This window comes from Crinia signifera, chromosome 2 (assembly GCF_055691185.1).
Source record: "Crinia signifera chromosome 2, ASM5569118v1, whole genome shotgun sequence".
NCBI classification, from domain to species: domain Eukaryota; kingdom Metazoa; phylum Chordata; class Amphibia; order Anura; family Myobatrachidae; genus Crinia; species Crinia signifera.
In genome coordinates this window covers 317,520,776-317,639,415 of record NC_139218.1, presented here as the reverse complement: position 1 = coordinate 317,639,415, position 118,640 = coordinate 317,520,776, and the positions used below count along the sequence as shown (strand labels likewise).

Genomic DNA, 118,640 nt, shown 5'->3' with positions numbered 1-118,640 from the left:
AGCCCATTGATAGCCCCCAGTTCCAGTATATCACTGAAGCAAATGGCATTCGTCTCATCCCACCCCCTACCCTTCCCAAGTAGAACCACACAGCTGGATGTCCTCTAAGTATGAGAAATGATCTCCTTTAGTAGCTAAAGAGTCATCGCTGTAGTGTACAGTATGTTATACATACCACCAATGCAAAAAACTAATCATAATAATATATGTATATGTCTCGGCAAAAAGACCAAAATATATTAATACTACTCACATCTGGTAGGTACACCTGTAACCAAAAGAAGTGTCAGAATACATGAAGGAGGTTATTTGTGGGGTAGTAATAACTGTAAAATGATAGGGCTAAATGCATATTTATTTCCTTTTCCCTGAGTGTTCCAAATAAAACAGTGGTTTCTGTCTGTTATGAAAGACAATATATTGAGTTCACCGGGGCACTGAAAGTGGTTAGTTATTCTTGGTTATATAAATTGTGCTCATATGTCTGGAACTCAAAATATTTTGATAGATTCATAAAAACTGTGGGCAAACAAAATGAGTGCAGCCGCAAATGCTCAACACATCCTTCACAACTGCAATCATTGTGAGGTTCCCAAGTCCAGCGCCCTCTGTTCTCACCCATCCATCTGCCTGAAGCAGTCTGTTCTCCAGAGTTTTACATCCTAGATAACTTTAAATACAGCCAATAAAATACAAAGCTGACCTATAAATCACATATAAACATACACACACAGGGCTGCTAGTGTGTTCTGCGCCATCCTACAAACTATAAATTTGCACCCTCCCATTCTTTGCAAAGTCACAGCACGTGTGACAGAAGAAAGAGGTGTGGTCTCAGAAGGTAGGAGCATGGCCACATTATTTTCCCCCATTTAAAATTATGCCACACAGTAACACAATCTTATTCACATTACACGGCATATAGGGGGTTATTCTGATTCACTCGAAAAGGCACAATCACTCTCTAATGGACAAAACCATGTGCACTGCAGGTGGGGTTGATGTAACATGTGCAGAGAGGGTTAGATTTGGGTGGGGAGTGTACTTCAAACTGATATCTATATTGCAGTGTAACAATAAAGCAGACAGTATTTACCCTGCACAGAAACAATAAAACACCCAAATCTAACGCTCTCTGCACATGTTACATCAGCCCCACCTGCAGTGCATATGGGTTTGTCCATTAGAGAGTGATTGTACCTTTCTGAGTGAATCAGAATAACCCCCATAGTGTCCTTCAAATTACGTGATACAGTAGAGCCCTTACACATAATACCCACAGTAGTGGTAACCCTTATACATAATGCCCAATGTAGAAGTGCCAGTTATGCACATAATGCCCACAGTAGTAGTAATGCCACGTACACAAATAAGGCTCTCTGTAGCAGCTTTGTTTACACACATAATGGAGGTCATTCTGGTTGACAGGCAAAGCTGTGAAATTCAAAGCTTTGCGTGTAATTTTAAAGCCGACTGCACAAAGAGCCCCCCTGAATAAGGACCGATGCCCACAGCGGTAATGCTGCTTACACACATAGGGGGTAATTCAGATTTCTTTGCAAAGCACATTTTGCATGCTAATGGACAAAACTATGTGCACTGCAGGTGAGGCAAATGTAACATGTGCAGAGAGAGTTATAATTGGCTGAGTTATTATGTTTCTGTGCAGGGTAAATACTGGCTGATTTATTTTTAAACCTGCAATATTGATATCAGTTTGAAGTACACACCCCACCCAAATGTAACTCTCTCTGTACATGTTACATCAGCCCCACCTGCAGTGCACATGGTTTTGTCCATTAAAGGAGTTTGCTTTTGCGAGCCAACTGGAATCACCCCCATAATGCACACAATAGTAAAGCCGCTTACACACATTGGGCCTGATTCAGGTTGGCTATGCAAACCAACCTGAATCACCATATAATGTGCACTGTAATAGTGCCACTTGCACACATAGGGGGTAATTCAGACATGATCTCACGGACGCAAATTCGCATGGCCAGCGTTCAGTTAAGATGCCGCCTCGCTAAAGTGAAATCCCACAATCCGGGCTGATGGCGGAATGAGTGTGTGCATAGCGTAACATAGCGGGACCTTGTAGCTGCTTGAACAACTAAATATAAATGAGGATCTATGTGTACTGGTGATTGGAGTCTACATGTAATTGCTTTGTCTTTAGGCTAAGAACTGCATATGATATCATGTGAAACACTTATACAATCTACTGTATATGAGAAATGTCATTGGGAAATATTGTTGGTTGGCGACTATCTACTTTATGGGTTTTCTGTGTACAAATCTGCATGACAATGTATGACAAATAGTAATAAGAGAGTTTTCTTTGTTTCATTTTATTTACTACAGTACTACTCAAGTCCTCCTCCTCCAGACCAAGAGAGAGATATATTTGTGGGATCTATGCAGGTAACCTTCCTCTGCGCACAGATATTTGGTCAAACGTACACAGTACAAAAAATAGAACACTCCCTACAGGTGGCGCCAAGGTCACAAGCCCGAGTGACCGATGCAGCATAAGTGTGGTCACAGGGTACGGCTAACTACATGAGCAGCTTCAATTACATTATGGACAGGACGCTGCACCCTTTTGTCAGTGACCGGAACCTGTGGCGGAGCTCTCTGAGGCAAGTTGCTGCGGTTGTTGAGTATTAGCAGTGAGTTCTGCTGGGTGAGGACCTCATCGCTCACAGAGATGCCATCCAGGTACTGCTTCAACAAAATGCGGAGCTTCTGGTTATCCTGGGACAGCACAGCTTTCTCATGCTCCAGTGCCCAGCGTTCAAGCAGAACTTTATTGTACCGCTTCCAAAACTGGTCCAGCGCTGTGTAGTCCTGCATTAGCTGAAAGGGAGGAATATATTAGTGCACAATATAACTAAGCTGATTCTGAGAGCTTGTTCACGCTTGGGTGCTGACATTTGGGGAGCACATTTATTATTCAATATTTGTCACAAATATTATCACCCCAATATACCATGCACAGTCCAGTCACATAGGTTGCTATAAGGGCTGCAAATCTGTCATATTTACAAGCTGTGTGAAACATTTTGGAGCTTGGCCCCAGCTGCCTATGTTCTGTAGAACTTACTGTCAGCGTGTTCCCCCAGGACCCTACCCTGCAATGTCAGCCACCCGGGGGTCCCAAGAGAGGATGGAAGTGACTGCTGATGTGATCACTTCTCTCCTAATACACTGCCGGGACAGACTCCCCGATGTCCCAGTATCCGTATATTACTACATGTGGGCCAATGTTAATTTCTTATTGCTGCAATAATAGAGGCATATGCTCCTTGGTGTAGTACAACTGCATGTTCACTGTTTTGCATTGATCTTTAGCACACACGTGACCAAGAACTATGTATGAATCACATAACATAAATGGTATTACTGTATGGTGGTTGGGATTGTCACCGTGCTCACCAGTGCCAACTGCTCAGAAGGCATCTCCATACTGGCTCTCTCAGCCTCCGCTCTCTCTGCATCACTTAGGGAAGATGGGTAGAACGGCAGCACTTTCTCTTCCTCCGTCTCCAGCTTGCGGCACATCTCCGCCACATGTAGTATATGCTCACCCTGCACACGGGACAAAGCTGAACTTTTTATTTATGATACAACAAACTAAAGTAGGTCAATAATTCCCCATTTGTTCCAGAAACTCTATTGAATTATTTAAATTTTTAACTGTCTCTGGTCCATTGTTAAATGAATTCCACTGCAATGTCAGGGGCATTGTATGCAAATGAAAGGCAGGGTACTCAATTGGTTTCAAAGAGAAAGGACCTCTTCCATTCGTATCTGTGTAACTATCAAGCACTTGTTTCTTTTACGTGGAGATGATGGAAACACCCTAATTCCATTATGTATGGCTCTTATCCTAGGGTGTGTCTGGGCAGTAGGCGCCGATACCGCACACTCTTCAGACTGCTGGGCGAACATATTACTGAATAAATTATTCAGTGGTTATTAATGAGAACACTATGAATATATTTCTTCAGCTATTTTCAACCAGCTACAAAACAAATGTTGCTGCCAATGAGAATTAGATCTGCATTTACAAGAAAACATAAAGTGTACATAAGTGCAAGATAAGAAAATCAACCTGAAGATTGTATTCTGTATAGGGCAGTGCTGATGTCAAACCCGGGGAAAGAACATTAATTAGCTCAGGAGTCTCGTGTACTGTGGGTACATTGCTGAATCAGCGCCAGATTGTCAGCTAGGGGAGCAAATACAAAATACACAGAAACAACACTAAAAAGGATTTGTTGTAGTATGTGGATGTGAGACTTCATTGTATCACACCTCCAAGCTTGCCTGACACCCCATTTCTGCAGCTTGTGTTGCTGATTAAGGGGCCCATTTATCATGGATCGCATTGGGTGGAATGTTACCGACCAGGATTGCATTGTAAAATGCGATCCTATCGGCGGGATGTATCATCCCTGACACACAGGGACAGGGCTCCGAAAGGAGCCCGTCCCTGCGATGTGCTGAGCCGGGCGCCGGGGGGTCTGCGCTTGCGCTGTTAGCGCTGACTCCCCTGCCAACTCCATAGGCTACAGTGGGCTACCGCCATCTCAGCATGGCGGTAGCTCAGGGATACGAATCGTTGCTGCTTGATGTTGATACATCGGGCAGCTTTGCATCCCCCATAGAAACCCATGGAGGATGCGGCCGGTGGCAGTGCAAGAGGGTTCCTTCTGATACATTCTATTGATATGTAATATTTGCGGCTAACCCCCGAAAAACAGGTGTTTGTGGGGATTTAGCCGCAAATATTGAATGATAAATGGGCGCCTAAAGCTGGCCATACATCAGAATAACCTGCATACGACCTGATCGTATACTGGTCTTAAGAGCAGTCCAATGAGCGATCTTATATGCTTTAAAAGCTGAGAACACCCCTGAAAACGTTGTCCACCCAACAACGCGTTGCCGCCTACTCAATACTGCGTCGGTTCCCTCCGCTGTCACTCAGACTGCGGACACATTTTCCAGAATGCAACCACAGTTTGAGGCCTCACGTATGCACACTGTGGCGTACATGCATGCACAATTGGTAAAATTAGAAAATTGCTATCTCCATGCTGAAATAGGCCCAATAGCCACATTGCAACCGTTTCTGAATGAGTCTCCTGAAGCGGTTTAACGGAGTGAAGCTGGTAACTTATTTAGTGTTGAAATCGCCTAACTTCGAACACAGTCAGAAAACATAAACTGTAGAAGCTAGATCCATCCTATTACTGATAACCACCTGTGATTCTCCTGAATGGAGCATGCAGGAATGTGCCTAGTTGCTTACATTGTCATTACTTGTTCAGTGTGACCCTTTGTACATTTTGCGTGAGCAAGAAAACAATAAAGAGTGCTGTCATAGTACTCATGAACAGAGAAATTCCCAAATTTCCACCAACGTGCAAACTCTATGTCCCCTTCCCTCCGGAAGAGATGCAGCTGATCGCATGTGCTTCTTATCTTTAGGCCCTGTCCACCCATAATGCATTGCATGGCAGATACGTGAAGAGAGGGCAGTGCCATGATGCTATGTCGCTGACATCAGAGACCCACCCGAAAAACACCAAGGCACATCTGCGTTTGGACAAACACACCCACATCGTTCCTTGCATGCGCTGCGCAGTTGTTTGATGATCAATAATGCCTTTTCTCAACTTAGCGATCCATGCTGAATAAGGCCCACCATGCTGTCCATTTCACTAGGAAGCGTGAGGGATGCTGTACAGCAAACTACTCTTCTGGGAGTCAGTGGGACTCTCCAAACATTCGTGAACCCCCTTGATGTTGTGGAGAGTAGAATAGGTTTTCACGTTTAAGTTACGTTTGTTTTGGAATACTACTATAATATGTATAATTTGGTGGTAAGTGTACCTTGTCTAGGACCCTCTTCAGTTCCTTGAGTGCAGCATTGCTCTGCAGAGTCAGTGTGGTAAGGTTACTGTGATCTGCAGCTCTGGCTTGGTTCATCTGAGATTTCAGCTTCTGGAACTGCTTGTGCACCACTTCCTTATTATCTCGCAGCTGTAGGTTCTGCTTCTCACTGTCCCGGGAATGAGCTGCAATCTTATTCCTCAGGGCTGCTATCGATTCCTGATGGAAAAGGTACAATACAATAGTATAAAAGCAAATAACTAAGTAAGTTCAGTATTCTGCATTCTCAGTGCACAATACAGCTGAGATGTAGGGAAGCAAAGGAAGCAAAGGAACTGTCCACGTACTACTAGGAAGAGTGTAACACAAGTGAGAAGATATGGCAGTATAAGCTGTGTAGGAGAGAGATGTGATTGAAGTGCAAGAGAAGGGTGCTGTGAGAACAGGAAGGAAGAGGGCCCTGCTCCAAGGAGCTTACAATCTGTCCAACCTTGTCTTTGTAGGCAAAGTTAGACAAACTCCAGTCACCAGGTAGACTAAAAAAAATGTCCCATCTGTAGTGTGCCCAAGTCACATTACAATTGCTTGCTGGCATTTAACCTTTATAGTCACAAGATTCTGCAATGTGCACAGCTCATACTACTTTTATGTCCTGGGCTGCAGTAAAATGCACTTCGTATAGGAGCATTAGTGATACAATAATATTAATAGAAGTGCCCAGAGATGAATGTACTGTTTATAGTACTTCTGGGGGTACAGGCTGTTTATGTTATGCTTTTATGGAGTTACAGACTAGTGTTTAATATTGACATGAGTACTATCTGCGTGGTATAGTGCTTGTGTGGTGTTTGCTGGTGGGGGTACATGCAGGTGGGATGCTTGCTGGTGGGGGCATTTGCTGGTGAGGGCACGTGCTGGTGGAATGCTTGCCAGGGAAGAGGGGAGGGGGGGGGGTTGGTGTATTGCTTTCTGGTGGGGGCACTTGATGGTGGAATACTTGCTGGTGGCGGTATATGATGGAGGGATGCTTGTTGGTGGAATGCTTGCTGGTGGGGGTACATGCTGGAGGGATGCTTGCTGGTGGGGGTTCATGCTGGTGGGGGTACATGCTGGAGGGATGCTTGCTGGTGGGGGTACATGCTGGAGGGATGCTTGCTGGTGGGGGTACATGCTGGAGGGATGCTTGCTGGTGGGGGTACATGCTGGTGGGGGTACATGCTGGTGGGGGTACATGCTGGAGGGATGCTTGCTGGTGGGGGTACATGCTGTATGGGATGCTTGCTGGTGGGGGCACATGCTGGTGGATTGCTTTCTGGTGGGGGCACATGCTGGTGGATTGTTTTCTGGTGGGGGCACATGCTGGTGGAATGCTTACTGGTGGGGGTACATGCTGTATGGTATGCTTGCTGGTGGGGGCATATGCTGGTGGAATACTTATTGGTGGGGGCACATGCTGGTGGATTGATTTCTGGTGGGGGCACATGTTGGTGGGGGTACATGCTGGAGGGATGCTTTCTGGTGGGGGTACATGCTGGAGGGATGCTTGCTGGTGGAATGATTGCTGGTGGGGGTACATGGTGTATGGGATGCTTGCTGGTGGGGGCACATGCTGGTAGTTTGCGGCACATGCTGGTGGAATGCTTACTGGTGGGGGCACATGCTGGTGGAATGCTTGCTGGGGGGGCACATGCTGGTATAATAGTTACTGGTGGATGCTGGTGGAATGCTTGCTGGAAGGGGTACATGCTAGTAAAATGCTGGTGGGACTGGGCCTAACCATTGCGGTTCTGGAGAGTTAGTGAAAGTCATTTCCCCTTGAGTACCTGGAGGGACAGACTGCAGGTGAAGAAGAACCATGGAGCCACTGGGACCTGAGGAAAAGGGCTAAAGCTCATTAGTGACACTACTGTGACTTGCATCATCTATTGACGTCCCTGGTGGGATAGAATTATTGTGCAGGTCCGTGGTGGAGGTGGAACTAGTTCCGCCCACAATTACAAGTTGTGTAACTCCGTTCCATCCCGTCCCTGTCCCCACTTTAACTGCTGTGGTGGGGAACATGCTGGTGCCAATGTACTGTTATTTTATTACTTCTAGGGGCACAGGTTTTGTTTGTGTGGTCTGATTTCCTCTCGCAGTACCAAGAAAACTGGCAGAATAATTATCTGAATAATGTAGGCTGGTTTGTTCTTCTCCTCAGTGGCAGGTATGTTGGATTGGGGCAGGGATTCGTTGTAAAGTACTGCAAAATGTGCTAGACACTATTGACACAACAGAATGTTATTCAATCATTCTAGAATTGGGTGATACAAATACTGTAAAGTCTATAAAGTTGTGTAGCTTTACTTTAAATGTGATAAGAATATATTGTTGCAGATTGTTACCTGAAACTTCTGAAGCTTTTTCATCTGGTAAGCAATTTCTTCAGCACTTTTCTCATCTTTTGCTTTTAAGGCTTCAAAGGCGATCTTGCGGTCCTCTGTGGAGCTTGTGTAGTTTTTCAGGGCTTGCTGAAACTGTTTCCACAGATCCTCTACGGTGCCCTCCAGAACCACACGTAGCGAGTGTTTCTCCTCCAAGCTCTGCCAGATGAGAGCCCAGTATTACTCATAGAGAAAACAGCAGTCTGACATGCACACGTGTGTGTGCTAAGCATAGTTATTGTTGCCTATGGCTTTCTGGTGAAAGCAGGTCAACAATGCAGCTCCCAGAGCTCAGACTGAATCTACATAATTATCTTCAACCAGGGCAATTACCTTGTTTTTTATATCATCTCTCATACTCTGAAAATCCTGTTTAGCTTCATTCTCACTCTCAGAGGTGTTCTGCTCCATGGCCAGCATCACATTCTGTAGATACAACATCTCTTTCTCCTTCTGCTCAATGATCATCGTTCTGAATAGGAAATTGTACACAGTATTCATTAATGTTTGATGAACCGTGTATATATATATATATATATATATATATATATATATATATATATATACATAAACTAGGTGATTCATCGCGCCCTCCATTGGGTCTGGCCGCAAACCCCCCCTGGAGCAGCGAGTCTAGCCAACCCCCCCCAGCAGCGGTGGGTCTGCACGCATCCACCCCCCCCCCCCCCCCTCGCTGGAGCAGCAGGTATGCCTGCAACTCCCCAGAGCAGCGGGTATGGCCGCACACATCCCCCCCCCGGCTGGATCAGCGGCGTCGGCAGACCCTCCCCTGCTTCAGGGGGGGTGGTAAGTCCTGCCGCTCCGGTTGGGGGCAGGCCCGCTTAAGGGGGTGTTGCGGGCAGACCCGCTGATCCAGGGGGGGTGGTATGCTCGCAGACTCATTGCTCGCGTGGATGGTGTGCAGGCAGACCTGCACATGCGGGAGTGGGGTTTGGGAGGGCGGACAGACCCGCTTGGGGGGGGTGCGGGCAGACTCGCTGCACCAGTCACCAGTTGGCTGGAGGGCGCCATGAATCACCTAGTAATGGTGGATGGTGGGTGGTGCTGTAGTGGTGTTTTCTAAGGGGGTGGGGATGTGTATAACGCTGGTCTATCCCTAGGGGGGGGGGGGTTGTGTATAACGCTAGATTTCTCCTCACTACTATTTAGTCACAATCCTTTTATATAGATAGCACTATGTCAAAACTATTTTCACTGAGTATCACTTTTGCATAGCATTCGTAAAGCTAGAAACACTGGTAGAAATGCCTCCACATCAGACAACGGTCACTCAAATATCTCACGCCACAAATAAATTAGGCACACTAGTGTGATTCAGCATAGAATACATTTGCTCATATCTGGCCAAATCTTACCTTGAGAAGGATGAACATCTTGTTCCCTAAAACCCCCTAAAAGTTATAATTTAGTAACATAAATGCAGAACAACAGATGCATCCCACAAATTTCCCCATTTGCGTGTGCCCTTTTCCTGCACGTGATATTTCATAAATAAGCTGTTTGTCCACTAGGTGTCAGCACAGAGCTATAACAAGTGTAGACTTGCTGTTCATTTTAACTGCAGAAATGGCTAATTTCCTTTATTATTTATTTATTTATTTATTTATTTATTACCAGTTTCTTATATAGCACACACATATTCCGCAGCGCTTTACAGGGAATATTTGAACATTCACATCTGTCCCTGCCCCAGTGGAGCTTACAATCTATATTCCCTACCACATGTTTAGGCACACACAGACATTCTAGGGTTAATTTGTTGAGAACCAATTAACCTACCAGTATATTTTTGGATTGTGGGAGGAAACCGGAGTACCCAGAGGAAACCCAAGCAGGTATGGGGAGAATATACAAACTCTGCACAGTTAGAGCCATGGTGGGAATCAAACCCATATACCCCTTCCACATCGCTCAAAATTAATAGGTTCATGCCGGTTTCTTGCCGTTTCGACATGGTAATTGGTGCGATGTGATAGGGGTTACCGGTTACAGCTAACCGATAGCAACACGGAAATCCGAACCGGGTATAAAGAAGGGTTCTTACCGGTTCGTTGTTGTGCAGTGTGACCGGGTTAAATGGGTCGAGCGAGCCGTTTCCCGTTCACACTATGGTGGAGGCGTCAGCTCTAAGCGCTGCCTCCTCCCCCGCCCCTGATGACGCTCTGACGCACCTCCACAATATTGCCGGATCGCTTTTGCCATCTGAACAGACTGCACATGCAGAATGGCACTGGGACTGAACCGTTTCAAAGTCCCGGTGCGACCCTGCATTTGTGGTCTGAAAGCGGTATAAATAACTTCAAAGCAGGTACATTTTATAAGCTGGCACATCAAAAAAAAAAAAAAACTCATTGTATTGTTTTAAGGATATGTGAACCTAGCGGATAGAAGAATCTACTACTACTGTCATGTAGCAGGTAATGCAAGTACAATTCAATATTTAGTTTAGTGCCTGAAATAACAGTATAGTAGATCATTCCAGTTTTTGATCTTTAAAATAATTTTCAAAGAAAGATGTATTTTTTTAACTGTAAATGTAGCTAGTATCATTCCGTTTTAAGGAAATTAATGCTTACCACATAATGATCATGTATGTGGATTTCAGAACCCTGTCTGAGTGGACATCATTTCTAAGGAGCATTATTACTGCGCTAGTTACCAGCCCACCAACATAACAGTGCCAGCAGCCGTACTTGAATTGCTCCGTCGAGTGCCACCTAGTGGCCGCTGGCACGTAAAACACTTTAATTCCCCCCAAAAAGGTGACAAGCAACGTTAGCCTATTATTATATAGGATTGCATAGACAATGCATGCAATGCCTATGTACAGTGACAATGCAGTGTGGAAGTTGCCATGTGCTGTGCCAAATGTGAAGTGTAGAGAATATTGCAGACAAGGTTAATGTAGCTAGTGTGGATGGTCAGTGTGATGGATCTCTGTAACGCATTCTTATCCAGCGTCCCCAATGTGTATGTAGAGTAGATGGAGCGGAATCACCTGGGAAGAACAGCTATGCAGTTGGAAAATGTATGTGAAGAAGGCAGTCAGGGGCTGGCATTATAAAGCTATTAAGTGCATTGGGGGGATGTATAGGGCCTGATAATAATAATAATAATAATAATAATAATAATAATAATAATAATTTTATTCATATAGCGCTCTTTCTCCAATAGGACTCAAGGCGCTTAACAAACAGAATGAATGTAATACAGTACAGAAAAGCTTTTCATAAACACTAATTAAAGGACTGAAGGAAACGCTTGAGTAAATAGGAAAGTCTTGAGTCTGTTTTTGAAGCATTCTAGAGTGGGGGTCTTTAGAACTGTGCGGGGAAGTGAGTTCCATAAAGTCGGAGCTGAATGGCTAAAAGCTCGACCCTCAGATGAATTACGGGAGATCCTAGGTACTGCTAAAAGTCCTTCATCTACAGACCGCAGTAATCGGGTGGGACAGTATGGAATCAGAAGCTGCTTCAGGTACCTTGGGCCTTGGTCATGTAGGGCTTTGAAACTCAGTAGATTGATCTTGAAAATGATTCGCCATTTTATTGGCAGCCAGTGAAGGGAGTAGAGAATGGGAGTAATGTGGCTAGAGCGGGGCTGGTTGGTTAACAGCCTGGCAGCTGTGTTTTGTACCAGCTGTAATCGGTGCAGTTCTTTTGCTGGTAGACCAAGGTAAAGGGCATTGCAGTAATCCAAACGAGATGATACAAATGCATTGATTCAGACCTGATCGCATGGCAACGAATTAGCAGAGCCATTCCATCATGGGTATGAGTCAGAGTCAACACCATGAAGGTTGACATACATTAGGTCAACACATGAAATAAGTCGACATGGCTAAGGTCCACAGGGTCAGAAGGTCGACGCAAGCATTAGGTTCGACAATGGGAAGGTCGACCGTCAAAAAGTTGACATAATTTTTCACGTTTTTTTGTCCCAAATTTTGACGTAAGTCGACAAGGACACTGTATCAAGATTTGGCACCTCAACGAAAAGCTGCATATCCATTCGCAGCTCACTCACCATCCAATGATTTCACCACTGTGTGCAGCCCGTGCGTAGCCCTCGGCTCACTTAGCACCTGATTGGGGCCGGGGCTGACATCACACACCCTCCCCTAAAATGCTTGGGCGCGCCTGCGGTTTTCCTTGCACTCCCAGAAAATGGCCGGTTACCACCCCCAAAGCCAGCTTCCTGTCAATCACCTTGCAAACAGCCAGCGATGAGAAGAAGTAGCAATATTTCATCGCACTGTGGCCTCGCGCATGTGTACTGTAACCCGTGTGTACACATAGTCTATCGATAATCAGTCATCGTGCGAATTAGCACAGCAGCGATCAGGCCTGATTATGTCTGTTATGTCTCCAATATGAATGCACAGTAGGAGCCAGTGTGCACTCCGCCCCTCCAACAGCTCACATTGCTAGAAAAAGGGGACATGCCCTAGAAGAAAAGGGGGATGACGGAATGTAATGTCAGGGCTGGTGTAATTAAATTTAAGATCTGGCAAGGTGAAGATAGGCATAATTGTTTCATATGTGCTAATCAGCGGAGAGGTGGGGCTGCAGCTCAGTTCAGATTTCAAATAGTGGAGCCACAGTTTGGAATGGCAGTTGGTCTGGCTCCTCTATTTAAAATTTGAACCATGCTGCAACCCCACCTCTGGAGCCACCACTGGTGATGGTTCACAGCTGTGGCCACATTGTCAGCATCCAAACCAGCAGCACTCCTGCATGGCTCCACCTCCTGCTGAGTTAGCCTGCCTAAAGGCAATTTGTTCACACTTTCCTTATGAGACCACTATGGGACATCTGTGAAGAAGATTTAAGCAGTGGCACACGCAGGGGGGGTGGGGGTCTGAGTACCCAGAAAACCCCCTGTGCCTATTCATTGCTGCCTGTGACACACCATGGGAATTAGCGTTCCCAGGGATGCATTGCGCGTTTGACGTCCGAACACCTGCGCAATGCATCCCTGGGATGTGAGGAGCCTGTACATCCACCCGCCCACCCAGCTTCACCCTGTCAGTGGCGATGGAGTCAGCAGCAGTGGAAAGCTGCAAGTGGGACCCTTCACTGCCGCATGACAGTCAGGTCCTAAGAGGCCCTTTACCTTCCACTGATACTGATGCCGGCTCCCGCATCCTGTGTCTGTCAAAATGTATGACAGACAGCAGCCCTGGCAGCGCAAAGCACAGGCAGCACAGCGGTGCCCTTGCCATGGGAAGCTGTGGCTGCTGTCCCCCGTGTGTGGTATGACCCACCGACAGTCGGGATCCCGACAGTCATTATCCTGACGTCGGGATCCCTACTGCCTGGCCTCAGACAGCGTGGCCAGCGCAACAAAGCCCCTTGCTACGCTCGCACCTATTCTATTCTCCCTCTATGGGGGTCGTGGACCCCCACGAGGGAAAATAGCCGCCGGCCATCGGTGTTTTAACAGTCGGGATCCCGACGTCGGGATCCCGACTGTCGGGACCCCGTCCGGCACCCGCTGTCAGTGGTCACCGTCAGACAGGACAGAATTAGGAAGAGACACCTTGCAATGCAGAAGATACATGGGAGATGAGGAGTAGCTGAGAGCAGAGAGGCAGGTAAGAGAGAGGGGGCAGGCTGCACATTGAAGAGAAGGAGGGAATATGTATGGGGAACTGCTGTGGGAACTATGTGTATGGGGAACTGCTGTGGGCACTATGTGTATGGGAAACTGCTCTGCGCACTATGTGTATGGGGAACTGCTCTGGGTATTATGGGGTTTATTCTGATTCACTCGGAAAGGCACAATCACTCTCTAATGGACAAAACCATGTGCACTGCAGGAGGGGCTGATGCATGAGCAGATAGAGTTAGATTTGGATGTTTTATTGTTTCTGGGCAGGGTAAATACTGGCTGCTTTATTTTTACACTGCAATATAGATATCAGTTTGAAGTACAAACCCCACCCAAATCTAAATCTCTCTGCACATGTTACATCAGCCTCACCTGCAGTGCACATGGTTTTGTCCATTAGAGAGTGATTGTGCTTTCCGAGTGGGACGGGGGCATCTGTGAATAATACGTATGCAGTGTACAAAATGCCTGAGGTGGGCGGAGTTATCTGTGAATAATACGAATGAGGCATAAAGAATGCCTCTGAGGTGGGTGGAGCGATTTGTGAATAACACGTATGAGGCATAGTGAATGTTGCTGAAGTGGATCAAATTATCTATGACTACTACGTATGTAGTGTAAAAAATGCCCATGAGGTGGGTGGAGTTATCTATGGTTACTACGTATGCAGCATAGACAATGCCTATGAGGTGGGTGGAGTTATTTGGGAATAATACCTATGCAGCAAAGACAATGCCTATGAGGTGGGTGGAGTTATCGATGACTACTACGTATGCAGCATAGACAATGCCTATGAGGTGGGTGGAGTTATCTATGACTACTACGTATGCAGCATAGACAATGCCTATGAGGTGGGTGGAGTTATTTGGGAATAATACCTATGCAGCATAGACCATGCATATGAGGTGGGTGGAGTTATCTATGACTACTATGTATGCAGCATAGACAATGCCTATGAGGTGGGTGGAGTTATTTGGGAATAATAAATATGCGATGTAGAGAATGTACATGCAAAAAGTTTGTGCTCTCAATTAGCGCCACCAGATGTTATCATCCACCAGAATAAATATTATAAGAACTTTCAGATGTAGAGAATGACTAGGAGGAGGTGGGTGGAGTTATATGGGAATACTGCCTATGCAGCATGGAGAATGCCCATGAGCAGGGCCGGCGCCACCACTAGGCAGGACTTGGCATTTGCCTAGGGCGCCGGTCACTGGAGGGCGGTACTGAGCCGCCAAGGTACCATAGAGAGGTACCAGAAAGCAGGGAGCGGGGAGCAGGTGAGTCTGTAATCCTCCCTCTCCCCTCCCCGATCCCCATCCCGCCCGGTAATCAACGCTGCCCCCCCCCGCGCCGCCCATCGCCCGCTTGCAGTATCGCCCCCCCCCCCCTGCGCCGCAGTATCGTCCTCACCCTCCCCCCCACCTCGGCGGGCGGCGTCGGGGAGTTTTGCCTGGGGCAGGCGGGGGGCTTGCACTGGCCCTGCCCATGAGGTGGTGGAGTTATCTATGACTACTACGTATGCAGCATAGACAATGCCTATTAGGTGGGTGGAGTTATTTGGGAATAATACCTATGCAGCATAGACAATGCCTATGAGGTGGGTGGAGTTATTTGGGAATAATCCCTATGCAGCATAGACAATGCCTATGAGGTGGGTGGAGTTATCTATGACTACTACGTATGCAGCATAGACAATGCCTATGACGTGGGTGGAGTTATCTATGACTACTATGTATGCAGCATAGACAATGCCTATGAGGTGGGTGGTGTTATTTGGGAATAATAAAAATGCGATGTAGAGAATAACTAGGAGGAGGTGGGTGGAGTTATATGGGAATACTGCCTATGCACAGGGCCGGATTTGTGCCTAGGCCCGTGAGGCACCAATTAAGGGCGGCAGGCAGGCTGACATTCTGTTAAATGGCACAGCGGGTGGGCAGCGGCGAGTGATGAGCGCCGCCGCAGACATGAATTATCATATGTCAGCGGCAGCACCGCTTGTCACCCACCACTGCCCACCCACTCTGCTATGCACATTACATCACCGCTTAGTGGCTTGGTCCGACGGTCCACCTGCGCGTCCGGAAATGGCTTAGGCTCACTGCTGCCGGCTCCCGCCCATTGGCTACTCTACACACACACAGTCTATTGGCTGCTGTGTATCCAGCAGCTGAGCTGAGCGGCGTGCAGATCCTCCCTGCGCTCAGTCAGTCACAGTGTGTGAGCCAGAGAGAGACTGACGGAGACACTGTGCTAATCACTGTACTAATAAGTGCCTCCCTCTGGGTCCTCCGTACAGTGAGCAGTCCAGAGTGCTTAAAAAAATATTAAGGTGGGCTACAGTTACATTTTTATGAAATATATAAATAACAATGTATATACATATATGATAACATTAAAATAGGGGGAGGGGGGGACACAAAAATGTTGTGCCTAGGGGCGGCCTGGCCCTTAAATTCGCCCCTGCCTATGCAGCATGGAGAATGCCCATGAGGTGGGTGGAGTTATTTATGACTACTACGTATGCAGCATAGACAATGCCTATGAGGTGGGTGGAGTTATTTGGGAATAATCCCTATGCAGCATAGACAATGCCTATGAGGTGGGTGGAGTTATCTATGACTACTACGTATGCAGCATAGACAATGCCTATGAGGTGGGTGGAGTTATCTATGACTACTATGTATGCAGCATAGACAATGCCTATGAGGTGGGTGGAGTTATCTATGACTACTACGTATGCAGCATAGACAATGCCTATGAGGTGGGTGGAGTTATTTGGGAATAATAAATATGCGATGTAGAGAATGACTAGGAGGAGGTGGGTGGAGTTATATGGGAATACTGCCTATGCAGCATGGAGAATGCCCATGAGGTGGGTGGAGTTATATGTGAATAATACATATGCAGCATAGAAAATGCCTATGAGGTGCGTGGGGTTATTGCCTGAGAATATCAATGTGCTGTGAAGAACATATTCAGTTAACATAATAACTTGGAAGACTGTATCTATTTATCTCTGTATAAAAACCATAACTGAGCAAGCAAATGGATGACAGAAACACGGCATGTATTGTGCATTTTGCACACATTTAATGCAACACTGTGTTATATACAAACGGACAAAGGCCCTTATTCTGGTTCACTAGCAAAGGCAAATTCCTTCTCAAATAGACAAAACCATGCGCACTGCAGGGGTGGGGGGGGGGGCGGGCTCAGATGTAACATGTGCAGAGAGAGATTTGGGTGAGTTATTTTGTTTCTCTGCAGGGAAAATACTGACTGCTTTAGTTTTACACTGCAATATAGATATCAGTTTCAACACACCCCACCCAAATTTAACTCTATCTGCACATGTTACATCTGCCCCACCTGTAGTGCACGTGATTTTGTTCATTTGAGAAAGAATTTGCAAGCTTATACGGTGCGACCAATGGTGTGCTGATCATGTGTAACTCACCGAAGCCATTCCCTGCTGGGGTTTGCACATGTGCAGAAATGCGCATGCGCAAACCCCGACCATCGGGGCTGGGGTCGAATTTGGATTGTAATCCGCATTCCTGAATCAGACCCTCTCTGCCCACTAGGATAGTACAAAAAAAAAAACATACAAAATTAATTTCAACCTTTTTCATGTTGACCTTTTCCATGTCGACCTAATGACCATGTCAAACAATTTCATGCGTCAACCTATAATGGTCGACCTAATGACTGTCAACCTAATGCTTGTAGATCTAGTGACTGCATCCCCCTACAGCATCCAATCAGATGTGAACTTATTTTTCTAGGTCAGTTAATAAAATGAAAGCATATGTGTGATTGCTATTGGCAACACTACCTGCTCCCAGTTAGACAGCATTCAACAAACATTCCTCCTGTAGCACAATACCTCTCTGTATCAAATTCTCTCTGCACAGTCTCCAGCTCCTGCTGATACTCCTCCTGCAGCAGATCCAGGCGCTCCCTCTGCAGCTCCAGAAGCTGGTCAATGTTCTGGAGGTGACTACGCAGGGCATGGTTGTACTGCTCCTCTGCCTCCTCTACATCCTTTATTAGTGACTGAAACATACAGACATCTCTATCAGGCCCCAAGACATTTTCATGCAAATACTGTATATAGAAATCGTACATGACTTGTTCTGTTTTTATGTAGCATGTTTTTTGCATGATTTTTTATACTGCCCATTGACGGGTAGATTTATTAAGCTTGGTGAAGTAATAAAGTGTCTGGTCTTTATCACCGGCCAATCAGCTACTACCTGTTATTTTTCAAACCAAGCCTGTAACTTAATAGTCAGGAGCTGATTGGCCGGTGATAAAGTACCAGCCACCTTATCACTGCACCAAGCTTAATAAATCTGCCCCTGTGTTACTAAAGTAGCTATGCAAGGCAGCATAACATTAAGCAGAGACGCAAACCCTAATTATACCTGTGTAAATGCTTCATCTGTCAGTAAACCAATAATACTGTATCTCTTTCACACTGGCTACCCGGCAAATACCCAGCATTTTTGAGTGCCGGGTCATTTCGCCAGGTGCAGCTTGACCCCAATTCACACCACCCGCAAATTACTGGGTTAAAGCTTTTCAACCTGGGAATTTGCTGAAAAAGTCAAGTGGTCTCGTTCACTGGAACCCGCTTGAAAGGAAGGAGGCTTTGTGGAGTCACACACAGCGGAACAGGATCTGGCCACTGCCGACTGGATTTCAAGTAGAACACAGTCCACAGTGCGCACACATACATCAAAATGTATGTGTGTTCACTTTGAAATCCGGTCGTCCCGCCATCCTGTCCAACCGTAGCAAGCTGTGGTAGGAACCGGCGGCTGTGGCCCCGCCGCACATGTGTGGGCGGCCACATAGGGGCCTTTGTGCAATCTCCTTCCGGCCAAGTGGGTCTCTCTGAACAGGACCTGCTGTAACGCAATGTGTCACAACTGAAGGGCTGGATGAAGTCGTGTGGTGTGTAGCAACCGGAGACGGACCAGAGGAGGAAGGATTAAATCGTGCAGGTTTAATAATAGAATTCATAAATAGAACAATACACGCTTGAATACTTTGTCAAGTGGCAGTTTAGCAGTAATAAGAATTGAGCCGGCACGGCACTTTGTAAAGAAGAAAAAGTTCATTTAAACAATGACAGTTCAAGCACTGCGGACTGCAGGCTGGGGTCTTGGGAAATGAAGAAATCCGGAAAGAGAATGTACTTGATGGTAATGAGGGATCCTTGAAGACTGAAAGAAGATGGATGATGACAGAAGAATGGGAAGTTGCTTGGAAGCAGACGACTTGAAGAACTTAGGCCAGGAAGCTCAGGGATGCAGGCAGAGACCAGACTGTGGAGAGATCTGGCAGCGATGGGGTTAAGCTGAATCGAGACCAACACAGAGCACTGAAGCAAGGCACCAAGTCAGGAGAGGTGAGTCAGAGAGCCGGAGTCAGCTGGGAGCTGTGAACGCCTCTGGAGACTCTTTGTACTGACACTGAACAGGCCTAGGCAGATCCCCTATATCCCTAGAGGGCGGCTGCCATTGGCTGTCAGGTCAGTATGGGCGGAAACCTCAGACAAGGACCAATCTGCTATTTGCCCTTAATCAAGATGGCGACGCCGGCCTCCCGGCGCCCCTACAGCACATACCACTACACTTGCTGGCGTCCCACGCTGCCTGCTGCCCACCAGACTGCCGCTGCCTGCTGCCGCTGACCTGGAGACCACTACACGCTAGCCGACGGCGGGCGCGAACGGGTGAGTAGTAAGCCCGCCGCGCACCGCCGCGGCTGCGTGTGACAGTACCCCTCCCTTTCTGGGTGACCCCAGGGCACCTACGCACCTTGTGTGGATTTCTTTGAAAGAACTGTCTCACCAGACGAGGAGCATGAAGATCTGCAGCATCAACCCAGGAATTCTCTTCAGGACCGAATCCAAGCCACTCTACCAGATACTGAAGATGGGTATTGCGGCAACGTGAGTCGATAATGCGCCTCACCTCGAACTCTGTTTCTCTTTCCGAGCCAATTTTGGGCGGTTTAGGCACCTTCTTCTGATATAAGTTCAAACGCAAAGGTTTCAGAAGAGACACATGGAACGAATTTGATATTCTTAAGGAAGGAGGGAGCTGTAGTCTGTAGGCCACCGGATTAATCACCTGAGTGATCGGGTACGGCCCGATGAACCGAGGAGCCAGCTTCATGGACGGTAACCGAAGGCGTATATGGCGGGTAGACAGCCATACTCGATCTCCAACCTTTAACTTAGGAGCTGCTCTTCTTTTCCTGTCCGCCATCCTTTTATATCGAGCGGATGCTTTGAGGAGAGCTGTATGGACGTCTGACCAGATCTTTGCAAACCGTTGTAGGGAAGAAGCAGCTGCAGGGACTTCGGACAATGAGAGATCTGAGAACTCCGGAGATCGGGGATGCTTGCCAAAGACAGTGAAAAAGGGAGTGGTGCCGGAGGAAGAATGATAAGAATTGTTGTGCGCAAATTCCGCCCAAGGCAGAAGGTCTACCCAGTCGTCTTGAGAGGAAGAGACGAACAAACGAATGAAGGCCTCCAAGTCTTGGTTGACTCGTTCTGTCTGCCCGTTGGTTTGTGGGTGGAAAGCAGTGGAGAACTTGAGCTTGACTTGTACAGCAGAACAGAGGGCCCTCCAAAACTTTGCGACGAACTGCACGCCACGGTCCGAAATAATCTCTTTGGGCAACCCATGGAGTTTGAAGATGGTGGAAATAAAGAGCTGAGCCAACACTGGAGCAGATGGAAGACCTTTCAATGGGAAGAAGTGCACCATCTTTGAAAAGCGGTCGACCACCACCCAAATTACTGTATGCCCCTTGGAGGGAGGAAGTTCGCAGATAAAGTCCATAGACAGGTGGGACCATGGTTCTGTTGGTATGGCTAGAGGTAGAAGAGGACCGACAGGAGACGTTCTGGAGGACTTATGCTGAGTGCACTTTACACAGGAAGCGACAAAGGAGTTTACATCACGACGGATGGTAGGCCACCAGTATGACCGCAATAGGAACATTAAGGTCTTCTGTGCCCCGGTATGCCCTGCGAAACGGGAAGCGTGTGCCCAGGACAGCACTCTCTTCCGGAGATTGAGAGGAACGAAGGTCTTGCCTGGTGGAGGCGAAGCCTGGACTGTTACTTGAGCAAAGACCAGAGGATCGAGAATGGGTCGAGGAGGAGTCTCAAGATCAGCGGAAGTTTCAAAAGAGCGTGAAAGGGCATCGGCTTTGGCATTCATCGTCCCGGGTCTGAATTTGATTTGAAAATCAAAGCGTTCGAAGAACATGGCCCAGCGGGCTTGACGAGCTGTAAGACATTGGGCCTGCTTGAGGAATGAGAGGTTCTTATGGTCGGAGTACACCGTAATTTTATGTCGTGCCCCCTCCAGGAGGTACCGCCACTCCTCTAACGCTGATTTGACTGCCAGTAACTCCTGCTCTCCAATGGGGTAATTCTTCTCCGCTGGAAGAAACTTCTTGGAAAAGAAGGCACAGGGATGAAGCACCTGGTCCTCCCCTCTCTGTGACAAGATTGCCCCTACCCCCTCTGAGGATGCGTCCACCTCAAGAATAAAGGGTTTGTCGAGGTTTGGCTGGAGAAGGATTGGGGCGGAGACAAAAGCATCCTTTAGTTGTTGGAAGGCTTGAGAGGCTTCAGGTGACCACTGAGTTGGATCAGAGCCCTTACGGGTTAGAGCAGTAAGAGGTGCAGCAAGGGTGGAGAAGTTCCGGATGAAACGACGATAGTAATTTGAAAAGCCCAGGAACCTCTGGATGCCTTTGAGCGTGGTGGGCGCTGTCCAGTCTAAGATGGCTCTTACTTTCTCTGGATCCATCTCTATCCCAGTGCTGGAGAGGATGTGGCCAAGGAATGGAATGGAGGTAACCTCAAAGACGCACTTGTCTAGCTTGCAGAATAATTTATTTTGGCGAAGGCGCCGCAAGACCTCAGCTACTGTTTGCCGATGGAGATGGAGGTTCGATGAGAAGATGAGAATGTCATCGAGATACACCACAATGGAATGATACAACAAATCTCGAAATATATCATTTACAAATTGTTGGAAGACGGCTGGAGCGTTGCAAAGGCCAAAGGGCATCACCAGGTATTCATAGTGGCCGTCTCGGGTGTTGAACGCCGTCTTCCACTCATCTCCAGATCGTATACGGATCAAGTTGTACGCCCCTCTTAAATCCAGTTTAGTAAAGATGGAAGCCCCTCGGATTTTATCGAATAATTCGGTGATCAGAGGCAAAGGATAGCGGTTCTTGATCGTGATATCGTTCAGGCCCCTGTAGTCGATACACGGGCGGAGGGTTCCATCTTTTTTTTTCACAAAGAAAAACCCCGCTCCGGCTGGCGAAGTGGACGGGCGAATGAACCCCTTATCCAAGTTCTCTCGAATGTAGTCAGACATGACTTTGGTCTCTGGCAGAGACAAGGGGTAGATGCGGCCCCGCGGTGGGAACTTCCCAGGTATCAACTCTATCGGACAGTCCCAGGAACGATGAGGCGGCAGGGTATCGGCACCTCCTTTGCTGAAGACGTCAGAAAAAGAAAGATATGGTGTGGGTAACGACAAGGGTGGAGCTGGTGAAGATGAAAGACTGGAACCTCCTACTTCTTGAGGATTAGTTTGATGGAGTGGAATGACACGAGGCATGCAAGTAGTTAGGCAGTTCGTACCCCAGGCTGTGATCTCCATACTGGTCCAATCAATATGAGGGTTGTGCTTAGTAAGCCATGGTAGGCCCAGGACTACCTGGTGTGAGGACTGAGGAAGGACAAAAAATTCTAGAGTCTCTTGATGTAAGGCACCGACGAGAACTGTCACTGGATCGGTTTGAAGGGTGATTTGCCCGCTGCTGATGCGACTCCCATCTACTGCAGTGAGAGCCAACGGATGGGCCAAAGGTTGCACCGTCAAGGAATGTTGAAGAACGAAAGAGGAAGAAAGGAAGTTCCCGGCTGCTCCGGAATCTAGTAGAGCCTGGACCTTGATTTTTCCCTGAGGGCACACAAGAGTAACAGGAATGGTAGGCACAGTTGAAGAGGGAGATGAAAGCAGAACTCCTAACCTGGCCTCCCTCGGGGAGGTTAGGAGCGGTCGTTTCCCGGACGCAGTGGGCAGGAAGACAACAGATGAGCGGAAGAACCGCAGTACATGCAAAGATTCTCACGACGTCTACGGGATTTTTCTTCAAAGGAAAGCCGAGAGCGGTTGATCTGCATGGGTTCGTCTGGTGGTGTGGTTGTGGAGGACCCAGGTCTAGGAACAGGAACAGCGTTGGTGGTGAGACGAGGGCGGAGACGGTCGGAGCGACTTCTCTCTAGTTGACGCTCCTGCATCCGTAGATCTACTTTGTTGCACAAGGAGATGAGTTCAGCCAAAGTAGCAGGAGAGTCATGGGTAGTTAATTCGTCCTTGATACGACCTGCCAGCCCATTCCAGAAGGCGGAGACGAGAGCCTCTTCGTTCCACTTTAGTTCCGAAGCCAGAGTCTGGAACTGCACAGCATATTGTCCCACTGAGCGACTACCCTGGCGAATTCTCAGGATCTCAGTAGCGGCAGACGACACTCTGCCAGGTTCGTCGAAGATGTGACGGAAAGAGGTAATAAAAGCTTCATAGTCATCGAGCAGGGAATCAGCACGTTCCCAGAGAGGGGACACCCAGTCCAAAGCTGACCCTGCTAGGAGAGACACAATATAAGCCACCTTTGCCTTGGAAGTAGGAAAGTGAGAAGACTGTAAGGTGAAATGCACATCGCATTGGTTCAGAAACCCACGGCATCCTTTCGGAGAACCATCATATTTGCTGGGGGTTGGTAATTGCATGTGATGAGGAACTATTGGTCCAGGTGTAGGAACAGGGACTGGAACCTCTGGAGCTGGAGCCACAGAAACTGAGGGAGCCGCCGGGGGCGAAGCCAAGACCTGAAGGAATTGAGCCACTTGACGTTGGGTAGCCTCCACTTGCTCCAGACGAGCCATGATGCTGTGAAGTGCGTCCGCCATGGAAGCCTGTTCTTCACCCGACTCCATCGGGTCAGTACAAACTGTCACAACTGAAGGGCTGGATGAAGTCGTGTGGTGTGTAGCAACCGGAGACGGACCAGAGGAGGAAGGATTAAATCGTGCAGGTTTAATAATAGAATTCATAAATAGAACAATACACGCTTGAATACTTTGTCAAGTGGCAGTTTAGCAGTAATAAGAATTGAGCCGGCACGGCACTTTGTAAAGAAGAAAAAGTTCATTTAAACAATGACAGTTCAAGCACTGCGGACTGCAGGCTGGGGTCTTGGGAAATGAAGAAATCCGGAAAGAGAATGTACTTGATGGTAATGAGGGATCCTTGAAGACTGAAAGAAGATGGATGATGACAGAAGAATGGGAAGTTGCTTGGAAGCAGACGACTTGAAGAACTTAGGCCAGGAAGCTCAGGGATGCAGGCAGAGACCAGACTGTGGAGAGATCTGGCAGCGATGGGGTTAAGCTGAATCGAGACCAACACAGAGCACTGAAGCAAGGCACCAAGTCAGGAGAGGTGAGTCAGAGAGCCGGAGTCAGCTGGGAGCTGTGAACGCCTCTGGAGACTCTTTGTACTGACACTGAACAGGCCTAGGCAGATCCCCTATATCCCTAGAGGGCGGCTGCCATTGGCTGTCAGGTCAGTATGGGCGGAAACCTCAGACAAGGACCAATCTGCTATTTGCCCTTAATCAAGATGGCGACGCCGGCCTCCCGGCGCCCCTACAGCACATACCACTACACTTGCTGGCGTCCCACGCTGCCTGCTGCCCACCAGACTGCCGCTGCCTGCTGCCGCTGACCTGGAGACCACTACACGCTAGCCGACGGCGGGCGCGAACGGGTGAGTAGTAAGCCCGCCGCGCACCGCCGCGGCTGCGTGTGACAGCAATGTGTGGCCCCAGCCTATCTGACAGTCATTTAGTTGTCACACCTGTGAATAAAGGAAAAGTTTCCACAAAACCCCCCTCCAGCCAATCAGAGAATAACAGCATTCGAGGCTCTTTGCATTCTCCAGGTTCATTGGCTTGGACACTCCTAGAAGCAACCGCCCAGAGAGCTTTAAGTCAACATACTGCCTTCAGCATGGTTCACATTATAATTTATCAAGGTTGTTAGCTGGAGCTGAGGAAATTTGAGGGTTAAGAGCATGTCACATTTACCAATATTGTACAAGCCTCGGCTCCTCACCTTAATTACATTGTTCTTACAATCCACAACTCTTTCAAAGGTCTGACTGAGAATCTCTATATCTTCTCGCAGCTCCTTGGCCTTCACCTCTCGCAGTACAGCACGCCACTGTACATTCAGCTTGTTCAAATTAATACGGCTGCTGTTTTCCTCCTTAGTCAGCTTGTCCTGTAAGAGGAGACATAATGACAAAGCTTAAAAGTGCAACATGGGTGTAAGTGTATCTGATGTATGAACCTACGATGTATACGTGACATATACCAAGCACAATGTTACAGGTGCAATTCTGCACAGGTATTACACATCTACTAACTATGCACATGCACAGAATCGTAGGTAATTAGTGAACACGTTTTGCGTCTGCGAATTTGAAGGCAAATGCATTTGTACTCAGCATCAGCCCATATGCGTAGAAACAAATTTATGTTAAAGACTAAATGGATGGTATACTGAAACAAGTAAAACAAAGGGCCTAATTCAGCACTGATCGCTAAATAGAAAATTGACAAGCCGTTTGTCGTGCGAGTGAGCGTGTGCTGCATTCGTATTGCGCATTTGTTGCCGCAATTAGTGAATCATAGAAGTCGCAGTTTGAATGACAGGAAGCAACAGGGGTGAAAACATGGCGTTTTCTGAGTGTGTTTATGAAAACGCATGCGTGTCCAGGAATTTTGGGGTGGATCTCTGACGTCAGTGATGGCCACCTCCAAAGGTGTGATTCTGTCCAACACAATAAACTAGAACCCCATTACATTTGGCCAATGGTCTCACAACAGACTGAGGGGCCCATTTATCATATAATATTTACGGCTGATTCCCTGAAAACACACGTTTTCGGTAGTTAAACGCAAATATTAAGTATCCCCCATATGTATGTAGGGGGGACCACAGCAGGAATCTTTGATACCTGCTGCGCTTGCTGCCGCTCCCGCCAACATCGGGTAGCATCAATGGGCCTGATTCAGACCTGTTCGCTAGCCCACCACCGTGTGAATCCCCCCGCTAGCATGTGAGGGGATGTGTACGCTAACACAGCCCCTCGCATGCAGCCGCACAGCTGAAAAATCATTCAATGATCGCTCACCATCAACTAATTTTTTTTGCCCTTAGTGACATGTCAGCTTGGACTGACAGCTTGGACTGTCAGCTTGGACTGACTTTTCACTGAGACGCTCTCCGAATTCAGGCGGGCACTGACTTCATGTGACGTCAGCCACCTGCCCCAAGCAGGCATCGAGTTAGCAGGGGAATGCACAGTGTTTTTATGGGAATGCCCATACAATGCTGGGCGCTCCCCTGCTCACCCCCATTCCACCTCTCCTGAGCGAACGGCTCGGCGAGTGTGAAACTCTCCAAAGCCAATCGCTCCTGGGGTTTGAGTATGTGCATATTCGCGCATGTGCAAACACCGAACATCGGGGACGGCGGCCAAACTTGGACCCTAGCGAACGGATCTGAATTGGCCCCAATGTTTGTATGCACCCTGACATAAATGTTTTATAAACATTGAAATGTCGGTTGGCATAACCGTCAGCTTGTCCCTTGTGCATTGAGTGCTGCTGTGATTATCTACTCTACACGGTTCTGGCATAAATAGTAGGCAATGTCTAGGTCGACAATCGCTACGTCGACCACTAATGGGTGACAGTGAGTAGGTCAACACCTATAAATGCTCAACATTCTCTTGATTCACAGTGACTGAAGGTCGACACAAGCAAAAGGTCGAAATGAACATGGTCGACACAGGCTTTTATGATGTCTATGTTGACATATGTCAACAGAAACACAGTATAAGTGTACCTAGTGATTGTTGATCTAGGCATTGTGGACTTGTCGATCGGATACCCTCTATACACGGACTTCCTGACAAGCTTGTCACCGCTGGAGGGCGCCTGCATTATTTGGATTGTTACTTATGCTGAGGAGTGCTGCCTGCATCAATGGTTACATACAAAAAAAAGTATATACATCTCTAATATAACATGCTTACGTGGAAATAAACCTAAATATATGAAAGATATGTATTCACTTTTGCCTAAACAATGGCTAGATATTACGAAACATGATCTGACATGTTACCATTTTTTTAGTTTGAGGAGTTATATATTCAGTATTCAATAAATATTACTACATATTCCTGGTAATACTCTGCAAAATAACTGTTATTAAATACCTTAAGGAACTGCATTAACATGTCTTCTTTCTTCTTATTCTGCTCTTCCTCCGCCAGCATCTTTTGTTGCATAAACAGTAATCGCTCCTCCTCCGACATACGGCTTAATTTGCCTGATTTTTTCCCACCTTTTTTTGGCATGGTGGCTCTGTTATCTGAGGACAAGCAAGGAAAGCTCAGGACGCGTGGATTGAATATACAGCGCAGCAAGTTCCATTGTGCTTTATAATTGGAAATAGGGATAAAACCAACTGGGTAGTTACAGTTGCTCGCAACTGTAACTCGCAAGCGTACAATTATCATTTAAAGCACAGGTCTTCAACTTGTGGCCCTCCAGATGTTGTGGAACTACATGTCCCAGCATGCCCTGAGGTTTTTTGGCATGCTCTTATAGGAAAAAATGTGGCAATGCATGTTGGAACATGTAGTTTCACAACATCTGGAGGGCCACAGGTTGAAGACCCATGATTTAAAGTTTGCTTATTATTATAATTGTTAAATTCTTATAATTATTACAGAACAGTAATGAGTTTTTATTACTATTGAAGCACATTTGTTCCCAGTACATAATGGGAAGCATTCTGAGACAATTTTTGAAGGTATCACTAAGGAGGCCATAGATAACTCTCAGGAATGTGTTTTCTATTTGATTTCTTTAAACTATTATTATTATTACTACTACTACTTCTAATAATAATAATAATAATAATTTTATTCATATTTAACTTTTATCCAGCAGGACTCAAAGTCGCTTTACAAACAAAAAAAACACATTTTACAAAGTATTTCGTATTACAAGTAGAAAACAACAAAAGGTGAAATAAAACCTATAGTGCACAATACGCATATGCAGGGTGGGGCAGATATTTTGGGTAATAAATTCCATAGGCTATATATTGCACAAATCAAAGGTACCTGGTGAGACAGTCATCTTGGGCGCAACAAGTATGATTAACCTGTGGACAAGGTCACTCCTACAGGTGATTGCACAAAGTATGGCGGTAGCAGTTTCCTAACACTTGCAATAGAGGCCTAACACAACAATCAGGCCCAGAACTATTACATTACCACCATGAGCATGCCAGGTGAAGCAGCCATGGTGGGCGCTCCACAAAGTTTACATTGTGGGTCTACATGTGTAGTTACAGCCCTGTATGAGCCAATGAGGTGGGAGATGTTCAGAATGCTAGTTAGATAACTACCAGGGGACAGGCACCCAAATGGACAGCTGCATGCGTACCCACAGGGATACCAACATTTACAGGCATACCCCAACAATAGAGCTACAGGTAAGTGGCACATATGGGGGGGGTGGGGTTTCGATGGGCACAGCAGATGGCAGCATTGGCGTGGCTGCAGCAGAAGATTACAGGGGCTTCAGGCCTATCCAGATGACGAAGCTAAGTGGGCCCCTTCACCTTGTGGGCCCCTGGATATTTGCCAACCTAGTCACCCTGTATTTGATTTTCACTGCCTTTCTGCATGTGATGTCCTCTACATGCATTTTCAATTGCAGTATAGTTATTTCTACCGTTTCTGATTTACTGATGGCATAGTTAAACACTCCACAAATACAGGACATACTTATAAGGGTATTCTTATCCTTTACAAGGGGTCCGTCCGCAGTGACTTTTAAAGTGTATAGACAAGAACAGTATGTTTACACAAACTTTTATAATGTGTTTATGAGGAGCTTAGCATATACATACCAGCACGCACAATACCATGTGATATCAGAACTTTTAATTGCCTGCACTGACCACTGTACACACATCTCCATGAGTTTATTGTACTGAAAATGTAGCGTGCATTAGAATTTAACATGCATAATAAAACTAGCGTATGCATGCCATTTTATACAAATCTGTTTTGCTTCCATAACTAGTTTGCATTCCATAATGGTGCACATCTTTTATCAGCCATAAAGTCAGTGCTAAAGAAATGCAGGCGCCAGGCTGGAGCAGGCTGGGTTAAGGTCTTTTCGCGTTTCCATCTATAGCAGGAAATTAGTGTTAGGGGCTACTAGTGTCACTGTCAGTTCCTAGGGATCACGTTGTCCAGTAAACAAATGTGATTGGCATTATGCTCTAGAACCTATGAGAATTCTCATGTTACTATATAAGAGTATGCCTAGCATTACTAATTACCGATCATATTCAGTGTAGGAATAATCTGTCTTGATCAGAGGACTGACGTCATTATGGATTGAGGGAGACAACTGTGATACATATGCAGTACTGTACATAGCACTACGTGACAGTGTAACAAGCAGGGTCCCCCGGCCTACCCATTGCCCGATGCACCCCATATACCTCAATGCCCGCTGTGTGTGGCTTCCTCCCGTCTCCTAGCAACAGCAAACGCTGATCACGTTGCGGGAGGTGTGCAGCACGCATGCGCAGCATCAGGTGGTTCTTGCGTTGCTTCAGGCCACGTGGTGTACGAGCGGCCAATCACAGCGTTGGCTAATGATGCCGATTTTTAATGTGCTATTGAATATTCGGAAACGTTAAAGCGACTGTCTGTGTCTGCTAATACAGGAACAGAAATCCACCCGTTTCCTTCTGATGGTGTACACAGGCTTCTAAAATATCCGTCGGTTTTAGGCGCCTAAATAAAAAATGGCCCGGTTTTAGGGCCGCTATCCATGATTGTGTAGATCATGGTATAATCAAACTGTAAGGTACAACAATTATGGGGGTATGGGTGAAAACCGGACCAGGACAAAACCCCCGGACCGCCGGACCAGACAACAAACTCTGCATTTTGGAGCTTGTAGCCTCCGGTCCGGGGGGTGTCCTGTTCGGGGGTGTCCTGTCCGGAGGGCTGCCTGTGTCACCTGTCACCAACTAGAGGAGGAGGGGGTAGAATAAACCCTCCCTGTATGGTCCGGGCAAGTAGCAAAAACCGGACGGTCCGGACCACATGGGGAGGCTGTAATCTCCTCTCCACCATGTCCCTGGTGATAGCTATAACAGGGAGCCCCCCGGACAAGACACCCCCCGGAGAGGACACCCCCCAGACCGGACCCTACAAGCTCCGGACTGCAGATTTTGATGTCCTGTCCGGCGGTCCGGAGTTTAGTCCGGTTTTTACATAGTCCCCAATTATGGGGTCTTGCGACTAAAGTGGTTTAAGCCTTGGGGAGACTTAGAACGTTAATTATAATGTATGTTTTATTAAAATGAAACAATTTGATATATGGATATAACATTTTTCATCATGGCCTATGTGATATGTGATTTTAAAATAATTGTTCAAGTGGGAAATTATGGGCAATATTCAATTAACCAAGGTTATTTACCATGGTTAATTACCTCCCCTGTGGCTATTCAATTAGCCCAGATATATGTCTAACCAACTCTGAGGTAAGCTTGCATTATTTTACTCTATCGTACCCTCAAAAACATAGCTCATATGTTTTTGCCTGAAAATGTAAAAATGCTGGGGAGCAAAAATTAGAGACTAATTGAATAGCCTAAATAAATATTGGAGCAAAAATAGTCACAAAAAAACTCCAAACTTCGAGGAATCTCGCACTTGCTGCTTGAAGGGGTTACTGTTCCTGTTGCCTTCCATCAAAATCACAGCTATCCCACACTATCCAAATGCTTCCTATTTCCCTGACCCTTTCAGATATTAAAGCTTTCACCAAATTATTCACATAGTTTTTATGGAAAGGAGGCCACCCTCACATTGCCGTTACCAAACTGCGTCTTCCTAGGTCTAAGGGAGGTCTAGGCTTACATGACATACTTACCTTTATGAGAGCGGTGCACTTTAGAAACATCAGTGACTGGCTTCTAGATAGACAAACCTACACCCACCCACAAACTGAATCTGCTAAGTTTGTTCCGCTTTCAGCAGCGGATCTCCTCCATACCCCAAAACGCCTTATCCCGAGCTATATCCGGAACAATATGCTATTTCGTGACACCTACATGGCTTGGCGAGGAATATGTACAAGTCTGTCTAGGTCTTATAAATGCTGTAAATATGCCCTCTTCCTGGGTAACCATATGTTCCCCCAGGTCTGGATAATTCCTTGTTCTTGCACTGGAAACAAAAGGGATTGCCAAAATCAAAGATGTCTTTGACTCTGGAGGAACAATCCTCCCATTTAACACCCTACATGAAACTCTTGATATCCCTAACAAACAATTCTATATGTGTCTCCAGGTCACCCATTATGCACGCCCCATTATGTTACAAGGTGGAACTCCCACCTCCCCTGATGTACTTCATAATTTATTGTCTGTTGTATTACTCCAACCATATTAAACCAAGTATCTCAGCTTGGATCTTGTTGGCATGTCTCCCTCACGTGCTTGGAAATGGACCCCGGAGTCTTGGAGGTCTAACCTAGATGATCATCTTACACATTATGAGTCTTCTTTGAAATGTCTCCGCTGTACTTGGTTACAGGATTAATAGAATATATATATCCCAGGCCCGCAGATGACATGTGACTGATGAGTCTGGTAACTGCCTCAAGTGCAAACGCCCCAATGCGACCTTTATCCACAACTTCTGGTTGTGCCCAAAACATAAAAAAGTTTTGCTGTAAAGTAGTGTTTTTTATTAATGGTGTCTTCCACTTACACCTTACTAGTAATTCCTTGGCTCTTCTATGTGCAAATTTCAAAGAATGGGACCTTGGACCTGACAGAAAACAGATCATCCCTCTCCTAACTGTAATTGTAACCTAGCGAAGAAAGTTCTCTTATGTAACTGGACTGTATCTACTCCCCCATTTTTGGGTGCAGTAAAAACCCTGCTGCTCACTACACTATATTATAACAGACAGGCTATTGTGCCAGGCCTGGAAAAAGGAGTAGCTTCCTTTTATAGAAAATGGGGACCTTACATAAAGTCCCTTGACTCAGATACACAGATCAAAACTTTAAAAATATTAAAATCCACCACCTGATATTTATATAGGAACATAACCTGAAAACGAATTTATTTTTATTTAAACACATTACTGTCTTATTGCTTCCATCATGGTTCAACAGCCGGGAGCATTACACCCAGGATAATGTTGCCCTTGCGGTTAACACTGATCCCATTATATCACAGTATGACTGACTGCCCCCCTCCCCTCCTCTCCCCTCCCCCCCCCCCCCATATCTCTTTATTGATGTTTATTAGATTTATATAAGTTTTGCATCACAACTGGCTTTGCTCTTTCATACTAGATAGATCAGGGTTGCCGACTTTTACAATCTCCTCTGTCAGCATCACTTCTGGGGGCGGGGCCTGAGAGACATCATCAGTCCCTGCCCCCCGTAATGCAAATACCGCAATACGCAGGTCTCCGATGAGGGGACGGGACTAAATATACGCTATTTGCATATTTAGCCCCGCCCCTTCCGCCGAAATGCTGCGAATTGTGGCAATTTAACATTACGCCCACCACAAGGTACACGAGGGGGGAAGGGGACAGCCGGAATCCGGGAGGGTTGCCCCCCTTTCCGGGGGACATGGAGGGGGACCCGATTTTCGGGATCCTCCCGGCCAACCCTGAGATAGATCTGTACTGATCTTCTTTTCTGTATCATTCATGTTTTTTGTTTATGCGTTGTTACACGTACAGCAGGTCTTTGGGTTACGGCTCTATTTTACTGCCTGCATTATCTTTACATCTAATCCTGCTGTTTACTTATCGACTGTTTTTTCACTTTGTTCTACTCTGTTCTAATTTCGACCTGTAACACCATACCCGATGTAATGTTGTAAACTGTTTTGTGTCTTTTTGAAAACAATAAACATATTTTCCAAAAAAAAATCACGGCTGCCACAGAGTAGAGCACTTGATACAGCGGCACTCAGGTAAGAAATAATCTCGGACACATGCCACAAGTTAACGTGTATTTCACATTCTCATCAGGGCGAGTAAGGCCGCTCAAAGCAAATGCTTCGAAAACTAGTCTGCTACCTTGTGATTGCCTCTGTGTTTGTGCATGTGTGAGAGAGAAAGAGATGTAGTTTCACTCACTGCCAACAGATGGCAGTGTTTCGAAGACACACAAACGGACACTAGACATATCTATATAGATGATAGTAGGTATACAAGACGGCACTCACCAAGTAGCAGAGAAGTAGTTCAGGGTCCAGAAATACAGCTGTGCTCATAAGTTTACATAACCTAGCAGAATTTGTGATTTTCTGGCCATTTGTCAAAGAATATGATTAACTCACAAACTTTTCTTTCACTCATGGATAGTGGTTGGGTGAAGCCATTTATTGTCAAACAACTGTGTTTACTCTTTTGAAATCATAATGACAACAGAAACTACCCAGGTCCCAGTCGGCTCAAGGGAGCACTGAGCGCGACTTCTCCACGGGAGAAGTCACCGCAGTTTATGGGGACCTTAAGTCTGGTTTCAGTTGAGGATGTACAATAATTAAATTATGTTTGTGTTTTCTTGCCTGGATTCTGTAAAAAACAATGCAATCATTGCAAATGTGCGATCTGATTACTACACAAACGTTAGTCACAGAATACGTCAGTCAAACCTGTCTGTCTGTATAATGGAAAGTTTGTTTTAGGATCATACTAATGAACCTTTACATTTAAATATTCCGCAGCGTCTATAAGGGGCAATGTCTGATGGATGAGCAGCAACCCAGAATTTGATAGTGATAGCGACAGATTCTCTTTATAACCCCCAGTGTGTTTATATTTTATTGTGGCTTAAATGGGAGTTTTGTCCCAAACCTTCAGAATTATTTTTTCGAATGCTTTTATTATAAAGCGATCTTACTTTGTTGTAATGTAGCATAGAAAAGAAAACACACCTTTTTCAGTTCTTTTTATGTTTTTTTTATTTCAGAGTTTTGTTTTACTTTTTTATAAGAATTAGGTTACCTCAATAATAATAATAATAATAATAATAATAATAATAATAATAATAATAATAGTAATATTTTTGTAGCAATCTTTGACCAGTATCCTATTAGCTGTGCCTTATTAGAGTGCTGGGGATATCCTGTTAGCTTAACCGCCAGGACTTATTGGGGTTTGGTTTACGTGCCTCAGTTAGGCAAAGCCAAATCCCCATAAAGTGCATTAAATAATGCGATAAGTGTCGCTAATATATATTGACCCCCAGCTTTTTGCATATCTTATGTATTTTAGGCTGAAAAATGGGGGGGGTTTCCGCGAGACAATAAGATATGAATACACATTACACTAGAGTTGCCGGCTTTCTTATTCTCCTCTCCGGAAGAAGCCCGGAGAGGAGAGTTTCAGTAGCCGCTCAGGGGGCGGGCTTAAGCGTGACATCACTAAGCCCCACTCCCATGCTAGTAAACCAGCGAATTCAGGGATCTCCGTGGAGGGGGCGGGGCTAAAATGACGCGATTGTGTCATTTTAGCTCCGCCCCCTCCTCTGGGACCCGAGGATTGCGGCATTTTAATGCCGCGATCCAGGGGACAGCGGGGGTCCCCCCTGAATCCGGGAGGGTTGCCCACCCTTCCGGGGGGCCGGGAGGGGGACCCGATTTTCGGGAGACTCACGGAAATTCCAGGAGGGTCGGCAACCCTGCATTACACACCAAAAAAAAAAAGCCTTTTTTTCGGTAGAAGTGGTACACCATCGGGGCGAATATGATATTGCCTTGTTACCAATAGAACTCAAGGCTCATGACAGATAGAATGAACATAATACAGTACTGAAGCAATGAAAAATGGACATTAAGGAAATGGATTGAGTAGACAGGAAAGGCTTGAGTCTGATTTGAAGGATTCTGGAGTGAAGGCCTCCTGAACCGTGCTGGGAAGCGGGGAAGCGAGCACAATATTATTTTGTTTTAGATTCACAGAATACTGATTGAGTTGATAATTTTTGTAAAATATATTCAAATTTAGTCAGCATAGGCATACAAACAATGGAGGGGCATTTATGTAATATATCTATATACAGGCAAGTGTGCAAATGGTTTACTACCACATGGTCCGAAAACATAGCTGTATGTTTATTGGCTTCTGACAAAAAATTAATCATATTGTATTGTGTATGTGCGTGTAGTATATTAAATATATTAATATGCTGGAAAAGAAATACTAAATATAGCACTGTTATTTGAAATACACAAGATATATGTTGTACTGCACATATTCAGCTTATCACCAGAAGAGGGCATGCAAGTTTAGAGTAATACAGGCTCAAAGGATGTGTGTTGTCACAAAATGCTGAATGATTTTTTTCTTGTTTAGGAAACAGTTATTGCTTTTACTTTTCTTTTTATAAGGGATCACCCAGTGTCCACAGTGCCATATGTAGGTGAATTACAATACATGAGAGCTAACGTTGTAAATGGATAGAGTGATGAGAAACAATAGTAGCTAAAGGGACATTGGACTTGAGGCAAGTAAAAGAGGTCAATGGTACGGCCGTTGTTCAGTTCTGGCGGCCATATCTCCAGAAAGATATTATACATTTGAGACTGTACAAAGAAGGGCAACTAGAATGGTGCTTGGCCTACAGCACAAAGGAAAGGCTAAAATATCCATAGTTGTCTACCCTCCTGCATTCTGCTGGAGACTCCCTGAAATAGCAGCAATCTCCCTCTCTCCCTCATTAGTCTAGCAATCTCCCTCATTTCACCTAACCCACATGACACTGTTACATTTTTGGGGAAAAAAGGAATGAGACACAGATACAGTTACATTGAATCATCAGCGCCATTTACCAGCACTTTACCAAGTATAGTAGCTCTTACTAACTGCTTTGGGGCTCATCTACATTTGGATATAAGTCAATTTAAATTACACACCCACGCTTCTAGGTGCCATGTTCACAAGTTTTTTCACAATCTCTCCATATATGGAATTAGACACTCCCTTTGGGTGGAGCATGACACGCCCCCTCAATGGGGCACTGTGCAAAAGCAACTATAATCCCCCTGAAACTAGTTTTCAAAAGTAGGCAAGTATGATATTAACATGTACTGTATGGTTTGGAACAGAGAAGGCAAAGAGGAGACATGATAGAAACTTATTTATTTCTTAACAGTTTCTCATATATCTCACACATATTTCGCAGTGCTTTACAGAGTAGCTTGCACTCTATATTCCATAACACATGTCAGTGGACCTAAAGAAACTATTACTTAACAATTGTTTCATTAACATAACTTGTGAGAAGGTGATTATTTCCTATCAGTGATGTCTCCCCACATCCCAGTTTACAGACGACATGTACTAATGATTTATTCAGACCTCGCTATGAGCGTATAAACCTATTGTTTCTTTAACTAGGACAATTTAATAATTACTACTGTATATACAAACCTCAATCATTCTAATCTTATCTAAAAAAAAACCACAATAGGCTCATAATTACAAACAGAACAAAAACAGTAGGCAAAATGAGCATACAGTACACCTTTATTGTGTGTGCAATGTACAAGTCACAAAGAATGGATTTGTCTGTAAAACAAGTTCCTGCACACTGGTAGCACAAGTATATCACAATGTTGTGTTTGTGGAATATTTTTTATGTTTGCCCCTCCATAAGGGTATTTTTGTACCATTTTATATTTGCTGTCTTGCAGTGCAGGCCCTGCACTTGTTTCCTTCGGGCACAATCCGTGGTGCGATGTCCCCTGCAGTGGCGTAACAAGAAATAATGTGCCCCCCGGCGGGAAAATGTTGGCGCCCCACCACCACCACCACCACCGTGGCTGGTACAGATATACCAGGGTGGCAGGGGGAGGCGAGGTGGTACCCCGTACCTGTGGATGCGGCGGCGGAGGGAACAGAAGGGTGCCGGGGAACCTGGTGCGGCATCCGCAGTGTCTGGGAACTGAAGCGCTGAGAGCGGACACTGCGGATGGATAGAGGCGGCAGAGTTTGACAATTCAAAAGATAGGCTGCTGATTGGCTGAGTGTGCACTCTCTCTCAGCCAATCAGCAGCATTGGCCACCGCTGTCTCCGCCCACAGTGTCCGCTCTCAGGGCTTCAGTTCCTGGACGCTACGGCGCTGTCCAGGTAGGGCAGCGTGCGGGGTGGGGGAGGGGTGCGTAACAATGACGCTCACAGACCCCCATCACCCCCACACTTAGTCAGCACCTCCCTGCCGTTGCGGGGTCTGCGGCGCTATAGTTACGTCACTGGTCCCCCGTATCCCTCCTGTCCCTGTTCAGCGTCCCTCGCCGATTCCATGCTGGCCCATCGCTGTGGTCAGCTGACAGGCTGAACCAATTGCACTGCTCGCTGACCTGTACTCTGACCTGTACACCTGATCTCTAGACCAAGGTGTACACAAGTACTTCCTGGTTCTGGTTGCTGCTGTGACTTGCAGCCAATCACATCTGAGCAAGGGGGATATAAGCAAGGCTCCCAGCATTCCAAATGGCCTTGAACAACTGTTCTGTTCCCTGTGTGCTTGTCTCCAGTGTCAGAGTTCCTAGGCTCCAGGCTATCCTGTGCTCCAGCGTTATAACCACCTGTAACTTGCTGCTGCTCCAGTACTGTTGCTGGTTAACCCACCACCTGCCAGTTTGCCTCCTGCTTATTTCATCCCAGCGGTTGAGTCGCATCCAGCCATCACCAGCAGAGGTCACCACTGGCTCCCAGGCCAGCTACCTCTTACAGGCCAGCCTTCCAACATTGGCTCCCAGGCCAACTACTTGCTACTGTGATAAGCCAGTGATTAAAACCATCTGTGTCCTGATAGTCGACAATCATCACCAGCTCCCAGGCCGTCGACATTCCTTACCGGCTCTCAGGACGTCAACATCCCTCTCCGGCTCCCAGGCCGTCGATATCCCTCTCTGGTTCCCAGGCTGTCGACATCCCTCTCTGGTTGCCAGGCCGTCGACACCCCTCTCCGGTTCCCAGGCCATTGACACCCCTCTCCGGATCCCAGGCAATCGACACCCCTCTCTGGCTCCTAGGCTGTCGATATTCATTTTCGGCTCCCTGGCCGTCATCAACTGTCAAAAAAACTGAGAATGGTATCTAGCTATCTCTAGGTATGACACATCTAGTAAGGTGTATATATATATATATATATATATATATATATATATATATATAGAGAGAGAGAGAGAGAAGCGGTGGTGTGGCACTCGTGGCCAATGTTCAATAATCAGGAGAAGACGCCAATTAGTAACAACGTTTCAATTTTATGTAAATTTTCATCAGGTTATAACATACAATAGATTAGACAGTACCTTTATAGAGACAGACACCGGGGAAAGTGAAGCTGAGTCGCTCGTGCAAAACAGGGGAGCCGCCAGAATGACGCCAAATGATGACATCATACTGATTGACAGGCTAGGTGCGAGAATGGTAACTATGGAAACGGGTAACAACAAATTACGGGTGCATGAAGCGTATCAAACGCAAGAATGGGGCTAATCTACTTGTCAGACTACCGCTAATCAGCTTCACTTATGTTACCGGTATACGCTAGTATAGAGGGCAAAGGAAACAGTAAATGCAAAGCTTCATATATTGAAAAGGCAATGAAAAATACACATCGTGGGTAGCAAACAGTTAGCAACAAATTTCATAAGGCACAATATATAGCGTATGACATAAAATTAAGGATATGTAGCAACAAATATATTTCTACACAAAACGAAATTGTTATATGTAAATATCATTACAAGATGAAAGAAATACTTTAAAGATATAATGTTGCAAAAGGTAGAATCAAGATGACAATAGCAGCATATGAAGAACACTCTTGAATACATGGAAACATTATGGCAGTAGCAGCAAAGAAAGAGAATATTTGGGCGCCTGGTCGACATGCACAAAGAGACGACATCGAACATTTTAACCATTTTTAGCCCAGAGATGTCCTGAAAAAGGAGGAGAAAACCAAAAGATTAAAGAGGCTTTGTATGGAATAAACAATTTATCTGAAGACTGAGAATGAAAATTGTTCATTGAGGCCTTTAGGTGCCATTGTGTCGAGGCGGTGAATCCACCGCGCCTCGCAGCGTAGCAATTGCAAGCTACGATTGCCCCCTCGTATATTGGGGGGAATACAGTCTATCATTCTATATTTTAGACTGGATAGAGAGTGTTTTTTCTCGGCAAAATGCCGGGCTACCGGGTGGTCACTAGAACCTGATATTAACGCTTGGCGAATAGTGCACCGATGCATTGCCATTCTCTCTTTAAATTTTCTCTCGGTCTTCCCAATATAGGAAAGACTGCACGGACAAATGAGTTGGTATACTGTAAAGGTGGAATTACATGTGAAGTGGTGGCGTATCTTAAAGGTTTTGCCCGAGAACGGGTGGTTGAAAGAATCACCTGGTACCATAAATTGGCACGTTGTGCAGGGACATCTGAAGCACCCTTTCTTAACAACGTTAAGCCAAGAACGGGTGACAGGGTCAGGGTTAAATGAGGTATTGGTTTTCACCAATAGGTCTTTGAGGCTACGCCCCCTGGAATAGCAGGGCATGATCCTATGATCGGACAGTGGTAAGGTATTATCACTGGAAATGATAGGCCAATTAGTTTTAATGAGTTTCGATGTAGCATTAGATGCTGTATTAAATCTATTGACCCAGGGCAAGACCTTGGAAGTAGTATCTTTCTTAATTTTAGATTGTAGTAAAGACGATCGTTCTATTGCGAGAACTTTAGTTTTACATTCAATGAGATCATGCCTATTATAGCCACGGGAGACAAATTTTTCAATGACAGTATCGAGCTGAGAGGCACAAGTGCTGATATCATTATTGATGCGATGGTACCGCAGCATTTGCGAATAAGGTAAGGAGTTAATGAGACTGCGTGGATGACAGCTAGTCGGACCTAGGATCGTATTACGATCGGTTGATTTGACATATACACTGGAGGACACTACACCATTTTTTAAGGAGACATCCACATCTAAGAAGTGTACCGATGTTTTAGAAATTTCGAAAGTAAATTTAATGACATTGTCAGTACCATTATGTACATTAATAAATTCTCTAAGAGGGGGAGGTCGTCCAGGAAGACCCCCCACGAACAAGAAAGCTTGATTTTTAACCTCTCCTCCTACGAACTGTCTACTAGCGAAATTAAACTCTTAAATCATGGCCTTTCCTTCGTCCCCTCTGTGAGCTTCGATGATCTCCAATGGCGAACTGAGAAACATGAATTTATCAGAAAGATCAAACTACAAGAATTCTTCGCCAACCAACCTCCACCAGCCATTATAAGACCGACATTACCACCGGCTATTAAAAAATTCGGGCCAGTGTCCACCTTTGAACCTAATTCCTCTAATGCAAGCATTAAATCTTTTTCACGTATGATCGACCATGAACTTCCCTCCATTGTTCAACAGGCAGCTAATACCCATCCAAATCTCACACCATCAGAACGAAATGCTCTGAAAACTTTAAGCAAAAATGACAACCTCATCATAAGACAGGCAGACAAGGGCGGCGCAATTGTGCTGCAAGATGCTGCTGACTACCACAAAGAAATTATGCGCCAATTGATGGACTCTGCAACTTATCGTGAACTACCAAGCAACCCGACTACACAGTGTAAAACTAAACTTCTCAACATCCTCCAAATGGGCATGGATGCCAAGATCATTTCCAAAGAAATTGCACAAGTCCTCAACCCAAGCTTTCCAGTGGTACCATGCTTTTATACATTACCTAAAATCCACAAGGGTGTCCTGCCTCCACCGGGACGCCCCATAGTATCAGCGTGTGGTTCACTGTTGCAGCCGGCTGCTACTTTTCTGGACGACATTCTACAACCATTGATAAAGAAGCAAGCCACATTCTTACTAGATACCACATCGTTCCTGCAAAGTCTACAACAATTAGGAACTCTACACCAAGACTGTCATTTGGTAACTATTGACGTCGTAAATTTATATACCTCTATACCCCATTCACTGGGTTTAGCTGCTTTACAAAAATTCCTGCAGGACAACAGTGATTTCGATGTTGTTAAAATTGAATTTTATATTGCATTAATGGATTTGATCTTGCACAATAATTTCTTTTTATATAACAACAAGTTTTATTTACAGACACGCGGCTGCGCAATGGGGAGCTCGGTAGCTCCATCATACGCTAACATTTTCATGTTTTCTGTAGAATCTGATATCTTTTTGTTTAACAGTTCCATTTCTCACCATTTTCTATTATTTAAACGCTATATTGACGACCTCTTTGCTGTGTGGCAAGGTGAAGAGGCGGTCCTTAGAGAATTTATTAATGTACATAATGGTACTGACAATGTCATTAAATTTACTTTCGAAATTTCTAAAACATCGGTACACTTCTTAGATGTGGATGTCTCCTTAAAAAATGGTGTAGTGTCCTCCAGTGTATATGTCAAATCAACCGATCGTAATACGATCCTAGGTCCGACTAGCTGTCATCCACGCAGTCTCATTAACTCCTTACCTTATTCGCAAATGCTGCGGTACCATCGCATCAATAATGATATCAGCACTTGTGCCTCTCAGCTCGATACTGTCATTGAAAAATTTGTCTCCCGTGGCTATAATAGGCATGATCTCATTGAATGTAAAACTAAAGTTCTCGCAATAGAACGATCGTCTTTACTACAATCTAAAATTAAGAAAGATACTACTTCCAAGGTCTTGCCCTGGGTCAATAGATTTAATACAGCATCTAATGCTACATCGAAACTCATTAAAACTAATTGGCCTATCATTTCCAGTGATAATACCTTACCACTGTCCGATCATAGGATCATGCCCTGCTATTCCAGGGGGCGTAGCCTCAAAGACCTATTGGTGAAAACCAATACCTCATTTAACCCTGACCCTGTCACCCATTCTTGGCTTAACGTTGTTAAGAAAGGGTGCTTCAGATGTCCCTGCACAACGTGCCAATTTATGGTACCAGGTGATTCTTTCAACCACCCGTTCTCGGGCAAAACCTTTAAGATACGCCACCACTTCACATGTAATTCCACCTTTACAGTATACCAACTCATTTGTCCGTGCAGTCTTTCCTATATTGGGCAGACCGAGAGAAAATTTAAAGAGAGAATGGCAATGCATCGGTGCACTATTCGCCAAGCGTTAATATCAGGTTCTAGTGACCACCCGGTAGCCCGGCATTTTGCCGAGAAAAAACACTCTCTATCCAGTCTAAAATATAGAATGATAGACTGTATTCCCCCCAATATACGAGGGGGCAATCGTAGCTTGCAATTGCTACGCTGCGAGGCGCGGTGGATTCACCGCCTCGACACAATGGCACCTAAAGGCCTCAATGAACAATTTTCATTCTCAGTCTTCAGATAAATTGTTTATTCCATACAAAGCCTCTTTAATCTTTTGGTTTTCTCCTCCTTTTTCAGGACATCTCTGGGCTAAAAATGGTTAAAATGTTCGATGTCGTCTCTTTGTGCATGTCGACCAGGCGCCCAAATATTCTCTTTCTTTGCTGCTACTGCCATAATGTTTCCATGTATTCAAGAGTGTTCTTCATATGCTGCTATTGTCATCTTGATTCTACCTTTTGCAACATTATATCTTTAAAGTATTTCTTTCATCTTGTAATGATATTTACATATAACAATTTCGTTTTGTGTAGAAATATATTTGTTGCTACATATCCTTAATTTTATGTCATACGCTATATATTGTGCCTTATGAAATTTGTTGCTAACTGTTTGCTACCCACGATGTGTATTTTTCATTGCCTTTTCAATATATGAAGCTTTGCATTTACTGTTTCCTTTGCCCTCTATACTAGCGTATACCGGTAACATAAGTGAAGCTGATTAGCGGTAGTCTGACAAGTAGATTAGCCCCATTCTTGCGTTTGATACGCTTCATGCACCCGTAATTTGTTGTTACCCGTTTCCATAGTTACCATTCTCGCACCTAGCCTGTCAATCAGTATGATGTCATCATTTGGCGTCATTCTGGCGGCTCCCCTGTTTTGCACGAGCGACTCAGCTTCACTTTCCCCGGTGTCTGTCTCTATAAAGGTACTGTCTAATCTATTGTATGTTATAACCTGATGAAAATTTACATAAAATTGAAACGTTGTTACTAATTGGCGTCTTCTCCTGATTATTGAACATTGGCCACGAGTGCCACACCACCGCTTCTCTATTCAAATCCCTCTGTGAGGGCACCGGCCGCAGTTTCCTTGTTATAGGGAGTGCCGAACCTTTGCTGTTTCTATATATATATATATATATATATATATATATATATATATATATAAACCCAGCAGAAGGATGTCACTCAGAAAAAACAACTCTCAGCAATAATGACCCAGAAACAGTTTTCACGGCCGACGTTTCAGGGAGCTACCCCTTTTATCAAGACCTGAAAAACTATTGCATACATAGACATATATATAGGAAAAGACAAGACTTACAATTGCATGCACCCAGCACCGGCCACGCATCCCGTCCAGGGTCTGGTGACGTCACACAAGCGCAACTGTACTGACTGCCGGACAACCCCCGGGGGGCGTGGCTAACACCCGATGCTTCCGTTGCCATGTGAACAAAGCAAGCCCGTGCAGCTGCGGCTTTACCTACCCACTGGGAGATGTCCATTGTGCCGTCTAAGTCACGCTGATGGCCGGACTCCTTTCGGGGGTACAAATAAGCATAATCCAATGGCAACCACATCTGTGAAAAAAGAGTGAAAAAAAGGTGGTTTAAAAGTAGGAAGGAAGCAGATGCATACATCATGTAAAAAACATGGGGGAGAGAGAGAGCAACATTGACAGCATATTAATGCACATCAGATAAGCAAATACAGCCGTACTAGCTCTCTGTTGTTAAGTAATGATAAACAGCACATCGGTGCAATGAGTCCTATGGAACTGTAGCTAGCCACTCAACCAATAGGTGTGGGAGCATGTGTCGAAAATATTATAAAAATGATGTATAAGCCAGCATCTTATTGAGTCCCTTCGGATGGACCGTTTGAAGGGTGAAGATCCAGAAGGCTTCTCTCTGGAGCAGAATTCGACCCCTGTCGCCTCCTCGTCTATTAGGTGGTACCCAATCAATCATCTTGAACTTGATATTTGAGATGCTGTGCTTGAACTCTTTATAATGATGAGCAACTGGCTGATCCGCTGTACGGCCCTCAACTGCCGCTCGGATGTGGGATCTGTGTAGCGCAATTCTCTCTTTTATCTGTCGTGTGGTCTTCCCTATATAGAGCAAGCCACAAGGGCATTTTATTTGGTATACAACGAACCGGCTTGTGCATGTCAGGGGAAATTTGATTTTATATTGTTTGCCTGTATGTGGATGGCTAAACACATCTCCAGTTCCCATGGTACTGCACATCGTGCAGCCTGTGCACCTGTAGTTGCCTGGTTTGCGAGTGAGAAAATGGCTAGGTCTACTCACTGACATGTCAGTGACATCATTGTGACTACCACATTTTTTATGTTCTTACTTCTGCGGTATGAAGGAAGAATCCTGGTATCTTTTAAGACTGGTAACGCAGGATCTTGTGCCACAATGGGCCATATCACTTTGGCTTTTTGCATAAGCGGAGAACTGGTGGTAGTGAACTCTTGAGTCCATACAATTGATTGCTTCACAGATTGATCCCTTTTGCCTGTCAGTGCTTGCTGTCTGGGTATGGCTAGGGCTTTGGCTCTAGCTTGGACCAATGTGACCATTGAAAAAATAAAGGAGTTTGAAAAAGAACACATTGCTAAAATAAAAGGCGACACATCCCAAGATTGGCTTGCCAATATATGCAAACAAGTCGACAAGTACAAAACCGACCTGATTCAGTTAAAAAAATAGAAATTCGACACTGTCAATCGGGATTACAGTGAACAAAAAGTTTATAGTTGGGCATATAACAAGGGCCCCCAACGTGACCGTCGCCCAAAATACAGAAAGCAACGTCGATACCAACTTGATACAGATAATTCCAGTGGAGCGGCATCCTCCAGTGAAGCTGAATGTGTCCCCCCAACCAATTCCAAACGTCCCCCTTTAGGGGTTGCTACGCGGGCAACGCTGGACCTCCATCACGAGCCCGCACCAGGCGCGGAGGTCAGTGGGCAAGGGAGGTGAAGAAATCGACAGAATGTGACGACATAGTTTTCAATTTATCTTCAAGATCACTTTCCCCAAGAAAAGTGCTTAATTTAGGTTTATCTTTTGTTCCTACCCACCATGCCAATCAGTTCCAGGACAAAATCGACTTTTTTAAATTTGATCGACAGCTCAAACTCCATGAACACTTTGGGATTTCCACACCAGTGTCACAGCAAGTGTCGGCAGTACGGAAAAAGTCAACCTTCACTCCCATTACAGGTAACAGAAACATCAAGCGTTTTACTGAACACATGAATCATGTCATCGAAAACAGTAATCACTACAGCCACTCCATTAGAAATAACTTGTCCATCTCGGAATGTCAAGCTCTTAAAAATTTAGGTGAATGTAAGGACATCATTATACGCCCTTCAGATAAGGGTGGAGGGATTGTCGTGCAGGACCTCCATGCCTACATCGCAGAAATTAATATACAGCTATCAGATGAAATGGTCTACAGGAAGCTTCACACAGATCCCACCATCTCTTTCAAAAAATAAATTGATGCTATTCTGATTAATGCAGTGAGTAACCAATTAATAACAAGCACAGTGAGTGAGGCGCTACAAAAGGAACATCCAAAAATCCCTGCATTATACACTATCCCAAAAATGCATACGGATGCCGCCAATCCACCGGGAAGGCCCATCATAGCGGCTGTACTACGATATTTCAAAGTATCTGGACCATTACCTGCAGCCACTCATACAAATGCATCCTAGATTCTTAAAGGATACGACAGCATTCTTGCTTAAATTACAGACCTGGTCCTCACTGCAACAACAGGCACTCTTGTGTACAATCGATGTATCTAGTCTGTACACTAGTATTCCCCAGATGGCAGGAATCCAATCTATTAAACGGTTCCTTAACAACAACATCCAATACACAGGTCCGGATCTATCATTCTTTATGCATTTGCTTGAACTGACACTTACAAGAAATTATTTTCTTTTTAATGGAGAGATATACATTCAAAGCTCGGGGTGTGCGATGGGATCTTGCGTAGCCCTGAGCTTTGCTAATGTGTACATATTTGAAGTAGAGAACAACTTCTTTTTTACAGATCCTTCAATCGCATCGAAGATTGTAGGATACACACGCTATAAAGATGACATTTTTCTGTTATGGTCAGGGACACAAGAAGAGTTTGTCACGATCATCAATAACATCAATATCATGGACTGCCCAATTAAGTTAACCCACGAATGCAGTTACAGCACTGTACACTATTTCGATGTGGAAATTACACAGGACTCAAGGGGCACACTATCCAGTTCCATGTTTTACAAGCCGACAGACAGAAACACACTTCTTCAAGGCAATAGTCATCATCCGGAGTCATTAAAAAAGTTGTTACCTTACTCACAGTTCCTACGAGTCAGACGGATTTGTAGCAACCCTGAGGATACCAATAAGCAAATGGAGATTATGTTGTTAAAATTCTTAAAACGTGGGTACAACTATAAATCATTGGTCCAAGCTAGAGCCAAAGCACTAGCCATACCCAGACATCAAGCACTGACAGGCAAAAGGGATCAATCTGTGAAGCAATCAATTGTATGGACTCAAGAGTTCACTACCACCAGTTCTCCGCTTATGCAAAAAGCCAAAGCGATATGGCCCATTGTGGCACAAGATCCTGCGTTACCAGCCTTAAAAGATACCAGGATTCTTCCTTCATACCGCATAAGTAAGAACATAAAAATGTGGTAGTCCGCAATGATGTCACTGACATGTCAGTGAGTAGACCTAGCCATTTTCTCACTCGCAAACCAGGCAACTACAGGTGCACAGGCTGCACGACGTGTAGTACCATGGAAACTGGAGATGTGTTTAGCCATCCACATACAGGCAAACAATATAAAATCAAATTTCCCCTGACATGCACAAGCCGGTTCGTTGTATACCAAATAAAATGCCCGTGTGGCTTGCTCTATATAGGGAAGACCACACGACAGATAAAAGAGAGAATTGCGCTACACAGATCCCACATCCGAGCGGCAGTTGAGGGCCGTACAGCGGATCAGCCAGTTGCTCGTCATTATAAAGAGTTCAAGCACAGCATCTCAAATATCAAGTTCAAGATGATTGATTGGGTACCACCTAATAGACGAGGAGGCGACAGGGGTCGAATTCTGCTCCAGAGAGAAGCCTTCTGGATCTTCACCCTTCAAACGGTCCATCCGAAGGGACTCAATGAGATGCTGGCTTATACATCGTTTTTATAATATTTTCGACACATGCTCCCACACCTATTGGTTGAGTGGCTAGCTACAGTTCCATAGGACTCATTGCACTGATGTGCTGTTTATCATTACTTAACAACAGAGAGCTAGTACGGCTGTATTTGCTTATCTGATGTGCATTAATATGTTGTCAATGTTGCTCTCTCTCTCCCCCATGTTTTTTACATGATGTATGCATCTGCTTCCTTCCTACTTTTAAACCACCTTTTTTTCACTCTTTTTTCACAGATGTGGTTGCCATTGGATTATGCTTATTTGTACCCCCGACAGGAGTCCGGCCGTCAGCGTGACTTAGACGGCACAATGGACATCTCCCAGTGGGCAGGTAAAGCCGCAGCTGCACGGGCTTGCTTGGTTCACATGGCAACGGAAGCATCGGGTGATAACCACGCCCCCCGGGGGTTGTCCGGCAGTCAGTACAGTCGCGCTTGTGTGACGTCACCGGACCCTGGACGGGATGCGTGGCCGGTGCTGGGTGCTCGCAATTGTAAGTCTTGTATTTTCCTATATATATATATATATGTCTATGTATGCAATAGTTTTTCAGGTCTTGATAAAAGGGGTAGCTCCCTGAAACGTTGGCCGTGAAAACTGTTTCTGGGTCATTATTGCTGAGAGTTGTTTGTTTCTGAGGGCCTTATTCTGATCGGTGCGGATTTTACCGCATGTGGACGTCCCGCCGATGTTGATCGTATGCGCATGTGCAGAGGTCACTCTGCGCATGTGCAGGCGATTTCGCCGCACGTATTCTTTATACGCCGCACAGGGGGCGTAGAGGGGCGTGAGGGGCTACTTAGCCTCATTACCCTATGCATACGCCCCACGTTTCATGGGCGTTCCCATGCAAACGCGGGGCGTATGCATGGTAATGAAGCCGTGACGCGTGTGTAGGGGGCGGGCATCTGACATCGCCGGATGTCAGCTGCCCGCCCCCATACATGATTTCACATGGACAAGTGTCCGTGTGGTCTTGGGTGGCGGGACCTGGTGGAGCGTGCGGCCCTGCATTCGATGTTCGGCGACCATCGAATGCAGGGGCTGCTCCCAACATGGAGGAGGCGTATCCCCGTCCACTTTCATGCGGACCGCCACATATCCGCATACGGACGGAGGTGGCGATCCGTATGGAAGGCGGGGATTCGCCTGCACGGACATGACCGCATATTTCTGATCGGGCCGCACCGATCAGAATAAGGCCCAGTGTGACATCCTTCTGCTGGGTTTACATATTGTTTCTTTTGGATGCGCACCAGAGCCAGTTGCATCATATATTAGAGTGCCGGACACCCTTGGACACATATATATATATATATATATATATATATATATATATAAAAAAGAGTGAGAAGGGCGCCTCCTAGTGTAGTATTATAATTCTCAGTTTCCCTTCACCACAGGTAAAGACGTACAGGCACCCCAATGTTAGAAGGTGTACCGTAATCAGTGGCCTTTCACCACTTCTTATGAGCGAATTCCCAGTTTTTTTCACAGGGTATTTTCTAACACCAAAAACCGCTTTCCTCTGGTTTTCTTCTCCCTGGTGACTCACACCGTGATCCAAATGTATATGGGATATAAAGAGCAGAAAAAAAGAGGAACAAACTAGTGTAATATAGTTTACACTTTTAATGGTTACCGCAAATGATACAATAAAAACTTGTACAATAAAAAAGAAATATGAGGCTTATCTGATGTTGCTCTATACAATCATCCTCTCATGGTCTGGAACTGTGTCCCCTCAACGCGTTTCATCCCTTTAGGACTTCCTCAGGAGTGGGTTTAGGTTAGCTCCATACCCTCTATTTATAGCAAGGAGACAAGGAGACATTTGGATCACGGTGTGAGTCACCAGGGAGAAGAAAACCAGAGGAAAGCGGTTTTTGGTGTTAGAAAATACCCTGTGAAAAAACTGGGAATTCGCTCATAAGAAGTGGTGAAAGGCCACTGATTACGGTACACCTTTTAACATTGGGGTGCCTGTACGTCTTTACCTGTGGTGAAGGGAAACTGAGAATTATGATACTACACTAGGAGGCGCCCTTCTCACTCTTTTTTCTAGATCCTACATACGGGGTTCCAGGAAACAGGAACCCACAGGAGAAGGAGCTGCCACCCCGGAATAAGACAGGGGGAGTGTACCATCGATTTAAACACCAGACAGTGTATCATTAAAGATGGTTTTTAAATCCAAGAAGTGGGGGAGAAACAGTGCTAGTACCACTACAACCCATCTATATATATATATATATATATATATATATATATATATATATATATATATATATATAGATAGATATATATATAAATTGCGGCAAACGAATGCATACACAATTCACATATACATCTTCGTGGTATGTCAGTATAACATCCTTTTTTGCGAATTGATAGCAAACATCATTCGGTCGAAGCAAAAGACCCTATACACACACATACAGTATATATTTATATATAATATGTATGTAGATGTGTGAGTAATTTTACTATTATTTGAAACTGGCAATAAGAAAAACATAGCAACCGTCACAAATAATTAGGATTGCAAATGCTTATAAGTGACAATAATTAGGATGGGTTTATATGCCAAAGTTCTCTGCGTTTCAATATTTACTCTTTTCTCTCACATTTTTTTCATTTGTTCCAACAAATCATTGCAACGTATAATTACATGCTAACTACGCAAATCGCACAATGAATGTAACTACTAAATCTACATGTTGTACGATATAATTAGATGTATACAGATGAATTGGGATTTGTTTAATTAGAAAGCTTCTTTGATTTCATTTATTCACATTTAGGGCCCATACATGAGGCCTAAATCTCAAGGGGGAGATTCGGTTAAGAGCGAGTTTTCGTCATATGCTTCCACAATGTGCAGCTACAGTAATTATGGGAGCAAAACCTTATTTTTGGTTACACCTCTTGAACCATTGAGGCTTTCCAGATAACCCACTTTATATTAGCATACAAGAATCTGTTAGAATCCCACAGCTGATGGAATCCCCCCATAAGTAATCTATGAGAAATATTACATGGGTCGACTCTAATTAGGTTGACAGTCAAAAGACTGGAAGGATCAACTGGGTTAACAGGTCTTCAGGTAAATGATAGAAACTGGAAAAGGTTGGTACAAGGGGTTGACACATAAGAAAAGGGTTGACACGGATATTGCCGACAAAAAAAAAGTTTACATTTTTAATTTTTCTCTTTCATTTTCTTTGTCAAAGCACATGGAACCCAAGTAGTGTATTGCGTCCCCTCATATGCCTCGCCTCACCACCATGCTTTGGGGTAATTACAAATTGTAGTCCACGTGGACTGCGCCTACCTTCACTCCCCTCATCGCTGGCATCAGCAAGTGTATATGCCGGAATCCCACCAGGTCCCCGTTGATGCCAATATCGGCGTAGGCAGGGATTTTCTAGTGTGTATAGGACTTAAGAGGTCCTTTTGTCAATTTATACATTACACTTATATGTAATATATAATGGACACTTTGAACCCTCTTTTAAAATCAAGGACAAAGTACAAGGTGATAGGCGTTGTTGTTGTTAAATGCCTGTCTTCAGGGCCGGCTCTACCATTAGGCAGCTTTAGGCATTTGCCTAGGGCGCCGGGATCTGGGGGGGCGCCACCAAGTCTGCAAATCAAAAAATCAAGGATATCTATGAGAATCCTTGTTGTACTTAATGCAGGTTGCGACTGTGGAACATCTAAGACCTCACCTCCATACTTTCCCTTGAGACATACTTCCCTACATTGCTGCCCCCCCCCCTTGTACTCTGTTGTGGGTGGCAAAGGGGAGGGTGCAGATGGCCTCTAGGGAAAGCAGGGTACTTGCCCACCTTCCCAGTTGGGGATGGGAAGACCACATGATTTTTTTTATTTTATTTTTTTTGGGGGGGGGAGTTGGTTGAAGTTTTGCCTAGGGTGTTGAGAAGCCTTACACCGGCCCTGCCTGTCTTTACATTTCTACTCCGGTTTCCTCCCACAATCCAAAAATATACTGGTAGGTTAATTGGCTCCCAACAAACTTAACCAAAGAATGTGTGTGTGTGTGTGTGTGTGTGTGTCTGTCTGTCTGTCTGTCTGTCTGTCTGTGTGTGTACATGTGCTAGGGAATATAGATTGTAAGCTCCACTGGGGCAGGGACTAGGGTTGCCACGTCAGGCATAATCAATCCCTGGATATCCACACCCGGGGGGAATTGCAGCAAGTGGGCGGAGCCTCATTTTGTAAGAGGGCAGGACTTCGAGTGCAACCCACGATCAGACAAAAAAAATTGTTTTAAAGCATTTGTTCAATCAGAGGTGAGGTGGGGAGAGGGGAAGGCTGAGGGCTGGGAAACCCCCCTGCTCCCCCTGTATAATAATAATAATAATAATAATAATAGGACACCACAGGCTGCTCCCCCTGTATAATAACAGGACACCACAGGCTGCTCCTAGGGTTGCCACAGTAGCAGCCAGAGACTCAGGAGGAGAGATGCTAGTTTAATATTGCATTTATGGAGCCCACATATACCTCAGACTAAAACCAAAAGGCAAAGTACCAACTGTGTGACAATTTAAAGAGCCCAGGCTGTGACTCACCATACTCAGCAGAGCACAGGCACAGCAGGCCGCTCGGACTCCACTCTGTCACAAGTCCTACTCCTCAGTCTTAACAGTCCGACCATCAGCGCAACCTGCTGCAGACAAAGACTTGTGAGATGATGACATCATCATCTCGCGAGACTGTCTAGCTCCGCAGCGGCAGTGAATCCTCAACACAGTGTGGGTGCAGCCCACTACAGGCTCTCACACTCATCCCAATAACCTCTGTTCGGACCTGCCGCAGCAGCGGCACAGTGGGTCTGTCCCAGATTCCCGGGGAATCCCGGAATCCAAGTGACTGGAATAGCCTCCTGGGGGGTTGCCAACAAATACAGGAGAATCCCGGAAATCCGTGAGAGGTGGCAACCGTAGCAGGGACTGATGTGAATGTTCAAATATTCTCTGTAAAGTGCGGTGGAATATGTGTGCGCTATGTAAGTAACTGTTAATAATAATATGACCGATTTGGTAGGGCTTCCCTTTAGGAAATGCAGGATCCCAGTCTGTTATGGCTGCACAGGGTTTCTCAGAAGTGACAAAGCATGTTTATGCTGTGGAGAGAGCATGAGATTTCCTCTGCTTTCCATGTGACATTTTATGTGGTAGTCAGACAATACATGAAAAGAATGTGTTTACACGTTAGCTGCGGGAAACTTACAAGAAAATGCAGAAGGGTTTAATTTTAGCACATTCAAAAATAACTTTCTAAAGGTTATAATAGGCATGGCAATTGTTCTCCCATAGGCTCAAATCATGAGGAAATGAAATAATAGAAATAAGGTGACATTTAATAGAATGAGAGATTCAGAAAGTGAGATATTTGGTAAGAAATCTCCAGTTTGTTTAAAGCGGCAATCATTTACACTGCAAAATCAAACTGGTTCTGCAGTGTAAATGATTGCCGCTTTAAACAAACTGATCAAACTGGTTCTGCAGTGTAAATGATTGCCGCTTACCAAATCTCTCACTTCCTGAATATTTCATCCTAGTAAATCTCGCGCATGATAAGGTTTTCAAATGTTCTAACATTAGTGTTTTTACCATGATCATTTGTCTCTACAGACCAGTAAAAATTGTCAGCAATAATAACACAGTGGCAAATTATTTATCTGTACATTTTAATTCATTAACTATATAGTGCAAGTAACTAGAATCAATATTTATTTTGTATTTCTACACCAGTCTTCAATAGCACTGACAGTATAAGTGACTGAGGACCCTTGGCTTGGAGGGAGAAATTGACTGACCTCTCTTGAGCTGGGTCATCAGCTTTCATTCACATGAGGTTATAAAACCATGACAGGTGGTGGAAACCGTATGTTATGTGCATTATTTCCGTTATCCACCTGCTTTCCCTGCGTGTGTCTGTTTATATAGATGCCCCTGGTGTAAGTCTGTGGTTATAGATAGCTTGTGTAGATGTGTATATTATAGGCACTTAGCACATGTCTTTGTGATTATGGAGGTGTGTGTTTATGTAAGTAGCTGTATATTATTTCACTGTAGACACTTTTTATTTTGTTTTTCAGACATAAATCATTAGTGTAATTATAGGTGGCTTACTGAACTCATACAAAAGTCACTAGGCAAGTAGAAAGAGTGTGTGTTGTGTCCTTGTACACTTATATGCCTTTTACACTGCTACAAAAACCTGGGTTTTTCCCTCATCGACCCGGGTCAGCGGTAATGTAAAAGGGGTCAACTTGTGTCCATTTACACAGGACTTCTACCCAGGTCCTGACCAGGGTGGAACACGGGCAGGACCTGGGTAGAGGGCAATGTAAACGGGTATGCCAGGTCATCAGAGCCGGCTCCTGTTTACAGCAATGGGGATGCCCAGAGGCGCACACAGCCTCTGCTGCTGTACTGTGCCAACAACAGAAGAGGCAGGGAGTAGGTGAATGGATGCCTGTGTGCAGCATCCATTCACCTTGCAGATGGGGGGGGGGGGCACATGGTGCATCAGCTTCGCTTTGTGCTGAGCTTGCCCTCAGCGCAACGATTGGTGGTCCCGATAGGGTGATCAGCGGTCCCGGTGCTTGGAGATGATGTCATTTTTATTTGTTTCTACAGTATTATTATTATTAACCTCAATTACCTTAATTTCCACTAATTTCCAGTCTACTTTGAACACTTCACAGCTTACAATATTGGGTACTTATGTATTATCTGGATTCCCATGTTAAATGAACCCCATTTTTCATACCCCTAATATCCAACTACACATGGAGTTGATTTTATATAGTGTGGCGAGTGCAGCGAGCCACCAAGCCCGAAGCGTGATGAGCGCAGCGAGCCCCGCGAGGGGACGCGGTCTCATAAGAAAAATGGGAGTCCAGATATTACATAAGTACCCAATATTGTTTTTAGGCCAAAAGGTTGCACTTGGGTAGCTGGACGACTAAGCTAAGATACAGAAGTGGGCAGCACAAACACTGGGCATACTTAACACCCCTAGACTACTGATATGGCACATGGGGCAGCACCCCTGAACTGACATGGCACATAGGGTAGCACCCCTGGAATTATACGGCACACTTAGCAGCACCCCATGACTAAAAAACACCTTTTTAACTCTTAATATTTTTTTTTTCAAATAAGGGGAAACAAACCCCTTAGTAGTTCCCCACATCAACCTCCTTAGTAGTCCCCCACAGAAGCCCCCTTAGTAGTGCCCATAGTAGTCCCCCATAGTAGTCTCCCATAGCAGACCCCCTACAGCAGACAGCACAGACATGTCCGTGCTGTCTAAATTCTAAATAAAGATGGCGATGATGATAGGGACTTATATTGAGTCAGAATCTTGCAAGAATCCGACAGCAGGATGATGACGTTCGGCCTCACTATGGATCCTGAAAATGGTGCAGAAGATCGAGCCTTTTTCGAGCTAGCCTTGGATCAGTTGTTTGGGAGGTTTCGGTTCTCTAGGAACCAAACCCACTCATCTCTAATTAAAACTTTAAAAGTGACTTGATCAACTGATTCCACCTAAGTAATTTACTGGGTTAAGTTACCTCCTTATTCATGTCTCATTTGACATGAGCAAGGGGGTTAAGGTCAATCAATAACAAGCTTGAGCAAGGAATTAAGGCCACCCAATCACAAGCATGAGCAAGGGGTTCAGGTCAACCAATCACAAGCATGATCAAGGGATTTAGGTCACCCAATCACAAACAAGAGCAGTTCAGTTCAAGTATTATTTTAAAAAATGTGCCTGCTTTCTTGAATGTAAGAATATGCTTGTGCTTGTAGTCAGCTGTTGCTCCTCTGGGTGGAGAAAGGACCACCACCCTGCACTGCAGCATGCAGTTATGACGCTCATGATGACATTTGTAGCCCAGCAACACTCATTTTATCAGAGATGGGACATGGTCTACCTGTGGCAGCCACAGCCAGTGATTACTGAGTTGGCTGGCCAGATGGTTGAGCAGACATTTGAGCAGCCGGGAAATGGTGCTGCCGAGGGGCTGAGCAGGCAGCCGTGGGGGTCGTAGGGTGGGGGGGACTGAGAGTATATCACTGCCTTAGCAATGCTTTGGGGCCCCTCAGAACAGAGCAGCATGGTGGAAGGGGGGGGATAAAGGAGGGTGCCATCGGCTGATCTGCCATGTCCCATCTCACCCTGCGTCTCTTAAGGTGCCCATACACTGTACAATATTTCCGTGCCTCCTAAACTAGATCGCATCACATCGCATGTGATTTGCGTGCAATGCAATGCGATCTGAAGCTAGTTCAAAAAGCATGGGCAGATTTTATCTGCTGTGCAATGGGATGCCCGCAGGAGCATGCATCGCACAACACCCTTGCACAGTGTATGGGCACCTTTAGTCTTTATCAGCTTACCACCCTTTCTTTTTTAGCCTCATTCCATATCTGTCTGTCAGCCTCTCCTCCCCCCCCCCCCCCCACCCACATCTGACAGCCTTACCCCCTGTCTCTCAGCCTCTAGGCCAGATGTATCAAGATTCTAAAAGTATTAAAGGGGAGAGTGATAAATAACCAGCCAATCAATGCCTACCTGTCATTTTTCAAACCCAGCCTGTAACATGGCAGCTAGGAACTGATTAGCTCATGGCAATTAGTAGCCGATTGGCTCCATTTTATAACTATTTGAAGCTGTCTTCCAGCCCCCCCCCCTCCGTCTGTCTCTCAGCCTCATTCCCCACCCTGTGTCTCAGCTTTACACCCCCCCCCCAATCCCTTTATGGCCACTGTAAGGACACACCCACTTTCCCAAGGATACCCGCCCCCCTTTCCCCTGTGAATTTGTTCTGGATCTGCCTCTGGCTAGCAGCATGGCTTTCCCACATTTAATAAATCCATTGGCATTGGCTGGGCTAGCAATGATGAGGGAGCACGTTCCAGCGTTCACCGCTGCCCTGTACACACTGGTCGGCTTTTGAGCTGAAAGCAGCTCAGATGAGTAAACTGAGCTGCTCTCAGCTCAAAGTCGCTCAGTGTGTATGGGCCCTTACTCTCTTGGAATTCTGTAGGTAAATAAAACAGTACAGATGTAGCCCTCTTCATCCTTGCAGGGGCTGACGATTCTATTGCCGGCCCCGCCAGCAGCCGGAGCTTGCCGCGGGTCCGTGCTGCCTTCCCCGCCGTCGCCGCCGGTCCCCCGCCCCGACACCCCCCTAACCCTGCCCATCTCCCTGAAGCGGAGACAGGCAGGGTCCCGATGCGCCGCCGTCGCCAGAGAAGGGGATCTGGCGGGCACCCAGCAAGGATGAAGAAGGCTACATCTGTAGGTACTGTAAATGTGGTTATAACAGAAACCAGATACAGTTGCAATTAGGAATCTGCTGATGGCATACTTGTCTACCCTCCCGGAATGGCCGGGAGTCTCACGAAAATCGGGTCCCCCTCCCGGCCCCCCGGGAAGGTGGGCAAGGCTCCCACATTCCCCCCAGAGCCCACCGCTCGTCCACGGAGCTGGGGAAAGAAGTGCAGTAAATTGCGAGTTCGGGGGAGGGGGCGCGACTAAAATCGCATCATTTTAGCCCCGTCACCTACCCGCAAATCGCGGCGTTTGTGTGGATTGGGGGTGGGGCGTTGATATGGCAGCCTTGTCCCCGCCTCCCGACCTGCACATTTTGTTGTCCTCTCTGGGTTTCTCCCGGAGAGGGACATTGAAAAGTCGGCAAGTATGGCTGATGGTGATTTCCTAAATGAGTCATTTTCTAATGTTTCCTCTCACCAGGGCCGTCTTTTTGTATGGGCTTAATGGGCACTTTCCCAGGGGCCCCAGCTGTATAGCTGAGGATCCCCTTTTTCCAGGGATACCAGATTTTTGAAAATCGGCCCTGGGGAACTGGACATATCCAACTTAAAATCAGCAGTCCACATCCGATCTGTTAATTGCAATTCCCAGTCATATTTCTCAGGCTCTCTGACTTAGAGTTTTTCTGAGAGTATATCCCAAAAGATGGGACTCTCGCATTTCTGTCGACACTAGCAGCTTGTCTCTATCATGCCCAGAACCAGAAATATCAGCCTTCCAGCAGCCGGTCCCTGCTCCAGCTCCAAACGCCTGGTGTACAGTGTTATATTTTTGTCAATGGATTGCTCTGGCTCCTGATCTCTGATCCCCAAGTTCCCAGCACCTCCGGAAAGTTGGGACTCTAGGTTTTTATACTATTGAAGGCTAAGAAATCTATTTCCAGATAATGGCGATATCTGCAGTCAAACAAGCTGCCCTTCTACCGGAAAATGACGAATATTAAGCCCACTCCATTATCCAACCCTCCACTGCGTATAAAACACCCCCTACCTCCCTGGAAGTCATTTACAAGGGACCCTTCATTCAGCTCAGTGCCCCCTTCCACACATTAGTGTTCACCCTCCCACCACCTGTGCAGTAAAGGAGTAATTAGCAGAAGTTACAGCTCCAGGTCCTACATGTTGAATGGAAGATAGAGCACAAACTGCCACCCGTGGGACATCAAAGCTGCTGCTGATAGCACCCCCCACCCCTAGGAGGGGAGAATGGGTAAGGGCCCCAGTGCATTGCTTTGCCCAGGGGCCCACACTGCTGTTAAGACGGCCCTGCCTCTCACCAGCTCCTGCTGTTGGATGGGTTATATTGTGTACAGCATGTGTATGTGGGAAGCAGAGTAATTACTTCCATGTGTAAATCTCACTTGCACTGTTCAGTGCCTACTAATTTCACACACTGCCTGACACTTTACACATACTTACTAATGAAACCATTAATGAAGTGATTACAAAAACAGGAAGGTTTTAAGTGTCTCGCTGTAAGAAAAACAAGATATTTATACTGTAAAACAAAATCCAACTGCATTCAGTCAGCAGCAGACTAGGATGTCCTTGTACCCGGGTCAGGCATAATAGTTCTCTGCAGAATTGCAGAAGTACTGTATGGGATATATTCCTTGTTCTGTATGACAAATGCTCTGTAATGGATGAGACATGACTGCGTTCTGCAGATCTCTACACAGCTTACTACAGCAGTGAGTAAATATTCACAATATAAGGTCAAGGAAGCAACAAACAATATAAGTTAATGAATATAGGATGCAATCATAAGGTCAACAATTCACAACGTTGACAATCAGAATGCCGACGTGATTTCTACAGTTATGATGCTGAGAATGTTGAAATGTTGGTAGGCAACATGTCAACTTCCTCATAATGTCAACATGTTCACAATGCTGACATTCTGAGATCTAGACATGCTAAATCCAAAATCATACCTCCCATTTGTACCGCTTTTCGCGGGAACGCCCCATTTTTTTGGGACATTCCCACATCCCTCCCAGGGCCTGCAGTGTCCCGGGGGGGGGGATCAGGTTTTAGTACCCTGTGAATAGACGCTATGCGCATGCACACAGCTTCTAGCTTGATGGGCTGGAGACCAGAGCCGCTAGCCATGCCCCCACAGTGACAAAAATGGGGGTGTGGCCTTTGCCTTGAGGCAATGCCCCCAAAATTTCAGGCGGGAGCCAAGCATCCCTCCTCCCGGTGGCTCAATGTTGGGAGATATGCTAAAATATTGACATTAGGGTTAGGCTGTGTGATGTTAAACACTAGGGAGAGATTAGGTTTATACTGTGGGGTTAGGGTTAGGCCAAAGACTCTTAAACACAGTCCTCAGGCACCCTAAAGGCCCATACACACTAGAACAGTCATGTCCAAACAGTGGCAAGGCATGGTGGGAGTTGTAGTTCCACAATAGCTGGAGGGCCATAGTTTGGACATGCCTGCATTAGGTTATCTTTCCAATCTGTCTGGTAGAAATGAAGATCTGGAGATTTCTAGTATCAAATTATAATCGACCGTTTGCTGTAAAATGGACAAAAGTAGTCCTCTGCATAAAGACCCATCCACACTAGAACAGTGGTGTCAAACTTATGGCCCTACAGCTGTTGTGGAACTACACTTCCCAGCATGCCCTGCCACAGATTTTATATAATGGATTGCTAAAACTGTGTGGGGCATGCTGGGACGTGTAGTTCTACAACAGCTGGAGGGCCATCAGTTTGACACCATTGCACTAGAAGATATTGCCATCAATCTCGTTCAGAAAGGGGATTCTGAACATACCTCCCAACTTACATAGAGACCGATGCGGGACGAATGGATGCGTGCCTAATCAAAGGGGCGTGGCCTAATTGGGGTGTGTGGTCTAATCGAAGGGGCATGGCCTGTACTTGCAGCTCTCCCATGAGGCCACGCCCCTATTTTGCCGCTATGGGGGCATGACCCAGAGGCTCTGTGAGCGTTTATTCCCCGCTGCTCAGCAGCCGACAGGGGGACTCCCAACAGCCCCCCACTGCCGACCGCGGGAGGGACACGGGAATGTCCACGAAAACCGGGACATTCCCGCGGTAATTGGGACTGTTGGGAGGTATGTTCTGAATGTTCTTTAATGATATTAAAAGCAATATCTTCTAGTGTGTATGACTAATATCGTTAACAATGCGTGCCCCCACTATATTGAAAGATATTGAAAGGTCAATCTGCCAATATTGCTCATGCCATTTGCACCCATCGGTTAGTGTGGATGCACAATATCTTTCATGATCAGCTCAAGGGAAATTGTTCACCAATATCTTTCTTTTTTTCATATCTTCTAGTGTGTATGAGCCTTAAATTGACCAATTTGTCTGTGGCACCAATTTGTGTCTGTTTTCCATGTTTAGGAGCAAATGGTCAATTGTAATTTGCAGATTTTAATTCCAACCAACCAGATTGGAAAGATAATCTTGTAGTGTGCCTTAATTGTCCAGGTTTTAAGTATATGCATTCTCACAGCCTAAATATCCACAAAACCCAGGATTTTAAGGCAGGTGGAAACGCTCCCTGTAGAAATAACCCAGGTCGTGAGACCTGGCATTTCTACCCAGGTAGCGACCAGGGTTGAACACGGGTTCATACCCAGGGTGCAACCCGGCTTGTAGATGGGGGTAAAATAGCATAGTAGTCTATTTGATTTAAACATCTGTGCTGAAAATAGTATAGACATTAAACGTGGACCGTTGGGGTACCTTGATGACCACATTTGCGAACCATTGGGTTAGGCATTAGGCGGAGGCAGCTGGGCCACCAGGAATGGTTTGTAAACATTGTACAATGTCAACATTTCATCTGAGTCCACATGATTAATGTCGACACACACACCTTTTCTAGCATATCTTCCCTGTTCTCTTCTGGGCATGGCCGGCGCTACCCGCTCAGCAGAGCCTGCAAAGCAGGGAGGCGCTGGGCTGGATAGGCGCTCCAGCCTCTCCCTGCTCTTTGGCTCTGCTGATGTCCGCAGTGGTGTGTAGAGCTGCCACTGCTGTCACGTTGGATGATTGGAAGCGGCACCGGCAGCGTAGGGGGACATGTAGTCATGTGGCAGCTCAGCTCCGCCCCCCAAACATGACAGCAGCAGCGCGCTGGCGCTGAACAGTGAGTGATGTGCGGTCATGTGAAAGACCACACAGACACATCAGATCCTCCGCCTTCTCCCCTCTGTGCTCCCAGCTGGACTTGGTCTGTCTGCTGCATGATGCTGGGATCCCCTGCCCACCATCACAGCAAGGCTGTCCCTGGGACTCCCGGACTCCTCCTACTGCCTCCTCCTTGCTCGGGTACCGCCTCCTCCCCAGTGACTCCACCCCAAAGGCTGCCTGCAAAATCCCCAAGACAGGGATTCATCTGGGGTACAGATTACAGAACAGAGCCATCCAACAGCAACAGGCAAGTTGGAAGGGGAGAGGTTAAATATAAGTATAAGGGGGAATGTTATAGGGGGGGAGGGGGTGTGTGAAGGGATAATTGCTTTTATAGGAGTTAGTGTTTTTATTATAGTGAGTGAGGTATTGATTGATTAAATTATGTTATTTACATTATTTGATATGTAAGAGGAAGATGACTGACGGCTATCTTACAGGAGGAAGTCCTGATGGGATACCAGCATCTGCCCACCTTTCTCCATGCCCAGCAGCAGCCCCTCTCTACCCACATCTGTGTCCCCACGTCTCTGCCCAGCATCAGTAAATTTCCATCCTCTGTCTACCCAGCACCTGTTTCCCCTCTCACTGCCCAGCATATGTCTGTCCCACCCTCTGTATATATATAAGGGGCACTACTGTGGGCTTTGGCCTTCATTCTGGATGGCTCGCAAAGAAGCGTTAGTTTGCTGCTTTGTGAGCCTTGCAGCACTGCCCGCCGTTTGGCCGAATGCCCAACACAGCTATTCGCAGATTTTCCCTGCAGCACTGCAAATGGATGATTTGCATATACATCCATTCGCAGCCGTGCGTGCCCGAAATCATTCGATGGTCGCTGACCATCGAATGATTTCTGAATTGCTTGCTAATCTAAGGACCTCTCTTGTGATTCAGATTAGCAGCGCCCTGCTCCGTAAACTGAGGTCATGGGTTCTATCCCCTCCATGTGTTATATATATGGGGCAGTACGGATGGTGCAATGGTTAGCATTACTGCCTCACAGCACGGAGGTCATGGGTTCTATCCCCACCATGTGTTATATATACGGGGCAGTACGGATGGTGTAATGGTTAGCATTACTGCCCCACAGCGCTGAGGTCATGGGTTCTATCCCCTCCATGTGTTATATATATATGGGGCAGTACGGATGGTGCAATGGTTAGCATTACTGCCTCACAGCACGGAGGTCATGGGTTCTATCCCCACCATGGCTATAACTGTGTGGAGTATGTGTGCAGGGCAGTACGGACGGTGTAATGGTTAGCATTACTGCCTCACAGCACTGAGGTCATGGGTTCTATTCCCACCATGGCCCTAACTGTGCAGAGTTTGTATATACTCCCTGTGCTTGTGTGGGTTTCCTCCGGGTACTCCGGTTTCCTCCCACAGTTCAAAAATATACTGGTGGGTTAATTGGCTTCCAGGAAAATTATCCCTAGAATGTCTGTGTGTGCGTGTACATGTTGTAAGGAATATAGATTGTAAGCTCCACTGGAGCAGGGACTGATGTTCATGTTCAAATATTGTCTGTATGTATAGCTCATCAACATCTGGATGGCCAAATGTTGCCCATCCCTGCACTAATACCACTAATTCAATTAAACCACATAGTAGCACAACCTTTTTCACAATACAACACACATATTATCAGTATCTTATATAGCGCACACAAATTCCGCAGCGCTTTACAGACAATATTTGAACATGAACATCAGTCCCTGCCCTAGTGGAGCTTACAATCTATATTCCTTATTAGTGGTATTATGACACCACACCCTTTATTTGCGGAGCATGCCTTATGTGTGCACTGTCCCTTTATTGAATATGGGAGGGCGCAAATTTAAAGTTTGCAGGGAGGCGTCGAACACCCTAGCACCGGCCCTGCTTCTGGGTGCCCCCTGCTCTGTTTCCTGTTCTGATTTTTCCCCCTCTTTTCTTTGACTACACAAATTCTACAATTGCCCTCTTGCTGGCTGTAACCTGTAGCTGCCTCAAACATGTTTGACTTTACCCAACTGATCATTCAGGTGTAGAGGAAACTTTTCTTCCATGCAGGGTTCATCTCGTACACTATAGATTATGTAGTGTGTCCAAGATGATTTCCTCAGCCAAATGTAGAAGTTAAGATATAGGAAAGTTTTTTTTGAATATTAGCATCAAAAAATTAATTCTTAAATATAGTTTAATTAACTTAAAAGTAAAAGTCTCAGGCTAGCAAAGCCACAGTGGTGTAACTAGGTGCAGCTGCTATGGGGCCTGAGCTGTTCCCAGGGCCTGCAGCTCCCCCCTGCACCCAGTCAGTCACTCGCTGCTCCCAAAACCCGCCGACCCTGCTCCCTTCACTCCTGCCAGCCGCAGCTGTCGTTTGCTGACTAGCGCCACCCTCCTGCCTGGTGCAGCCACCGCAGCCCGCCCACTCAATGCTGCAAGGACATTTTCTTCATGACCGGCTGCCAAATGGGATTAAACACTGTGGGTGACATTTAATAGGATAAGATTTTTAGTGAGGTTCTTAAATCGCACAAAATCACATTTTTTTTAAATCACAATTTTTTTTTTAAATCGACTATTTAATGGAGTGCGAATTGAGGCATGAAAAATGTGATGTGATGCGATGAAGTACGAATTTTAGTAATGAAAATGTGCGAATTAATGTACATGTGCGATTTGTGTTAAAAATAATAATTTTAAAAAAATGGTACTTGTGTATTTGCCGGGCGCCCAATTACCATACGTACGCTGGCGTAGTGAAATCACATTGCATGGCACGGTTTCATGGTTTTGTGCCGTGCGATGCGATTTCATGTATTAGCACTGCGGCCGTTACGCAGTTAGTGTAGCGACGCTGTCAGAATCAGCGTAGTGTTCCCGCTGTCAGACAGTTAGTGTCCCTGTCAGAGATGAAGGTGAAGTGACAGTGTAATGGCTGCAGAACCTGTCACAATGTTCAGCTTGCCGCAGACAGAGAAGGAGTCAGTGGTATTCTTCCAGCAGCACCATTTGCTGCCACTGACTAAAAGTTGTATAAATGGACACCCAATGCGCCTCAGCATGAAGGAGCGGTTGTCAGCTGCCCGCCCTCTTCTCGCAGATCTAAGACACCATTGAGGTGTCTTAGATCTGTGAGCGCTGGAAAAATCATTCGATGGTCGGCATGCGGGGGTGGGTGGACGTATGGGTGGCGTTTAAATTACATGCAAAGCTGCAAATTTTGTAGATTTGCGTGTCAACTAGAATAAGGTCCCATGTGCACTGCAGGTGGGGCTGATGTAAAATGTGCAGAGAGAGTTACATTTGGGTGGGGTGTGTACTTCAAATTGATATCTATATTGCAGTGTTTTCTGTCTCTCGTATTGCCTGTCCCTGCCTATGGCAGCCACGATGCTGCCTTGTACAGCTGGGGGACATCACCGATGACAGCAGCTGTGGAACTCTGGACTTTATGCCAGCCACGGAGTGGCACATCATGTCCAGCTGCAATATGAGGCTCTGCAGGGGGTAAGGGGGCAGGGTTTGCTGTTATCTCAGCAGGTCAGGGAGGTTGGCGCGTTGGGTTTGTTGAAGCCTGGCCCTGCTGTACTTTACACAGCTGTTGGCGCCTCTGTCGGAGTGGTGCAGTGGCAGAAACGGTTATGTATAATAGCAGAGCAGGGAGAGCGCCTCTACAGCTAATCTGCTAAGCGGGTAGCGTTGGCCCTGGCTAACAGGCCATTATCATGTGGGATGTTGGAATATAGAACCTGAACATCGCAAGTCACAAAAAATAAGTTTCTTTCCAATTGATTTGAACTAGAGAAACAAAGCAAAACATTGCTTCCCTGTGCGAACGCGCAGGGGAGCATATGAATTAGAATGACATCTTAAGGGTGACTATACACTGGGCCTATGCACACCTATACTACAGTACTTATGTATTTATGAGTTTATTGTTTTTTATTGTGTCAATTAAATATATATATATTTGCGAAATTCACTGCACACCGTTCTTTTAGCGCCGCATACTCCTTTTCCTTTGCTTGTTTATGTATGTGGGATTGACTCCCCACCATTTTTGCTGCTGCTTGGCAAAACCGCTTATACTTTAGCGCCCCTACGATAATTTGTTATCCTCCCCTTGCTCTTCTGAGATTTAAGACTACAGAAGGCTTTCACTGAATTAGTACAGTTAAAAGGTCTTAAGGTGCAGATACACTGACCAATATCGTTCATTTTGGCCCTTCTGAATGATATCGTTCAGTGTGTATGCTACAAATGACAAATGATGATGAGCATACCTGGCGGTCATTCAACAAGGTTGTTCATTGAATGTGCAGGCAGGTCAATTACAGATGTTTGACCTTCGCATAAGATTTATCACATCAATTTAAAAGACACAATTATCCCTATTTATATGAGGCATGGAAAGTAATGCAATAAATAAATAAAAACAAAATAGAAAATGTAAAAAAAATGCAAAAAAACTTGAAAAAAAATAATCTTTTTAATCCTGAGAGTAAAGTAAAAAAAATTCCTATAAGACTGTAAACAGTTCCTGCTATATTGATACTATATGGCACTAATGATTCACACTTGCAACTTTTAAGTTACTTGAATAACCATGTATCCATATCAGTTCACTGGTTCTCTCTGCTGCCAATTTCAGCTATATAGGGCACATTGACCCACTGATCACAGAAAGTTCTGCCAATATACTTATCTCCCCACAGTATCAGCTGATTATGCTGTGCAATTTTTGAATTTAGTAGACTCTCCGGTCCTCAATGCTGGTAATTGGATTACCGAGATCCCATAAATCTACTGCTGTATCGGCTTAATCCTACTGTTCTCCAGAACTCACATACAGGTTTCACCAACTGTTTTGCACTCAAATGCTTCATTATCTTTCAGTGCATACATCGTACAGTGTGTATTCACAGATTACATTTTATTTTTACTTTTTATCGCCTGTTCTTGTCTACAGTTTTGAAGTGAGTAGGAATATAGCAAATGCAAGCACCTCACATTAGCGGAATGGTCACAGCAGTACAAAGTATTACAAGAGAATATTTATCTTATTGTATTTCATGCTTAGGACAGAAAATGTGTATAATTGTATTACGGTGCCCATACACGTTACAATTATTGTATACAATTTGGACTAGATCACATCACATAGGTTTTTCAATGCAATGAGAGGAGAGGAGATATAGTACAAAAAGTATGTGCAGCACATACTATTTGAGCTGTGCAATGAGATGTGTGACGGTAGCGCGCATCTCATCGCACCCAGCAATTGTACGTGTATGGGCACCTTTAGTGAGGGCAGCTCGTACTTGCCAGAGGTTGTGTTATGGTGGAAGCAAAGACTGGACTGTGAGTTAAGGTTCCCATACACGGTACAATTGCTGGGTGTGATGAGATGTGTGCTCCCGTCACACATATCATCGCACAGCTCAAAAAGTATGTGCTGCGCAAACTTTTTGTACTAGATCTCAGCTCATCTCATTGCATTGCAAAACCGATACGATGCAATCTAATCCAAAATCTTTATTATGCTGCAACTTTGTAATAATATTTTATGAGAAAGTCTCAGAACCAATTCCACAAGGGATAAGCAGCCTATCAATACTGCAGAATAAGGTTGATAATGACATATATGGGAAATACTCTACCATAGACATATTTGTAGCTGTCAGTTAAGACAAGTCTGTTCTATTGTATCTCTTCAAGTGGATGTTTTACTGCAGCACAGAGCTTTGTTTCTGAAGCTTTATGATTAGAATGATTTTATTACAGTGTTCCCCGCAGTGGGAATTTCCCTGAGTAGTCATCAGCCTTCTATCTTCTTAGAGTCTACAAATTTTCCCATATGCCCTGCCCTGCCACTTCTATGCAAATTTGTTTTCCAATGATGGCTCATTCCCAAAAAATGTTCTATTAGTTACACAATACAGCTTCCAAAAAAACATCATAACAATATTTATTACTTCGAGCTGACTATTGTTTGTTACCGAATGCGAGGCAACAAATATAGGTCAGATGAAATATAATGTGGCATAATTTGGTAAAAGCTTAGAGAAATGTTGACAATGTCAGAATGTCGACATTGGGGTTAGGCTGTGGGCAGGAGAGTTAGACTGTGGGGAGGAGGGTAAGGCTGTGTCTGGGAGGGATAGGGTTTGAGTAATGCAGGGTACACACCACGCCGACCCGCTCACAATGCACATCGCCGACCCGCTCAGTAATGCAGGGTACACACCACGTCCGACCCGCTCACGGTGACGCGGGGGGGCACAACCCGCTCACGATGTGCACCGTGATCGGGTCTGATCCGATGGCGACCCGCACCCGGCTGTATGGTCGTCATTCAGATCCTACCTGCAGCAGGTAGGATCTCAATAACGACCGACCGACCTGCGGGACCGCGCATCGGATCGGTATCGGTCCACACCAGGACAGAAAAGGGCCCAATCACCACACAATCTACATCCAATTGGTCGGAATTGGATCTAGATTGAGGGGATCAGGCCCTAGTCGTCCTGGTGTGTACCCAGCATAAGTCTGTGGGCAAAAGGGTTACCCTGTGAGAGGGAGGGTTAGTCTGTGGCTGGGAGGATTGAGCTTTGGGTAGGAGGGTAAGGCTATGGCTGGGAGGGTTAAGGGTTGGAGTAAGTCTGTGGCCAGGAGAGTTCATTTGTGATTGGGAGGGTTAGGGATAGTCTGTGGGCAGGAGGGTTATGCTGTGGCTCAAGCTGGGAGGGTTAGTCTGTGGGTGGGAGAGTTAGGCTGTGACTGGGAGAGTTAAGTTTGGGCTATGAGTTGGGAATTTAGTTTTAGATACTAGAAGGAACATACAGGTAGTAAATAGGTTATCAAATAGGTATATTGTACAAATATTTACGTGGTTCAATAAGTAAGTCTATTGAATAAATGTATTTAACTCATAAATATTGTATATATTCATAAAATATGTATTTTTTCTACATAGTTGCCATACCATGTGTTTATATACTTCAGCTTTGCATCATGGCCTCTACCCCAGCATTGAAGACATAAATGTCAAGTGCCTGAACCCAAGACGTGATTATTTGCAGAACTTCAGCGTCACTTGCAAATCGTTCGTCCAACCAGGTTCTTCTTCAATAGTCCTATTTGTACGTACATGTAACAATGAGAGATGGGTATTTTATACTTACTTAAATCATCTCTTTATTCTCAACTGTTGCTGGTATTAGGATCTATGCCAATGTGGGCACTGCTGTTCAGTGTATAATGACAACAAGTATCATTCTATGCTAATGAGGAAACACTACATAGTTTTACCTCCTCTACAGGCTGTCCAAATAGTTTTGCCCATTTTAACTCCACCCATGATTCTTTCTAGAACAATATATAAAAACAATAGCAGCATAGAGCCCAAAATAAAGAGCACAATGTCCTAGACAATGGTCACACAGGAGAAAGGAAAATAAATACTATACATGTATTATGACATTTGTAGAATGAATGGTTGTAGAAAGTGCTTGCTGCGAGAGGGAGCAGCCAGGACACAGCAGGGGTGAATGTGACTGAATAAGGGGCGGTCCGAGTGCGTGGAGACATGATCACATCATTGTGGCCCCACCTCCACTCTAAAATGACAATATTACTGACATTGTAAAGCAGTGATGTAATTTAGGGAAATTGCATTATCGCTCCATCCACTTTGGTTCTGTGAGAGGCAGGTGGAGGGGGGATGCTGGATTCAGGAGACCTGCCCACTTTTCTGGGTGCCTGGGAGTGCCACCTGGTTTTTGGTAGCCTCCTGTCCATTTTAAGTAAGAAAGTCTATTTATCATTAGTTACAGGGTCAGTGTGGGGACATAAAAGGCCTACCAGGGGAATTCAGTGGTAGAAGCCCATATTTATGGGTGTAGCCAGTCTACTGGGAGTGTGACCATTGTCCAGCTGACACAGAGGTTTGGCTAACCATTAGAGAGTGCATGGTCTGGGCAACTTGATAATATATATATAGTAAATTCTACTAGCATGCATGATAATATACAAGATTATTAACAGGAATGCATGTAAAGAATACATTATGACGCTGGGAGCTCTGTATGCGGTAATTTATACATCCGTGCAATGTAGTCAGTTATCACATTGTGAACTGGGACAATGTTATGGCATCACATCCACATCCTGAGAGATAAATTGGCCCCTGAGAGTAGTTCCCTAAAGCAGAGGCCGAACCACCACTGGTGCAGCAATGCAGTGCACCAGGGCCCCTGAGGACTGCCCCGGTCACCCACTGTTATTCCCTATCACACTCTGCCTCTCCCTGTCACCAACAGCCGTGTTGCATATTGTGAACTTAGGTTGATGTGGAGGAGGTGTGTACAAATTATATTTTAGCACCTGGGCTCACCACCCACAAGTTCTGCCACTGCCCTAAAGAATACAACTATGAACTGGACTTTGTAAGTTTTGGTACATGACTAACCACATAGAGATGCTGACCATGTAGAGGATTAGATGCAAGAAATAGATAGTAAAGCGCTCACCTGGTGTATTTATAAGTTGTTAAATATATATGATGCAGAGACAGTATGTGTAGAAAACAATATATGTTTATTAAATAACAGTGGTATATACAGTAAATGGTGGTAAGAGCAAGGGGTATGGGTGCTCTGGCTGGGGGTGATGATCTGTACGGGTTGGGAAGTACAGTCAGTGATAACGACAATGAGCCCTGGTAGGGAATGAGGGTGTCAACAGACCCCTTTGTACCATAAACCTCCTGCAGTTTATGTCTCAAAGTGGATGTAGTGGAGTGCTGGGCCCCGGTGGGGAATGAGGGAATCAACGGATGTAGAGGATTAGCAGACAGAAGCAATCCCTTAAAATATAAGACTTCCTAAATTTGCATAAACAAAGTCTCCTAATTATATTACTCTTAATTGAAATTGTAGTCCCTATGTTTACTGCAAATCCATCTTGGCATCTGCCAGTAAAACATCACTCTGCGCTTCACAGCTTGGCCAGTTGGGTTGGATGGGGATATTGCTGCTGGTGAGTGAATAGGAGGAAACAAGCAGGCAATGTGTATTAGGGCTGTGGTGGAAATAAAAAGCAATTACATGAAGAGGTGTGAAGAAGAGGCAGACAGAGCAACTTATGCTGATGTCTCATTAGAAACAACTATTTGGCTGAGTGAATGACCCTGGTACAAATGTGCTAAATTTAATTGGTCCGTTTAAGTCATTATATTATATCAGTTATCACTATTCTTTTAGTGTAATATTTACAGTATATACATGTACAGGAGAAATTCAGGAGACAAACTCACACATTGTGATTCCTTTTGTTCGTTTTGCAGACCCAATAAGACGCCAAGCCCCGGATATAGAAAGCAGTCATTATTTTAAATCAATATAACAATGTTAAACATAGCAGAAAATGTGCTTTGTGGTTGAGTGCTTGCAGTGTTATTATGCAATGCGTAATCCACTTCCTTAGAGAATTGGATTGCAAACCATAACTCCTCTTTTTCTATTTAGTTGTGCTTTTTTATTAACATTATTTAGATGCTGCAAATTCCCTTGTCATCTACTAATGGTTAACAAAGATGGGATATCTCTCCTGATTTTTAGCGTATGTGATATCCCTTGCTGTTGCCATGGGAACAGATGTGTATTTGATTACAAAAGACAAAAGGCTGTATCTTCTCCCACTCACACCCCCTTCAGTTTTCATTGCTTGGCCTCAATTTTATATATTCCTGCCAGTTGTAATCACTGTGTACAGTGTCCGTATGCTGTTACACATACACAAAGCTCTGCACACCTAAAAACACATATGTGGGGGTCTGCTTAGAAATACACAGAAATTCGGGTCTACAAAAACATAGTTAAAATTCATAGACTTCTCAAGCAACAGCTAATATCAAACATTCAATCAACATGATGAAAGATCTTCTAATTAAAGCTAATTACAATTTAATTGTATGTACTGCTGATGAAAGTTTTTTAAAACCCATTTAAATATTACAGAAAGTTAATCTGCAGACACTGAGCTAATGGTTCATATCTGAAATGCAATTATATTGCTGAGGGCTAATTTGTAGCACTCACATTGTGTATAAAACACAGTTAACATGTGGGTACATTTTAGGAAGTTCATCTCGTCGTTGGCAGATGACGATCAAGAGGGAGGGGGCAACTTAAAAAAACACAGAGGCATTTGTCCCTCTTCTAAATGCAGTTAAGTGATGGATTTAAAGCATAGTGAGAGTAGGGAGGAGCGGGTTAGGATCTTCGAGATCCGAGCCTACCCGAAACTTCATGATCCGAGTCAGGCTTGGATTTTCTCGCCAAACTCGGATCTCAAATCGAGGCAAAACATAATAATCCCTCTGCCTCACCTGGTACCGTTCATGTGTGGAATATATAGCCCATAGAATTTATTACCTAAAATATCTGCAGCAACCCTGACCTTGGTTTTTATTTGTTTCCTATGTTGTTTTCTACCTGTGGTAATAAAAACTCCATTGCAAAATATATTTTTGTTTTTTTATTTTTGCATCCATAAGGAGTCCTGCTGGAGTAAAGCTCTATATAAATATTATTATTATTATTATTATTATTATTAGAGCATAGTAATACTCTCCAATTGGGTCCTGTTCTAAGCACACACTAATTGATGACAACCTTTTGAATTTCTTTTCTATGGCACCAAACCCCAGCCCAGAAAATGGTGGCCACTGAAGGGGTTTTGCATAGGACTTCCAGCGGCGCAAAAAGTCTTTAAATATCGGCGATCCATCCATGCTAGCAAGTAGCTGCAGTTGATTAATATGTGAAAGTCCCATTGAGCAAGATTTGGGGCACTGCCTAGCATGAAGTGCCTTAAGTCATAAATACTTCCAGAACCGGTATCATAAAGAGGCAACATGGCGCGGAGTGACTCCATGCCTCGCTCAAACAGCAGCCATGCCTCTTTGCCTTGCTTCTCTCCAGCAGTCTCTTTTAGATCGTAGAGACCGAGAAGAGCATAAATGAAGCCATTTAAGATAAAGGAGCTAGGTGTAGTAGGATATTCCTCATACCAGTCATACTTGTTCATAAACACAGCTTTCACACCAATTTGAAAGGAGCAGTTGCTTTGAGTGCAGAGTCCAGGTATACTTGCTCCTTTGTGAGCAGGTAGGCATGGACCAATGTAGAGATTGCCTGTCCTTGGGCCATAGCAGAGTACCAACCTGTTTCCAGAGATTTAAACCCCTCCCCTAATTTTTGGGTCACCATAATTGGCTAACCACCCTTAGCACTCTGATTCCTCACCAGCCAATCACAGGCAGCGAAGAAGGCAGCTGTGTGTGCAGTAATTGAGATAGTGACATTATCCAAGAAACCACTGCCCCTTACCACAAGACGGACAACCTTCTTCGGCATGATTTTAGTCTGATGTACAGCCTTTGTGTTTGATAATCCCACTCCCTTCTTTAGATCAGTCAAAAGGTCACGAGTCAGTGTTCTCCAGGTGGCCCTGGACCCAATCTCATAATAGATGTCATGGTTATGGAAAGCAATCAGCTGTGTATTGGTCACATAGTGTATAGCGAACAATTGATTCTTCTCAGTGGTCTCCAGCACCACAGAGATGCTGCCATTAGTCAGAAACTTCAAGTCGAGAGACAAGATCTCTTGTGTTACTCAACGGAAGCAGCGCACCCTCAGAATTTTCTGGCACAACAAAGTGTCTGACATGGCTGCCTCTTGTCTTATCATAAACAGAGGTCACAGAAGCCCCTTTAGGCACAGTCCACATGCCCAGCACACCGTCATCACTCTTATCTGCCCTCTCGTACATCTCCACATGGGGGGCCTTCTCGGTCAGGTTCATGCTGTTGTGACTCAGCCCGTACTGGGCAATCTGGATTGGGTAGAAGTACCCCTGTGGTCCCCACTGGGTGGATAATGGGACAGCCTCTATTCCACTGTTGCACTTCACCCGGTCTCTGACTTCTACATTATAACCCTCAAAGAACATGAAGACACCATCTGGATGGTACGGACGTGCTGTGCATATACTTTGGAGTAGCTGTGGGTAAATTTAAATCTTTCAAAACCGTCGTATTGAGCAATCTTTCCATACACCTCAATGTACTTCTCCATCCAGGGAAAGGGCATGTAGACCTCATTCCCCTCTCTCCTGCAATGCACACTCTGATCATCGTTGATCACACAGTCAATCTCCTCATACTTCTGTCCTGTTCCCTTACTGCCCATCGGAGGTGGCGCCTTCTGCTGCTCCTGGGGGGAGGCCTCCTCAGATCTGGGCTGGTCTTGGGCTGCATTATTCTCTGAAGCTGCTGCCCTCTTCTCCACACTTCTCCAGCCTGCTTCTGGTGCCCAAGGGAGGGTGGAAATAGGGTCATTAGAGGAACATTTGTTCCACAGCAACACTGTCACCAGGGTGAAGAGGGAGCAGATGAAGATTAGCATCTTATAGTTGACCCGAGCTGCCGAGCGGGGATGGTCTGCTTCTCTCTACGCCGGAACTCGCTTCCATCTCATGGGCCCTCTGCTCCCAGATCCAGCCGCACTCCTCCTGGGGGGAAAATAGCGAGAAAGCGTCAAAGCCAATCAGAGACCAGAGAGAGGATGAAACACAGCCAATGGGCCTAGTGACTCATCATTCACGTGGGGCTTCTCCCCTCCTTTGCTGAAGGGGTTTTAGTGGTGACTGCAATTTTGGGTGAGACTTATAGGCGAAGGCAGGCTTTCTTAGATAAAAAATAGTTTGAAGTGGAACTGGAATTTTCTTCTACTATTCTACATTCTTGTGTAGGAATAACATCATTGACTTATCACGCCCTGTAGCTAATTAGCCACTCAATAGACTTCTAGGATGCTAGAGACACATGGATAAAAGGAGATTCATTTTCAGTACACACCACACTTCTGAGGAAGGTAATCTGGTCCAAAATGCATTAAGTGTGCTGTGCAAAACTTGTTTTTCCCTGCCTGGACAATCACTACCGCACCTTCCTTGGACCCAGAGGACTTCAGATACCGGTACTTGGAGCCCCTACTTTCCAAAAGAGTCTGGGATTGTTCAGATGCTGTAGTAGCAGTCCTTGCCATGGATATGTGATTACATGCTTGACTTTATATACCATTTTGTACATATTAAATCTTTATAATTACCATAATTCTGCACTGTGATTTTTTTTTCAGTTGAATTACCCCATACCATTAATCCCAAAATTTAGGAAAGGGGTTGTCATTTGTATCTAGGTACACTACCTATCCATTGAAAACCATCGGACAGTCATCTTATTTAAAGTTATGAATGATTTAATCTATTTATTTGTAAACATGCTTGGGTAGCGCTGTGTGGTCTCACAAACCCTGTATGTTTTTCTGCCTTTCACAATTGAGTGTTGAATTGACAGGACACTTGGTGATTCTCACTAGCTGCTGTACCTCGTTGTCTTGCACTGTTTTTGGAAACACCCATTTCTATTTTGAATCTAAAAAACATCCAAAATACAACTGTATCCAAGCTCTTGTTATCTCCCGCATTCATTATTGCAATAGTATCCTTATGGGTCTTCCCAAGAAAAGACTATCACCACCACAATCCATTTTGAATTCAGCTGCAAGGTTAATCTTCCTAGTAAGGCGTTCATCATCCGCTAATCCGCTCTGTCAGTCCCTCCATTGGTTGCCCATATTCTATCATATTCAATATAACATACTTCTACTCACATTTAAAGCTATCAACAGGGCCCTCCTACCTCTATGTCGGTTTGTTACTACCCAGTTTCTTTTATCACTGTTTCCTATTGTAAAGCGCAATAGCATTTGCTGCGCTATATAAGATACTGTAAATAAAAAATAGTTAAATAAAGTTACCAAGATACACCAACATACATCTCTTTGCATATCTCAAAACTTCTCCCAGCTCGACCTCTCTGCTCTGCGCAAGAGGCTGGGAGGAGGTGAATAAATGCCTGGGTACTTGTGTATTATCACGGCGCCCATCGCATCGCAGACCATAAGGCATGCGATTGTATGTGATGCGATGCAACGCGATTGGCACCCGATGGTATACAATTAAAAATTGTATACCATTGTATATGGTATACAATGCCATACAATGCGATTTTAAATTGTATAAGCATCCTAATGGGGGCTTACAATGTTAAATGCACCCCCACGCCACCCTCACTATGAACATGAACCCGAAGCGTGGCGAGCGCTGCGAGCCCGCGAGGGGCGGCATTACGCGTCCTCCGACCTTTTCATGCCCCCACTATCCACGTAGGCATGGAGTTGATTTTATATAGTGTGGCGAGCGCAGCGAGCCACCAAGCCAGAAGCGTGGCGAGCGCAGCGAGCCCTGCGAGGGGACGCGGAATACATGTAAAGTAATACGCGTCCCCTCGCGGGGCTCGTTGCGCTCGCCAAGCTTTGGGCTCGGTGGCTCGCTACACTCGCCACCAGGGCCGGATTTATCACTAGGCCCGTGAGGCACGGGCCTAGGGGCGGCACCTAGTATGGGCGGCAGCTGTTAGTCACCCTCTTAATTTTTTTTTTGTCAATTAAAAAAAAAAATATTGTGAACCTGCGCGGCAGGCGGTAGCAGTGGGCAAAGCACTGCTGCTGCTGGAGGAAGGAACCAGGGGCTGCTGCCGGAGGATGACTGCTGGCACTGCTGTGGGAGGATGGGACCTTGCGCGGCTGTGAGACCGTCTCAGCAATGATTAGGTAGGAGGGTACCCAATGCGGCCGGTGTTAGCAGGGGACCAGCGCTGCTGCTGGCGGAGGGGACTGGCGCGGCTGCAGTAGCAAGAGACCCAGCTCGGCTGGCAATAGCCGGGGACCCGGCGTGTCCCCCCTGCCTAGCAGCTCTATCCTCCCTCTGGCATGTGAAGCTCCGCCCGGTGCCTCCGTCCCACCTCCGCCCGGAAGCTAACTCTCTCCTCTCCCCCTTCCTCACCCGTTAATGATGCTGCAGCTCCGGTCTCTCCTGTCCCCGCCGAGGCCTGCCATTAAGCTGCGGCTTCTCTCCTCGTCCCTGCTGAGCCACCCTCTACCTGGCAGCAGCTCTGAGCTGGAAAGCAGCTTCTCATCTCCCACCTCTGCGCAGAGTCGCAGACCAGCAGCAACTGGAAGCTCCCCGCCGCCAGCAGAGCAGTGGCACCAGCATAGACAAGGACCCAATGGCAGCAATGCACCTCTCTCCTTCCCTCCCATCATCAGCAGCAACAGTAGCGGAGTACGGATACCTTATGCCATGCTGCAAAAAATGTGAGCATTACTGTAAGGGACACTACTGGTGGCATTGTGTGTACATACACTACTGGGGCATTGTGTAAGGGGCACTAATAGGAGCAATAACTATATGCAGGAGTACTGCAGGGCATTACATGTAGCATAATTTGTAATGGGCATCACAGTGTGTGACACAATGTGTAATGGGCAGTACAGTGTGTGGCATCATATGTAATGGGCATTACGGTGTGTAGTGTAATTGGCATTACAGTGTGTAGTGTAATATGTCATGGGCCTTATGGTGTGTGGCATAATATGGAATGGGCATTACAGTGTGCGGCATAATGTGTAATGGGCATTATGGTGGGTGACAATGTGTAATGGGCATTACGGTGTGTGTGTGTGTGTGTGTGTGAATGTGTATTTGACATTATGGTGTGTGAATGTGTAAAGGGCACTACAGTGTACAGCATAACGTGTAAAGAACTTTCCATTTGAAGTAAAAAAAAAAAAAACGACTGCGTATTTTTGTGTGTGTTTGGGGGGCCCAAACCATAATTTTGCACCTGGGCCCACAACTCACTTGTTGCACCTCTGGTGTCATATTTATGCAGGATAGGGGCACATACGTTATCCTGCATAGTCCCACCCGCTCGCCATGCCAAAGTACATGGGACCCATCCAGTAAGCACCAGCTGCACTTATCGGTTACTGCAAAAGGAAGATAAGGATGTCGTGGGACATAGATCCAGGAGGACTATTAAGGATGCACGACACTACCCTGCACCTCACCCCCTTGTATTCCTCTGGGTCCAGTCCAGATTAATTTGTGTGATGTCATCAAACCATACGCCTAATTGGGGGGGGGGGGGGGGGGCGGCTAAAAAAGTTGTGCCTAGGGGCGGCTCGTCCTCTAAATCCACCCCTGCTCGCCACACTAGATAAAATCAACTCCACGCCGACGTGGATAGTGGGGGTATGAAAAGGTCGGAGGACGCGTACCGCCGCCCCTCGCGGGCTTGCTGAGCTCGCCACGCTTCGGGTTGGCGTTCAAACTGGGGGTGGTGTGGGGGTGCATTTAACATTGTAAGCACCCATTAGGGTGCTTATAAGCACCCATTAGGGTGCTTATACAATTTAAAATCGTATAGGGGGCTTATACAATTTTAAATCGCATTGCATCGCATCGGTGTGCATCGGGTGTATGGCATGCGATGCGATTAAAAGTCGTACGCCGTGATAATACACAAGTACCGATGCCTGTGTGCGGCATCCATTCACCTCACAGAACAAAGCTGGGGGCGCACAGAGGCTGGGGGCAGCCCGGCAGCTTTACCGGGTGCTGGCCTTGCCCCCAGCGCATCCGTAGGCATTGCAGGGGTCCCGGCTGGCGGGTTTCCCGGTGCTTGGAGATGATGTTATCTCCAATCGCTGGCTCAGGGCCTGCCTTTGCCGACATCGCCTGCCCAGCATAATGCTGGGGGATGTCTGTGTAAAAGGGAACAACTGCTGGGTTGGAGCAGAGTCCAAAAACCCAGATGGGACCCGGCAGTTCTTGTGTAAAAAAAAAAAAACAGTTAGAAGGAATACAACTGTCCAGACTTATTGCACCTATGCATGTATTCCTAGCCAAAATGCTCCCCTAAAGGTGCCCACACACTAGAACGATTTTTGGGCCGATTGGCCAATTTTCGATAAATCGGCCGATATATTGTCCGATGTTTACCTGCCGATTTTGGTCCGATGCGCGCTCCCGTGGATCTTTAGCTGAATCTTCTGATCTTACGTGCTGCACAAAAGATCAGAAGATTTAACGAAAGATCCATAGGAACGCACACGGGATCTTAAAAAAAATATTTGGTAAAGATGTGCGCTTGCCTGATTTCAAAGCTAATTTATGCGCACATCTTACGATCGCAGATCTTTCTAGTGTGTGGGCACGTTTACGATCGCAGATCTTTCTAGTGTGTGGGCACCTTTACTTTGTACTGTGATTAGTTACTTTGTGTACGGACCTCTATTTTGTATATATGGAATCTCTGAAATTTGCTAACCCTAAATGACAAAAGTGCAACTTCAAAGGACCTTATCTAAGGAGAGTTAGATAAGACACAGTCTGAAATTAGTAGTCTGCACTATGCACCAAGAGCATTTCAGAATATGACAAACAAATTGGAAGCATCATTGCAATGCATTGGGAAAGAGGTTCCCAGAAGAGATTACAGCTATTAAATCCAATTTAAGAGTTTTGAAAAATTCCCTCAAGGTGCATAGCTTACATTTATTTAGCTTGTAGCCCACAGCATAAAAAATCCCTACTGAGAATTTCTATGCTGTGTCATCTACACAAGTTTGTCATGGATTAAAAATAATGACACAAATAACCCTATTATATGTATGCATTTACTCCATAAGAATTAAACTTTTGTATTCTCATTATTTCAGTCCTTATATTTGTAAAACTGTGGTATTATATTTTGACCTTCAAGCATAGATGGTCATTAGTAATGTCTGATAACAAATGAATGGTGTTAATGTGCATACACATGGTGCGATTTGATTATACTCAAAATTAGAAGAAAAGTGGCACAGTGTGTACAGTATACAGCTTGCGATGCCGATACAATATAGTCAAAATTGGCCGGCACAGTCTATTTTTTCCTTGCGATCCCCATGGGGTCACGCATTAGCAGCACAAGCTGTATACGCACTGTGCATTTTGTGCAAATATTTCTTTGAATTTTGACTATATAGTCAAACTCGGAAGCTTTGATCGCACTGTGTGTATATGTATGTACTGTATCTGAATTTACAAACCAAGATTTCCACACCCACTATATTGTAATTCAATTAGCACTATTCAGTAGTTCCCATCTCTGTCTCACTTTTAACTGAAACCTACCCCCTTCTGAGTTCTCATTCCTTTGTTGCTTAGTGTGTGTAAATAAAACAGACTCACTCCCTTCACCAATGGCATCACATACACAGATAGAAAATGTTACACACACACACATATACCCCTTTTACACCAAAAACCCTGGTCGGACCCTGGTCTTTGAATGCTGGAGTATCCAGGGTCTGACCCTGCTTTATACCCCATTTACACAGCACTTTGACCTGGGTCGGACCTGGGTCTGCACCATTTACACTGAACCTGGGTCAGCCCTGCCTTAAATAATATTTTATATATATATATTTATAGAAAAAAAAAAAATATATATATATATATAGAAATATATATATATATATATATATATATATATATATATATATATATATATATATATATATAGAAATATATATATCAGGGCTGACCCAGGTTAAGTGTTTTTTTTTTTTTTTTTTTTTAAGGTGCTGGGGGTGCCGGAGGGTACCTGTCCTGCCTGCTGTGCTTGGTGTACCTGGGGGTACCGGGGTGCTGGGGGGTGCTGAAGGTACCTGTCCTGTCTGCGGTCGGATCTCAGCGGAGAAGATGATGTGCGCCGTTGCTGTACCACCCCCCCCCCCCCCTCCCCGGCAGACGGTCCCTGCGGCGTGCGGCGTATGGAGTGTCAGTGGCGGGGGTCCCTCTGGCGCATGGGAACTAGTACTAGTTCCTATGCGCTGGAGGGACCGCCGATACTGACACTCCATACGCCGCAGGGACCGGCTGCCGGATGCGGGGGGGGGGGGGGGGGGGGGTGATACAGCAGCGGCGCACATCATCTTCTCCGCTGAGATCCGACCGCAGGCAGGACAGGTACCCCCAGCACCCCCGTACCCCCAGCACAGCAGGCTGACAGGTACCCCCCTCTCCTCAGCAGCCGCAGGGACCCCCCTCCTCCCGCAGCAGCTGGGAACATCTTCCCCAGCGCTGCACGCTGTGGACCCGCTGCGGGTGCCTGCACCCGCAGCGGGACCATTTACACCGACATTTACACGGGTCCTATCCGTGTTCTACCCAGGTCAGGACCTGGGTAGAGGACCCGTGTAAATGGAAACGGATACCCCCCATTTACACCGCCGCGGATCCGGGTCTGACCCGCCGCTGACCCGGATTTTTCGGCGGTGTAAAAGGGGTATTATATATATATATATCTCTATATAAATCTATCTTTATCTAGTGTACCGATTTTTTGTGTATACGCATGCGCAGAACCATTTCTGCGCATGTCTGTACACAGAGAGCGAGCGAACTCGATGAGAAGTCCGGTTGCTGAGTGCTCACACCTGGCCTTCCGAGCAGAGGGTGGAGAGAGGAGTCGCGGCCTTATCAGGGTCATTACATATGCGCACGCCCTGCGTTTCATGGACGTTCCCATGAAAACACAGGGCGTGCATATGGAAATGACAGTCATGACGTGCGTGCGGGGGGGGGGGGGGGGGGCAGACAGCTGACCGAACCAGATGTCAGCTGCCCGCCCATATCCCTGCTTTTCTTTGCTCATATGTACGAGTGGTCTAGACCAACATAGGCGAGCGCTTTCCACATCATTAGATGGTCGGCAACCATCGGATGATGGGGGAGGTTCCCACAGGCATGCGAATGGATGTTCACATATAACAACCATCTGCATGCCGAGTGGGTGGTGCGGGCGATCCATTCGCTAGGCGGGGTTTGGTACATTCGCTTTGGCCCGTGCACGTGTCCAAGTAAAGCAATCTGAATAAGGACCATAGTATCTAGGTGAAGCAGGATAGGCTTTAAGCAAGTAAGTAAAAATGCCCTCTGCTTTCCTCAGTGTATACAGGGCCGTCTTTCCCATTGGGCTTAATGGGCAGTTGCCCAGGGGCCCAAGGATTGTAAGGGCCCACCCCAATGGGGAAGACGGCACTGCCCTGGGGAACGGCGGTAGGTGGCGGGGATCCAGGCAGAGGCTGTCAGCGGCGACTCAACGGTGGTAGCGGTGATCCAGGCAGCGGGGGGCTTGATGTAGCAATCCGGGTGGCTTGCGTCAGGGATCCGGGCAGCAGCTGTCAGCGGCGACTCAGCGGTGATCCAGGCAGCGGGGGGCTTGATGTAGCAATCCGGGTGGCTTGCGTCAGGGATCCGGGCAGCAGCTGTCAGCGGCGACTCAGCGGTGATCCAGGCAGCGGGGGGCTTGATGTAGCAATCCGGGTGGCTTGTGTCATGGATCCCGGCAGCAGCTGTCAGCGGCAACTCAGCGGTGATCCAGGCAGCGGGGGGCTTGATGTAGCAATAAGTGCGGCGTGTGTCGGGATCCAGGCAGCAGCTGCTCAGACCTTGATATTGCGCTATTTGCTGAGCGGGAAGCGCTGCTGATTTTGAAAAGTCTGGCCGGACGCTGATTGGCCGGACGCTCAGCCAATCAGTGTCCGTCCAGTCTTTTCAAAATCTGCAGTGCTTCCCGCCCGGCGGCAAATAGCGCTACATCAAGGTCTGAGCGAGCTGCCTGGACATCTGCTGACAGCGGCTGCCCAGATCCCTGCCACACGCCGCTTGGATAGCTAAATCAAGCTCTCAGCCCTCTCGCTGCCTGGATCACTGCTGATTCGCCACTGCCTCTGCCTGGAAGGATGCAGCTGACAGTTGTGCCTGGATCCCCGCCACACGCTGCCCAGTTAGCTCCTTCAAGCCCCCAGCTGCACATAGGAGGGTGGAGGGGGGTTGTGAGGAGGAGAAGGGGGGCCCTAAAAATGATTTTGCCCAGGGGCCCACTAGATAGTTAAGATGGCCCTGAGTGTATACCACGTCTCTTGCAAAACTAATCTGTCTTGTGGATTCAAGAAAGATCCGTACGGCTATAACTACAGTATCTTCTCTTACAGTTTTACTAATTGGCTTTCCGTCATTTTATATTGTATGTCATCTCTCCACTACAAACGTAGGTCCTAAATCAGACCCATAAGCAAATCTGTGAGATCTGCGTATGCGTTCTTGCAGCAATGTTTATGCGCGAGCCCTAAAACTGCAATCGAAGGACATCACAGTTTCAGTGCTGTCTGGGGGTGTCAATGGGGCAGCAACACAGCGCTACGGCAGTGGGATGCAGCTTTTTGTGGGAGTAGTCTGGACAACGCAAGTGTATCTGGACTGCTCAGGGGGAGGGCGGCGTCAAAGCACTCGCACTTTAGCAATGTGCTTGGAATCCTTGATTGTTGCCCAGATTCCATCCACTGGAGGGAGGCATTTGGGAGCAGCCACCCCCCTTGGAGCCAGGTGAGCGGCACCCAAAACTGAGGACCGATCACTCCCCCCCCCCCCCCCCCCCTGGACTCGACGGCCCCATTCCTCCTCCCCGGACTCGGCAGCGCATCAAACTCCCCCACCCCCCACCCCACTCGGCTGCAGCCACCATGTCACCCCCCCCCCCCCCCCCATGAGCAGGTGAGCAGCAGGGCACCGCACCGGCCCAGATTCCATCTATATCCAAATCCAGTTACATAGAAGAACTAAGGAACATATGCAGACTATGCCAGAACTCACACAAACCACTGTAAAAACTCACATTGTAATAGTCTGCAGACCAGTTTGCACCTAAGCAGACAGTCACCCTACAATCTAATGTGAATGCAGTGGCTAGGCCACTAGGCTGATCCTATCTGAATGCAGTGGCTAGGCTGATCCTTCTTGCAAAACGTTTATCTGCTGCTCCTCTCTGTCAGCCATTACATCAAGGGTGACATTTAATGGGATGAAATAGCACATTATCACACTTTTTAAAATCACATTTTTTTCTGGAATGCGCAAATTTAATTAGATGTGAAGTCACAGTAAAAAAGTGCGAAAAGGAAGAAAGTTTTCGAAGCTAACTTACCACCTCTCCTCATTTCTTTGGCATCCCTCTCCAAATCTTGGCTTGCTTTTGATATTTCATGGCTGGGCCGCTTGGCTGCTTTCAAAATGTCCCTTTTACCTAAACTAATGTATATATTCTGTACGATCCCATAAATTTTTCCAAAAAAAGAGCTTACCTCTTGCAATTCGATCTTACTGAAATATATCTGGTCCTCTGGCCCTCCTAAATTGGCCCGTTCTAGGATGATTCTCCCCAAAGCCAAAGTCGGACTAAGATCTGACCCTCTACCACGATGCTTGTAAAGTAGCACAGATAAAAACTTTCTTTGATGCGCATTCTGGGTCGAGGTGGGTGTGTCCTGAATCATCACATGTATTATTTCCCATAGATGACCTTTTCAGATTATGAACATCGGGCAGCCTGGCTTCACACCTCTGGGCTATCGCCATTCCGAGATGGCGATAGCCCATTGTAGCCTATGGGCTACGGGATCGCACTGCCCGGGCGGCAGTGTGGTCGGCGGGGGGATCGGTGCTAACCGCACATGCGCATACCCCCCGGCTCTGGACATCGCAGGGACGGGCTCTTTTTGGAGCGCTGTCCCTGCGCCCTCAGGAATGATACATCCCTGTGATGTGATCGCAGTTTGCAATGCAATCCTGGGCGGTAATATTCCGCCCAGATTGCATTGTAAATGCGATCGATAATAAATGGGCCCCTTAATGAGAAGTAATCAGACCCTATTAATTTTGTAAAATTCTCCACCCTAACACTTAATTTGATTCAATCTTCCGCCCATTGACCATAAAACCAACATACTGTTGTTAGTCTTTTTTCGTTCTACCTGGTACACAGAGCACTATTCAATAATGTGGTTTGTATATGTGCCTTTTCTTGTTATAATTTCCTTGCTGTATTTGTTTATATCTACAATATCTATAAGGTGTACTGTATGATGCCTATATTTGTTTGCATATCAACAGAATCTATGTTATGCCCCTACCCCCTGTTTCCACCCCTCCCTATCTCTTTGTTCTGTAACCCCCTCCCCCTCAAAAAAGAACAATTGAAGGTACTTGTTTAGATTCACGGCGGCAGATATATCGCATGCGATTTGCATGTGATTTGCATGCGATTTGCATGCAATTCGATGTGCGATGCGATTTAGTACCTGTTCATAACCCCACTATCCATTACGGCATGGAGTTGATTTTATATACTGTGGCGAGTGCAGCGAGCCCCACGAGGGGACGCGGATTACTGTACATCTATTCCGCTTGCACTCGCCACAGAATACATGTAAAGTAATACGCGTCCCCTCGCGGGGCTCGCTACGCTCGCCGCGCTTTGGGCTCGGTGGCTCGCTGCACTCGCCACACTATATAAGATCTACTGCATGCCGTAGTGGATAGTGGGGTTATGAACAGGTAGTAAATCTCATGGCACATCGGATCTTATGCAAATCGCATGCGATATCTGCCGCCGTAAAACTAAACAAGTACCCAATTGAAATATTTCCAATAAAAATACTGACAATTTTATTTACTTGTTACAGTTGCTGAATAAATTATTATTTTGTTTGACTACATTTTATTTCTTCTATTAATGTCCACTTTTTTCATTTGGTGAATATATGGAGCGCACTCCTAAACTTTTAGTTTATATATATATATATATATATATATATATATATATATATATATATATATAAACAAACAGGGGTTGTGTCCCCGTTCTGCGCCAATAGGTGAGCAGCACTCTTCTAAAAACTCCGCCGCTAATGGGAGTCTGAAGTACAAGATAGAGAGAAAGGGGTGTAGAGGTGCGCTCAAGAGGTAATATCACCAAATTGTAAAAATACAAAATTTATTTCGTACATTAAAAGGTTTAAAATACATAGGTCATGGTTGATTTACAGAAATTGTTGATGGTTTACAGAGATTATTGCAGGTGGTAACTCATAATGATTCCGTACAATGGTGTCGATTAGATCATGCGAGATAACCCTACGCGTTTCGTCCACTAGGGACTTCCTCAGGGGTAATACACCAAGATCTATGGAACCTTTATGCATACAAATTGAAATATACTCTTCGTGGATTATTTTATAAAGAAGAAAGAAGGTGTGGTCACCGTTGTGAGTCAAATGACCCGGTAGTGCTTCCACTGAAGCGAAACAGCAGTATCAAAATTAAAAGGCGAAATGACACACCTCTCCGACTGAAGTCAATTTCAGATAAGCAGTTGATTCCGAATCCGCTATCAACAGTCTCGATCAGCAAGGAGAGAGATCTCTCTCCTTGCTGATCGAGACTGTTGATAGCGGATTCGGAATCAACTGCTTATCTGAAATTGACTTCAGTCGGAGAGGTGTGTCATTTCGCCTTTTAATTTTGATACTGCTGTTTCGCTTCAGTGGAAGCACTACCAGGTCATTTGACTCACAACGGTGACCACACCTTCTTTCTTCTTTATAAAATAATCCACGAAGAGTATATTTCAATTTGTATGCATAAAGGTTCCATAGATCTTGGTGTATTACCCCTGAGGAAGTCCCTAGTGGACGAAACGCGTAGGGTTATCTCGCATGATCTAATCGACACCATTGTACGGAATCATTATGAGTTACCACCTGCAATAATCTCTGTAAACCATCAACAATTTCTGTAAATCAACCATGACCTATGTATTTTAAACCTTTTAATGTACGAAATAAATTTTGTATTTGATATTACCTCTTGAGCGCACCTCTACACCCCTTTCTATATATATATATATATATATATATATATATATATATATATATATATATATATATATATATATATATATATATATAATACAGTTTATATTCCAATAGGAAGCCTTTCTGCCAGCTCTGTTCTGCTTCTAGAGCTGCAGATGACTCAATCCCTAAAAGGTTGCAGGTAAGAGTTGGGGTGTGATTGCACAGTTTTGCCCCTGACAGCCCTAAAGTTCTTCTGTGGGCAGCCCATAGAAGTCAGTGCGTATGCGAGTCGCCGCTGTCAGTGTTTTTACCCTCCCCCTGACACTGTGGCTTGTGTATTTAACTCAATGCAATGGGTGGAACAATGTACAGTGTTCTTTGGGATCAGGCAGTGTATAACAGAAGTAACAGCAGCCCCTCCACCCCTTTTGGTCATGTGATCAGGTATTACCAAACTTTCCCATAACTGTATAGACTATTTTTATAAAATCCTCCTTATATAATCCTCCTACAACATATGGTCCTACATTAATTTTATTGATACAATGTCAGCATACTATAACTACAACCAGTGAAAGCTGCTTTTGAACTATTGGAATATGTTATACAAAGAGCCATACACTGTATATTACAGAATAGGTTTTCAGGGGCCTACACACAGGGCTGTGCTGAACAATATGAGTGATGCTTGATAACTTAGATTGCTCAGCAAGATCGCTCAGCTCATAGCGCTGCACAGCGATGTCAGTGGTTCTCCAGTAAGAACAGTGGCCCTGACCGGCGATCTAATTAGATTTATCCTGCATGCCGGATCTTAATCACCTGGCAATAGTGATGCTCAGGGTTACACATCACTATCGCTACGGCCCTTACACATGGAGCGATGTTGGGTCATTTTCTATGCGATCTAGTCAGAAAATGGGCTGAAATTGCCCCATCTGTACAGTGGCGCATGCAGGGGGGGTTCTGAGTACCCCAAATCCCCCCAGGAGTCTAAGGACCCTAGCCTGAAAGCTGAGGGTCCTGTCTTTCCATGGGTACAAGAATTTTAAAAATCAGCCCTTGGGAACCGTAGATATCTGACTTCAAAGCAGTGGTCCCCATCCAAGCTTTTCCCAGTCAGATATTTCCGGTTCTGTCTGACTTAGAGTTTATCTGAGGGTATATTCCAAAAGCTGGGACTCTCCCCCTTTGACAGACACTAGTAGCTTGTCTCTACTGTTCCCAGAACCAGAGATATCAGCTGGTTACTGCTCCAGCTCCACGGATTGCTCTGCCTCCTGAACTCTGATCCCCTAGTCCCCTATACCATTTGGTAGGTGGGATTCTCTAGTTTTTAATTCCATTAAAATCTAAGATCTATTTCCGGGAACTGGAGATATCTGCAGTCAAACAAGCTGTCCTCCCACCAGAAAATTATGAATAATAAGCCCACTCCACTATACACCCCTCCTATGCATATTAAACATCCTCTACCACCCTGGAAGTTATGTATCAGGACCCCTTCATTCAGCCCAATGCCCCCTTCTACCACCCCATCTCCCACCATCTGTGTAGTAAAGGGGTAATTAGTGGAAATTACTGATCCAGGCCCTACATGCTGAGCGATTGATATAATACCCCCTACCACCCGCGGGACATCAAAGCTTCCCCCACCCCTACTGCTGGAGGATCGGTAGGGGACCCAATACATTGCTATGCCCAGGGGTCTACACTGTATACTATATATCTATATATATATATATATATAGATATATATATATATATGCTCCAAATGAAGGCACTCCACACGATTCAATGCAATTAAGAAGGTTGTATTTCAGATGCTCATATCGGCGATATGAGCATCTGAAATACAGCCTTCTTAATTGCATTGAATCGTGTGGAGTGCCTTCATTTGGAGCATATATGAAAGGATTACAAGTGCACCCACCAAGCTGCTTTTCTCACTACATGGAGTGCCATATATACATATATGTGTATATATATATATATTGTGGGGTTTTAGCATCAAACGGGTAGGCACAGGTGAGGATTTGGCACAGACTTAGACAGTGACATCACGGCTTGGGTCCAAAACAGGGCTTGCCTGAGTTTTATTGCAGCACTCAGAGCAAGAAACTAACAACAGCCTTTACACTTCAGGCAAAACAGAAAACAAAAACCTGCTCGTCTGAGCTCTAACTAAACAGAATAAACGTCCCTCTCTATACCAGGGCCACACTATGTGACACTGGACGCATACAGCAGATATAGATCAAGTAATGCAGTACTTACAGCCTTGTCTCTCTCTAGCAGCAGCTTACTGCCTCCAACACCCAGGGAGAGAGAGAGAGCTCTATGGAGAGGGCTGACTCCTTTTTAAAGAATCAGGTGTTCTCCTGATTACCAGCCCAGGACAGAACACCCTTTGTAAGCCGGAGCTTACCACACAGATTGAAATAGCCTGCAGTCTATATGCCATAAGACAGGATTCTAGGGGAAAAGTACCTGCCGTCTATGACTTTCCCTGCCACTGTCTTACAATATATATATGTGTATGTAATGTAATTGTTTTATGTTTGATGTAGTAAAGATATTTTTTTCAGTAATCCGGCTATTGGTTCAAAATTTTTGTTCTTTTGTCGTTTTATTGATGACCTGTTTATGATTTGGAATGACACACCTATAGCATCAACTTCAGTCATTGATCAGCATAATTCATCATCAAGTACAGTTAAATTGACAGTAAACATGAGTCAACAACAAATAAGTTTAATGGATGTTCTAGTGGAGTGCAATGAAGGTGTTATTTTGACGAGTGTATTCTCTAAAATGACAGATAGAAACACCTTGCTTTATAAAACCAGTTGTCATCCTGTGAATCTTAAAGCAGCATTACCATATTCTCAAATGTTTAGAATGTGCTGAATTAATAGTGATCCGAATAAAGCTGAACAGCAGATAGACGAGTTTATTGATAAATGCTGTAACCGTGGTTATAGCAGAAAGGAGTTGGTTAAAAATAAGAACAAGGGACTTCCGGAGGGCGGTGCGCTTGTGGTGGCCGCATTTTAGTCACGCTCCAGGGACGCCGGACTATAGGGGAAAATAGCGGGCGGCAGATACAGCAGCCGCGGGCGTAGGAGCACGGGGTTGCCCCGGAGTCGGGTCCTAGTGCGGACCAAGGATAATTTACTGCACCATCGGCAGGCTCCCTTACCTCTCCCTGCCGCCAGTCTGTGGGAGCCGTGGTGACTTGGAGTCTGGAGGTTGGCGGCCGGTGATACGTGCGGCTGCTGGAGACGCCGGCGGTCCACTGCTCGGGAGGGATCAGCCGGGGGGGGGGGCGCCCCCGCCAGTCGGGGTTGATGGAGCGTGGTCCCCGCTGATAGAAAATAAAGCGGAGCAGACCAGGGCAGCCGTGCGGGAGCCTGGACCGGAGACCCCTGCAGGACAAGCGGTGTGGAGGCAGTAATGAGTGCATCTATACCGGAGCACAAGCCTATCAGCAGGCTCAATAGCAAGGTACATGTGTCATCGCAGTAGTAAACTTGAGAAACTCATGTAAGTGAACACATGCCTGTGGGCTATTAAGTCTCCTCTTCCCTTCCACTCCCTTGGAGGATTAAGTGTTGTGGACTGATTGGATATGACTGCTTGAAGGGGAACCTGTGTCCTGTGTCCTGTGTCCAAAATCAAAAAACTGTGTGGCAGACAGTCAAACTGATTGGGACAATTCTGCAGTATTCTTTTCTAGTAGTCAGAAGCTCTGTGTAGATGATGGTGGAGCCCTAATTGTCTGACGCGGAGCTGAGGGGAATATTGGAAGCCCCGTGGGCTGTGGCTACGGATTAGTGTATCCACAAGAACTTGGAATATAGATCTTAAATTAAATACAATCTATAGCGCTCCCCCCCCTATAAGAGGACCCCAGACCCCGTCCAAGACTAACTAACCATTCTTAAAACAATCAAATACGGATGGAGTTACCTTGGTGATAAGTGCACCTTTGCCCCTGAGTTTTTTTTTTTTTTTTGCAATACTTTTGTTACACAAATTGATGACGGACAGCCTGGACTGTATCTTAGGGTGGATAACTTTGTATTGCTGAACTATTTTTTAAGGTGTCACTAAACGTGTCCCTAAAGATATTTTGATTAGAACTATAACAGTGGTGCCTGAAAGCAGGGCTGATAGGAGTTACAGAGCCAGAGGGTGCTGTGGGTTCATGCTCGATGGGGCACGGGCCAACCAGGCCACAATTCTCCGTGGGACTCTGCCTGTTGGGGCACTGGCCAACCAGGCCACAACTCTCTGTGGGACTCTGCTTTTTGGGGCACGGGCCAACTAGGCCATAATTTTCTGTGGAATTCTGCTCATTGGGGCACAGGCCAATTAGGCCCTCATCCTCTGTGGAACTCTGCTTGTTGGGGCACGGGCCAACTAGGCCATCATTTTTTGTGCAACTCCGCTCATTGGGGCACAAGCCAATTAGGCCATTATCCTCTGTGAAACTCTGCTTGTTGGGGCACGGGCCAATTAGGCCATCATTTTCTGTGGAACTCTGCTTGTTGGGGCACGGGCCAACTAGGCCTCATTTTTTGTGGGACTCTGCTTGTTGGGGCACGGGCCAACTAGGCCATACATTTTTGTGGGACTCTGCTTGTTGGGGCACGGGCCAACTTGGCCATAATTCCCCCTTTCCTTTTTTTTCTTTGTGTGCGATTGTATTTTTCGTTTCTGACGTTTTACTGTTGGAGTTATAATAACGCTGTATCATTAGAGTGGAATTGTGGGTGTACCCTTTTGGGGATGGATAGATACATGTCAAGGTCTGGTGGCAATAAACAATCTCCAGTAGCAGCACGCTTAGAGATGGGAAAAAAACAGAGAGTTGTAAAGGCATCAGCTGTATCTCCCAAACAGATTACAATACAAGAACCCACCCCGGTTTCTACACCCACTCGCTTAGAACAGAGAGAAGAGCAGGATAATAGTGCAATAAGTGCTTCAGACCTAACAGCAAAGATGCTACCAACCATAGACAAAAAACTAGATATGATTCAAGCTACCTTAGACTCTGCCCTAGCTAAAATTGCTGAAAATACAGCCAGAATAACCGAATTAGAACAAAGGGTCAGTGACCTAGAGGATCAGGCTCTGGAGTCATATAACCAAGAACAAATAAACTTAAAGCAAGTTCAATGGTTAACCGATAAAATCGATGACATCGAAAATAGAGACCGCAGACAAAATTTGAGGTTTATAGGCATCCCACAAAATGTCTCAGACAAGAAATTAGGAGATTATATCTCAGAGAAAATTGTCGGGACCTTGAAACTTCAAAATGAAATCACTGAGGTTAAAATAGAGAGAGTACATAGATTAGGCCCAGTGAGGGAAGATGCAAGGGACAGATCAAGGCCTACAATAGCTAAATTTAGCGATTATTCCACAAAGGAAAAAAATTTAAGAACATATAGAAAAATGGCTCCACTGGAGGTAGACGGGGCGAAAATCTTGATTACTCAGCGGCACTGCAGCAAAAACGCAAGGCATTTCAGCCAATATGCAGGCTATTGAATGAAAAGGGATTAAGATTTGCACTATGGTACCCAGCGAAGCTTCGCATTTTTGTTAATGATAGAACCTTGACATTTGATACCCCAGAAGAAGCTAGAGAGTATTTGCACTCAGAAAATGTAGCTGAGATTAATTTAAGAGAGGGGCATGAGGGACGGGGATAGATATTATAAAAAGTAAAGATCATGGAGGGGTCCAGCAGATCACAGAATGGATAATAGAGCAGGTTATTTAAAGAGATATAAAGAATTAGGAAGGAAACACAGGCAAGATCAAGGAAAGAAAAAAAAAAAAAAAAAAAACCCAGAAGATAAACAATCACGAATATACACAGATAGATCACAAAGAAGTTTTGGAAGATATTTTCATATACACTTGAAGAGAAGAAAAAAGAAAAAAAAAAAAAAGAAGAAAAAAAAAAAAACAACAGTTCACGATGTTAAGATTTGTCACATTATTAACGAGGGTTATTCACATTCACTGAATAGAAACAAAGTTACTAATAAGGTAACCTTAAAGGTCACATTTGGCATGCATGCACCAATATGGATCTCACCAACAATACTAAGAAAGGGAATGATATATAGAAGTCACTTGATAGCCATTGTAATATTCTTTAACTTACCCTTCCAAATACTGTATTATTTCAAATATATAAAAAGATTAGATAATGGTAAAGAGGAAATTTTAGCGGGCTATGCCCTGGGATCATGCCGGTACCCCCCTCCCCCCCTCCCCCTCTTATCTTCCTTCTCCCTTTTTATTGTCTGGGTTTATGCGGAACTGTTGGTGTATGTTATATATGGAATGTGCTTATGGGCAAAAAAATAAAATGATTATTCTGTATAGTCTAACTATGTACAGACAGGACATGGCTAGAGGTGATAGGGTTACCCCAGAGACGCTATGGTTTGGAAAAGTTAGAGCATCTGCGCATCTAGCACGACTCAGCCGTCCTCCCCCTGAAATAATAGCATAAATGGCCAATAATTTGAAATTATTATCGTGGAATGTGGGGGGATTAAATACCCCGATAAAAAGAAAAAAGGTTGTTGATCATCTGAAAAGGTGTGGAGCTGGAATTGTGTTTTTACAGGAAACGCACTGGAAATCAGGGGAGGAGCAAAAACTTAAAGGCCAGTGGATAGGCGAATGTATCTCCTCAGACTATAAATCCAAAGCTAGAGGGGTGGCAATTGTCTTCTCAAAGAAGATTACATATACAATTCTGGAAAAGGAACATGATCCCGAAGGGAGATTCCTGCTCCTTAAGATTGAATTAAATGCAAAAAAATATACTCTTCTGAATATATATGCCCCCAATACCGCTCAAAAGGAATTTTTTGTGAAAATCTCGACCATGATATGGGAGAGAGAATGCCCAAATCTCATCATAGGGGGGGATTTTAATTGGATAGATGACCCCATGATGGACAGATCAAGGGTAGCGACTAAAAATCCCCCACAGGTTAATAGACTTATAGACAACCTTAAAAATAATCATGCACTAGTAGACCATTGGCGGCTACAGAATCCTTCAGGTAGAGCATATACATGCTTCTCGGGAGCCCACAAGACCCTGTTTAGAATCGATTACTTTCTGGTGGCAGAAGATCTGGTCAGAGATTTGGGGGACTCCGGGATAGAAGGATTTGTAATTTCGAACCACGCAATTATTTATACAAATATAGTCTTACGAGATCATGTAAAAGGAAAATGTACATGGAGATTTCCAGTATATCTTTCCGAATCCGAAGATTTCAGGCAATATCTGATAAATAAATGGCGAGAATTTCAGAAGGATAATATTGCTCATGTAACCAAGCCAATACTGTTTTGGGAAACGTCCAAGGCAGTATTAAGGGGGCATATAATTGCGTACGTACAAAATTTTAAAAAACAGAATAGAAAGAAGTACGACTTATTACATAAAAATGTCGAAGAAAGATTCAGGGAGTATATAGAGAACCCCACGCCAGATACTTTTGATAACTATAAGATAAACAGACAGATACTGGAATCACATCTTTTAAGTCAGGCCAAGCATTCCCTGGATCACTCCAGAAACAAATTTTATAGATGGGGTAATCGCTCAGGTAGACTATTGGCCTCACTAACAAAGGCAAAAAAAGGCCGAAATAATATCACAGCGTTAAAACTTCAGTCAGGCAGCCAGGTAGTAACTACACAAGAAGAAATAATTAATATAATGCAGGAATACTACCTTAAAATATATACAGAAGAGACATGGGAGCCGGATCAGGTTGAGGCCCTCTTTAAACAAATAAACCTCCCCAAAATTGACGCAGCCCAGGTAGAACATTTAAATTTAGATATTACAAAAGAGGAAATAGAGGGGGCATTCCGCTCTCTAAAAGCTAGAAAAGCCTCCGGTCCGGATGGATTTCCGGCGGAATATTATAAAATCCTGCAAAATGAAATAATTGACCCTATAACCAGTCTATTTCAATACCTGCAAAATAATACTCCTAGATATCCCCAATTTAATGCGGCCCTCTCCACCCTGATCCTAAAAGCCAATAAAGACCCACAGAAGGAGTCTTCTTATCGTCCTATTACACTTTCAAATACTGATTGCAAAATTATGGCAAAAATAATGGCGAATAGGATTCAGAGAATAGCAGGAGACATCCTTACAGAGCATCAGCTCGGCTTTGTGTCAGGACGTCACTCTGTAAAAGGGGTCAGGATGGCGATTGCCGCAATTAACATACTCCAGAGAAATAAGGATAACCCGGGCATTCTTCTAAGCCTGGACGCCAATAAGGCGTTTGATTCAATATCGTGGGGATATATGTATAAGGTCTTAGAGACAAGACGGTTTGGAGCAAAATTTATAAATTTTATCCACTTTTTATACCAGGATCCTCGCACAGTGCTCTTAATTAATGGAGATAAAAGTAAGGAAATTGTGATGAGGAGAGGCACTAGGCAAGGATGCCCCCTCTCCCCACTCCTCTTTAATCTTGTTTTAGATCCAATGCTTCGTTTCTTGCAAAATTGGGAGACCCTGAAAGGGGTTAAGACCCGGAAGCATGAAATTAAAATCTGTGCTTTTGCGGATGACCTAATATTATATATAGCAGACCCCGCGGCCTCGATCAAAGAGTTACTAAAAAAACTTGAGGAGTTTGGCAAGGCATCGGGGTTTACTATAAACTTAGATAAGTCAGTGGCACTTTATTTAAAAATAGGAGTTAAAAAACCACCATGGGCCAATGAGATGTCACTAAAATGGGCAGAAAGTCATATTACTTATCTAGGGGTAAATATTCCCAAGGACCTTAGTAAACTCCATGACCTGAATGTAGGCCCTGTCATTGGAAAATGTGCAAGAGAACTGAAAGGATGGGCAAAACTACCTGTATCTCTGATGGGGAGAATAAATTTAATTAAAATGATAACATTTCCCAGACTCCTGTATCCTCTTCAGATGTTACCTGTTCTACTATCCCTTAACGATAGTCGGGAGTTAGATAAGATGTTCAGGAAATTCATCTGGGAAGGCAAAAAAGCCAGAATAAGCCTTAAAAAATTACAACAGCCCAAAGAAAAAGGAGGCGTCAATTTCCCCAATATGGAGAGATATAGTTTGGCCTCCCACTTTCGTTATATAAGGGATTGGATATGGGAGAGAGGAGAGTATACTAACACCCAGTTGGAATGTGAAACCCTTACAAAGGGGGATCTAGTGGCATATCTACATTCCACAGATCGAGAAGCTGAGTCTCGGGCCACATCGAATCCCTTATTAACATCTAGTCGAAAAGCATGGTATATTGTCCGCCATAGATTGGGCCTCAACTCTAAGATCTCTATCATTTCAAATTTTCTGAACAATCCTAGCTTTCAGGATGGGAAAGCTGCATACCCATTTAACCACTGGAAAAATAAGGGTATAGTAAGAGTTGGGCAATTAATCGATGCTGTGAATAGAAGACCTATGACTCACAGTCAGGTAGAGGAGAAGTATGCAACAAGCATACCACTGGATCTTGCATTCATTCAAGCCCAACATTATGCGAAAGAAATTACTCAAGCATTAAAGGAAAGGGACTGGGACAATGACCTAGATAAGCTCCTGCTGCAACCGCATTTTGGGAAAAAAGCCCTCTCTTTTTATTATAAACTCTTTAGAAATATGTCTGATGACAAGGTGGTAAGAACAGGGATAAGTAGATGGACAGAACTATTTCCAGGGGTCACGGAGAATGATCTATATATCCATCTAGACCTCATTCGTAAGACACTACCCATGCCAACATATACAAAGTTATTTTTAAAAATATATCACAGAGCATATTTATCTCCCAACAGGAGAAACAAGATTGGGTTATCTAATAATAGTAATTGTTTGAAATGCGGGATGGCTGGAGCGGATCTGGTCCATTGTCTCTGGAGTTGCCCTGAGGTCTACCTTTTTTGGAAGAACGTAGAACGGTTTATCCAAACCTATATACAGAGTGACTTCCATATATCAGCGCAATGGGCCATTTTAAGTATTGAACCTGGCGATGGGACAACCAGGAGCAGAAAGGCTAAGCATAAAGTAATGATGGCTATATCCGCCACTGCCAAAAAAACTATTCTGCAGATGTGGATTCAGCCTCAGCCCCCTTCTATGAAACTGTTTTTGGATAAATTATACAATGTATTTTTGATGGATTGGGTGGAAGCTTCCACACAAAAAGCAGGAAACCAAGAGAGGTTTCTCGAGAACTGGGGAGATTTTATACAAACTCTATCCCCCCAAGTTCAAGAGAAAATTCAGACTTGTTTCTTGCTAGTTGAATGGAGGTAACAAAAGGAGGTTGGGGGACAAATATAAACTTATACTGCTCTGAAGATTGAGAATAAGAGGATGAAATAATACTCCCGGGGACTATCTCGCCATGTCCTGTCTATAAAAAAAAAAAAAATGTGTATAAATATCTAATCTTCTTTTTTTAATCCAGAAGTGAATATGTATCTTAAAATGTATTGTCCTTTCTTTTTCTTTTCTCTTTTGCTATTTTTCTTTTTTTTCTTTTGCTTTTGTTTTTCTCCGATGTAAATTGATATAATATTATATATCGGTAATAAAAAATATAATAAAAAAAAAAAAAATAAGAACAATCCTTTAGCCATTCCTAGAGCTAACCTACTAAAAAAACAAGATAAAGAAGCAGCTAAAGGGCCCCACACACAGCACAATTTTCAGGCATTTTCTAAGCGATTTTAACAAATCACTCTGAAAATCCCTGAAAATGCATGTAAATCGCTGTGTGTATAGCCCACACAACGATTTACATGCGCGCCCCCGCCGTTCTGAATCTGCCCAGGATTCAGAATGGACCTGCCTGTCAATCTAGAGCAGTCGCTCAGAAGCTCCTGCTCATTTGTAGCCTCGGATGTGAGCAGGGCCTTCTGAGCGACGCTGGACGCCGCCCCGAAGTCCCACAACGCCGCCCCCCACCTTGACACGCCGGACACCGCCCCCGTTCACACGCTGTACGCCGCTCCCGGTGATGCGCCGGGCACCACTGTAGCAGCAGGAGACGGCGTCCCCCATGACACCGGACACCGCCGCATCCCCTGATGAAGCCGGACACCGGACACCTCTGGACTAGGTCCCGCCGTGACCTCACTCTTCATTGTGTGGACGCTGCGGGACAGAGAGGACGCAACGCTGGACTCCGGAGTTGGTAAGTATTTATTTTTCCCCACTGTGCCACCAATGTATTGCCCATCTGGTGGGGTCCTTCCCCACATACCCACAACCACTGTGCCACCAATGAGGTAAATATTCCCCATGGGGGGGGGTGGGTGCATAGCCACTGGCCACCAATGATTTTTATATTCCCCATAGGGGGGTGCATAGCCACTGGCCACCAATGAATTGAATATTCCCTATCTGGGGAGGGGGGCCATAGTCACTGGCCACCAATCATTTTAATATTCACCATCTGGGGAGGGGGGCTTACCACTGTGCAACAAATGCATTTATTATTCCCCATCTGGGGGGGGGGGGGGGTGTGCATAGTCACTGGGCACCAATGAATTTAATAATGTTCATATGGAATAACCCCCCCCCCCCCTCTAATATATAGATTAAAAAAAAGCTGGTGGCACAGCTTATAAATAAACATTGCTGGCCAGTGGATATGGCCCCCCTCCCCAGATGTTCCACTTCACATGTTCCACTTCCTAGTAGTGCCCGTGCCAGGCAGGACTCAGGAGATTGAGGAGAGAGAGGCCGGTGGAAGGGTGACTGAATGCAACACTGCCACATCCTAGCCCAGCACCATCATCTCCTGGCTGCATCTATACTGCCTTTACTTCTAATGCTAAGGAGACCATTTACATGTGCCTGGGCACGTCCTACAAAAAGCTGACACTCAATTTTTGTTTTTGTTTTGGAATTTAATCTATAGGGAATAAACCAGCCCCTCTCTGTGCCCTAGGAGCTCCAGTGCCTTACACAAATACTTTTATAATTACTATAGATTGACTAATGTGAGTGTATGCGTGAGACTGCTGGGAAACATGTCTACTTACAGTAAACTGGAATACTATGATCTGGGATTTCCTGATGCAGACTTGAATGGGTCTGCAGGTCAGAGAGTTTGACAGGTGACACTCCCCCAGGCATTATTCCAACCCCTTATTTACATTTGAATACTTTTTTTTTTATTCCCCTGAAGTTTCTGTGAGACATTTGAAATCTCTCATGCTGAATCTGCCATTATGAATCTCTGGCACAAATCTGTGTGTGTGTGGCTCATTATCTGAAAAATTCAGTTTAAGGGAAATCTCCCATGCTGAATCTCCCTTTATGAATCTCTGGCACAAATCTCTGCGTATGTAGGGCCCTTAAGAGACGACTTCCATTTGTATCCCGATTCAATAATCAGTCTGATGATGTAGCCAGGGTAATTAAACAGTCATGGCCCATTATTAAAACTGATGTTAACATTGGGTTAAGTGAATATACAGTTATGCCATGCTACAAGCGTAATAAAAATCTCTGAGATTATCTAGTTAAATCAGATATAACTCAGGTTGATACCAAAAAAGACATGTTTTCGATAAATAAGAAGCTGGGTTGCTTTAGATGCATGTGTGTTACCTGCAAATATCTAATTGTGGAGGACAAATTCCACCATCCCCATTCTGGTAAAATCTATGCGCTTAAACACCGCTTTGATTGCAATAGTGTATACACAGTATACCAGATTATGTGCCCGTGCGGCCTGTCCTACATTGGGAAAATCCAGTGTAGGTTCAAAGACCGCATGGCGGCACATCGCTCAGCGATTAAAGCAGCTCGTATGAGCAGAGCTAGTGAACAGCCAGTCGCGCGTCATTTTACGACACTCAAACATGCACTGAGCACTTTAAAATATCGGATGATTGACTGTGTACCCCCGATGAGACGTGGGGGCGACAGGAATCTGGATTTGCTGAGATTACAGTGTTATTGGATTGCACAATTGGATGCGATTAGCCATAGAGGCTTGAATGAATATTTGTCATTTGCATGTCACTTATAGGTTTATTGGTGCTTAAAACTATGCTATTGCTATTGTTATAATAATGCTATTGTTATAATTATGCTATTGTTATTGCTACTTTTATGAATATAATGTTTCTTGTGCCAGTTTATTCTATTATTATGAGAGCTTGATGACTTTAGATTTTTTGAATAGGTCTGAAATACAGATTTGACAAGATATATGGCTCGGATACATTGTTAAGTCATTGCTATTACAATGTATTAATTTCTCATTCCTATATCGAGTACAATAATGGTGATATATTAACATGTGGAGTTGCATATCTATGTCTTATATGTTGTATGTTGAATTATTTTTCACTATGTGTATATATATATATATATATATATATATATATATCACTAATTGTTGCTAATATGTGTAATATACCCACCTGACGATCTGACCATTGCTATAGACTTTATTTTGCTAATTGATTCAACCGATTAATATCGGGTAGGAGAGGTGTTATTTTACACCTGTTTGTTGGGGTAACTATGGTTACAGCCCTCCGCAATTTGTAGCAGTTTGATTGTGCATTGATCCCGTAATGTGTCTCCGCCCCTGCATTGCAGCGGCGTCAGCGTGTCAGGGAGTATCCACTGGGTGTTCTTCTCTATATAAGGTATGTACTTATCTTGTTGTACTGTATCCTGATGACGGTTAATAAATAAATAAAATAATAACCGAAATGTTGTAAAGACTATACATTAGTCATCGTCTCAATTTATTGCAAGGAACGTGAGTGCCACTAGAAGGATCTGGTATATATATATATATATATATATATATATATATATATATATATATATATATATATATATATATATATATATGGGTTTTTTTTTATTATTATTAGTATTATTATTATTATTTATATACATTTGGTCTATCTATAATACTTTAACTAACCCGGCATATACTGGGTCACCTAAGTGTCATCTCCGTGCTTTGCTCCGCCCCTCTGGAAACCCCCTTCTGAAAATCCTGCGTTTGCCCCTGGTGTAGGCGTAGGCCCCATTAGAGTTCACATGATGACATCAATCTCATGGTAATATTGAGTTTACAGGAAGAAAGGTCAATGGTTCTTTGTTTCTTTCTTCCCTAAACGACTGTCTTCCTGCAACCCAGATCACCCTGTGTGCAAGTTGATTGGAAATACTGTCTAGGATCAGTTAATTGATCTTACATGACATTCTACATGGTGTCTTTCCGCAGTTTAGGCATCCTATTACACTTTTTACTTTACTTCAACTATAATCTACAGATAAGAAGACTATTGTGAAAAATAAGATATTTATGTACAAAAACTTAGATATTCTTATCTTTAACAATAGCTCTTTCACACACACATGCACATATTATGCTATGATCACTTTCGGAATGAGTCATGGTACACAAGGGTACACAAGGGGCATCACCAGGCTCGGACTGGCCTAGCGGGGAACCGGGGAATCCCCCGGTGGGCCCCGGTGATTTCTAGCCCCGCCCATTTGTTTAGGGGGGCGGGGCTATTGCTCTTTATCCCCCCCCCCCCCGCCGCCACAGTACAGTAGCAATATCCCGGCAGCTTTGGAGCAGCCTTGCCTGGGACCCTGTCACACTGACTGCTGTGCTGCGCTGCGTCGTGCGTCATGACATCAGACGCCGCAGCCACACGCCACAGTTCTCCCGACTCCCGCCGGCGCAGCACAGGACTCTGCACGGGACGGGAGCAACTGCCACCATGGCCCCAAACAAAGATCCCCGCACGCATGGTAACCACCTCCCCCGGCTGCAGGATAAGAACTGCGGGGGTAGATGTCCCAAGACCTCCCGAGACCTCCCGGCTGGTGAAGAGGGAGCTGCTTGCTGCTTTTGGACCCCTTCTGCAAAATGGTAGGTAACTAACCTAACCATGTGTTGGTGCTGTATTAACTTTTTTATAGTCCCTTTTTTTTTTAGGTGTGTGTGTGTGTGACCTATGTGCTATATTATCTGGGTAGGGAGGACCTATGTGCTGTACTATATGGGGGGCCTATGTGCTGTACTATATGGGGGGCCTATGTGCTGTACTATATGGGGGGCCTATGTGCTGTACTATATGGGGGGCCTATGTGCTGTACTATATGGGGGGCCTATGTGCTGTACTATATGGGGGCCTATGTGCTGTACTATTTGAGTGGGGGACCTATGTAATGTACTATATGGGGGGGGGGCTATGTGTTGTACTATTTGAGTGGGGGACCTATGAAATGTATTTTATTGGGGGCCTATGTGCTGTGCTGTACAATTATCTGAGTGGGGGGCCTATGTAGTGTATTTTATTGGGGGCCTACATGCTGTGCTGTAGTATTATATGAGTGGGGGGACCTATGTGCTGTACTATTATCTGAGTGGGGGACCTATGTAATGTATTTTATTGAGGGCCTATGTGCTGTACTACAGTATTTGAGTGGGGGACGTATGTAATGTGCTATATGGGGGGGCTATGTGTTGTACTATTTGAGTGGGGGAACCTATGTAATGTATTTTATTGGGGGCCTACGTGCTGTGCTGTACTATTATATGAGTGGGGGGACCTATGTATTGTATGGGGGCCTATGTGCTGTACTATTATCTGAGTGGGGGGACCTATATGTATGTAATGTACTATATGGGGTGCCTATGTGCTGTACTATTTGAGTGGGGGGACCTATGTAATGTATTAGCTTTAGCCGGGCAGAAAGAGCTGTGTGCTGCCTGGCTGCTTAGTCTAATGAATTGCTTGTTGCCAAGGGGGATCTCTCACGCCGCTGGACGCACCTAATTGAAAGAAATGACAGCCGGGCAGAGAGCGATGTGCGCTGCCCAGCTGTAGTCTAAGCAGTGGCATCGATATTTTCAATTTTCCCTTTGGACTGCTGGCAGCCAATCAGGAGTGGTATTGGTAGCTGCTCCTGATTGGCTGCCAGACACCAGCGCGAGAACTGAAAATATTGATGCTCCTGCAGAGACTACAGCCGGGCAGCGCACATCGCTCTCTTCCCAGCTGTCATTTATTTTAATTAGGTGAGTCCAGCAGCGTGTAACATCCCCCTTGGCAATAAGCAATTCCTAAGACTAAACAGCCGAGCACAGCGCTCTCTTCCTGGCTGTCATTTCTTACAATTAAGTGAGTCCAGCGGCATGAGACATCCCCCCCTTGGCAACAAGCATGTATTCCCACATGGCATCGAGCATGAAGCCCCCTTGGCATTGAGCATGAACCCCCTAGCAATGAGCACGTAGGTAAGCTGCACTTACTGTATGTGTCAAATATGTAATGGGCATAACGTTTTGTTATATAGTATGTAATGGGCATTATGGTGTGTGGCCTTATGTGTAATTGGCATTACGGCATGTTGATTTATGTGTAATGGGTATTACGGAGTGTGGTCTAAAGTGTAATACCATGCCCCATTTTGTTATGCCACGCCCCTGCCCCATGAGGCCACGCCCCTTTTCGCCGCGCAAAGGTACCGCCTGCCTGTAACTTTGGATTTGGGACCACCCATTACCGTAATTCTAGATTCGCCTATGGGGGGCCTATGTGCTGTACTATTATCTGAGTGGGGGATCTATGTAATGTACTATATGGGGGGGCCTATGTGCTGTACTATTATCTGTTTGTGGAGGACCTATGTGCTGTAATATCTGGGGGGGCTATGTGGGACCTATGTGCTTTATTATCAGGGTGGGGGATTTACGGATCGGATGTCACACACCTGCGATTTTGCCACCGATTTTGCCCGATTATCAGCCCAAAGTGCCGAAATCGGATGAAATTGGCCCAAAATTGCATAGTGTAAAGCCACCCCTCTCTGGTCAGGTGACCACACCCCTTCAAAAAGACCACGCCCCTTGGTGGGCCCCTGTGAGTGCATTTCCCTGGTGGGCCCTTCATGCCCGAGTCCGACACTGGGCATCACTACTCTAAAAATGTGTTTCCTAAAAAAAAAAGTTGTATATCACTGTTCCACGTGGCCTGATTCCCAGAGTATCTCATTTTCCAGTCATTATTATTGAAAATGGCTTATTCACTCAGGAAGGAAAGGAAACACTGGATAAAATATACTCTGTGCTTTGTCTAACTGACTTATGTCTAAATTACTTATATTTCCTGGAGAGTATTGTATTCACTAATTTTAGGAAAAAAATTATATACTGTTGAATTATTTTCCTACTTGATAATCTAATCACATCTGGTAAATTTACAGAAACATTCTGCCAACTTCTGGGCACAGAGAACAAAATAATGGTTTAGAACTCAGCTAGCAGAGCAAAACCTTCCTTTGTGTATAACTGCTTGGCACTAAATGGCCTGTTACAGTGCTGGCTGGGTTTAGTGTAAAGAATCCTTTGCGCTCTGTGAAAGTAGCAACGCCTTTACAAAGACTGGACATTCTGTTCAAATGCAAACTAATATTGAGTATCTAAGGTAAAAAGAATTGTATGACATTTAAAGCACATGGAGGACCTCCAGCTCCAGGGGAGGATTAGGAAGAAGCAGGCCTGTGTGCAGGCTCTGTGTGGTCCCATCCTATCTATGGTGCAGTAAACTTTGGCATTGTGCTGGAGTCTACCATGTGCTCAGTGACTTCGGTACATTGCTGCCCCAGGAAAATGTCTGCAGTGCCATTTTCCCGATGATCTCTGCTGCTGGAACCAGCAACTCTGGAGAGGGGAGTATAATTATATTGGTGCAGGGCATAGTTGCCGACCCTCCTGCATTCTGCAGGACACTCCCTGAAATAACAGCAATCTCCCTCTCTCCCTGATTAGTCTAGCAATCTCCCTCATGTCACCTAGCCCACATTGTTTAGCTGTTACATTTTTGGGAAAAAAAGGAATGAGAGCAAAAAAGGAATTTATTTACTTTGAATCATCAGCGCCATTTCCCAGCATTGGTGATAAAACACAATGATCACTATGGCTACAAGCATGTCTTGCGCCCATTTATATGGATCCACATGTAAAACACAATAGATGAATAATCCCTGACACGTATCAGTGACTTTTCCTTAGCAAGTATAGTATCTCTTAATATCTGCTTTGGGGCTCATCTACATTTGGATATAAGTAATTTTAAAAGATTCCTCTCAGATGTAGCATTACACGGCCAGGCTTCTAGGTGCCACATTCACAATCTCTTTTCATAATCTCTCCATATATGGACTAGACACGCCCTTTGGGTGGAGCATGACACGCCCCCTTAATGGGGTACTGTGCAAAATTCTTCTACAACTATAATCTCCCTGAAACTAGTTTTCAAAAGTAGGCAAGTATGGTGCAGGGTATGCTGTGCTGACTTTTTGGGATGCACATCCTTTTTTCCAGGCATCATGCAGAGTGTCCTGTGTGTCAGGGGTGCTGTGACAGACGTTGGAGGAGTGTGTAGACATGGCCTAGCTATGTGTTGTGTGCACATGAATTGTGGTCAAGATGCACACATAAAACATGTATATGACCCTGTTAGGAAGGAGAGGAATTGCACATAATTAAACCCTAGTGCAGTGGTTCCCAAACTGTGTGCCTCGGCACCCTGGAGTGCCTCAGAGCACTTGCAGGGGTGCCCTGAGATGGTGGTCCAGGACCAATTAATTTTATTTATGGTCAATGTAATAGGGAAAATCAGTGCTTGTGGCTTCCAATCATACAATATGTGGACAAACCGAAGTGAATACTGTCCCTCACAACATAACTGGCCCTAAGGATCACATTTTTTTTTTTTTTTTTTTTTAAGTACTCAATAAGAAACTTTTGGCCTAGGGGTGCCATGAAAATATGTTCTGTTACTCCAGGGTGCCGTGATTCTAAAAAGTTTGGGAACCCCTGCCCTAGTGCAAGTTGTGAGCTGATAGTGATGATAGTTAAAACACTAGGGCCTTATTTTGGTTCACTCTTTCTGACAAAATCCTTCTTAGATGGACAAAACCATGTGCACTGCAGGGGAGCATATGCAAAATGTGCAGAGAGAGTTAGATTTGGGTGGGGTTTTACTACAAAGTGAGATCTATATTGAAGTGTAAAATAAAGCAGCCAGTATTTTCCCTGCACAGAAACAAAATTACTCACCCAAATCTAATTCTCTCTGCACATGTTACATCTGCCAACCTGCAGTGCACATGGTTTTGTCCATCTAAGAAGGATTTTGTCAGAAAGAGTGAACCAAAATAAGGCCCATATGGGTACTTGTGAGTTATCCGGGCGTCCGATTTTTTGATTGTATGCCTTAAGTTAAGGCATACAATCAGATGCGATGCGATGCGATATCGCATCGCATCGCATGCGACCATCGGATGCGATGACCCGATTTTTCCATAGGAATCAATGTTAAAATGATTCCTATGGAAAAAGGGGTCCTTTTCATACCCCTACTATCCAAGTGGGCATGGAGTTGGATATAAACCTGTGGCGAGCGTAGCGAGCCACCGAGCCCGAAGCGTGGCGAGCGAAGCGAGCCCCGCGAGGGGACGGTATTCTGTGTCCCCTCGCGGGGCTCGCTACGCTCGCCACGCTTCGGGCTCGGTGGCTCGCTACGCTCGCCACAGGTTTATATCCAACTCCATGCCCACTTGGATAGTAGGGGTATGAAAAGGACCCTTTTTCCCATTGAATTCCATGTTAAAATGGACTCAGTCCATTTTAACATTGATTCCTATGGAAAAATCGGGTCATCGCATCGCATCGCATCCGATGGTCGCATGCGATGCGATGCGATGTCCCGATCCGACCCGATTTAAAAATCGGACGCCCGGATAACTCACAAGTACCGCCCTATGTTTTAATGTTTTAATTTTTGCATTGCAGTGGTCTATAAAAAGTAGTGGCGCAGTGGCAAAATTTACATTGGTGCTTAGTGGCCTATTAACAGTAGTGGTGCACAGGGGCGGATTTAGGGATGAGGGCGCCCCTAGGCACAACAATAATGTTTACTAAGTAGGACAGTTTATAGGGGCAGTATCTGCATGTCCTATCCATTTACACTCTATTTAAGATGGAATATAGTAGAGTACAGTGGATATTTTGCAGTTATTGGTACATTTTGGGCTGACAGTACCATCACAGGCATCCAAGTGCCGCCCCCAAACATGTGCCGCCCCTAGGCACGTGCCTCACGTGCCTAATGGGAAATTCGGCTCTGGTGGTGCAGTGTCATTAGTGGTGAGGGGAATAATATTGCACTATAATGTAAGGTACTAACAACAGGTAGCCAAATCGGGGGGACTCACGCTGTCATCGTCTGGCATAAAATGGAGCAGGGGAGTGGCTAGGCAACTGATGTCATCTCAAAAAGGGATATGCTCAGTCAGGCATCAAGCGCTAAAAATGATTACTTCCCTGCAGATGGTGCTGCACCCAGGGTTTCAGTCAAGGCCTCTTCAAGGTATTTCAAGAGGATGAGACATGTATAACAATGGTAATTTCTATGACAATATGGAAATTTTGAGGCTCCTTTTGAAAACACGGTGAAGCAGATGTTGCTTGGGAGCTGCCACCACTAAGGGGAGTATTCAATGATTTTTTTATCCATGTGCAGCGAATCCTGTATAGGATTCGCTGCACATTCGCAGGGTTCCGGAGGGCTGCAGCATTTGCTGCCAGCCCTCCCTGTCACCCTATTCAAAGCCGCAGGGGATCGCTTCCCATGACGGCAAATTTTAACCCCTGCGGCGAATGCCGCAGGGAGCCAGGGGACGGTGGCAGGCAGGGAGATGTAAGCCTCCCTGCCTGCCCCAGAATTTTTGTGGGGGAGAAAGAGGGCTTAAGGGGACACAGGCAACAGAAGCTGCCCTCCCGGAGAGCTGGCAGGGGACAGGGGTAGGGAGCCGCTTCACTGGTCCCGCTCGTAAGAAGCCGGGACCAGTCTGCAGTGAATATATGAATATCTAATGAGCGACTCCCGGCTCCCGGCCCCCTGCTGGCAAATGTGTAAAAAAAAAAAAAAAAATTTTTTAGATATATATTAATGTACTTCAAGCACATGAATAAAAATAGCATGCCCCTTCACAGAAAAAAATGTCTGATTTTTTTTACACCAAAAAAAAACAACAACTTTGTTTTAAAAGATCACTTTCTAGTTCACCTTAAAAAGATGTCGAATGCAAAATGGTGAATCATGGCAAAAATCAGGGAGAAAGCAATTCGCCATCCTAGCATTGAATACACTCTCCGCGAATCCCAGTGAAAACCCAATTGAAATACACCAGCAAATTGCAGCGAGCATGAAACGGAGAACTGGCTGGCATTCACTGTTCGTTTTCGGGGTGAATCAAATATTCAGTGAAAAAGATTCACTGCAAGTGAAAACAGCCCGATTCGCCGAAAAAAAGCCACGGTGAATTGGGAGCATTGAATACTGGCCTAAGAATCAATGGATGAATAATGGAAGCAGATACAGATGTATCTCTCTCAAGAGGAAAAGGGTGTCTCGCATACCCAAACTCACAATAAAATTTATTGAAATAATCGCATCAAGGTTTCTTTTAGAGTGATGTCTAGAGATTTGTACCCACAATTAGGGATGAGAATCCCGGGCCATTTTTGTAGTCCCGGGATTGAAAAAAAAGTCAATCCCGGAATTCCCGGGATCGAGTTACTGAATATTTTTACAACATAAAAATTAGTTACTGCAGTGCAGTGTCACTCACACATGCAGCAGGGCTCTAGTCCTCCTCCATCCATGCTCCCTGCCACTGCCCTGTGACAAATTCAGTGGTGGCCTGGCTCTGTAGTGGTGGCACCGCTGCCCCTCAGCAGCCCCTTATGGAGGCCCTCTGGCCCACTCTGCAGATCCTCAGGGAGACTCTCCAGCCAGCACGCTCACAAGGTATCCAGGGAGGCCCTCCGGACTCAGCTCAACAGCCCCTATGGTCCCTCTTCACCGGCTCTGCAGCCCTTCAGGGAGGCCCTCCGGCTGGTCTGTTCACCAGGAGTTTGTCCTCCTGCCCCAACTCCTGTCCGTCAGTGCCACCACCTGGGCATGGCTGCAATTTGGTAAAGTAAAACATGGCAGCCGTATAATCCCAAATTCCCGGCATTGAGGAGTCTAATCCCGGTATTTAAATCCTGCTACTTTAGTCCTTAAATCCCGGGATTCTGACGATCCCGGGATTGGGCACACTACCCACAATCACACGAAAAGATATGGTAATCCACTTATAAAGGTATCTTTTAGCTTTCACCACAGTAAAGTAAGGTAATGTACATTGGTAGATGGAAGGCGTACCACTACTCACAGTCAAGTAGATCAAAGCACATCATGGTATATTTTCCTCAAGAATAGGATAACTGCACAATTTCACAGTAAAAAGTATTTTTAATCCAATTTTGTAAAATGCAGATTAAAATGGAAAAGTCATGTATCCAACAAAAATACAATAAAAGATAACATTAAATGAAATAAAGGAAGCACAACTGTGACCAGCACTGGATGACATGTATGGTGAGAAGAAAAAACCTAATAAGGAGACTTCCGCTTCCGGTCCCGATGTGAGCGGCCACGGCTAGCGAGACCTCCGCTGCACCCTCGTTACCGGCAATGCCCCGCTGTGCCCGGGACTGATCGAGCACCGTCCGGCGCACCCGCAGCCAGACACCGCCGCGCCACGAGGAAAGCCGCCTGCCCGTCACCGCGAGCGGTTCGGGACAAACATCTCGCCGTCTCAGCGCCTGGAGGCGGGCTGAGCTGCCTCACCAGAAGTGCCCGAACACCGGCGGCCTCCTTCACAGAGTCGGTGAGTTGTGCCACACCACACTGCCGGCGGAGCCCCTGCTCCCACAGACGCGGCGGCCATTTTATATACACATATTAGTGCTGACTAGCGCGGACACCCGCCGCCCTCCCTGTGTTGCACAATTATATTGGAGCCCAACTACATCTCTTATCCCTGTCAGAGATCAGCCACAGACAGGTGCACAGACGAGGGGGCGACAACAGCCACCCCAGACAATTACCGGGAGGACAAACCGACTCTGATGCTGCAGAAGCAGGCTCAGACAGACCCTGCAGATAGGACACAGCGGGGCACTTAAAACTTAAAACTTAACTGTAAACATTTAACATTGCGCACACCAGACCCCTGACAGCGGCACCGGCAGTGGATGGAGAGATTCCTCTCTCCACAGATGCCGAGGGGATCACAGAAACACAAGCAAGGGGAACAGAGAATAAAGTCTGCCACCAGATCACAGTCACAGACCAGATCCAAGATGGCCGCCTCACAAGCTAAGCAAAGTGACACAGCGTCCCAAGTACTGTTTTCCCAGTCATCTGAAACCTCTGAAGGACCACCGGTCACATACTCTGAGGTAGTTAAGGCCATACAAGAGATCATGGGCCCCCTTATGGAAGCACAGGCAGCTAAATTCAATACAGCTATAAAAGATGTCACAGCACAACTGAAACAGGTATCCACCATGCAACATGCTACCGACTGCAGAGTGGGAGAGCTCTTCCATGATGTGGCCACACTCAAAAGCTCCTCTTCCAGCCTTCAGCAAACTTGCTACGAGCTGCAAAACAAGATAGACGATCTGGAAAACAGATCCAGAAGAAACAACCTGAGGATTGTGGGCCTGGACGAAGACATCAGGGGTACTGATCTTTACAAGTTTCTCCAAATCTCCCTACCCGAAATGCTTCAGGTTTCAGAGCAATGTAAGGACATGGTGGTTGAGAGGGCTCACCGACTAGGCCCAACCCGCACCACTAAGGGAAACAGGCCTAGAGTAGTAATATTCCGATGCCTGAACTACTTACACAAAGAGGCAATATGGTCAGCCTCCAGAAGACATCGAGATTTGAAATGGAATGTTGCCAAGATATTCATCTTCCAAGATTATTCTGCAGAAGTGACAAGGGCCCGGAAGGAATTTGCTCCAATCTGCACGAAGTTGTTTAATGCTAAGAGAAAATTTGCTCTGCTCTATCCAGCTTGTCTAAGAATATTCGAAGGAGATAAGGCAAGAGACTTCACAACAGTTGCTGACGCTGATGGCTACTTGGCCGATCAGGCCCAGGCAACAGACGCTGATCCAGATCTCCAAGACACTCCTGGCCATGCAGAATAACCAGGATGGGTAATATTTGCAGATCAATGTGGGCCAATAGGAAAGAGGCCCTGAGGGAGTCACTATATTCCTTTGCAGCGCTTAATGTTCTATATGCTTATTTAAAAGTTCCCTTGTTTATTCATTAGCTGGGATACTTCATAACTTGGGTTGGCGAGGTTAAAATTAAATTGGGCATGAACACCATAGATACTGTTACAGCCCATAGCATATAGAATATGGTTACTGGTTGATAAAAACGAGGGCCCTTGGCTCTTGCAATTCACTCAGGGTAGAACGGACTTCTACACATGACTTCTAGATTCAAGCTACATGCTGGACTGAATGTTCTCTTTTGTTTTCTATTTTTTTTCTCTCTTTGCATTCTTATTTTAAGGCTTGCCATCCCGGTTCATATACGGTTTAATGGTAGACACCGAAGCTAGACTGCCGAGCCAGTTTTGAAAGGTTCTGGGGGGGTTGGGGCGTGGGGGGGGCTCAACTAGGGGGGTTCGTTAGATAGGAGGATGGTGAATTTGGAAGTTCTGATAGGAGTAGCTCTGTCCTCCACACCTGCTGCTGCACAGCAGGGGGAGGCATTAATCTATGTTTTATGTTTATATGTTGTTTCCCTTCAGTATGTTTATCTTTCCCTTTTGTGTCCCCCCCCCCCCCCCAGGTATAGGACTCTGCTCTGATCACATATCTAAGGTTTTGAAATGATGAGGTTCAAGATAGGCTAGCTAAATGTGGGTAAGTTTAACACACCTGCTAAACGCAGGAAGGTACTCACGTACCTAAACAAAATGTCCTTGGACATGGCACTCCTCCAGGAGACTCACCTTGTCCCCCGTGAAATCTTGAAGCTCAATATGCTGAGATGGTCAGTGATGGCATCGGCTTCATTCAACTCTAAATCGCGGGGGGTGGTGATCCTCATAAGGAATGCTATCAATTACAAGGTCACATCGACTGAAGTCGATGAGGAGGGGAGATTTGTAATTGTCAATGTCACCATACACGATATCCCGTACACAATTTGTAATATATATGCCCCCAATGCAAACCCCCGTGAGTTTTATACATCCTTGGTCGCCAGACTGGACGCAATGCAGACCCACTCCCTGATTCTGGGGGGAGACTTCAATGTTGTAGCATCCCACACCTTAGATAGGATTACCAATGTATCCAAACATAAACGCCAACCTGATAACACCATTGCTTCTCTGTGTGACCGTTATCAACTGGTGGACACCTGGAGGACGTGCTACCCAGTGGAGAGGGACTATACATGCCTCTCTGCTACACACGGTACCCTTTTCCAGGATAGACTACATATTGATCCCCCGCCATATGTTTCCTAGAGTGACAGAGGCTAAGATAGAGACAATTAGCCTTTCTGATCATGCATTGTGCTGGGTACAGCTTGCTGCCCAGGTTGATAAAGGCCCGATCCGCCAATGGCGCTTCCCGGCCTACCTGGCAAACTCCATCCAGTTCAGATCCATGTTGGAGGCGGCCTGGATGGATTTTAAACACACACATGCGGATCTAGAAACAACAAACCCCCTGCTATTCTGGCAGACCTCTAAAGCTGTGTTAAGAGGAAATATCATGTCCTACTGCAGTAAAAGAGACAAAGATCTAAATAAAAGCTATTTAGAGGTGCAAGCCCACCTGACCGCATCATATACTGCTTTCAAAAATGACCCAACAGTGCCCAATAAAGCTAGCTACTACAGGGATAAGGCGAATTTCGATAATATTCTGACAGGCATAGAGAAGAAATTCTGCTTCCTCAAAAATAGCAAATTTCACCGCTTTGGTAATAAGGCAGGGAAACTACTGACACACCTACTAGCAGGTAGGCGCCCTCCTAATATAATAAGATCGGCCAGGGACCCCCTGGGGACCCGGAAAAAATCTAATGCGGACATAGCAGAAGTGTTTTTTCAATTCTACTCATCTCTTTACTCATCCCCTGTGATAGATAATAATGCAAAAAATAATTTCTGGGCCAACCTTACCCTACCTAGCTTTACAGATGCCCAAAAGGAATCTCTGATCTCCCCAATTCCCCCGGAAGAGATCCAGACCACAATAACAGGGCTTAAAAATGGAAAATCCCCGGCCCCGGATGGGTTGGCCAACGAATACTTTAAAATTCTGGCGCCCAAACTAGCCTCCCCCTTGGCGGCAATGTTTAATGCGATCATGTCTGGTGAGGCCCTTCCTAAATATTTCAATTCGGCAATTATCCGACTCCTCCCCAAACCAGGCAGAGATGCTGAAGACCCTAGCTCATATCGACCAATCTCTCTGTTAAATACAGACTATAAGCTATTTACAAAAGTGATGTCTGATAGGCTTAAAATGATACTCCCACACTTGGTCCATCCAGACCAGTCTGGGGACGCCAATCTGTAGTTAATATACGGAAACTGTTGGCTGTCATGGAATGGCTTAGGGCTCACCCATCCGGGTAGTTCTCTCCCTGGATGCGGAGAAAGCCTTTGATCTAATCACATGGGATCACGTCCTGGAAACACTCCATAGATTTGGAGCCCCCCCACAATTCATTACCTTACTTAAGACCCTTTACATGGACCCGGCCACACAAATACTCAACAATGGTTTCCTTTCCCAACCCTTTAACACACAAAGGGGTACTCGACAGGGATGTCCGTTGTCTCCATTGCTGTTTGCTCTGGCCCTGGAGCCTTTCGCCATAGCCCTAAGAGCATCTACCATTTACAAGGGAATCAGAGTCGGAGAAGAGGAAGCCAAATTGGCACTCTTCGCCGACGACATGCTGGTGTTCGCATCAAATCCAGAGGAGGCCATACCAGAAATAATATCAGTCATTGAGCAATTGTGTTCCTTCTCTGGATTTAAGGTCAACTATACCAAGTCCGAGTTGATGGTCCTCACAGGATCCAAAAACTTGCCCACTCCAGGCTCCCCTTTAGCCCAATTTTCAGTGGTAGGCCACACTATGAAATATCTAGGAATTCGCATCCCTCACTCTGTGTCAGAGATTTACTCAGTAAACTTTCGCCCAGTAATAGCAGAAATCTCAGCGCTCCTCCATAGGTGGTCCTCTCTCCCCATTTCCACGTTGGACAGGGCGGCGGTCATTAAAAGTATAGCATTTCCCAAATTATCATATTTGCTCCAAATGATACCTTTATCCCTCACCAGACATGATTGCTCCATAGTACAGAAGGTTTTTTCAAAATTTTTATGGGCCGACAAGAAGCCAAAAGTGGCATATGCGAAACTACAGCTTCCCAGATCCGAGGGGGGGCTTAATATTCCTGACCCAGCAATGTTTAGCAGAGCAGTCTGCTTTAGATATATAACAGACTGGTTTTGGCAACACTCTATATTCACTAACCAAGCTATTGAAGAAGCCCTGTTCACCCCATACTCTCCGGCAGCACTAATTCACTCCTCCAAAAGTATGATCAGACGAGATATACTTGATAATATTGTATTCAAGGATACATACAAAGCATGGCTCCACACAAATAAAACATTGAAAAGATCCCCCCAGGTCTCTCGCCATATCACACTCTGGGGCAACTCAGGGTTCACCCCGGGATTGGACAACCCCCAATTCTTAGTTTGGAGGAAAGCTGGTTTGGCGGCGATCAGGGATGTATATGATCCGGGAGGTCATCTCCGGTCCTTCGCGGAACTGAAAGAAAAATTTAACTTACCACAGAGCCACTTCTACATGTTCTTGCAAACAAGACATATGATTCAATCCCTGCCTCCGGCTGGCCCGGAGGGAGGGGACAAGGATCCAATCAATAACATTATGGTATTGGCCCACACCGGGACGTATAGGTTAAGGTATTATTACGCAGAGGCAGGGGTCACGGAAGGGGAAAAAAAATGGCTTAGAACAATGACGGCTTGGAAGTCAGAAATACCCACGATCCCAGACAATAAGACGATTTTGAAGCACTGCCAACAAACTATGAAATATCTTCACTCAGCGGCCCTCCAGGAGGTGCACTGGAAAGTGCTAAATAGAGCATACGTAGCCCCTGTACAAAGGGCACACATGCTACCTGGGGAACCCGACTCTTGTGTTAAATGTGGACAGAGACGGGCCACCTTTTTTCATAACCTTTGGCAGTGCAGCAAAATAGCTACGTACTGGAATAAGCTGTTTGCATTTATAAATTGCACCTTCCAACTGAAACTAGCAAAAAACCCCACAGCCTGTTTGCTGTTGGCAATGGGGGAGTGGGACTGGGGAGTAAAGAAGAAAACCTTGTTGCCAGTGGTAACAATGATATTAGGTATAGCAAAAAAGCTGGTGATGAAGCACTGGATTAAAAAAAACGCCCCATCTATACTAGAGACAAAAAGTACACTTTTAAATACCCTCTATATGGAGAGACAGGCCACAGTACCAGACCTTGAGTCCGGGGCAATGAGATTTTATAAAAAGTGGGGGCCTTACATTGAAACCAGTGACACACAAACACAGATACTACGCATATACGAAAATACCTCATGGTTCCTGGTTCGTCAACTGAGCACCACCTGATCCGCCGGGCATTGACCGAGTATAAGGAAAAGTCTAAACTCGCAAAACACACGGTATAGTCTTCCTTGCGCCTCTTACGAAATTTAGACATAGATGTCTCATTACCTACCCTTCCCCGTACCTTTCCCTTGTATTGTCTATGTTTTTATATACCTGTATGTTTGTAATTTTTTGGAAAATTTGAAAACTATGGTCACCCTGCGAGGTGTTTTGTTGTCAAACAAGGAATGTACTATTGCCTTGATATACCTATATGTAAATTGTGACCATTACAATAAAACGTGTTTGAAAAAAAAAAAACTAATAAGGAAGTCCAGAACTTTAAAGTGTACTTTAAAGGGAGCACCATCACAAGAACTTTTGCCCAGCCACTGGATGACTGTCTCACCCATTACCCTTGTTTTACATGTCTCATGCTCTTGAAATACCATGAAGAGGCCTTGACTGAAACCCTGGGTGCATCACAATCCGCAGGGAAGTAATCATTCTTAACCCTTGTTGTCTGACTCATCATATCCCTTTTTGTATTGTAATTGTATTTATGAAGTTTGGTGTATACTTCTGATGATCAGATAGGCTATCAGCTGCTTCTCAGCGCCCGATTAAGTTTTACTTCTCCTTTGTCATACAAGTGATGTCATCTCATTCATCGACCAGGCACATTGTTCATCATGGTTACACATGGAATGATGTGTGCCAAATCCTGCAAGACAGGTTGTTATCTTTCTGCATGTTGAAGGCAGGGCTGGCGCTACCCACTCAGCAGCTCCTGCAAAGCAGGGAGGTGCCATGCTGAAAAGGCGCTGTCTCCCTCCCTGCTCTGCTAAAGTTGCCTCAGCCCTCACTGTCACTGCCTCCTGCACACCGCCCGCAGCGCCTGTCTGACAGCGGGCGGCAGTATGGTGAGGCTGAGCAGCTCCCTGCACCGCGCACACACTGTCCTCCTGCGACCTGCCCCCTCTTCCTCACAGACACTTGTGCTGAGGCACGTAGCACTGTCTGTGAATGCCTGGATGACATGTCATGTCTGGATCTGCCCCCCTACCCATTACTCCCTGCGCCTGTCAGCTGTCAATCAAATGAGGAACAGGCAGCAGCGCCGCCCTTCCTTCCCTCTTCTCAGTGTGCTGTGCCAGTGCCACTGCCAATCCTCAACACTCCGGCCCCTCTATCTCCTCCCCTCTTCTTCCATCTCCTCCTTCTCTTCCCTCCTTTCCCCCTCAGTCACAAGTGCTGCACATACTTTTTGTACTGCTTTCGGATCGCATTGCACACACATTGCATGCATGCCATGCGATGCAATGCGATCTAGCCCATAACGTATGCGATTCTTGCAGCGTGTATGGGCACCTTTAGTGCCTGCAACATTTTGCGGACACAGCACTGAGATGGTGTATGCATACATGTACATGCACCCGAGATCCTCCATAGAATCGCATGTTGCATACGCTCCAACAATCGGGCTGCAGCTTGTTGCAATGGCAATGTGAAAGGGCGCAAAATGTATGGTTTGCAGGAGGGCGCCGGACACCCTAGCACCGGCCCTGGTTGAAGGAATCAAGGAGTGGCGGGTACGCATATTGCATTGTTGTCATGCCCACACGCAGACAGTTTTTAAACAATAGGTTGTTCCAATTAGTCAAAAATGGCCATATTGTTTAAAATGTCTTACCATGTGTGGGCACCGTTAGGTGGTCATATAAGAAATACAGACATTTATCAGACAGTGTTTGCCCAGCATTAGGGAGAAGATTGGGCATATCACCGAGATTCATTGTCTAAAGCAGTACATAGATAGACATGTACACAATGTAACAAAGGTTTACAGTGATACTTTCAGCAATGTATCTGACAAGAGATGATTGTTCCCATGCTGTGTTCTTGCAATACTACATCCTTAATGTTATCTGGCCTCTTCTTCGTGTACCTTTTTAGCCAAGTTTACTTCTTCAAGCTTGAAGTCTGTCAGGTAACAAAATAAAATTCTGGGTTTAGTGCATTTGTACCTTTCGGGTGTAACTGTCCAGCAAAATACAGTAGGCGTGGCTAATATTGTAGTATGAATGTGAATAATGTCAAAGTGTCCTCATGGCCCCAGTTAACACAAGGGGGCTTCAGAGGATAAAGAGGCCATTACTGCTGCTTACCTGGCATCATGCCCTCTGCTTGCATTAGTGATCCAATCTGTGAATGCAGCATTGGATCATCTGCGACACCATTGGCTGACTGTGTGACCTATGGGTTGCAAATGCCGACTGCCATGAATACATAAAGAGGCCAGGAAATCTCCATCACCCACATCGGCAGTGACACACCACTTTTTGGCGAAACTACAACCCCGGCAGATAATATCCACTGGACAAATGTACGGGAGTAAAGGGATAACAAGAGAAACATGCATAATATAACAAAGACTTTATGGCCTGTTTGAAAAGAATGGAATATCCCTAAAATCCAATGCATAAATTAGATATTACTGAAGCAAAATGTAGTCTCTGGACAAATAAGAGCAGACTTGCCTATATAGTATGCTAATTTTCATGACCCAACTACACTTAGAGATTAATTGACAGCAGGCCAAAAATATGCCACAATAGCCACTTTTGTGTGTTTTGACATCATTGCAGCTGTTTTTGAACTGTGCGCCTATCTGTAAACATGGTGGCTTATTATGCCAAGTTGGCGCCTTTACAGAAAAGCATAGAACTTGGTTGAACAATGGATCCTTTGTGTCTATGTACTTGTAAATTGTTTAATCACAGTTTTAAGAGGCAAACAAGCATTTAAATTACAGAGATTTTGGAGAATTTTTTTCATAGATCACTAAACCAAAATGACAGTTTGCTTTATGTTACGGAAAAGTTTCCATCCCTTGACAGAATTTGAAATGTTGGTTATTTATTCATATTTGATGTACAGGATTGTCAGTTGTGAATATAAAATGTCCATCCTGTTGTATCAAGAATAAAGGCAGTGGAGCAATGGATCTGATTCTGGTTCCAATGTTAAGTATTTTGCACATGCACTGGTTGATGAGCATTAAGGGACTGCGACATCAATCACACTGCTGGATCAGACTGTCAGTGATTGACAGACTGATTACATTTGGGGGAGGGGAGTTCACCGCAGTTGGTGAGCGATGATTTCAGGATCTCTTCCCAAGGACATGGATATCCTGGCCTTTTAGATGAGATTGCCAGCTTGCATGACCCCATGGGTCCCGCAGTTAGCTATGGTGTCACAGATGATCCGATACTTTGTCCTAGGATGCAGCCTCCTATTGGTGCCCAGGTCCATGCCCACATATGAATCAGGTGTAATGTGTCCCTTTTATCAATATTTCGTGAATGCAACAGAACCAAATAAAACTGATTCATATTAAATTAAATAAAGCAAATATTTAAATTATATAACAAAAATTGAAATAAATAACATACTTAGAACCCTATGCATCACCCAGCATGTAGCAACAGTGGTACAGAGAAATGTTCCACCACTATTCCCTCCATTTTAGCTTTAGTACATTGATCCCTATATCCAGTTTTTATTTCAGACCATCATCTCTAGTTGACATTTTTTCCAAGGGGGGGGGGGGTTGGCAGTGCCACACGAGACCATTAGGAGCAGGTTCCTCCTAAAACCTCCTTGACGATGGTTGCCATGCATGCCTGGTCAGTGGACCGGGCAAGTAGAGGAGCCCCGACCTGATTGTAGGGGGCCCCTGTCCCTGCATGTGCGCTTTTTTGGACACTGATATTTCACTCAATATGAACATCTGCATCTCCTCTTTACATCTGGGAGATTCACAAAGTTTGGCTAACTCTCTGGACTCTGGGAAACAGTCTGGTCTCCCCTGGACTATTACATATTTAAGGATGACTCCAAGAGAGAGGAATCCTTGTTAAACTTAATGCAAATGGCAGGTGTTGAACTCCTAAAACGCAACCTCCGCAC

At 45.3% G+C, this 118,640-nt stretch overlaps 1 protein-coding gene and 1 pseudogene across 4 annotated transcripts; both read right to left on the bottom strand.

Moving 5' to 3' along the window:
* Window positions 1-1,806: 1,806 nt before the first annotated feature.
* On the bottom strand, window positions 1,807-79,976 carry DRC2 (dynein regulatory complex subunit 2). 3 transcript variants are annotated; one of them, XM_083169070.1, is made up of 9 exons: window positions 79,856-79,976; window positions 27,377-27,531; window positions 25,204-25,371; window positions 17,857-18,026; window positions 8,661-8,799; window positions 8,289-8,486; window positions 5,905-6,123; window positions 3,439-3,591; window positions 1,807-2,859 (listed from the first exon to the last, which is right to left on the bottom strand). In XM_083169070.1, exons 2-9 carry the CDS (start codon window positions 27,515-27,517, stop codon window positions 2,542-2,544), a joined length of 1,506 nt encoding a protein of 501 aa, XP_083025196.1. In that variant the 5' UTR covers window positions 27,518-27,531; window positions 79,856-79,976; the 3' UTR covers window positions 1,807-2,541. The 3 variants fall into 3 exon arrangements, with proteins under 3 accessions (XP_083025196.1, XP_083025194.1, XP_083025195.1); XM_083169068.1 differs by lacking the exon at window positions 79,856-79,976 and adding an exon at window positions 29,524-29,543; XM_083169069.1 differs by lacking the exon at window positions 79,856-79,976 and adding an exon at window positions 29,689-29,769 and having other exon boundaries at window positions 1,809-2,859.
* LOC146057615 (D-glucuronyl C5-epimerase pseudogene) lies at window positions 69,880-80,009 on the bottom strand (annotated as a pseudogene). Its single transcript, XR_014469754.1, has 2 exons — window positions 79,920-80,009; window positions 69,880-73,809 (listed from the first exon to the last, which is right to left on the bottom strand). The product of XR_014469754.1 is annotated as a D-glucuronyl C5-epimerase pseudogene (transcript).
* Window positions 80,010-118,640: the final 38,631 nt, after the last annotated feature.

Excerpts from the sequence above, each read along its gene's own strand:
- DRC2 (XM_083169068.1), bottom strand. Across the intron at positions 8,487-8,660 it reads GAGATGATATAAAAAACAAG|AGCTTGGAGGAGAAACACTC; the intron begins GTAATTGCCCTG and ends CTCATCTGGCAG. Across the intron at positions 2,860-3,438 it reads CTTCTGAGCAGTTGGCACTG|CTAATGCAGGACTACACAGC; the intron begins GTGAGCACGGTG and ends CCTCCCTTTCAG.